Source organism: Megalobrama amblycephala, linkage group LG8, assembly GCF_018812025.1.
Source record: "Megalobrama amblycephala isolate DHTTF-2021 linkage group LG8, ASM1881202v1, whole genome shotgun sequence".
NCBI classification, from domain to species: Eukaryota; Metazoa; Chordata; class Actinopteri; order Cypriniformes; family Xenocyprididae; genus Megalobrama; species Megalobrama amblycephala.
This window is the reverse complement of record NC_063051.1, coordinates 4,723,129-4,838,784: the sequence shown is the minus strand read 5'-3', so window position 1 is coordinate 4,838,784 and position 115,656 is coordinate 4,723,129. Positions and strand designations below refer to the sequence as shown.

Genomic DNA, 115,656 nt, shown 5'->3' with positions numbered 1-115,656 from the left:
CGTTACGCACAGCTCAGTGTGGCCCAGGCACGGCGCCAGGATTCCAGTTTTGGATGGGCCAGACCAACTGTGGGTGGGCCTTAAATTAAAAATGTTAAATAATAATAAAAAAACGTTATCCAATCACTGCTTAACCTAATAAAAAAATATTGACTAATATAGCCTACTGTTATATTATCTGTGCATAATATAGATTTTAATAGCTTGATGCTCTTTAAATATTTTGTTGCATTGTTAAAAGTTTCGGTGCATAGGACAGACCTATCCGCGATCGCTCTCCATGGTTCTGACCAAAGAAGAGCGCTTTGGAATCTCCATTACGCATGAAACGCATCATACCTGGGCTGCGTTTCCCGATAACATTGTCTCTTAGCGCGCTACTTAGACTTAACTATATAACTTAACTAAAGGTATACTACCATTAAAGGTATATCATTGCTAGGCGTCTTCAGGGCTATCATCCACTCGCGAGGCATAGGCGCTGAAAGGCAGAGGCGCTGACGCCCTCCTAGCAACGGCGCTGTTTTTGGTAAAACATGATTTTGACGACTTCATTAAGTTTTGTTTTATATAAAACTCTTTTTAAAAGATATTCGTTTTGTATAAATTGTATCTTAATTTTGATGTTTTATCAATCAATTGCGAATCATAGGCTTACATGGAGTCTGTACGTGTTAAGCCTCGTTTACACTGCACGCGTGTGCGGCGCGTTACGGCTGCGACGCGGCTACCTGAGCTGATTCGCGGCCACTCTAGTCAATGCTCGTGTTTACACCAGCCGCGCCACTTCGCTAAAGATAGGCACCTCGCCTATTTTTGACGGACACCGCGTCAAAGACGCGCAGCTCAAATACAAAATAAAGTCAAAATAATCACCCTGAGTAAACTCCTGGTCATATTTCGCATCACTACGATGCCAGAAACTGACAACAAGAGATTCGAAGTTGAAAAACTTGAAATTTCTTTGTTTTTGTTGTCCATAACTGGAATTTTAAGTGTATTAACTTCATCTGTATGGCTACAGCAAAATAAAGTATGGCATAGCAATAAACACAATAAAACCGGACAAAATATAACAATTTAGCCATTAAAAACACGAAAAAAAATCAATGAAAAAAACGTCAGACATGCAAATCTCGTGGTATCGGGAATCCAGCCGCTTCACTTCTGAAATGCTTCTGGTGTGAGTTGACACCGCTCAGAAGACGGAACAAAACCTTGCCGGAGCCGTAATGCAACGCACACGCGTGCAGTGTAAACGAGGCTTTATGCTTCTTACGCGGACTTTTGGGACTCAGTTTTGAACTGGTGTCTAGGCACAATGAATGAAATGCACAAATGGTAATTAAATAGAACCCCTGAAATGAACGAGGGCGAGCTGTTTTATTTTCACAACATTTTGGAACATGAAAATTCATACCGGTAATATCAAGCCACTGAACGAAAAAAACAGCTGGCTGACCCCTAGAAGGGTGGGGAAAAGGGGTGGAGGGGTGGGGGGGTGGAGGGGGGCGCCCCCCCTGTTCCAACGTCTATGTGATTTATTCACGATACAGCACAGCCTCGAGTACCTTATTGTTTATGTATAGACTAGTTATTAAACTAAAGAAATAAAAAAGAACAGATTCAAAAAGAAACAAATGTGCTGGTTCTGTTGAAGTTTTCCAAGGATAACCTTTGAAAACTTTGACCGTTAGAACCATCTGTTTTTGTTCTTTTTGAATCGGACATGACCAAAAAACTGACCTTCAATTATGCCTGTAGTTTTGATTTGTTTGTTTCAAACCCGTTTTTTGGTTCAATAAGCCCTTCTGGATATGCTCATCGGCTCATTCGGCGCTGTGCAAGGAGCGTGTGTGCTACTTCAGATGTGCATCTTGCTTCATCAACTCTGAACTAAAGTATGATTCTATGAACCGGCTCGACAGGTTACAGGCTTTTGTACAGCCTAGTACAAAAGTCATCACTGCACTGACAGGACTGCAGCCCAGAGTGTCAATGATTCTATTCTGGTCTCTATAGTTATGGTACAGATGTTCTTACACTAATAGGTTCTGCCAAACTAGAGAAATAGTAGCATTTTTTTCAGTCTTCAAACAGATCTGTCACTCTCCCACCAGATGGAAAAAAAGAAAAGAAAAAAAAAAAACACTTAAGTCACACTGACCTTTTCCTTATCCACACATCTCTCACAAAGCTTACTCCATTAACTTTCAGGCTCTGGGCAGTAGATTGGGCCAGTGATTTGAACACTGGGAAGTGTGGAGGACAGCTGTAGCCTACAGCAACACATCTAACAAAAAGTGAGATCTGCTGTTTGTTTCTATGTTTTAATGTGAAGATCTATTGATGACAGACTTAGAAAAAGATGATAGAGTTGATGGTAAATTAATCATTTTCATTCTCATTTTGAAGAAACATGCCTGTCACCAATTCATTCAGCTTTGTTTGAAACATGTCCTTTGGGGAATTGCACTCAATAGTGATGCATTGCATTTATGGAACCATTTTTCAGCAGCCTACTTGTCACAGAGTACTTTTTTCCCATTCGACTACAGGGAATGAATGGAAGGGTTTTCGCAAGCAAGAAATCAACAATTTAAGCATCACAATTTATTTTTTGTTTGCTTGGTGGATGATGGTTTTGTTGCAATATATTATCTCAAATGCTGTTGTGACTTTCACATCAGGCCTAAATTAAAAAGAGGTTCTTTATTGATCCCCGCGGTGCAATTCAGGAAATTTTCCAAGTCAGAAAATATGCAATTCATGCATTTGAACATACAAATGGTAAAGAATGGTCTTGACCCTGTGCATGACCGCAAACAAAATTTACCCCCACTAGTCACCTGACCCTTGAACTTAGCACGGACTTGTTAGGTTCAAAGGTCTGTTTAGCCATGTTGTTTATGGCTTAGTATTGCAGTAACTCATAGTGCACTTTTCCCTTTAGAGCTGCAGGAGGGCTCTATTCCCATCATTAAAAAGGCCTATTAAATCAGCACATCATAAATATATATATATATATATATATATATATATATATATATATATATATATATATATATATATATATATATACACACAGTACAGTCCAAAAGTTTGAAACCACTAAGATTTTTAATGTTTTTAAAAGAAGTTTCGTCTGCTCAAGGCTACATTTATTTAATTAAAAATACAGTAAAAACAGTAATATTGTGAAATATTATTACAATTTAAAATAACTGTGTACTATTTAAATATATTTGACAAAGTAATTTATTCCTGTGATGCAAAGCTGAATTTTCAGCATCGTTACTCCAGTCTTCAGTGTCACATGATCCTTCAGAAATCATTCTAATATGCTGATTTGCTGCTCAATAAACATTTGTGATTATTTTCAATGTTGAAAACAGTTGTGTACTTTTTTTTTTCAGGATTCCTTGATGAATAGAAAGTTCAAAAGAACAGCATTTATCTGAAATACAAAGCTTTTGTACCACTATACACTACCGTTCAAAAGTTTGGGGTCAGTAAGAATTTTTATTTTTATTTTTTTGAAAAGAAATTAAAGAAATGAATACTTTTATTCAGCAAGGATGCATTAAATCAATCAAAAGTGGCAGTAAAGACATTTATAATGTTACAAAAGATTAGATTTCAGATAAACACTGTTCTTTTGAACTTTCTATTCATCAAATAATCCTGAAAAAAAATATTGTACACAAATATTTTGTACAATTGTACACATTAAATGTTTCTTGAGCAGCAGATCAGCATATTAGAATGATTTCTGAAGGATCATGTGACACTGAAGACTGGAGTAATGATGCTGAAAATTCAGCTTTGCATCACAGGAATAAATTACTTTGTGAAATATATTCAAATAGAAAACAGTTATTTTAAAATTGTAATAATATTTCACAATATTACTGTTTTTTACTGTATTTGTAATTAAATAAATGTAGCCTTGGTGAGCAGACGAAACTTCTTTTAAAAACATTAAAAATCTTAGTGGTTCCAAACTTTTGGACTGTACTGTATATATATATATATATATATATATATATATATATATATATTTTTTTTTTTTTTTTTAATAACTTAATAATTTTCCACTACTAAAATTATTTGAGATTGCTTGATAATTTTAAGTTAAATGTATGAATTCACTTACTCAAATATTTCAACTTAATAGCAATAAAATGCATGAGTACAAAATAAAATTCTGCTAGGTCTGCTTAATTAAACTTTGAATTTCTTAATTTAAAATATAATTGATTACCTAATGTTTTGAGTTTTGCCAACTTATTTGGGTTTATAATGTAGGCCTACCGCACCTGTATGTCAATATCAAAATATTGGAAGTGAGAGCAGTGTTAAAACAAGTGCTGTGCAATGTAAACGTTACTCTCACCCTCCTGGTGTTCCTGTCACTGTTGGTTGCTATAGGCACTGTTGTGTCAGAACATTCACTGAGGTGAAAGTCGTTCTGCTCTCCCCTGGCAGTAGCAATTGTACAGAGTTGTTCATGTTTACCCTGAGTGCCTCAAGGCATCGATCCAAGACCTGTTTCTTCAGCATTCTCCCTCTCTTTGAGAAGCTAAACATCATGTTGAACCTCAAAGGTACAGTGCTTAACATGCCTTTCCTTTGTGTTGCTATAAGAATGCTGTTGTAGATACTTCAGATTTTTTTCCATTGCAAATTACTTATCCATGCCTTGGTGGGCCATAATTGAGTTTTGATGAGCTCTGTCAAAAAAAAAAAAGGCAGTTTTGTTAAACAAGTCAGCATGCCAGAATATTATATGATAATGCATAATAGATTTGTTTACTAATTATTTACCCATTTAATTTAAATTTAGCAATGGGTAATTTGGGTAACATAATGGAATCCTCTGAACCAAAATAAATATGGCATATAAAAGTCGCTAGCGTGAAGTTTCCAAAATTGCCAAATGTTTTAAATCTAAATCCGTACATTTAGATGCTTTAAATGGAACAAAACATGCTGAATGCCCCTACTGCTGCAAAAAAAAAAAAAAAAAAGAAAAGAAAGAAAGAAAAAAGTGACTTATGTTAAAAGGTCTTTGACAGTGTAACAATGTGGTGTAGCATCTCATTTAATTTACTGCCCCTCTTGTCCTACGTTAGAGTGAAAGTGATGTTAATTTACTGCCTTTGAGTGTGTTGGGAACGCAGGACTGAAATGGAATTCTAAGGATTCATTGGAATGTTGTGCCTTTGAAAGAGCAAGATAAGTTTGAACACTTGCTACTGGATGATTTTGTGTTGCTTGCTAAAGCCTAGAGTTTGTTTTTGCACTGTATTCAAATAGTTTGCCTTCACATACTCTACTATATCACAATTTGAATATTAGTTAAAGTGATAGTTCACCCAAAAAATGAAAATTCTGCCACTAATTACTCACCCTTATGTCATTCCAAACCTGTAAGACCTTTGTTCATCTTTGGAACACAAATAAATAACTTTTTGATAAAATCTGAGAGCTTTCTATCCCTCCATTGACAGCCTACGTAACTACCACTTTTAAAGGGTTAGTTCACCCAAAAATAAAAATTGTCATTAATTACTCAACCTAATGTCGTTCCACACCCGTAAGGCGCACAAAAAGTATTCTCATCGCTTCATAACAATTAAGGTTGAACCACTGTAGTCACATGATCTGTTTTAAATACTTCTTTGGTAGCTTTCTGGGCATCTGAAAGTGTTAATTATCTTGCTGTCAGTGGAGGCCTCACTGAACCATCAGATTTTATCAAAAAATTGTGTTCGGAAGATGAACAAAGGTCTTACAGGTGTGGAACGACATGAGGGTGAGTAATTAATAACAGAATTTTCATTTTTGAGTGAACTAACCCTTTAAAGGATTACTCCACTTTTAAATAAACTTTTGCTGATAATTTACTCACCCCTACATCATCCAAGATGTCCATGTCTTTCTTTCTTCAGTCGAAAAGAAATTAAGGTTTTTGATGTAAACATTCTAGGATTTTTCTCCATATCATTCATTTCAATGGGCACCAAACGGTTGAAGGTCCAAATGGCAGCTTCAGTGCAGCTTCAAAGGGCTTTAAACGACACCAGACGATACCAGACGATGAATAAGGGTCTTATCTAGCGAAACGATCGGTCATTAAAAAAAAAAACAAATTAAAAAGTTTAAGTTTTATAAGCACAAATGCTGGCTTTGCTCTTTTCTCCGATGCGCGTTCGTGACGTCACGTAATACGCAATTACGTTGAAAAGGTCACGGTTGACGTAGGCGTAGCAACCACAGTTTCATTCGCTCAGGATTGTGTATAGGAAATCTATGAAAAGTCACAAATTTCTGTCCTGACAAAAATTTTCTTTTAGGCTTTCTAATATTTAAACACCCAGGATACGCACACCTTTCAAGCGTGAGTTTAAAATATTCTGACTGCCAGAGTGAGTTTTTTTAAGGCGACCCTTATTTTAGAACGTTTGCCCTTATTGTTTCCATGGCGACGCGTGCGTGTCACGAGCGCTGAACGTAGCCACAATAACACTGTATGAGAGATGGATCACTATTATTTTGTTTTTCCTTTTTTATTTAAAATATTCGCAAACTTGCTTACATGTCTTCAACTATATGATATTCCGATTCTCACCTTTATAAATGATCTTTATCTTGATCTATAATGCGAGATGGGCGCCGCCATCTTAGTTTGCACTGCAGTTCACAGAGTTCTGTCAGTCTGATTTACAGCAGGTGAATACATCAGTTTCTCCTGAAATATATGCAAGTAAGTGGCTGGTGAACTGGAAGAATAAGAGAGTAAACTTTATAGTTACTTAGACCCATTATGTGTGTCTGATATGAATAAATGTCGGCAAATTATATTTGAATTCACTGTTTATTGATGCTTCCACTGACGTCTGACATCAGTGTGTATTTTATAAACTCCAAATGTATTGTTTAATGGTGCTCATGCGTATTTAAATGTCTGAAACCTTAAAAGAAACATTATGTGGCTGAAAACACTGCATAGCTGTGATGACAAGAGAGCGCGCGTCCGTCTCGCAGCCAGAGCGCGAAAGCACAGTTTGAATCTGGCAGTTATGTGACGTCGCTGAACATTCTAAATCCCATATGTGGAACCGTACGCCCAGGGGCACAGAAATAAACATCCCATATGTGGGAACGTACCGCTCAAAGGGTTAAACAATAAACTGACACAAAGACATTTGAATATGTGTATACTATCCTCCTTCCGCACATTTGTAATGTAAACACTGACTCGATACTTCCGCCTACGTCAACCGTGACCTTTTCGACGTAATTGCGTATTACGTGACGTCACGAACGCGCATCGGAGAAAAGAGCAAGGCCAGCATTTGTGCTTATAAAACTTAAACTTTTTTTTTTTTTTTTTTTTTAAATGACCGATCGTTTCGCTAGATAAGACCCTTATTCATCGTCTGGTGTCGTTTAAAGCCCTTTGAAGCTGCACTGAAACTGCCATTTGGACCTTAAACCGTTTGGTGCCCATTGAAATGAATGATATGGAGAAAAATCCTAGAATGTTTACATCAAAAACCTTAATTTCTTTTCGACTGAAGAAAGAAAGACATGGACATCATGACATACGGGTGAGTAAATTATCAGCAAAAGTTTATTTAAAAGTGGAGTAATCCTTTAAGCCCAAGAAAGGTAGTAAAGAACCTCAGTTTTATGAAGTGACATGAATGCTTTGTTTGCGTAAAAAAGCACACACACACACACACACACACACAAAACACAATTTATCACTTTATTTACAAAACGGCTTACAAAATTCATATTTTTTAAACATTTTTATTTAAATTGAACAATGACATTTAAATGTAACATTTATTTACTAATTACATCAAATCGATAAAATAAACAAATTTGAAATAACTTTAATGCGTTATTTAGCTGAATTGTTTTACTAAAATATCTGCCTGTGTTATTTATTTCATGTAATTAAGAAATATCTTTACACTAGAGACTTTCACATTTGGTGGCCTGCATCAGTTTATCTACAGTGAGTCACTCACATATTATATGTCATGGGAGATTTGGTTTATTGACCATCAGAACTAATAATAGCTCCCTCGGGGGATGATGGCAGAGCCGTTCAAAGACCAGCTTAACAGCAGCACAAGTCCTAAATCCACTAGCTTTCTCAAAATCAATCCACTCACTGTATTTAGACATTATTGATTTTATTGGTTTTCACTTGTCAGGTTCTTTAATACCCGCCAACCTCTATTATGATGAATCTGCTATTTCATATAGCTGTAATGGTGATGATTACATCATATAACCTCTGCTCATATGTAGCTTGTTTAGTCACAGTATGAGCCGCTATGCAACCACACTGGGAAATTGATTGAATGCCTGACCACTAAGAGAGATTCAAGGACTTGTCCACATGATTGTGCCCTCGCTGCAATAATCAGCGCTAACTAGTGCACATGCTCAAATTGGAAGTCGATTGACCTGCTGTGTCCCTTGACTGTATGGGGTTTCATTTCTCCATTGCTAAATTACAACACACAGTTTTCATGCTTTACTGAAAGGTTTTCTGTTACTTTGGACTTATGATTGTAAAACAGACAACAAAAAGTCCTCTAAAGGTGGGACACAAAATATCATAGACATTTGAGCCAAGGCTCTTTTGACTTTAAAAATCGATTTTTTACATATTGTTTAAATATGTTGTATGTTGCACAGATGAAAAACAAAATGTTCCCCACCATTTCCCAAGTCCTTTTCCTCAGGTAGTAAACATACACACACAGACCTGCACCTTTTCCCTGTTATATCAGAAGCAAAATTGCTAAAATTGCCTCTTTATTAGTCTCCCATTTACACTTTTAACAGCCTCTTGCAAAAAGCAGCATTCCCTGCACAAAATGGCTGCTAAAAGCCTAGCTGTGTAGTAAACCAGGTCCTCAGCTCCTATTAGCCTGAGAGGCCGAGGGTACATCTATAAATGGAGCGATGATGGAACATCCTCCACAAGAGTCAATTAAAGCACTTCATTAGACTGTAATACTCCAACAGAGGCCACAAACCCACGAACCCAGTAATGATGCCAATCAATGTGTGTATTACTCAGAATTAGCCGTCAGCTCTCTGAAGCAGGGCTAGATCTTAACAATGCTAAGATGAATAATGAGCCAGAAAGTATGGCAAAATATGAAGTTTGATGTTTGTTGAAACAGCTACTTTTTATTGAAAAAAGAGAGGTAGTGTTAGACTAATCGAAGGCTAAACCCTTAAGAAGTTTATTCAATTGTGCTGTATAAACTATATTCACCTTCCGTATTCAAATTACGAAAAAAAACTGAATTGGCGTCATGTCAGTTAAGCTTTTTACATCATTTGAACATGGAAGTCGAGGAACGTAGCGTACGAGTTTTGAACTGCGAGAGTTTTACACTTTCTTCATAAGTAAAATACGGAAGGCGGTCTGGTGGAAGCTAGATATTTTACTTCATAACTTATTAAATATGGATATTTTTTTACACAAACGCATCGCTTCACTCCAGAAGGCCTTTATTAACCCCCCGGAGCTGCGTGGAGTATGTTTATGATGTATGGATGTGGATGGAGACACTTTCTTCTGCTCATACTCGTTGATCCTCACTCACTGCCATTATAGAGCTTCATCAGAAAGAAGAGAGTCATATACACCTAGGATGGCTTGAGGGTGAGTAAAGATTGGGGTAATTTTTATTTGAAAGTGAACTAATCTTTTAAGGAATGATTCAGTCCGATAAGTGTGAGTACTTACCATGATAACGGTAGCTTCTGTCAAAATAAGTTACTACAGTTATCTGGTATTACCATTAACCTGTGTAACTTATCAACAAAAAATAATGACAGAAAGATTGTGAAATATTCTTACACTGTTTGAAGAGGATCCCATATATTAATGTATTTATTTAGCCAGAAACTATGGTCCTCGTGGTAAATTTTGTGTAAGGGTTTATACAATAGGACCCTGCAAGATAGGCAGGGGACTTTACATGACAGGCATTTTGCCACCGATTCCATCTCGTAACTAGCCCGTAAAGAGTTGAGCCAAGAAAATGGGCTTGGCAGACTGTGTTCAATATGTTCCATCACCTGTTTATGCAGAGAAAACAGATGGCAAAAAGCAGATGTCAGATACATTTTGCAATATGAAAGCAGTAATTTTCTTGTTACTTCATCTCTCGCCAAGCTTCATTTGAAGTCTCTGTAGAAATTCCAAATAGCACACGTGGGAAGATTTGTGAGTTATTTTCCCATTTAAATGATATATCTTTAGATACTGAAAGCTCATCCATAGGCAAAACAAGTGGCTCTGCCTTATCCTTGGACATGAAGTTCAGAAGAACGGTCTTGGTCAATGCCTGTCTGACAAGTCAGTGGTAGTTCAAATAACATTTGCCCGAGAACAGTGTATTTTTTTCCATCACACCTCTTCAACAGTCTGGCGATTCCAAGACTTCAGGCTTTGTTGGGGAACTGCACTTGACAACTCATCCCTCTACACAGTATTTAAAAGCATGAATAATCATCAAGAGGTTGAAATGTTGAAAGAAAATGTCTATCACTTAAAAACTTCACTCCACTATCTGCCTGCCCTTGCCAGTTGTCATCCATGTGCTGAATATGACCACATTTTCCTTTGAAATTAAACAAAATCCCAATTCATCATGCATAAATGTAATGTAAAAATTGACCATCTAATGGACCATTTTTGACTGGTCACTTTGCATGCTGCTCAAACAGTCTCTTGCCATTTAATTGGCAGTTTTTGTCCAGGATAAATTGGAAAGTGGAACAGACTTTATGTCGTTTAAAGTGTGGCTACATACCCTTTATCCTTTAACTAAGTTCAAAAAGTCTATATTTTTAGAGTTTGCGATTGCTCCCTCATTTCAGCTTTCACATACTTTAAACAGCTCTTTAAGCTCATGGCCACGTGGGAGTCTCAGCCGACGGTTGCATTGGACACGGTGCCCACAGCGGTTGAGCAGTCATCGAGACACCATGCCAGGGAGAAGGATAAAGGGGAAGCGGAACAAAGGACGACAGCATCCCATATCTACAGCCCTGGGGCTGTCAGTCTGTCTCCTCGTTCTGGGAGGGGTAAACCTGTTAGGCCTGGCTGGGAGACTAAACACTACCCTCTATTGGATGATACAGAGATTGTGCATGGTGAGGCTTGACCCTCGCTTAAACCATGTTAAGGGTGAGAACACTGACCAAGCAGTGAACTTCCAATCCGATCCGATCCGAGTCAATCCAAAATGTGATAATGCGCATGAAGGACATAAGCTACTTTTCATTTTGGAATGAAATTATAAAGGATGGTTTTAGAATTCTTTAAACTTGTTTGATTACATGGCATGTTCTTGTTCTTACATTCTTAAATACAGATTTTGAGGTCAACATGAATTGCCGTTTGCAGTTTTACTTGCATAATTTGACATTTCTCAGTGAAACACACTATTTAATGAGGATAAAACAAACGTTTAAATTTTGAAATTCTGACTTTTTCTCAGAATCGCAATTGCGAGTTATTAGGTAAGAATTGTGTGATATAAAGTTGCAGTTGCATGTTAAAATCAAAATTGCGAGATGTAAACTCACAATTCTGACTTTACATGTAATTGTGCGTTTAGCTATATGTCATAATTTTGAGAAAAGACATCAGAACTGCGAGATATAAACTTGCAATTGTGAGAGAAAAAAAAAGTCAGTTTATATTCCACAGTTATGACTTTATTACTCCCAGTTGCGAGTTTTGAAATTGTGAGATTTGCCATTGTGACTTATAAAGTCCAATTCTGAGGGGAAAAGGTGACTTTTCTGACTTTATAACTCACACTTGCGAGTTTATATTACAATTCTGAGAACAAAAAGCCAGAATTGTGATAAAAAGTAGCAATTATATTTTAAATTGTTTTATTCCGTGGCGGAAACAAGTTATAGGCCCTAAGGGTGCGTTCACACTTGTCATGTTTGGTTCGATTAAAACGAACCCTGGTGCGATTGCTCGGTTAGTGCGGTTCATTTGAACATATGTGAACGCTGCCATCCGAACCCTGGTGCGCACCAAACAAGCGGACCGAGACCGCTGAAAAGATGGGTCTCGGTCCGCTTCCAAACGAACTCTGATGATCGAATGATGAACGCAACACGGACCAAAGACATGTAACCGAATCAAAAACAGGAAGACGAGACCCTAAAAAGGACAGAATCCTCAGCATGTCGGTTTTTCTCGTCATAGACGCGAGTTTGCCCATCACAGGCATCAGACGCGCGTCTCCATGCAGCAGATCATTTGTGTGTGTGACGGATGGATTCCCGCCGGTGTTTTGACTACTTTACACATTTTATAAGCTCTTCACGAGTTCCCAGCTGGCCAAAATACCATCACATGCAGGCTACGCACCGCTACGCACACACAACAAGCGCATTTACCTTAGCAAACAGCATTGTTTTGGATGTTCGGTAAGTTCCGTCTCAAAATAGGCAATACGTCATAAAATCCGACCGATCACGTTGTGAATGTATCCCTATGCCTTAAGGTTCGGTATCTTTTGGTTCGGTGATAAAATTGCCAATCTGAACGCTAACCGGACCAGGACTAAATGTTTTTTTTTCTTCTTTGGTCCGGACCAAATTAACCAAACGAACCGAACTACAAGTGTGAACGCACCCTAAGTGACATCTACAAAAAGGACTAGAAATGTTACATTTTTTATTAAAGATATTGAAGAAAGACAACATTTTATTTACAATAAATGAATGAATTGTTGAATTGTTCACAGTAAGAAAGCAAATATTTATCATATTCAAAGAACTGTGGACACCAACTAACAGCCTGATGCGTTCATGATTTTGCATTTATTTCTTGCTCTCATTACCGGATAACAGCTTCCGGCTTTAGAATATGAGATGTGGGACCACTTCACCACAATGGCCTGTTTCAAACTTTTGAACACTTTTCGTCTTCTCTAAGTCTCAGATACTTTTAACACGTCCTCTGTTGGGAATAATATAAAAATTAGACATGCCTCTTATGAAGTACATATGTGGTAATTGCAAATTATGAATTGGCTTGATTGGTTATACAGAAAGAGCAAAGACGGTCTCCTTGGTTTCTTCAGCACCAGGGTGTTAATTATATTAGGGGATCAACTATTTGAAATGTTGTTTCACCTTCTAGATTTTGCTCTACAGAGGTGAAATGCACGTTAGGAGCTTAGACTCAATCTCCAATATCCGGCCACCAATATCCTGTCACTGTGCATCAGCTGCCACCCGGTGACAAGTACATCATGACTGATGCCTGTCTTTAACTTGAGCTTTGTAAATAACAGTATACTTCCTGGGTTATTAAATTTCATTTTGAGTTATAACATGGGGGCAGACCAACATTTCCAATAAGAGTGCAAAAAAACATCAATAAGTTTCACATTATCTCAGTCAATGCATCAGCTTACTAGAAATGAGCAAACTTTGTGTTTCTGATCATGTTTAGCATATGGTTGTGTTTTCTCATGCAAATCTGACATTATTGTGTTTACCCTCTTATCCCTTTATCCCCAAGTAATGAGTCTTTGGTAGTCAGCACACAAGGTTTGATGTTGTCAAATGCTGCTACGACAGTATATGATGAAGCTTTGGGGTACCCATCACTTCCTGTCCTCTTTGATGACTGTAATGAACAACCATATATGATATAATCTATAATTTCATGAAACCTGGCAAGAACATGCCCAGTACATTTCACTAAATAAGAAAACACGTTGGTTACAAAAAAATGAAGCCTATTTTTAGGATGCTTATCCTAATAAATAAATGTGGGGGGTAAAATGCACTTAAGTATTTGATGTATAGCCTTTAATGTTACAAATTACATTTTTAATTTATGGTACACATTATGGTAAATGTCAATGAAAAAAATAAAGGGGGTGGGGGGTTCCAGCAATTCCATAGAAGAACCATTTTTGGTTCATCAAACCAAACCTTTCAGTGAACACACACACACACAAATTATATATTTTTCTCTTATATAAAATTCTTAGAGTGAAGAACATTTTAAAAAACCTTTTGTGCATTGAAAACGTTGCATGGAGTTTAAACGATCATCAATGCCAATAGAAAACCTTTATTTTTAAGAGTGTATTCTGAAAGGTGGCCTTTATTGTTATTTTTTTTTTTTTTACAAAGAAATTTTTTTTTTTTTTTTTTTTTTGGGTAAAAGATGACCTAGACATACTGCAGATTTTACCAATGCAAAGAGATTTTATATTTTAGAGTCTGAGGTAGTAGTATCTGTACCTCAAGAACATAACACAAGAAATGTCTTAAAAGTCACTTAACTTCATCATTATTAATAAGCTTCGGTTCCCGGTCTCGGGGATCAAATTACAATTCATTTACTTAAGACTTGTTTCTATTCCCACAGCGTGCAGGGTTATTTCCCAAGAGATGGGCGTTCAAAGACGACAGTTAAACGTAACCTCTCACTGCGCATCACGGCAGGATTTAGACAATCCACTTTTTATTTCCTCCGAGAGGGCTGGGTAAATTTCAGTAACACAGCCTATTCATGCGACCCTGAAATTAGCCAGTCAATATGAGCACAAACAAGACAGACAGGTGAAATAAGCTTTCCATTCATGAAAGAACCTGCGAAAATCATTATTCTGAGTCAGCAGGAGACATGTGACTGTGACAAAAGAAAAGGAAACTTGTATTTAGGAAATGAAGCAGAAAAATTTGTGCAAGAGCTTAATAACAGCAAAAGCATGCATTAATTTTAGGAACATGATTAAGGATTATGAAAAGGCCTGGATGAAAGAATAAGAGACGTTATGTAACAATAATCCTCCTACTAACATCCCTACTAGTTAGTGTTGTTTACCAAGTATTTAACTTTGTGCTATGGACAAGTTCTACAACAAACTGTGAACATGGATGCATCAAATTGTGTGGGTTGTTGAAAAGTTATTACTTCTCTCAATGACCTTTTGATGTCAGTAAAACAGGCGAAAAAAGCCCGCAGACTTACATTGAAGTAAGGACCCACGTCATATCTAGGCTCTGTTTACACCTGATGCATTTTGGTCGATTGGATCATAAGTGGACGACGTTAATACAGGTGTAAACGGGGTGTAAAACGCAGTCAAACGGATTTGCATTCGAAAACGTATTTGTCAAAACCAAAGTTTGGTTTGAAAACGAAAATGTACCAAGCACAATGTTCTCTCACCATCGCGTTAGGCGTGGTCTCGCAGCTATCAGAACAGAAACGAAAGCTGATGCTCTCTGTGTTTTGCCATCATTTTTTGTCCATTAGATCGAAAAATCTGAAGAAACGTACATTTAACCACCCATAGACCCTCCCCTCAAAGAAATCAGGACAGAAGTGGTTGAAAGTGGACAAAAGAGACTCCATTAAAACACCAGATGTAAACGGGTATGTCTCCCTCGTCTACTTGTAATCCAATCGACCAAAACGCATCTTAATACGAGGTGTAAACAGGGCCCTAGAGAAGAGAATATCATGAAGTGAGGGCTCTTTTCACTTGGACCACTAAGCAACCACCTAGCAACCACCCAGAACACCCTGGCAACCAAAAAGCAAAGCAATAAAGTCATTGAAAACACCTTGGCAAACACTCAGAGCACCATGGCAGATTTGTGTAAAAATATAGTTTAAAAATCTTACCTTAAAATCTGATGCAACAAAGTTTTTGTAATACTTTCAGATACATGATCATTTTTGTTTAACAAATTAAAGGGTCTTCCAAACACTTAAAACAATAACATTTATTGCTTCGTCTGAATACTGTATTGAAACCACACGCATTCAGTAAAACACCAAAAAAAAAAATTATACAATTATATATGGATGCACAAAAGGCAGTGAACACAATGCTCTACAAAACACTACTTTACAGAAATTTTAAAATTCTAAATATCAAAAATCGCACAGCTGCAAAACAGCAGCCAGCTGTTATCGGTGGGACAACTTGGGGTCGGACTGTCACAAATGACATTGTAATTCAGCTAGTCGGAGCAGTCAATAACCACCTGCCAAAACAACAAAAATCAAAACAACTTCTCATAAAATAGATTGAAATGCTGGTATAAATTAACTTGAATCATGAAATCAGTTTAAATCAAGAGGTAAATGTACCTGACATAAACCACTCACTTTCAATGCAGAGCAGACTGCAGGATAATACAAAAGCGAAGGTGGCAGCGTGTGAGAAAATAGATTTTACATCCTGTCAGTTACACACAAAGGACCAGAAAGAAATGATGTTACGCCAGGCTCGAATCATTTAACAGAACAAAGATAGCTATGGCTTGTATTTGCTTGGAACATAACCAGAAAAGTGGCCAGTTATGGGTCTTCAGAGAGAGCTCCACTGCCCTGATGTTTGACACCGTGACTAAAATATTAATACACCAATGCAGAGGAGAAATGTCCTAAAACTTAGAACAAGACTGGATAAAGATTCAACTTTCTCTTTAACAAAGACTAAAATATTAAAAGAAATATTCCAGGTTAAATACAAGTTAAGCTTTAACAACAGTTGAGACAAGCTTTAAATTTACAACAAAATATTTTGTCTCTGAAATATTTATTACAGAAGTCTATAAGCAGGCGACATCCACTTTTGCTTTTTCTAAGTGAGCAACGAGTCGGAATTATTTCCTGAAGTAACCGAAAGTATCCCACAGCTGTGTCCATAGACTTTAACTTGTATTTAGCGATGAATATTCTTTTAATTAGCTGTTTAGTGATGTCACAGTTGACATCTTCAGTACTTCAGTCAAACCGCTTTGACAGACTGGCAGAAACCAATGACACGGATGAAATTAAGGAAAGAAACTGTAAAAAAAAAAAGAAAAGAGTTTAAAACCTTGACTTCAGCAATAAAATCATATGTACATCTGCATAAAGTGTCCGTTTGGGAAGGTTGGAGAAGTTAGGTGGACTCTCGACCAAAAGGCGCATGGTGGTAGATTGGGTGTTGCTTCTGACGGCCTTTGTGGAAGGCCACTTAAGTGTGTGCCGTCTTAATCTCCACAAAAGAACGCAGTTATTGTTTAGGGCAGTAGTCTGCAGGCTTTTAGTCCTGCTCCATAGGCTCCTCCTCTGCGCTCTCTGAGTCCAGGGCCCCTGATCCAGAGTCGCCCTCTGTGGGTGACTCTACGCTACTGCTGCTGGATGTGGGTCCAGAGGCATTTTCATCAGTGCTACTGCTGCTGACCTGCTCACTCGGCTCCTCGCCTTCTCTCACCTCAGGGCTAGAGGCCACACCCGCCGGGGCTCTCTGCTCTGATTGGTCCATATCACTGGGTTCTTCTGAGGAGTCATCTGAGCCACAGGGAACCTCCCTCTCAGTAAAAGCCTCTCTGGAATCTGCGGCGGGACACTCAGGCTGTGTGCTGGAAGGTTCTACGTTAGCAAAGAATAGAATACATTAGACCCTAAAATTGTATACAATACACCCTAAAAGTGGACAAACAGATTACGCTACCTTGGTCCTCAGAGCCTCCAACTGAACCATGAGGCTTACTTTCCTCCTCTTCTTCACTCCCCTCCTGCAACATGGATGACGGTGATTCGGCATCCTCCGAGTTATCCGAGGAGCTTTTGTTCGACGTAGATCTGGGTGTCTCAACAATCTGTTCGTCTGCATCATCTTCATCCTCATCTTCTTCATTGCCATCTTGGTTGAATTTGAGTCTCTTTACTTCATGTTCCTCCTCCTCCATTCCTTCATCTTCCTCGTCATCTAAGTGTTTGTTTTTTACAGAGCTGCTTAGAGGCCCACCAATGCCTGATACAGATGCATCACTGGAACACAAAGATATATTCTGTATTTCTCTAATGTAAAGGATATTCAGGGCTGCTGAAGGTTAAGTCGTTTATTTATTTAGCATGTGAGAGATAAGTGAACATGTTCATTGATTCAACCATCAGCATTTTACACAAACAAAATCATGAAAGATGAGATATGATGGCAAATTTAGCCTACCTGGCTGTTTTGTTGTGTCCTTGTGGTGTGTTCGTCTCTTTGTTTTCTGTACTGTCCGGAAGGCCATTTGTGGCCAGCGAACTGGACATGGAGTGTTTCTGTCTGTTTAATGGTCTGGGTGTTCCTGGACCATTCACTTTCCTGTAATAAAATCAAGTTAAGCCCATTTTTTTTTTTTTTTTTTTTTTAAATGAGTATTCCTAAGCACCATACATTTTCCTCACCTCTCTGTGAAGGCAGATGTGTTCCCTGACAACATGACTCCATTCATTCTGTTGACACCGCTGCAGCCATTTTTCCTACAAAGGCCAAAAATAGCTCTTCATTTGTCTACAGTAATTAAGAATATCCAGGTGATCAAATTAAGATGTAGCAGTTTTATGATTTTTAATACTGAACAGTAATTACTTACTCAGATGTAGGATAAATGCAACTGACCACCATCACATTCTGACAAAGAGAGAAAACAATCAATATCACATAACATAAGCAACATAAATTCTGCATTTCCAACCTCCTACTTGGGTGAAAAAAAAGTGCAGAATGAAAATTGAACTTCCTGCTTGCATTTCATTAAAGGGTTAGTTCACCCAAAACTGAAAATTATCCCAAGATTTACTCATCCTCAAATCATCCTAGGTGTATATGACGTCTTTCAGATGAACACAATCTTAGATATATTTAAAAATGTCCTGGCTCTTCCAAGCTTTATAATGGTATTGAATAGGGGGCCAGATTTTGAAGACCAAAAAAAATGCATCCATCCATCATAAAAGTAATCCATACGACTCCAGGGCCTTCTACAGTGAAGTGATGGGTTTTGTAAGAAAAAATCATTTTAAACTTCTAATTCGTGATTGGCGTTTTATTTTGCTCCATCCTCTGAGCTTCCGTATTCGTCATTACATCATGCGTAGTGTCAGGGGTTACTCTTCCGCCGCAAATAAATGCAAACAGCCGTCTGCCGGAAGCTAGTTATTATAGTTAATAAGGTTTAAAAACAAAAACCAATCGCTTCACTTCAGAAGGCCTTTATTAACCCCCTGAAGCCATATAGATTATTTTTATGATTGATGGATACTTTTTTTGGGCTTCAAAATCTGGCCCCCTATTCAGTACCATTATAAAGCTTGGAAGAGCCAGGATATTTTTAAATAGATCTCTGATTGTATTCGTCCGAAACAAGATGGTCATATACACCTAGGATGGCTTGAGTGTGAGTAAATAATGGGAACATTTTTGGGTGAACGAAGACTTTAAGATGTGGCACTTTTAATGATTATCAATCACTTTTTAAGCACTCAAAACACATCAATGAGTCAAACTTCCTTCATCACATGATAATAAAACTCATTTAGCAAACATTGAAGAGACAAGTGTGTAAAGCAATGTAAAAAATGTCTTTATCGATAATCGCACACCTGCAAACCAAACCCAAGCGACCATAAATCAACAGAGTACCTTTATGGAAGTCAGAGATAGCACGTAATAACATCCCACATCTGACTTCAGATGGAACGTAGCAAAACTACAATAAAAATGCAAATACAAAGAGAACATACTGGGAATGGACTGTCACCCCTATAAGAACATGGTGAAGAAGATGCCTCAAAGTATTTTGTAGTAAGTGCATCACTACATGCATCTAAACAGCATCCATTATTAGCATTTCTTAAACTGAATAATGCATCATGCACTGACCTTCTCTACCCCTCTGAGAAACTTCTCCGTTCCTGTGTAGTTCCTCTTAGGTTCAGTGAGCAGTTCGCACAAGCGCTGGATAGTAAATGGGATCCTGGATAGAGCAAATAACAAATTGGTACCAAATCTTCTCTACTCTATCCTGACACACATATAACAAGGAATGGTGCAGGCTTGGTTATATTCAACAGCCAGAAGATGGCACACTAGCTCTGGGGTAAAGACACAGGCTTGCTATTTTTTTCCAAAACAGCTTACACTTATTACAGGGACAAACCCCAGTGCCTTTCCAAAAGGAAAATGGTGACAGCACCACACAATGCAATTAATTAGGGATGCACCGATACCATTTTTTTAAAGGACCGAGTACAAGTACCAATATTTTTTTGCTGGTACTCACCGATACCTATACATTTATTAATTTCTTTTCTTTTTTGGTGATGTTGCAATTTTCCAAGTACACAGTGAGACTAATGAAAGTAGGACAGCTTCTTTGAAATTTTATTTCACAATATTATATTATATATATATATATATATATATATATATATATATATATATATATATATATAATAAATAAAACACACACACACACACACACACACACACACACATTCATTTAACATCTTTTGTTGTTCTATTAACATTAATGACAAATATTTAATTAGGCTACTCTCCCTTTAAGACCGAATCCATGAATGTAATATACCGACACATAGCCTGTTTTCGTCCACTTAAGCCATAACAGACTGCATTTACGTTAGATACTCCACACGATGGACATTTAAACAACTATTCGTGCATTTGACCATTCAGGCGCAAGCTGAAATGATCACGCGCAAGAGATAGCGCGTGCGAGAGCGCTTCTGGTCTGTCATTCAGCATGATTTGCATGCAGTTCACAATGTGTGGGTTCTCATCATTATTTTGAAGTATTTCCACACCCCTGAGGCTGACATTGTTTCTGCTGCTGGTGTCTCTGTGCGCGGAAAATTCTGTCAGTTACGTCACGTGAGGTATCAGTCTTTGGTATCGGGGGTATTTTTACAAGTACATGAGCTTGGTATTGGTATCGGTGCATCCCTACAATTAATTAAGAGTGTTACTAACCCATTGTATCCATTGACAATCTTAAGAATTCTCTCCTTCATTTCTTCGAAGGGAATCGACTCCACATTAGGATTGGCAGGCCCTCGCTGCTCTGGAGCCGATGCTCGGAAATCCTCCATTACTTTCTCCAGTTTGAATATGAAGTAGCTTTTAAACTGAGACCATGACACCCTGGAAAGGCGACAATATGGAGCATTGGTAACTCAGTCACACAGACAACTACAATTTGTAAGGTCATGATTCTCTTTATTACACGGCCACCAACCAAAAAATATTAAAAAAAAATCATATTTAAAACTGTTGAAATTATTATGTCAGAAAAGACTAGTGTGATAAGAGAGACATGAAACTAACAGAGCTATTAAGGATGAAAAATAAAAAAGAGAAAAGAAATTGCCACACAGTTGCAAAAATATTTAATCACAGAACAATGTAAGCAGGTATTTCAGAGACAGAGATACATTTGATCTCAATATGCATCTGACTATGTACTCTCACAATTAGTTTATGAAATGAGGGCAGGTTGTCTAAAGCAGATCTAGTCGATAAGGACAAGGTTCAGTGTGTTTTGGAACAAAATCAAAAGTGCTGTGGTTTTATAATAAACCACCTTGTGGTGTTACCCCTCAAAGCAGTGGTGATTTTAAACAAACCACTGAAACACAAAGGTAGTTGGGGTTTCTGTGCCCCTCTTAGATCACTCACAGATATCTGGAAGTACTTACAGGGTTTCCCCGGTCTTCGCAATATGGCACAAAAACTGGTCCAACGACGGAGATGCTTCTTTCTTCACCTTCTTGTCAAAATCTGCGAACACAATAAAAACGCATTGTTAATTTCCTATTAATATCTGTACTGGATACAATCCGAGCATCTTAATCCTGTTGTGCATTTAACTGCAAAATCTAATAATACTTTGAATTCTAGTTGAAATTAGTCCATTCTAGTTCAGACCCTATATCAGCTTTCATAAAATTAGCTAAATATAATTAATATAATAAAAACCTTATATAATTAACTACAATGCACCAGCTTCTAGTTTTATGTCATCTACAAGTCCCAAATTCATACACCATTTTCATTTCTACGGCTATTTAGAGCACTCGGAAAACTGTAAAGTAGTCTTGGAATAATATGCAGGTTTTTAAGAAAACTATGAGAAAATGCACCCTAAATATCTTGTTTCTAAACTTAAGGTCATTTTCAAGTTCCAAGTGTGATATTTTATGGCCACTCAGAGTATAACTATAACCAGTCAAGCCCTGAACTTTTATGAAACATATGAGAAAATATTAAATCCTTTTCCTAACATAATACCTAATACAGGTACAATTAATCTGAGCTTTATGTCATTTAATCACCAAAACTATTTACACTACTAAACGCACACACACACACATATATATATATATATATATATATATATATATATATATATATATATATATATATATATATATATATATATATCTCTAAATAAATTTAGAGAGAGAGAGAGAGAGAGAAATGATTAACGTTGTAAGCGTAGAGGTGAGCGTACAACTTCAGTTAGGATGTAAATGCCAAAAAATTCCGTTATGAAGAAAACTTATAAAGAAAATAAGACTTTATTATTGAATTATTCACTAGTTTAGAGTTAACCCTGGAAAAACCGATGTGTAATATACTTGAATTAGCTTTACATCATCCAAAACCACTAACTAGTTACCTCAATAAAAAAAATTCTTATTTATTAACAAATTTCTTAACTACCTCGTCATTTTTTAGAAAAAAATGACAGAAGTCATAAAACAGGAGGATGAGACCTGCTTTTAACGCACAACAGACCTCGAAAAACAGTAAAAGCCATTTAGCCACAGGCCATGCTAACATGAGCTAACTCACATTACAAGCACATAAGCACATACAACTCCTCTCTAAACTCACGCAGACCACCTCAACACACACAACCGGGTACCTTTAAGAGCTTCCAGAAGAGTGTCTATCTCCATGTCTGTGTTGTTGTCCCTGTCTCCAGCTGGAAATCGAGAGCTGATGGCTGCTGTTGAGCTCAGTGAAGAGGACAGGGGAAACATTTCAATATGGCGGCGACCGCTACGTCACTGCCGGCCGCTCTACAGGAGCGCTGACTGTTGCGCAATAGAATGTCTGCGTCTCAAAATCCAGTCAGCTGCCTACCTAAACATCATTTTGGGGGCATTGTAGCCATAGAATGCAGTGTCTTTGTAGATGTACCTCACATCCTAGTGAGCTACCTACGTAGACATAATTTTGGAGCACAATAGACGCGTTCCGAGCAAAAGGTATGCCCATAAATGCTGTGCAGGTAGGCAGCTCACTAGATTTTGAACACGTCCTAAATGTCTTGTGCTGTCTGACTGGAATTATAAGCCTATTTATAATTGAACGCTCATCTATTCATTTAAAAATAATGTACGACTTATCTCGCTCTGGAATTTGAATTTACTTTGAAACTGTAAAATTCACTTTTACTATAGTAACCAGCAGCCCATTAGAATACCACACCAGCTAATGACAATGTTTATAATTTATATCTTTTTAAAATGCTAATGAAAGTAATTATGAAGTCTTGTCTACGCATATGGTCTGACCAATAGATTGTAGTACATGATGACACTATTGAAATGTTAATTTTTAAATAATAGATAAATACATCAAAAAGAACTGTGAGCCAAGTTAATATTAAATGCATATTTATTTATTACATTTTTAACATACACACTTCTGTATAAAAGGACAATAACACATACAATAGAAGACATTCAGAAAGACAGAAAAGCACACTTGATACAATGAACATCGCTGGTGCGTCTCTTGACACAGAGATAACATGAGATGTATAATAGTCTCCTGAGTTTCCAGTTAAATAAATCTCATCACTGATCCCAGACCAGTGACAGGAGGCTGGAAACTGGTCACACATATAATTAAGCACATTGTGCTAAATGAACATGTCAAAACACACATCAAAACACTTACAACACAATCTCCCCATTATAATGTTTGTACTTTCACACAGAAACAGTCAACAAATAAAAAGGCTGCGATTACACAAACTTGAAATGATTTTAGAATGTTTTTTAAAAAAAAGGGTAAACTGATCATACTGGGTCCAGAGAGTTTCTTTTGTTAAACTAATCTTGTTGCCATTTTTAACTTATCTTGCATTTTACTTTCTCCAAACTCAGTATTTGTTTAAAAAAGTGCAATTAAATGCAGACTGTACATCTGTGTATTGTTTTGTTATAGTGTTGTTTTTACATAGGCTATATAATACTGTCAAGATGTACAAACCTTTCTAATCGGCACATTTATTTTAAATGATCACATTCATTTAATCCCACTATGGCAGAAGTTCAAACTCCTAACAAAGCACAGGATAAAACAACAAAACGTTACACTCTGAAAATTTACCATTGCTAAAAATATTTGAACACTTAGACCTTTAGGCCAGCTCTCATAAACTGGTATAGGTTATCCTAAATTCCAAATTCATGATGTCTATCAGAATAGGCTTGTCATATCAAAATACAGGACACCTGACTTAATTGGAATTTTCACAAAAAGGCCTTCTGATATTCTATACATATATATATTAAAATGCAGCCCCAAAGAAAACATTACAACATCAGACTCCTTTCTAATCTCACTAACAAGTCATCTTCAATGTAAACAGTGTGAACATCCACCATTAAGGCTGTGCTTAAACTGAATGTACATCTTACTGAGTTCTAAAGGCTGACAGGCTAATTCTCTTTGGTTGTTTCTGCGTGCTACATTCATTTTTGTGGCTTGAAAACAAGGCGTTATTCTCATGCTATTAAGCAGCAGAATGCTCAAACAAATTGGTGCAGCCACTTAAGTACAAGAATTAGATAAAGTGTACTGAGACACAAATGCTCCAATTGTGTAATACTAGACAAACTAGATGCTGAAAAATGGTACAACACAGTTGTAAATAAACAGCTCTGAATTCATATTTTTGGATTTGCTGAAAACAGCTTTGCCAACGAGTCTCTCATATTCTTGGTTACCCACAGTTGGAGCCGCTTGATGCATTTGGTTACTTCTCTGTATCCATCCAGCAGACCAAAACTGCTGCTTGTTCCTGCTTAAATCTCCAGCTCCGCTAGCTCGTGAAGCTCATACTGGGCCTAATGGACCAAATGTAGCTTGCCTCTGGCATTGCTCATCTTCAATGAAAACAAAAACACTCTGATCCAAGCAGCAGGCAGAGACTCTTCCTTATGCTGTTGAAATGCAGGCTCATTTCTCGTGTGGCAGTCGGACACGGCGCACCACTTTTTTCTCATAAATAGCCCTCATGGTCTTCTCGATCTGTTTGAGGAACACCTGTGGTATTCTTCCACAAAGGGTGTTAACTGTGTCTAGGAACTTAGTCTGAAGAGGGTAAAACAAAGACTGGAACAAGTTCTCCTCAAAGGGATACTGAAAGAGAAGATGAAATACATAATTGTTCAAGGAACTGCTTTGGTATAATTGTGGAGGCACAATGAACAAGGTCCACGTTTCATATCGGACTGAATTCTGAACAGCAGAGGGGCCCACGTGACTCAACCATACAAAAGGCTTCCTCTTGAAGAGACGCTTTCCTGCTATTAGCCTTCAAGGAGAGATTCAAGGAGACTGCACTCTGAATGCACAATGCAACACTTCTATTTATTCTCATATGATTCAACACCCTCAGGATTTGCTTTGTTCACACTGAAAAATTAGAAAGTGGTCTGAGCAAGCAAAGATAAATGGATTATATTTCTTATGCATAAAATCTTATGAAAAATTAAAAAGACATAAAAAACGATTTGATTTGTCATTGTTATGTGGGTGTGGGAGGATGGATGGATGCATAGATAGATAGATAGATAGATAGATAGATAGATAGATAGATAGATAGATAGATAGATAGATAGATAGATAGATAGATAGATAGATAGATAGATAGATAGATAGATAGATAGATTTTTATCTCCCCTGCTAAAATGCACAAAAAAGTTAGTGTTTTCATTGTTTTTGACCCATGTAACCTTGTAAACAGTACTTTAATGGGATAGTTCACCCAAAAATGAAAATTTGATGTTTATCTGCTTACCCCCAGGGCATCCAAGATGTAGGTGACTTTGTTTCTTCAGTAGAACACAATTGATGATTTTTAACTCCAACCATTGCCGTCTGTCATTCAAATAATGCCAGTGGATGGGAACTTCATCTATAAGAGTAAATAAAACTTGCTTAGACAAACCCAAATTAAACCATGTGGCTCGTGATGACACACTGATGTCCTAAGACACGAAACGATCGGTTTGTGCGAGAAACCGAACAGTATTTATATAATTTTTTACCTCTAATACACCACTATGTCCAACTGTGTTCAGTACTCGCTTAGTGAGGTCTGATCGCGCTCTGACAATGGCAGTGATGTCTAGCACTCATTGAAGTATATGCGCGAGACATCACTGCCGTTGTCAGAGCGCGATCAGACCTCATTAAGCGAATGCTGAACACAGTTGGACATAGTGGTGTATTAGAGGTAAAAAATTATATAAATACTGTTCGTTTTCTCGCACAAACCAATCGTTTCGTGTCTTAGGACATCAATGTGTCCTCACAAGCAGCAGGGTTTAATTTGGATTTGTCTAAGCAAGTTTTATTTACTCTTATAGATGAAGTTCCCATCCACTGGCATTATTTGAATGACAGACGGCAGCGGTTGGAGTTAAAAATCATCTTTTGTGTTCTACTGAAGAAACAAAGTCACCTACATCTTGGATGCCCTGGGGGTAAGCAGATAAACATCAAATTTTCATTTTTGGGTGAACTATCCCTTTTCAGGTTTTCAGGTAGGTCTAACAGGTAAATATACAGAAATTGAATAATCAAACACTGCACAGTCTTCACTGCATCAATTATGAATTGAATATAGATTAATCCTTATTAAAGCTACAAAAGTTATTCAGTCAAGAGCAGTGAGTGATTTTCTCTTTGTTTTTTGTTCTTTGATTAACATTAAAGGGTTAGTTCACCCAAAAATGTAAATTATGTCATTAATGACTCACCACTCATGCCGTTTCAAACCCGTAAGACCTCCGTTCATCTTCGGAACACAGTTTAAGATATTTTAGATTTAGTCCGAGAGCTTTCTGTCCCTCCATTGAAAATGTATGTACGGTATACTGTCCATGTCCAGAAAGGTAATAAAAACATCAAAGTTTCAAGTCAAGTCAAATTTATTTATATAGCGCTTTTTACAATTGGTAATTGTTTCAAAGCAGCTTTACATATTAGAAGCATGTGACATCAGTGGGTTAGTTAGAATTTGTTGAAGCATCAAAAATACATTTTGGTCCAAAAATAACAAAAACTACGACATTATTCAGCATTGTCTGTTGTCAATCCGCATTCACGACTCCGCAGTGACGCTGCTGACGTGTTATCTGGTGCGCCCGAGCTTCGTTTACAGTCTGAGGGAGACGCACGCTGTAAACAAAACAACCTTTGCAAACATGTCTAAGGATTTCGATACAGAGGAAGACTTGCATTTTTTTGCTCAGCCATATTTATTTGAACCCGAATACAGAACTAAGAGCGATGGAAGAAGCTCCTACACAGCAGCAACCGCTGTCACAAGCAGCGTCACAGCGGAGTCGTGAACGCGGATTGACAACAGACCCGGAAGAGAAGACAATGCTGAATAAAGTCGTAGTTTGTTATTTTTGGACCAAAATGTATTTTCGATGCTTCAAAAACTTCTAACTAACCCACTGATGTCACATGGACTACTTTGATGATGTTTTCATTACCTTTCTGGACATGGACAGTATACCGTACATACATTTTCAATGGAGGGACAGAAAGCTCTCGGACTAAATCTAGAATATCTTAAACTGTGTTCCGAAGATGAACGGAGGTCTTATGGGTTTGGAACGACATGAGGGTGAGTCATTAATGACATCATTTTCATTTTTGGGTGAACTAACCCTTTAATGACAGACAGGTTTATTAGGCTGCTGTCACTTTAAGACATGAAGCAGATCTGACACATCCTATTTTTTCACAACTCTTTACATTCATTTACCACTTTCTAACTCATTTAAGACTCTGCTTATGAGGACACTTGACAAAGAGGGAATTTTGACATAATTCTATGTTTTGTTTTGTTTTTGTCTTTTAAAGCATGAAAGAGATCTCTGCATTTTGGGTGTTTGTTCACAGAGAGCAGCTTCACAGACAGTGTGCCAGTACAGATTTGAGTTCTTTTTTGCATCTTATCACGCTTGAATGGTTTAAAAGCACTTGAATGAAAGATAGCGTGATCATATACTGTAACTGTAGCACAGCCGAAGGATTAAAGGATTAATTTTGACAGCCCTTAGTACATAACATATATAATTATCTTCAATCTGACAGCTATTCTATTAGTTCTATCATATAACGGTCTCCTGAAAAGATAGTGCCAGCTCACCTCACGTATGGCATCATACACCACTCTGAATGCGGGCTGCTTGTCGTCATGGTACACTCCACGGTTACCATGAAGAATAGACACCCCCTCCTCTTCCGCAGCTTTGCAATTGCTTCCATACATGCAGTGATCTGGCCTGTAGTTCCACTGGCATGGAAATATGTACAGACACTCTGTAGACACAAAGAAAAACATTCAACATTTTATCCAAACTGCAAATAACATAGCTAAGCAGCACTTGTGCTGAGATTGAGAATCATTTTTCTTCTATTTGTTGGTGTTTGTAGTTGTGCAAGTCTTTTGGACCTGTTCCATTACAGTTGTCAAACAAGCACTACCCTTGCCAAATATCTCACCAATTTAGAGACTTTAATAACTGCACCTGTCAGCATCTGTCATACCTGTTCCAGTCAAGAGAATTGTTAATCTACACAAAAGGGTCTTATCTCCATAAAACCCAGATAAAACAACAACTTTCAGGAGGGTGAGGAAAGAGAGTGTTCTGTATCATATCAGGTCTTTTTGTTTTATTTTCAGAGCTTCAAGCTCTGCACAAGAAATAACAATCAGAGTTGTAAAGTTTAGTTAACATGTACGTGATACAAAGCTGCAAGGCTTCACATGTAGAATAACAGCTTTTCAACTTGGATTCAAGCCTTAAGCAAAAAACACAAATACAGTGCTGTAACACTAGAGTGCAAATCAACACAAATAAAGAAAGCGCTCTGCTTTATTTGCAAGTTTAAATGATGCACTGAAAAACTTTCCATTACTTTCTGTCTAATGACATTATCACATAATCACATTTGCTAATATCATGATATTTTCATATATACACTGTTACATTTTTTTTTTTTTTTAAACGGTAATACTGAGGTATTTTGATATTTACCATAGTATGTACCATCTTTTGAAAAATGTCATAGTATTATGTCTAAAACATGGTAAAGCCAAAGTATTTTGATATATACCATGGCTTTTACAAGATACTCCAAGGTACTTCAAAGAATACAATGACATTACAATGGCGCATTGTATTAATATAAAGCATGTCCAAAAAAACATGCTAAAACTAAGGTATTTCGATATATACCACTGTATTTAAAACTAAGGTATTTCGATTTATACCATTGTATTTACAACATACTCCATGGTACTTTAAAAACATCATGGTACATGTCCAAAAAACACTGTAATTCCATAGTTCTTTTTTGCTAGTGTTGTCTAATCATAGTCATCTTAGTCAAGCATATAATTGAGCAAACACACATGTACCTGGATTGTAGTGGAAGATGATGTTGAGGAGGTCTTGGTCTCCCCATGTGATGTGGTTCTTGTATTTCTGATAGAGAGGGTGTAGCAGATTTTCCCATGACAGACCGCTGGCGATCATGCTGTTCTGTAAAATCAATAGTGGCAGGTTATTTTCCTCAACAGTGAGTCTGGCAGCCACTTCTCAGACAGCTGTTGATATGGAAATTGAGTTTTTTTTTCAGAAGAAGAAATTTTCTTTTTGTCCCCCCAGACAGCCTTGAAAATGTGCTTTGGTTGGAAATTACAGTTCTAGCTGAGTTACAGAAATATGCTAATCCAGACTGCTGTCAGCCACTCTCTCGCTCTCTCAATGGATGGCAATCAGTAGACTTCCATCACTGCCTACTAAAAACAGCCTGAGGTTAAAAGAGTTTAAATGTGCAAAGAAACCTCAGAAGACACGCGAACGTCAAAGCCTCAGCCCACTACCAAAAGGAATAAACTACATAAGGAAAACACTGGCAATACCTAGAAATAACCAAGCACAAAAAATACAGTAAAGCAAAAATCTATGAAATCAAAAATATTTGCATTATTAAGTATTTTATGTTTGTAATGTGTTCGTATAAATAAGAACGTATTTGGTAGAGATGAACCAATACTAAAATTTTGTCTGATATCGATAAGCTGACAATCATTCTCAAGTTATAGTAGTTAACCGATAAATGCCAGATGTTAACATTTTTATTATAAATTAAAAATAAACAACTAAAAACTTAAATTTGGCTTTTTAAATTCTAGAATTGAATAAAAAAAGGATATAAAAAAAGTATTAAAAAAGATATTGATTTGCCAAAGATTACATTTAACAGGAAATTATTAGTGCTTTTAAAGATTACCTTTGCTGTTATCTAACGCTCACTTAAATGTAATCTACAATTAAAGGGTTAGTTCACCCAAAAATGAAAATTCTGTCATTAATTACTCACCCTCATGTCATTCCAAAACCATAAGACTTTTGTTCATCTTTGGAACACAAATTAAGATCTTTCTGATGAAATCGAGAGCTTTCTGTCCCTCCATTGACAGCTAATGCAACTGCCACTTTGATGCTTCAGAAAGTTCATAAAGAGATCGTAAAACTAATCCATATGAATTGAGTGGTTTAGTCCAAATTTTCTGAAGGGACACGATCGCTTTATGTGATGAACAGATTGAATTTAGGCTTTTATTTCTGTCCCTCCAGCTGTCTATGAAGGGACAGAAAGCGCTCAGGTTTCATCAGAAAGATCTTCATTTGTGTTCCGAAGATGAACGAAAGTCTTATGGTTTTGGAACGACATGAGGGTGAGTAATTAATGACAGAATTTTCATTTTTGGGTGAACTAAACCTTTAAATACAACACTGACTGATACTGATAAAATAAAATAAAAAATCTCTAATATAGGATGAAGACTGGTATGGTAGAGATTATATATATATATATATATATATATATATATATATTCATTTCTAGTATTTAAAATTTAAAATACAGCTATGTGGACAAGGATTTAGGAAGGACCACTGAAATTTCACCATTACCAGAGCTACAAAGCAACCATCAAAATTCAAGTCAAGTCAGTTGTATTGTTCCTTACCCTAAACAGAGTGCTACGAATCCGTGTGAGGTTCATTAGCATGACCCCTGAATTGACCCCTGTGACTCCATAAAAGGGGTGCCTTGCGAAGCGGCTATACCAGCCGATCTTAGGGATCTCGTGCTCTGGGGCCATGGCAGCTAGCTGAGTGCTGTTGAAAGCTTTCAGAAACTTCCAGATGTCATCCATAGGGCGGAGAAACAGAACATCTGTGTCCACGTACAACAGCGAGTCCACGTCCTTCAGGATAACCTGATATCAGAAGAAATACTTGGCTACAGTCATTGTGGCGAGATGGAAAACACAAACAAATGAAGAAAAAAAAACATTAAGCAGCAGGAACCTACAGGAAGAAAGAGCCTCTGGGCAGCACATGGCTTGAAGAGTTTCTTCCATTCGTCTGCATTCCCCACAGAGAAGGTGATTGGATATATGCTGTAGTGAAACCTGGAGGACACCGTCTGAGGCCACACACTGAACTGTGAGAAGAAATTGAAAGAATCAGTCAATGTCATGACTGTCAGCCTTCGGTAAACCGCACATCTATTGCCTACAGGTGTCAGCAAAGAGAAGTGTGAGAAGAAACCTATACTAATCCTTCAAAAGAGCATCATTTTGTATCTTTTGTAAGAATTGTGATTTATAGAATATAATGTAGAAGTCCTGAAGTGATCCCCCCCATACTGTTATAGGTTGTTCTAACTAACTAGGACATGGCATGTTTTCAATGTCTTAAAGGGTTAGTTCACCCAAAAATTAAATTTCTGTCATAAACCACTCACCTTCATGTCATTCCAAACCCATAAGACTCTTCATTCATCAAGACAAATTAAGATATTTTTGAGGAAATCCGAGGGGTATCTGAACCACACAGAGGCTGCAACGTCAATGCACCTTTTAAGGTCCAGAAAGGTATTAAATACATTGTTAAAGTAGTCCACACAACTACAGTGACGAGAATACTTTTTGTGCGCAAAAACAAATTAAAAATAACGACTTTATTCAACAATTCCATCTCCTTCCTGTCATTCTCCTACATTGTTTACGTTCAGTACTTCCAGGTTCTGCGTCAGAAAGCCGACTGAGTATTGCCCCTACGCTGTTCACATGATGCTGACGCAGGAGCCGGCCAATAATGACTCAGCATTCTGACGTAGAAAACTACGTTTATAACGTATAATAATGCATTGGGGGAGTATTTGTGGCTCCTGATGATAATGAAATAATAATATTATTTTAATAATAATAAAGTAATAATAATAATGCTAATAATAAAACCCTCTTCTTTATTTTGGCTTAAAATATCGTGACAGGATCATATTGTGAGTTCAGCATCTTGATTTGTATCGAATCATGACATTAGTGTATTACAGTGTATTAGTCGGAGTGTAACTGATTTAAATAATTGTAATTTTTACCCTTCCGGTCAAATATTGCGCTACCAACATTAATGATAGCTTTAACTTGTCAATGCCAGCAAATGACCATGGTATAAGCAGGATAATCAATGACTCGCTGTGTGTGCATTAAACGACATTAATGCACTCCGCAGAGGCAACTGAGGCTTTGCCTCCACGGCATGGATTACAATTTTTTAATGCACAGCTAGTCGTGGATTACCCCTTACTTATTATTAGCTATAATATCAAGTGACCTTTAACTTGACAATATTTTATTGTAAATTCAACTGTGTACATTTATTTAGATGCATGTCAACAACAAAAGATACGAAAGCAATTTTCTCTTTTCTAATAAATGTCAAAAAAATCAACTTGGTTCCCAGCTGTCCGTGATCCCATCAGCAAAGAACTTCAACCCATTTTTGAGTCATAACAAATCAGTTAAGAGCCACTGGTTTATAATATCCTGCTGATGGCCAAATAACTACTACTGAAAAGGCTGCAGAAAAATAGAGGAAATCTTTTGAATAACAAACATGACATTGCATTCCTTCTCTATCGCTCTTCAAAGCCTTCAGTTCCTTTATCTTCAGCAATACGGCGCAGGACTAGATCAAGATCAGCTCAAGGCCAGAGGGTACCTCTCAAAAAGCATCAGCTGTCTAAGTGTAAAAAACAATGTAGTGCTATTTTCAATAACAGTCCCTCTGTGGTGAGAAACATTGTAAACAATTAGGACTGTGGAGAGAGACTATTCTACCAGAAACCAAATAATGTTTTAAAAGCATGGTAAAGAGATCAATAGATTCATGAGGTTTCTCACATTACCCTCCTCACCAGATTGGTTGTCAGGGTTAGTCTGACATTGTCTGAGGGTTACCACAAAGCCACTAGTACAATAAAATTGACAGTCAGTGTTCTATCAAAGGTCTGTTTAAATACACTGAGAAATCTTATGGTGCAAATTGTATAACTAGTTACTAAGGATGTAAAAAGGCAGTCATGATTACTATACTATAATACTTTAATATATCACATGAGCAAGAGCTTGTTATTGGAGGTTTGCAAAAGGTTCATAACCCCAAATATAAGCAATAATTAATTTGCCTTAGCAAAGCACTGGAAAAATTATCAATTGTATCAAAACAATAAATAATAAACTGAACTGGCCAAATATAAAATTTCAGGATGCAATGCATCATTTAATAAAAAAAACAGTAATCAAACTGAATTGTTGTCAAAGCAAATATTTACAGCCCTATTAGTTATATTGGCATATTACATTTAGAGATTTTAGTTGCAAGGAAAAGAATCAGAGTGAAGCAATAGTCCACAAAATTATGGCCAAAATGTGTGCCAAATTTTTTTAGAGCTGCATAGTTATGGGATGAAACTTTGTCTGAAAGCCAGTTATCCATAGCGATGCTTTTTTGAGAATAAAGATATGCCTTAGATAAGTAAAGATACTCAAACCATTGGAAATTAAAGTTGGATGAAAAAAAAAAGAAAAAACATTAGGTCACCAGTCAGCTAGACATTAGAATCAACTTAAAAAACCTAAGAGAATCACAGCAAAGATGAAAGAATCAAGGGACATGCTCTCACCCCTTTTTCAAATTGTTCAGCCAAGTCCTCCTCTGCAAAGATGTGAAATTTAATCTTCTTTATGCTGAAGAGCAGTGCTGACTTCACCATGTTGAGCGTTTCATCTAGACGGTTCCCACAAGCCACTACTGCCAGGTGCATGACATCCTCTGTTCGTGTGACCTTTGACACAGGGTGCCCCACCTCACTCTTCTGCCTAGAGGTAAAGAAAAACAGCTTAAATCTATCCAAACTCATCCAAACCATCAACAACAAAAACATCTGGTACAAATCAGCTGGGTCAAACCATGAGACAACACGGTCGTGAAATACTCCTTATTCTGTTCACGGTTCCTCTGGCACATTGAAAACCTCATTTAAATGATTCAAGGGTAAACAATTCTGAGTCAGAGTCAGATTTGCAAACAACTTGATCAGAGAGCACACAAAGGCAAACGTATTACAAAAAAGAATAAGAAGAATGCGTTTTTGTGTTTACAAACCCGAAATGAAGGTCAGATTCACTATTGTAAGCCTATAACTGCATTGTTCCGAATAAGACGACCATGATTATAAGACAACCCCCTCTTTTTCAAGATGTACCATTTGAAAAAAAAAAAAAAAAAAAAAAAGGCTTTTTGAAGATCAAATTTTTTAGAAAGAAAATGCTTTCATTTGAAAATAATTTTCATATTGCATATTTTTTATTTTTTATTTTTTACTGGTAAAAATGTACCAACAATCACATTTAAAAATAAACACTTTTTGGCATACCATAAAAATAACCTGCAGCCCATCTTAATTATATAAAAATTAGGCTATCTGTCTCATAGTGAAAACCATGAAGCCTACCAAAATTACATTAACAGTAGAAGTGAAATCTTATTGTAGTTTTGTAATCTGGTCCCCTCAGCGAGGCACACAAACATGACGGTAAGCTTTCCTTTGACTGTTAGCGTTTTTAAGACTGTATTTTTGTGCTTGCGATTTCTAACATTACACTCTGAGACACCGTATTTCTCTATTTTTTTACAGTCTATGGTTTTACGCCTAGTTGGCGCCACCTATTGTTGTGGGTAGGGCTGGACAATTATGACCTAAAATCAAAACCTCGATTAATTGAACATTTTACCTCAATTAGGATTAATGAACGATTATTTTGTTTGGCTTTTTTTTTTTTTTTTGCCCTCATAGTTCACTTACTAGGTTTGTACTGTAAATTTGCTTGACAATTAAAGATAGGATATTTTTTCCGTTTGAAAGAGTGATCTGACATAACAGCTCACTTTCAGCAGTTATTTTATCTATGGTTCGTAACATTTCTTACAGATTTCTGCTCGTTGTAAATCCGATAAAGAAATTAGCACAGTACCATTACATAATGAGAGCGATTGCGTGTGTGAATTAGTCATACTGTCTCTCTATTAAGGCAGGAACACACCAAGCCGACGGTTGGCCGTCGGCCAGTTTTTGTTCGTCGGCCGACTAAGTTTTCTCAGTGTGTTCCGCACCGTCGGCTGAAGTTGGTCCTCGTTGGCTTTTTTCGGCCGTTTCGAAATGTTAAATCGCCGTCGGAGCTCGTCGGTCCGTCGGGCCATCTGATCTGATTGGCTGTTCAGCTACAGCCACCTGCTGGTTCGGACAGGCATTTCATCTCACGCAGGCGCAGAACTGACGTGCTACTTGGCCGTCGGCTGTTTAGCGTTGGTTTGGTGTGTCAGGGCAACTTTGGACACAGACGGTGCCGACGTGAGCCAACCCCGCAGTCTGCTTTCGTCGCCACTAGTTCGTCGGCGTCGGCTTGGTGTGTTCTGACCTTTAAAGGTGCTCTAAGCGATCCTGGGTGGAGTAACTTCCTGTTGACGTTCGAAGTGTTGTCAAACAAAACAGAGGCTAGCTAGACCCTCCCTCCTCGTGCTTCCTGAAATGCGTGCGTCATGAACGCGCATTTAAAATCTTTCTTGTCGGTTATTGGCTGGAGCATGTTTATTATGTTTCGTGGTCCAGGCTGCACCAGTTTGTTTTTATTGCTGTTTTTGGAGCTTGTGGCAACTACAGAGACTGTGTTTTTTTACAGTGTGTTCAGAGGACAGGCAGCTAGTGGATAGTGAGGAGATGTTTGCTGTATGTGACAAAAACATTTTTGGCCTAAAAACGCGTGACATCGCTTAGAGCACCTTTAATTGTGGTAGCTCAATATAATAATACACATCCGATTGTCTAAATCACTTGAATGTCTAAACTGGCAAACCTTAAAACACATACAACTGACAAAGTTTAGTGGAGACGCAAGGCTCACCGCTCCCGCGCCGTCTCTGTGTGTTGACTCCGCGTTCACCTGCGGGGCGGAGTCACGTGGCTACACACGTGGTAGTATTTTTTTAAGTGGTAAGTATTAACAGGATTTAAAAAAATGAAATAACCGACATTGGTTAGAGGTTCTGAATTTCGGTTTCGATTACTTTTCAATTAATCATCCAGCTCTAGTTGCGGGTCTATTATTGATTATAGACCCTGAATATAAGACGAACCCGTTTTTCAGATGTATTTCTAAGCAAGAAAATGGTGTCTTATATTCAGAACAATACGGTATAAGTGTTTATATTTTAGACCTAGCAGGATGGTTTTTGCAGCAATTTGCATACATACATCACTCGTCTGTGTGTGTCTCTCATTATATCTGTAGAAAGAGAAAAGATACTCCTGCTACTTTGACGCATGTATATTGTGGGAGTGGCATAGGTTAGTTGTCACAACGAGTAAGAAAGGTTGACATGGAGCACGCTAATTCTCGAACATCTAGGGAAAAATCACGTTTTAACCTAGTTGTGAATGTTTTATGAGCAGTAGGATAACCATATTCATCCGCACAGTTACAGAGCCAAAGCACAATCAAAACAATGTTCTTCCGCAAAATGCATGCAGTTTTGTTTTTTAACCCCTAGAGGGGCAAAAGTTGGACGGTCTGCAAAATTAGTCGTTGGTCAGTTCCAACCAAGGTGGGATAAATATTAATCAATATGGAAAAAAAATACAGTGATCATATTTTTTGCCATATTGCCCAGCCTTACTTCGAAGACAATAGGAGACATTAAACATGCAGATGAGTAGCACTCTTGCTCGTCATGGCTTAAGTGACCCGGTGTTTCACTTGAGTACACATTTCTTTGTCTTGTGTCTCTAACAACATTTGTTATTGGTGTGGTGTTTGCTTTTGTGATTCATGTTGAGTCTCCATCACTCCAAGGAAGTAAGCTCTCTAACCCTCTAAGCTCTACCCAAGAGACGACCTCTGGGAAAAAAAGTCCTCCAGTTATCCAAGGCTTTGGTGGAGGAAACAAATTCATACCGCAAGAAAAGCATGCAGCCTTTCAGACAGACATCAAAGAGCTTCCATTAAGCCAAGGACGTGCAAACACTCTTGCTCTCATTTCAACTCAAACACAGACCTTGATATGATGTGAAATTAAGAAAAGGAAAAACATGGAAACACCTTGGAGTTTGACAACAGGGAAGCAGAGATATTTTCACACCTGAAATAGTTTTCTGCCTATTATAGATTATAGACTAGTATCACAAAAGACTGCAGAATCTGCTTTGAAGGCTGTGGTTTCCTGTGGAAAAACCTCCCCGTTTACACCACTGCAAATCAAGCAACAGGAATTGCATCAATAGTCTGATTGAATGATATTAAACAATTTAATCTTTTCATTTCTTCAATCATTTTTCCAAGATTGAGAGGCATTTACCTTCTGATCAACATATGAAGCATACAAACACACTACTGAATTCGGTGCCTTTTTTAATCAACATGAAATGTTCACATGCTCTGATCTTATAAAAATTCTTGCAGTCTGAGAGGACACATCTGGAAACATTTAGACTGTGAAGGCAGAATTAAATATTGCACTCCTTATTGAGTAAAAGTTGAGTTCCTATAAAAGTGAATGCTGACACTGATGTTCCTCGTTGAGAACACGATTGTAGACAAAACAAAACTGGCAACATGAAATCAACTGAAAAGTGATCCAAAAATGAATAAAAATAAAATGGATTTCTATTGTGTATCTCTTCCTTTAGCTTATAAGAGATATTTATTGAATATATTTATAAGAATCATTCTTAAAATGTAAGCATTCCATTTAGTGCAACAATTTAAGCAAGAATGGTTTTACAAATAATTTACATTTCTCCATTATACACAGAAAAAGGGTTATGAGCAGTGAGAGGATACTACTGACCAACTTAAAACACCTCTAATTGGCCATTGCGTTCAAGAACTCAACAGTGATTGGCAACATTGCGCAACGCTGCAAAAATGAGTTGTAAATAGAAAACTTTGATGCTCAACACAAATACACACTGTTGTGTTTACAACATCCGTTTTACCAATATGATATTATTACAGTCAGTACTATCAACTGAGGGTGCTCTTGCTTTCGTTTGAGGGTGCTTAGCACACTCTAACGCCCCCTTAGAACTGGGCTTTTCCCCAATGTTTTGTTTTTAGGTTCATGAATAGATTTGTTAGCGAATCGAAATTATGCTGCACTTCACACTGGATTGTGAAACCTTTGGTGGTTTGTGCATCGTGCACATTTCAGTCGCTAATCTAATCCTGAAATTAGAACCTAAAACAATGGAAAACACCAAAGAGACCTCCAAAAAACCATATACAGAACAAATCTGCTGGCCGAGTCAAGCCAAGCCCCCAAGTCTATGTGTATGGAATTCAGACAATGCTTTTCCTATAGCTATTCACCACACTCTACACAACAAAATTATTAGCACTTTTCCCCCTCTTCAGAATGTCTGCATGCCTGTCCAGGCAGAGTCAGCTTTTCAGTGGCACCTGAAGTGAAATGCTAGTGTTATTGCTTCAGGCTAGAAGATAAAGACTGCAGAGGAGGAATCAACTCATCGAGAGGCACAGTTGACAATTGAGAGATATTCGGCGTTCCGTGTAGAAACTGTGATAAAAAAAAAAAAGAGGCTAGAGAGAGAGATACACACAAATGGAGGGCTCTTAGTCTTCCTCCATGACATGTTTATAGCTTTATATAATGTAGCTGCCATGCAGCAGTTGCCTCTAGTCATAGCTGTATTATAGATGACAGAGCAAGCTATTCATTTGACAGTTAGTAGACATTTATTCCTAGGTGCGGCAAAAACGGTGGTGTTTGCAATTCTGGCAGAGAAAGGTGTTATGAGCACCCAGCTTTCCAGTAATGCAGGTTATATTGGGAAAGGGTGTGAAAGAAACGTGAACGTACTGTTGCAAATTTACTTCATTGCCATTTTAATTTGTTATATTAAAAGAACAGTTCACTCAAAAATGAAAATTCTGTCATTACAATGAACCACCATTAAGACAGCTCTTTCGGTCTTTATTTTAAAAACATTTTCCAAAAAAAGGCACCCACACACTACAAGATAATCGGACCAATTTGGGGCTCAATTCTCCCCTTCCGACAATCCTAGGTGAAGTCCAGATTATCTTGATGGTTCTACAGATTATTTTATCAGATTTTATTTTGTGGTGTGATGTGTTAAGAGTGATTGAATCAACTTGGAAGCACATCGGGCCACACCAATCTCAAATTGTAAATATTCAACATGTTGAATATTTAGGATCAGAAATTCTGTTGTGTGGGGGGAACCTTGAGGACAAACGTGCACACACTCTGTAGACTGTCACGTGGAATGAAACGATACCCAATCAGAAAGTTAGCTGATGGAAGACAGAAGCCATTTCTTCTTGCCCGTCGTCCGCCATGTTTGTTTACTGAAAAGTCACATTTGATTGCGAGAGATTTTGTGCAGTTTCCCGTGTTCACAGTCGGGACTTTGGTTCTTTGTGAATGGAATTTGTTAGTGTGTGTTGTGCTGTCTAGGTCACTTCGTGGCACTCCACACACTATAGGAACAAAACTGTTAAATCTATTATTTTTTTATCGTCATGTTTGTGGTCTCTCACATTTTAAAAATCTTTTAGTGTGGGCCAGCTTTTAGAAAAGTTTGCAAGAGCGCCATTATAAACACAACGAGGCTGTGAAAGTGGACTAGGTGAGCACTTTTCCTGTTCGGTATGATGTTGTTTAATGTCCACGACAACCTCTGTAGTCCCATTTAGCCACTGGTTAGCAAAAATGCTTTAAATAATCACAAGGGGGTTTTACTGATGTATTTTATGTCACAGAATAAATGAGAATATCTTACGCTTGTGTTAACCACAGACCTTATTTTAGGCATTTAACCAAAAAACCCATTCAAAAAACAAAAAAAACCCTTGACTTCAGAAAGATGGAACTGAAAGTACTAATATGCCAACTCATTTCCGGGTTTCGTCCAAAAAAAAAAAAAAAAAACATCATCCCTGCAGCACTCTATATTCTTAAAAATATCTTTATACAGGTTTGGAGTGACACAAGGTTAAATATATGAAGGCATTTTCACTTTTTGGTGATCTATTCTTTTTATAATACAACAATAAAACAGAAAAAAAAAAAAAAAAAAAAATCAAAGGTTTGGGATCAAAAGGTCTGTGTTAGCTAGAACCCTCAGGACAAAACAGACCCTTCGGGCCCCCTGAATGTGATGAAACGTATCATCAGGGACACATTTGTCTGTTTTGCAACAGTGAGGCAGGAAGCACGTCTGGAGGATGCGCTTAAAAAGGAAAAACTCGTGCGGAAGAGTTAATCGCTTCTAAATAAAACAACAGGTCATACGGGATGAGATGGCTTTGCCCCTCCCCCTTCCTCTGCGGAGATGGATAGGGAGCCAGGAATTAAACGCATAGAGCGTTTTCCAAATCACACCCTCTGATCTCTCCTGTTTGTACGGTGGATCTGTTTAACTAATTTCCCCACTCTGCATTAGCCCTTTGCATTGTGGGTTTATCAGCAGAAAGCAGTCACAGGGGTGTGGACATGAAGACGGATCACCGCTGGAAACCCAACAGGAGGGTCAAAGGGTTGAGATATCTCACAACTGCAATTAGTGGCGTTTATGTGAAGCTGTCAGAGGGGCGATAACATATGCTTGCTGAAAGAAGGCAAGCAGTGAATATTAAACTCATCCTCAATGCAGAATTGATTTCACTGTCAAAAAGGCATCCATCTATAGTTTGCCTACCTTTACATGATTGATTTTACACTATCAAAACCCTGACACAAATGAACCAATCTTCCGTTCACCTAAATGTGACAGCTCCTTTTAATTATGTCTCAGAAAGGGCGGATCATCTTGATGAATAAACTACTCCATCCTCGAGTCACAAGGGAGTGTGTGCACTCAACCAATCATTGATTTTGTCCTTCGTTGAGACCCTTTGGGAACTGCAACTGCATTCAAGGTGACCTTTTTAATAAAGCCATAATGAAAATACAATTGAGATAATCGTGGCTGAGATGCGCAAAGGGGGCTCTTAGACTTGGTGTGGTAGCATGCGCAATGCACACTTGGTCTCGAAGATTTAAGACATTAGTGCATAGCAATCTGGAGGTGAACAGAGCAAAAATTGTGTCATGCATGCTTTCCTTCTTGTTACATTAAGAAACTTAAGATTGCACAATCAGTTCAAGACATTATTGCTAAAATCTCTGTCACAGCAGGCTTTTGACAAGAATGTCTAGTTGGATTGGCTGTGTTGTCACCCAGAAAAAGACCAATGATTTATGGGTTGTTATTAAAGCATGCATTTGCATTGATTTGCAGTGACTGAGCTCATAAATGCCCTTGAGAATCAAACTAATGCACTGATCATTTTTACAGAAAGGGGATTGAAAGGAAGCCTATGTATCAACTTCAGTAGAACAAAAAAAACATGCATTATAATAAACTATATTAATTTGTATCACATGCATTATATTCAATAAAAGGATTGAAAACATCTTGACAACTTGTAACGCATATTTGTGCAGTCTGTTTTGGATCAAACTGGTTGTTAATCATGATGCTGCACTTGAAGAATTTCCTACCGAGTCTTTGCGATGACATTCCCTCCTCCTCTGCTGCTCAACTTCGGCTGTTTGCGGATTAGTTTCGGTGTTTTTTGAGGCTCTTCGGGGGTTTGTTTCGCTTCTTTCGCCGGTGCGATATCCTCGGCATAATTGAAGGATGGAAAATGTTTTTCTTTCGCAACTTCTTTCAGCGGCGGCTCGTCCGCAGCGTTCCCCCCGAAAAAGTACAAAAGTAGAAAAACTCCAAAGCATACCGCGATAGCCACAATCTTTCCGTGAATTCTCATGGTGAAAAAGTGCTCTGTCCGCGTCGAAATGTTTTAACCATGGCTCTGGTTAAAACATGGGGACATATTTGTAGTGTGCAGCCATACTTCTTCATTTGTACTGTGATGATGATGAAGACGATGCTGCTCAGCTTAGCGCCGATATCACACACGTATATGAATCTCTGAAGGCGGACCTTACACTCCTTACCGTAACACTTGTAATACTTCTGTCACAATGGATGAAACGATTTGAAACTTTTTTATATTATATTATATTATATTATATTATATTATATTATATTATATTATATTATATTATATTATATTATATTATATTATATGCTGTCAGTAGGATATTAACACTTTTTATTACTACTTGGCTACTACTACTAATAACAATCGTTTTTGACAAAATAATGTTATTTTTATAGACTACATTATTGTATCTTCATTATTGTATGATGACAGCTATTGGTTTATGCTTCTAACCTGATTAATTTCTCAAATAAAAGCAATGTGTTGAAGGAATTATTCCAATTTTATTAATAAATATTTGATTTGAAATTACGTTAATTGCTATGTATTCCGTCAGCTTGACCATGTGTGCCCATGAGCGTGTAGTATTCCAATGAGAAACTGAGTGTAATGTCAAAGTGAGTTTGTAGTCCTCCTTATATGTGGAAATACGGTAAAACATGGCCAGCAGAGAAAGCAGGAAGCACGCCATGTGCTGCATATGTGTTACTGATATTTATCGCATGGAAGTGTACACAGAAGAGGCGTGAAGGTATCAGTTTTGTTTTATAATGTTTATATTATTTGACATTTCCTTATGTATATCGTACGATACAGTTTGTGAACGTTAAAGTCTAAAAAAATGCATGGAGTGTGTCCTGCCTGCTTAATGATGGCATAAACATTGCATGCACAAACAGCACAGGCAGACTTTTGACAGCTGATTACCTGCATTGGGCGTTAGTTATCATTTAATTGATTATTTGGGGTTTGTTTTCTATCCTGTGTGCACCTATCAAATCAGTATAGCCACTTTGGTTACTTGGATGTCTTTTATCGATGTTTTCTTTCATTTTAGTCCTCAGTGTTATCAGAATGTGTCTTAACTGGTGAATAACAGTGTTGTGTTGGATAGAATAAAGTTTCATTAGAAACTAATCGCATCCAAGGTTTATAATGTACTAGTTGGCAAAAGTGTTTTTTATGTCTCATTGAGTTCAAATTAAATAGCCACAAGGTGGAGTTGTTAAGCTGCCGTATTCTTTCTATTCTTCAGATAATGACTGCAGACAGGGACTTGTTGAGTAGACTGAAGTATCTTTTTGTGCCAAGATGACATGATTGATACTACAGATTACCAGACTAAAGAAACATTTTTAGGCTTTAAAGTAAATGATCTTGCAGGACCTTTTAATGATAAAATCGATTAATATTCTGATGCTCTGAAAATATGAATAAAAAATAGACATTTCTGGGATTTTGTAAGTAGGGTGTTATTTAATTCTTAGATTATTCTTGTTTAATTCTAATAGGATTGTGTTGTACATTGTTGCGTTATATTATATTGTGATATATGATATTACCTTTTTAATGTTGAATCAGAAAAAATCTGTTTTTTTTTTTTTTTTGATTGATTGATAGTGGATTTATGTTTAACCCCATTAGCATTGGTTTCAAATTATAATAACATTTAATTAGCATTCCTGTAGTTTACCCTCCCCCCCCCCCCGCCAACGTTTTTCTTTTTTGAGATGTCTGAATAATAATTTTTCTAATCTGTGTTTTTGTCTTGTTGCTGCAGAACATTGCTGTGTGTAATCATGATAACACCGGCCTTTGAACTGAGTCAGGATGCCAATTTCCTTACTGTGATTATTCGTGTACCCTACACCAGGACATCTGAGTTTGACATCTACATCCAGGGAGAAGATTTGAAGTTCTATGCCAAGCCATACTTTCTTAGGTGACTCACCTGCAAACACCATGACTGACATTCTGTTATGCTAAAACACTGGAAAATACTTCATTACTTCATCAATACTTACTTACTATAAGATGTTTACAAAGTTTTTACCTACAAATACAAAGACAGAGACCCAAAAAAGCATTTGGACACCTCATTCACACTTCTATTGCAATTTCTGAGGAAATGTCTGGAATACTTTATTTGTAGATGCCCCTTGGTTTTAAGTTTTGTTATTAGCAGGAACATATACAGTACAGTCCAAAAGTTTGGAACCACTAAGATTTTTAATGTTTTTAAAAGAAGTTTCGTCTGCTCACCAAGGCTACATTTATTTAATTAAAAATACAGTAAAAAACAGTAATATTGTGAAATATTATTACAATTTCAAATAACTGTGTACTATTTAAATATATTTGACAAAGTAATTTATTCCTGTGATGCAAAGCTGAATTTTCAGCATCATTACTCCAGTCTTCAGTGTCACATGATCCTTCAGAAATCATTCTAATATGCTGATCTGCTGCTCAATAAACATTTATGATTATTTTCAATGTTGAAAACAGTTGTGTACTTTTTTTTTTCAGGATTCCTTGATGAATAGAAAGTTCAAAAGAACAGCATTTATCTGAAATACAACGTTTCTGTAGCATTATACACTACCGTTCAAAAGTTTGGGGTCAGTAAGAATTTTTATTTTTATTTTTTTGAAAAGAAATTAAAGAAATGAATACTTTTATTCAGCAAGGATGCATTAAATCAATCAAAAGTGGCAGTAAAGACATTTATAATGTTACAAAAGATTAGATTTCAGATAAACACTGTTCTTTTGAACTTTCTATTCATCAAATAATCCTGAAAAAAAATATTGTACACAAATATTTTGTACAATTGTACACATTAAATGTTTCTTGAGCAGCAGATCAGCATATTAGAATGATTTCTGAAGGATCATGTGACACTGAAGACTGGAGTAATGATGCTGAAAATTAAGCTTTGCCATCACAGGAATAAATTACTTTGTGAAATATATTCAAATAGAAAACAGTTATTTTAAATTGTAATAATATTTCACAATATTACTGTTTTTGCTGTATTTTTAATTAAATAAATGTAGCCTTGGTGAGCAGACGAAACTTCTTTTAAAAACATTAAAAATCTTAGTGGTTCCAAACTTTTGGACTGTACTGTATGCATTTGGGTTTTGGTTGCAAATGCATATTACAGATAAATGTGTATGTGTGTATATTATAATGCAATTATATATATATATATATATATAGTATCGTTACTAATGAATAATGATATAATCATCTACCCCGAAGGTTGACTCTCCCTGGGAGAATAGTAGAAGATGGCCGGGAAAAAGCTTCATTCGATATCGATAAAGGTAACAATCATTGATTCTGCGTTATAGTTGTAGTCTCAGAAAACCTGCGCTGCTTTTGTTTGCCACTCAATATCTCAGATACTGGTGTTTCTTGAAACAAAAGACTGAACAAGCTTCAAAAATGCCCTAGCCTTTAGAATACGGTTCCACTTAGAGCTGCACGATTTTGTATTTTCTTTTGTTTTATACAGAGATCACTATTCTCCCATGATTCTGAACAGACAACTACACAAAATAACATGAAATTTATTAGCGGTTCTGACAAAATGTCTATTTAAAATGTTTAATTAATCTGAATTAATTGTTTTTAAAAAACAGTTTGAATGAATGATTCAGTGACTCACTCATAAATACTTACCTTGTGTCATTACTGGATGAATTAGTGTTTTTGTTTGAAACTCTTGAATGAATAATTCAATGATAAATACATTTTTTTAACTTGTCACTTGTCGCCACCAGGTGGTGTAACAGTGTAATCCATACAATCATTATTTGAAGCACCAAGTTACTTTTAAAAGGTGATTTGCTCTATTTTGATCGCTTCCAAGACATCAGTGTTTATATCTGAACTATAAACTTTTATCCCAGTACTTTTATGATAATGTAAATATTTGTAACACAGAAAATAACAAGCAGCAGCACCAATGCAGATCTAAATGTTCTGGTGTGATTTTGTCAAAGGTTTAATAGACACTGGTGAATCATTATCATTTAGCAATAAGATTGCTTGGGTGTTTGAATCGTGATCACGATTTTTTTTAACAATTAATCGTGCAGCTGTAGTTCTACTGTATCATTACTTACTAACTTCCACCTAAGATCTTTTAAGCATTCAGAACATAGTAATTACAGACTAGTAGAAAGTTCTGCCTGAGTAAGATATAAAATTGTCAGTATTATACAATCCTTTGTTACAATGCATTGCTGTGCAGTTCTAAAGCAATTATTGTCATTATCTTAATTATATCTCAAAAAAGTATAGTGTGGGATACTTAAGTAATTATCTTTAAAATAACATTAAAGTTTAAACTTGTAGAGAGCAGGAAAATTTGGTTTTGATCAACATTACATAGGCACTATTCATTATAATGCTTTGGAACAATAATCTTTAGAATCGGAATGGGGACAAAGTCACACGTACAGGATACGGTATACAAACCTCACAGGACATAAAAGAATAATAATTTCCGAATTCAGGTTCTGGGTTGTGGTCAAAAGAGGCTCTCTGTAGTGTCCTGTGGAAATAAATTCTAAAATGTACATCTTTTTAAAAAATCTAATTAAAAAGTGAAATATTAAGGAATTTACGGAAGCACATTGCTACTTGACTGCCAAGAATTTTCTTGTTCTTACATTGATTGATAGGTTAGTTTATTTATATACCCCTTTGATTTTACAATTTTCACAACAGTTCAAGCTGTCTAACTGCTCTCCAAATAGCATGAAGATTTTCAGTTGCTAAATAATGGCCACAGGATCCGGTTCCTGACGTCTCGTTGGCCTTGTTTCAGCGTGTCTTCTTTGATCGACAGCCAGTGAATAATTTAGCAGGAGTCTATCATAAAGAATGTCTAATTGCTTTCTGCGTTTACACAGAGTAACAAGTAATTATAAATCATTCACAAATCTGGAAGGACTACAGTCAAGGGAATTATTGTCATTTTAACATAACACTGTTTTAATCTTTAATGTTCCAGCATGGTCTAAAATTCTAGGTTGTTTATTGCAAGGATGTCAAGCACAGACTTGGAGATTGTAACCGTTTGGCATATAATGTGTGAAATATAATCCCTCTGCTTTTTTACTCCTATAATTTTGCAATTTCCACAAATTCCTGTTTGCATAAGAAAACACAAAGTCAAAGATGGAATACCAGTCTGGTGGGGTAGTGATTAGCGCACATACTCCAGATATTGTGCTCATGTGGAAGACATGGGTTTGGAGTTGTCACATTACCCTCTTATAATTTCCTGTCCTCTAAAAAAAAAAAAAAATGCCAGAGCTAAAGGAACAGATCACCCAAAAATTAAATTTCTGCCATCATTTACTCACCCTCATGTTGTTCCAAACCTGTATGACTCTCTTTATTTTATAAAAACACAAAAGAAGATATTTTGAAGAATGATGGTAATTGGTCACCATTGACTTCCATTGTATTGACAAAAAACAAACAAACAAAAAAAACACTTAGCAAATTTTTCAAAATATCTTCTGTTATGTTCCAGAGAAAAAACAGAATGTCATACGGGTTTGGAACAACATGGGGGTGAATTTTCATTTTTTTGGGTGAACTATCCCTTTAAAAATCACTGTTACCAGTCTAAGCTGATTATAGCTAACCTGGCCAAGCCAAGCAAGGTTTCTCTCTCTCTCTCTCTCTCTCTCGCTCTCTCTCTGATTTAGCTAGTCAGGTAGCTGTTCTAGCTGAAAGGGCCCGATTTGGGCTGGGAGACTAACTAAGACCTACTTTGGCTGGTTTAAAAAATTTTTTAAACCAGATTTTTTAAACCCCCCAGCACAGATAAGAGAAAATATCCAAGTAACATCATAAACACAAGTTTATTAATCTTTCTCTCCCTCTTGCGGCCTTTCTTTCTTCATTGTAGCACAGAACTCTCACATTTAATCAGCCGGTTGAGCCGTCAGCATCAAAACGATTGCTCTTCTTTCTTTATTGGGATACACCTTCACTTTGATTATACTCTCGCTGTCTCTCTCTCTCTCTCTCTCTATTTCTCTCTGTCGTGTGGTACTTATCAATCTTTAATTCTGGAAGAAACAGCAGAAGCAGCGCTGTGATTGTGTCTGCCGTAGTCCCGACATGTCTTTTAATGAGCTGCCTATTAGCGCTTTTAATTATACCTAATGGCCACGGGATCTTCTGCTTGACATCTCATTGGCCTCATTTCAGCACGTCGTCTTTGATCGACAGCCAGTGAATAATTTAATAGTCGTCTATCATAAAGCACATCTAATTACTTTCTGTGTTTACAAAAGGAATTATAAATCATTCACACATTTTTAAGCACTACAATCAAGGCAATTATTGTCATTTTAAGGATGATCTGTGTATGTGTATTTTTTTTATTTATTTTTTTCAGTTTAAAATATTTTTTCCTGTCCCAGCTTAATAAGTAGAGACAACTATAAGAAAAACTTTGTAGGTTGATTTCCCAGAAAAAAAAGTGTCTGCTTTCAAAACATTGCTCTGTTTGTTTAAGAATCCCAACCAGCCTAACACGGCAACAGTGGCTTAACCAATGGCATAAATTTGGGGCGGGACTATCTGTTTGCTCCAACCCTGGCAGACGGCGAGAGTGTTCACAAGACTTTCTTTCTTCTGTAGAGCACAAAAGTAACAAAAATATTGTTTTGGACCCCTTGACTTTCGTTGTATGGACTAAAAAAATACCTTAATTTGCATTCCACCGAAAAAATGAACTGAATTTTTATTTTTTGGTGAACAGTTGCTTTAAGGTTTTGGAAGTAATGGCAGATCTCTTCTGTGTTGTGACATACATCCAAGTGAAAAATGTATTGGAGGGACTTGATGCAATCCACTGGTTGGTGATTGGACAGAGAGAGATCTGTTTAGTTTAGTCTTTTAAGTTAACATTGTTAACTTGAATTGAATTTTTAATTAAAATATTTTAACTCGATTTTCTAGTGAAACGACAGACTTCTCTCTGGTGACGTATAGCACTGTTCACCAATCATTTAGTCCTCTTGAACTCTTTTCTTGCAATCGAATGCAAGTTCACATTCAGGTTGGCCTCCATCCAATCAACAACTGCTGGATAGGACCAAGTCCCCACCCTACATTTTTTTTTTTTTTTTTTTTTTTCTAAAATCTGTACGTCACAATACAGAAAAAAGATCTGTCTCTACTTCTGTTACATAGAAACTTAAAATATTTGTGTTTGTATCAGGTCTCTTCACGCTGCATGTCCCTAAAGAGACGGCCGGACAGCACTTTGAGGGTTTGGAGATGCTCACCAGTCTCCTGGCTCCTAAGGGATCAAGATCAGCCAAACCACTGGTGGAGGACACAGGTGAGGTTTAATTCTCACTTGGGTATGAGAAGCTGATCGTCTTCTTGTGACATTTCTTTTCATTTCAATTTCCTCTCATTCTGTATTCTCTGAACACTCTCTGAAGGCATTCTCTCAGAGGCCTGTGGTGGAGGATGTGAGGAGGAAGATGAAGAGGAAGAGTTTGATTGGCAGATAGAACAGGAGATTTACACCGAAACTCCAGCAGAGACGCTGAAAGAATACCACAAGTATGGCTTTGGAAATCTCAGGTCTGGAGTCTTCACTAGACTGCAAGTAAGAGCATTTGTCCCTGATGATACTGTAGATACTGTCTTTTTTAAAGCTTTTTGATAAAGAAAACATCAGGCATATTGAAAAATAAATGGAGTTTTTGTGGACAACCCATTGTTTTTGCACCAATCAGGAGGAGCTGAATGAGGTGATTGATGTGAAGGATCCCGACAACACCGCTTCTGAGCTCAGGAGACGCAATCGACTAGATGCAGAGACCACGATATTTTGTGCTGATCATTATATGTAAGTCCACTATCCCCGTTCCTGTATCGAATGCCATCAGATCTGTCAAAACTACAAAATAGTACAACATGAGTATTTAAAACATTGTTTCATTCAACATCTTGCACACAACAGAACATCCACTCATCAAATTTTTTTTCTTGACCCACTTTGTTTTGGGAGTCAGTTTGATTGATTAACAAGTCTGTTTGATTGATGCAGGGTAAATCTGTATGAGGACGAGGAGGAGATCAGAAACCTGCTGAAGTTTAAACCGTGGTGGAGAGAACTGAGCCCGGACTCTTCAGCAAACTCTGACACCTGTGAGACCTTTACCTCCTCACATTCACCTTTTTTTTAAGTAATATAGTCTCTAAATGTATAAAGTTATACTATCTAAATGTATTTACACATTCTGTGCATAATTACCGCTTTGTCCTGTGTGTCTCTCCGTGTGTCTGGATGGAGAATTGGGTCGTGTTGAGTTGACCTCGCCAAGTTTACAATGTAAACTGGAATATTTCCAGAAGTGCAGTTTGTAGTTTCTACCAGCAGGTGGCGCGCCTTTGCTGGAAACTGATCATTCATTTCGTGATCCTAAAGTTAGACAACTAGCGACAGCGTCATGTTCACACGTTGCATATAGGAGGAGATTGGAAACTATTTGGAGTGTTGTTTTAACACTCATACTTTTACTCTTTGTGTGATTTATATGTGTTTTTGTCGTTGTTTTATAACTGCTGCTGAGTCATATTGATGAGGCTGTGTGTGAGTCACTGAGTTAGTTTAGTCAGCGAGGTACAAACCACCTCTCAGCCCACAAAGCAGCGTGTACTCATCTATCCCATTTGTTCTTTCTCTCACTCTTTTTTCTTTATCTATATATCATCTATCTTTCATTAGATCGTTCTATCTATTGTTCTTTTGCTCTGTCTATTGATCTGTATTGTCTATCTATCTATCTATCTATCTATCTATCTATCTATCTATCTGTCTGTCTGTCTGTCTGTCTGTCTGTCTATTGTTTTGTCTGTCTGTCTTTTTCTTTTTTGGCACAGCTGTTGTAATTTTTGAAATTCTGAAAAACATACTCTTGGACGTTTAAAGTTGCATGGATTATTGACGTGTGTGTGATAAAGCGGCACGGGCATGGACAGCCGAGAAGTGATTGTGTCCCACCCCAGCATGTTCATCACTAGAGCAGTGTGCTAATTCCTTAGTGCCCGTTTACAGAATGAGGAAATTACTCTGAGCTGCAAGCATATGTTGTTGCAGGGGGGGGGTTACACAGCTGGTCCTATCACCGAAGAAGAAGATGGAGAGGGATTAAACGGGGAAATGGAGATATGCTTTGCAAAACGGTTGTCTGTCTCTGCTGTCAATCAATCAAGTAAAGTTGTACGGCTACTTAGCACTCAGACGCTTCTATATACCTTTATTTTTCAGTGTTCTCATCAGTATTCTGGATGCATGGGGGAGATTAATTGCTTCCAATTGGTTGGACAGTCTGTCCTGAACATCTTGACTGAAGTGGGCAAATTGGTGCCAAAATATCTTCTCTTTGCAGTTTTCTAAGTTTTTTCCTGACAGGATGTAGCTCATTAAGCCATTAAAGTTAATTAGGCTTCTTGCTTTTTGGGTATAGAATGAGCTTGTTCGTTTTTCATTATTGCATGGCTGTCGTTATATATGAGAAACAGGTAGGCTTTTTTTCTTTGTAATGAGGTTATTGGTTGAATCTCTCACAACCTGTCAAGAACATGTCTGGGTCGTATTTCACCCAAAAATCAAATGAACAGAATCGGTTATATTTTGCTTAAACAAATATAAGCCAGAATGTACTTTTCATGACAATTAAGAACATTCACCATTAAAAAAAAATCCTCCTTAATGGCACACAATGTGTTGTAAATCATACTCCGTGCAACAACAGAGGTCTGACAGATTGTATTTGGCCGTTACAGGTTACCAGAATTTGTGGACTGAAGAGTTTTATTCCTACTGTCACCACTGAAGTCACATGATCCATGACTAGTCAATACAGAAGCGTTTTATTCAATATGCCCACACAGTTTTTAGGTCCAAGGGGATCTTAAGTGAATTTTCAAAAGAATTATTTTTATCTTTACTCAATAAGTTGCACAATTACTGTATATATATAAAAAAAATAATAATAATCTAATACGCTGCAGCAGAAATCAGTCTCAAGGCAAAATTTGATCAGTTCAATCAAATTGCACCTTCTGTGTATCATTTGCTTTTATATCTGAAAATTCCATCTACTTACCATCATGTTGCTCTAAAACTGTGGAAGGAAATGTCAAATCTGCTATTGAATATCCATACAATGATAATGCATGATGACACAAGGCTTACTTAGTTAATCAAAACAAAACCTATATCTAAGGGATTTAACCCATGTTTTTTATGGTAAACTAGAACTGTACTACTGGCATATCCTGTCTTTTTCCCCTCTGGTCAGGTTTAATCACTCTCAGGACAGGATAGGTTGTCGGAAGAAAGAAACTCAGGCATGTGCTTGACAGAATCACAAATGTTATGGAATAGGTATAGACAAAGGCTATTTCTGCCTCTTTCTCATAATGGTGAGAAACTTTCCTTCATGATGGAGATCACACACATGAGACCGTATTTTGTTAACTGCCTGAGATTCTAATTCCTTCTCACTTTATTCTGTATGTGTGTATACATGTGGTGGTGTACTTTCTTTCCCATGTGTATCGGGTATCTTCACACTCAAGGTCCCAATGGAGAAGACAGCCTCACCGTATGTGTTTATGCTTGTATGCACTTCATTATTCAGCTCCCCCGTCTCACTCCAATAGCAGTTTGTGTTAGTGGTCTGGGCACCTGTGTGGTGTCAGATGTTGTTTTAGCAGATTTTGCTTTTGATCCATAAACCATAAAGAATACCACAAAGAAGACTGTTATAGCATCAAAAAGACATATTTATGTGTAAGTACACTCAAAAAAAAAAAAAAAAATATTTTGACATTATTAAATGAAAGCCTGTTTAAGTCGTATGTAATTGTGATAAAGTTTCAAATAGTGCTGTAGTACTTGAGTCCAGTCTCGAGACGTTTTTCTGTTGTCTCAAACTTGTCTCAGACTCATTGGTATTTGCACTCGGACTTGGTCATTGGTCTCGCCAAAAGTTCTAGTTGGTCTAGTAGTTGGTCAGTCTCACTTCTTTCCAATTCTGAGCTGATCCGTTGTTACCAGCGGCGCCGCACAGGAGGCAATAACGTCAGCCACGCGTTCTTGCGTCTCCTCTCGCTCACTTGTCTCATTTGCTCCGGTTCCCGCAGATTTCGCTCATACACTAAAAGGGCGCACACCACTGATCTATATGTCAAAAAATTGACGTCAATTTGATGGGGTTTTGTTCAACATCAATTGGACATCAGTGTGTGGACATGAAATTGACATCAAAAAATTGACGTCAATTTGATGGATTTTTTTCGACATCAGTGGGATATCAGTGTGTTGACGTCAATTTGATGTTTTTTTCAACGTCCCTTGGACATCAGTGAATGGATGTCAGGTGATCATATATTTGACATATATTTAATATTTACAATAAAGAATACAGACATTAAAGGTGCTTTAAAGTGCATATTGCAGGTTTAACATTTTTTTCGAGATGAATAACCTTGTACAAAAATACCATATAAAAAGGTACTGCAGGGTTTAAAAATGTTTTGCGAGACATAAGGGCATTAATTTAGTAGATAAAGTGACGGTCTCTGTAAAAACCGCTTTTTTTTCAGCGTCGCGTCATTTTACGTCACTACAGGGAGATGTTCGCAGAGCTCTGTGTTGATTCAGTGCAGAATATGGTATTTAGCAACAGCGGCCGTGAATCAGTGTATTTTCGGTAGTTTTTGTATTCTATTTATCATCGTAATGGTAAATTATTGTGTTTGTGGAGGTTGCACAAACTTCAGCCTGTCAGGACATCGAGAACAGAGGTTTAACAAGAAAAACTACGCTGCTATCTTCTGTGCCGGGGTTTGTTTTGTGCAGGTGAAGAGACGGGACTTCACTTATGCATCTCCGTCGAAAAACGCGTTCATTTTAGACTGGAGGATTATCATCCTGGCGATATGATGGAGTTCAACATTGTAATACTTCTGTAAATGATTATATTAAATGAATAAACTTACACACGCTATGCTTCTTCACCGTTTTTACTTGAATCAATTTCAACACTGATGAATACAAATTATGTACACATGCATACAGTCTCACACTCACACAAAACAGTTTTGAATGATGTGCTGGTAATGTAAATACTCCAATTTCATGCATGTCATGTATGTAAACTTATATATACATTCAAGTTCACACAACTACATAATCACGGCGTCATACATCCTCACACAATCAGTGAATGGGCACGGAATAAACTCATAACACAGAATTAATGAAAAAAGGATAACATGAAATACATACAGTAAGTTAACACTATATGTTTGGCCGCCGGCGGGAGACATGATCACGGATCCGTCAGAGATGCAGCTCGATGAAGACATGCACATGCACATTTTAAGTTTTGTGTTTGATTATTACATTTGCTAACTACCAAATCAGTCGTGATGAGAAACGGCTATATCACGTAACGTTAGTGTGGACGGATATTAACGCGTGTGACATACGCTTGATCAAAGTTTATTCGTTTCTGTTATTAGTAATCAGTTAGGCCTACTCCTAGATGACCAATAGCTTTGCTATTGCCTGATTCATGATAATAATCTGTACAATATTGTGATCTGAGCACATGTCGTTAACGTTATATCTATAAGCTAACACCGGTCTCTGTCCTGTTCTCCACTGCTTCTCCTCACACAACAGCTCAATTTGTCTCTTTTGACCGTTATTTTGTCTAATTCTGGCCTGTCCCTGCTCTCTTGACCACATAGCAGGCTAATTGTATGGCTGTGATTAGTTATACGAGTATAAATAAGCATTTACAATTTCCTCAGCATCCGAACTGTCATTGCGATCCATTGTTTTCCTATAGTTTATATTGATCGCGTTCCCTTCAGTGACGTCACGTCCGATTTGGCATTTTTCAGATGCGGAAGTAAAATTCTCTCACAAAAAACGACTCCTGTAGCGTATTTATGCGTGTTTTTTCAAGAAAATCTATTTCATACATTATTTTTCTACACATTGAATCACTAAAGCTCTAACCTGCAATATGCCCTTTAAGCGATCCTGGGTGGAGTAACTTCCTGTTGACGTTCGAAGTGTTGTCAAACAAAACAGAGGCTAGCTAGACCCTCCCTCCTCCTCCTCCTCCTTTCCCTCCCATCCATGCTTCCTGAAACAGTCATGAACGCGCATTTAAAATCATTCTTGTCAGTTATTGGCTGGAGCATATTTATTATGTTTCGTGGTCCAGGCTGCACCAGTTTGTTTTTATTGCAGTTTTTGGAGCTTGTGGTGACTACAGAGACCGCGTTTTTTTTACAGTGTGTTCAGGGGACAGGCAGCTAGCGGATAGTAAGGAGATGTTTGCTGTATGTGACAAAAAATGTTTTGGTCTAAAAACGCGTGACATCGCTTGGAGCAACTTTAAGGTAACCAATGTAAAATACCACTGGATGTGTTATTTTACATTTGATTACTTAAATTTTTGTAGTATTGCTTACCTGAATAAAAACCTACTTAACCTGAAAAACTTCGTTTCATAGCTCTCTATTCTGTTGCATTTATTGTTGCAATCAAAAAATTGATGTTGATTTGATGGGGGTTTTTTTCAACATCAATTGGACATCAGTGTGTGGACATGAAATTGACGTCAAAAAATTGACGTCAATTTAATGTTTTTTTTTATCGACATCAATTGGACATCAGTGTGTGGAACGTAGTTTCATAGTAGTTGCATTTATTATTGCAATCAAAAAATTGACGTCGATTTGATGGGGGGTTTTTTCAACATCAATTGGACATCAGTGTGTGGACTTGAAATTGACATAAAAAAATTGACGTCAATTTGATGGGTTTTTTTCCGACATCAATTGGACATCAGTGTGTGGACATCAATGTGTTATTTTACATTTGATTACTTTAATTTCTGTAGTATTTCTTACCTGAATAAAAACCTACTTAATCTGAAAAACTTAGTTTCACAGCTCTCTATTCTATTGCATTTATTTGTGCTGTTGTTTGCAATTTTTTGTTTGTTATTATTTTATTACTGAGTTTTACTTTTTTTATGAAAATAAAACTTTGCATCGAAGAAAAGTTTGTATGTATATGTTGTTTGTATGCTGTCAATTATAGTTCTTAGAAAATCGGAATCAGCAAAAATAGGTATCGGCAGATCACACTATCAAAAAATCGGAATCGGCCAAGAAAATTGCAATCTCTAGTTCCAACGAAAGCCACAGCAGAACTGTGACTCATATCGATGTTTTATTAATGAATCTGTGGCGTGAAAACCCATGAGAGTCAATGATTCAATTACCCTTTCAGAAATACCGCCACTTGCTTTGTTACTGAATGAATGAATGACTAGATGACTCACTCATTAAGAAGACAGTGACTTACCGCCACCTACTGGTTGTTTTAGTTTAACATTTAAAAGTATCACTCGTTTTAATATCATTGCTTATTTCTCTTTTGGACATTTTTAATTTAAAACATTATTTATTTTATAAAGGTGTTTATAAAGGTAAAAAAAAAACACTTTAATGCACAATCAGTTTAAGGGGGAAAATATTGTCCCTTTGATAAGACTAAAATGGATAGTGAAAAGTAACAGTGTTATTTTCCTATATACCGTGTTGTGTAAGTCTTCTGAATAGCTTTGTGTGAGGAACAAGGCAATATTCATTATTATTACATATGTTCAAATCTGGAATGTTTACAGAACATGATAACTTCTTTGTTTGCATAGCTGGAAATGCGATTCACTGAACGTCTTATAAAAATGAGGGTTTAATTGGTTCTCAGATGTATTGTCTTTTGTCTCCTTTGGGCGGGGATCTTCACAACCTCCGGTCACCTTTTACTTGTAATGTGTAGAAAAGAGCAGTGTGACCTACAGGTTTGGAATCAGAGTGAGTAAATGATGACTTTTTTTATTTTTAGGTGAACTGTTCCTTTAAGGCGCATTTTTACATAGAAGGAATGGTTTTGAAAGTGTTGTTACCATATTTCGTAAAGTACTAAGAGTTCCTTATACACAACAAAGAAACAAAAAAATAAAATCTGTCAATGAGTAGTTGGGGACAGAAACCGTTCAGTATAAAGAGAAGACAAGAGCTGGGGTGGAGCTGAACTCCCTCCTCAGCTCCTGGGTTTGGTCTCACAGGAGTCAGTGTTTCCTGCCAGACGGAGGCAGCTGTGTTAGAGGGTAAATCAGGTAGACAGAGAGAGACAGAGAGAGAGAGAGAAAATGGGGGAGCTGTTCAGTCGTCATGTCGCTGGAATCCAGCAGATCCCAACAGAGCCAGAACTTGACTTCTGCCAGCTCTAGCTTAAAGTGTGTGTGTATATGGACATGCAAGCATGCACACGAGGGGCTCTATCAGGGGCAGCACTGCAGCCAAGGAGGGGGATCACTTTCAGCTGCTACTAAAGTGCTGACTTGCCCTTTTCTCTTTCTCTCTCTCTCTCTCTCTCTCTCTCGCTGCCCTGCCTTCGACTCCTTCCTCCCTGGTGCAGTATCAAGTCAGTTAAGGGCATCAATCAAGCTCTGTAACTTTGTTCTTCCCGTGCAGTAACTTTACTATGCTTCAAAAGCCTCATCTCCGACTCTGATTTAAAAATAATTGCAGCGAACATGCTTTTGTTTCTTAAAGCTCTCCGCAGAGCAGAGACATCCATCATTCCCTGCTGGAGCCCTGTGTTTAAACTTGTTTTTCGGGGAGAATTTGTCAGAGATTGACTTTGACTGTACTTCCCTGTGATAACTTGATAAACAACACTGAATGTTTCTCTTTCTCTCTCTTTACTTCCAGCAATAACTTTCACGGAAGAGGAAAAGGAGCAGATGAGGAAGTTCACAAACCGTTCGTACTTGCTGGATAAGAAAGCTCGCTTCCACGTCTGGCTCGGTTTGGTGGACATCATTCTTGCGTATGTCTATGATGTGCGCACTACAGAGGGAGAGCATAATGTAAGTGCACGCTCGAATGCCACAGATGACTCTCTTAGCTAGTAAGTGGGTTTGGCGTGCGGGTCCTGGCATTTTCACGTGCACCAAAGCTCCAGGAAGTTGATACATTCCTATAATGTTTTCCAGATAGTCCCAAGAATCTCTTTGGATGCCACTGCACATGGTAGTAATTGTAAAAATAAGTATGAAAATATGAAAATGTTGGTTGTGTTTTAAAACATGGCTTCTGAAGCTGAAGTAATAGAATGTTGCAAGGGCTTCGGTTTTGAAGAGGTCTGTTGGATTGACTCCCAAGCTTTCAACATATGTTAAATGTACAGTAGAAATCTGGGCTTTGATTCAATCATAATAGCTAGAGAACATATCAATCCTTTTTAAAACATTCTCTTGTCTAAAGTCATAAATTTAGCATTGGAGCTGTGTCTTGGTGGTTAGCGCTTGTGCTCACTGAGCCGTGGTGCTCGCGTGAGTGACGCAAGTTTGAATCCAGCAACATTTCCACTCTTTTCCTCAATAATTCCAGTTCTTTCATCCCTGTTGACTTAATGAAAAGTCATAAAATATGGATGCACAGTATCAAGATTCTGGCCAATACCAGCAAGTCACTAATTAGTCATTTTATTGCTAATAACCGATACATGGCTGAAATAAGATACTATTTTGTGTTCACAAGTTTGGGTTGTTAAGATTTTTTTTGTAAGAGTCTTTTATGCTCACTGATTAAAAAATACAGTAAAATCAATAATATTGTGAAATATTATTCATTTAATTTAACAGTTTTCTGACGTCAATGCATTCAGAGCAATGGTCAAAATTATAGCATGTACTCAATAGCACAATTTTGTGTACTCTACCATTCATATTTTTTTTCTGTTTTTGAAGTGCTCACTCTCTGCATCAAAAATACAGTAAAATCAGTAATATTGTGAAATATTATTTTTGACGTATTCTGTTTTCTGATGTCAGTGCATTTAGAGCAATATTCAATATTATGTAATGTACTGAATATCATGATTTATACAATATTAAATGTTAATATTAATTAAATGTGAGTCATAGTTAAGGGACGGTCACACTGCACTTTTCCTTCCATTGACTTCCATTCATAGGCATGCGAATGCAGGAGACAGGAAACGCAAGCTCGTGTGAATTTCGCTGTGTTCCAAAGTTCAAGTTTGGTGAACTTTGCCCTGCAAATTTATATCACATGAAGACTAATAGAAGATCTGAGTGACCTCTTATCTGAAATTAATCTGCAGAATTGCAGCATTGCAATAAAGTCGAGTATATAACATATTTTTCCTTTTATGTGTTTTATATGTTTTTAAAAAAGAGCGACTGTTGCAGTGTCCATAGAAATTTTGCATGCTCAAAGTCTTGTTTGACCACAGCTTTATGCTAACATTTGTCCAACTTTGTATAGTGTGTCAAGTTCAGTTTTGTAACGTGCAGTAGGATCGTTGATGACAATATTGACCAGTGCTGTTGTGATTTTCAGGTAGAGTCAGCCTGGACCATCAGGAAGCTCAGCGGTACTCTCAGCTGGCTGGAGGTATGTCATACATTTAGCAGCATAACAAAACATGACATGTCCTTGAAGGTGCAAACCAAAGAATAAATGAGCGAGTGACCATTTACAAGATTTTTGTTTACAGGGATCATATTTATGGAGACTCTGGCTTTGTTCAAATCTGAGCTTTTAGGTCTGCCATTCTGCAAGTGATTAAATCTGATCTGTTTGTTCAAACAATGTAGTCAATATCCTGTGTATCTACTTCAGTTGCTATAGTAATGTTGTAAGCATCAGCACAATGCCAAGAGACTACAAGTGAGAGTAGCTGTCAGTGTGGAAAGGTCAAAAAACATGGAAATTTTGCCTCTGCTCATGTCCGTCAAGCTGAACTCAAGCGTATGAGAGAACATAAGCGACAGATTTTACACATTCATGAAGAAACTGCTGACTTGTTCATTCGTTTCACTATTCCCAACACAGTTGTCACAGTTCACTATACAGTGTTATTGTGAACTGAAACTAAAACTATTAAAAATGATTTTCAGTAATAGAAATGATGGAATGGAATAGATTCTCAACAATAGGAGGAAAATGTAACTTCAATTTGAAATACTAAAATTACAAAACTGAAATCAAAATAAATTCAAAAGCAAACTAAAAAAATCATCAGAAGCACATAACACAATTTTTAAAAATTAAAATAAAAATCCAATTAAAAGTAAAGCTGCAAGCAGCGATGAAAGGGCCCTCGCACCCGGGCTCACCGCCACCCGTTGGCCTCAAGAAAACAGTGAACAGTTGGCAACATGCATGTAAGCGAGTAAATACAGGATAATTATTGCAAAGTCATTTGAAAGTGCCAGACTTCCTGCTGCCAACAGGTGGCACTTTGACCGTAACTGAATATTGCCATGTTGATGTCTTCAGGCCAGGACTATTATCGAACATGTGAAGTTGTGGAGCAGATCGGACATTGTATGCCTGAGTTACAACAACTTCCTGTTTCGTGGCATTAATCGCATACATTAGCACTTAGCCAAGTGTTCCATGATTTAACGTGTTTCTAGTATGTTTGGTACTTCTTGGCATATTAAAATGTGTTTCAGGGAGTGAATTACAGTGTAAAGCATGCCATTTCCTGTTGCCTGCAGGTGGCGCTATGACTAACTGAATATTGGCAAATACATGCCAGGACTCTTATCGCACATGTGAAGTTTGGGACAGATCAGACACTGTATGCCTGAGTTACAGCAATTTCCTGTTTCATGACAATAATAGCATGCTTTAGCAGACAGCTAGGTGTTGCTAGCATGATTTAGAATGTTTCTAGCATGTTTAATACTCAATTGCATATTTTAGTATATTGCTAATAGTGCATCATATTGTTAAAAACATCACTTCCTGTTGCCAGTAGGTGGCGCTATTACTATAACCGAATATAGTCATGTAGATGTGTTTAGGGAAGGACTCTTATCAAATGTGTGACGTTTGGGGTAGATTGGACATTGCATGCCTGAGATAAAGCAACTTCCTCTTTCACTGTATTAATAGCATGCTTTAGCACTTTTTTTTTTTTTAGAAAAAACTAAAAAAAATTCTAGAATGTCGCTAGCCTGTTTAGAACTTGCTGGCACATTTTAATATGCTGTCAGGAGACCATAACAGTATTAAACATGTCACCTCCTGTTGCCAGCAGGTGGCACTATGACTATAACTGAATATGGGCATGGACATGTGTTCAGGACAGGACTTTTATCAAGTGTGTGAAGTTTGGGGCAAATCGGACATTGTTTGCCTTAGTTACAGCAACTTCCTGTTTAATGGTGAAACATCAAAATTTGTCAGGCCGAAAACTCAAGATCTTCGCAATTTAGCGTCGCACAAGCCTAATGATTACACAAACCAAATTTGAAGATGGTCGGATTAAAACTGTAGGAGTTCGTTAATGTACAAGGCCTGAAAATGGCAAAAACAGCACAAAAATCGCACAGGAAATTCAAAATAGCTGACTTCCTGTTGTGTTTAGGACTTCAAGATACATTTTTGTAGGTAATGGGACGGTACACATACAGTGGGTACGGAAAGTATTCAGACTTTCCGAAGTATTCAGGTAAACGTTGGTGGACAGCCATTTTTAGGTCTCTCCAGAGATGCTCAATTGGGTTTAAGTCAGGGCTCTGGCTGGGCCATTCAAGAACAGTCACGGAGTTGTTGTGAAGCCACTCCTTCATTATTTTAGCTGGGTGCTTAGGGTCATTGTCTTGTTGGAAGGTAAACCTTCGGCCCAGTCTGAGGTCCTGAGCACTTTGGGGAAGGTTTTCGTCCAGGATATCCCTGTACTTGGCCACATTCATCTTTCCCTCGATTGCAACCAGTCGTCCTGTCCCTGCAGCTGAAAAACACCCCCACGGCATGATGCTGCCACCACCATGCTTCACTGTTGGGACTGTATTGGACAGGTGATGAGCAGTGCCTGGTTTTCTCCACACATACTGCTTAGAATTAAGGCCAAAAAGTTCTATCTTGGTCTCATCAGACCAGAGAATCTTATTTTTCACCATCTTAGCAAACTCCATGCGGGCTTTCATGTGTCTTGCACTGAGGAGAGGCTTCCGTCGGGCCACTCTGCCATAAAGCCCCGACTGGTGGAGGGCTTCAGTGATGGTTGACTTTCTACAACTTTCTCCCATCTCCCGACTGCATCTCTGGATCTCAGCCACAGTGATCTTTGGGTTCTTCTTTACCTCTCTCACCAAGGCTCTTCACCCCCGATAGCTCAGTTTGGCCGGACGGCCAGCTCTAGGAAGGGTTCTGGTCGTCCCAAACGTCTTCCATTTAAGGATTATGGAGGCCACTGTGCTCTTAGGAACCTTAAGTGCAGCAGAAATTTTTTTGTAACCTTGGCCAGATCTGTGCCTTGCCACAATTCTGTCTCTGAGCTCTTCAGGCAGTTCCTTTGACCTCATGATTCTCATTTGCTCTGACATGCACTGTGAGCTGTAAGGTCTTATATAGACAGGTGTGTGGCTTTCCTAATCAAGTCCAATCAGTATAATCAAACACAGCTGGACTCAAATGAAGGTGTAGAACCATCTCAAGGATGATCAGAAGAAATGGACAGCGCCTGAGTTAAATATATGAGTGTCACAGCAAAGGGTCTGAATACTTAGAACCATGTGATATTTCACTTTTTCTTTTTTAATAAATCTGCAAAAATGTCAACAATTCTGTGTTTTTCTGTCAATATGGGGTGCTGTGTGTACATTAATGAGGGAAAAAAATGAACTTAAATGATTTTAGCAAATGGCTGCAATATAACAAAGAGTGAAAAATTTAAGGGGGTCTGAGTACTTTCCGTACCCACTGTATGTACCGAAATTTGTACATGTACGTCGAACGTAGCCCGAGGCGCACACCGTTGAAATTTTATAGGTGGTGCTATCGAGCCATTTTACCCCACCCATTTCTGAAACCTATATCAGATGTCAGTTTTCGCCAGTCCTGACGCGTGTGCAAAGTTTTGTGAGTTTTCGAGCATGTTCAGGCCCTCAAAAATGCGATAATGTTTGGAAAATAATAATAGTAATAACAATAATAATAAACAGAGGAAATCCAATAGGGTCCTCGCACTTTGGTGCTCGGGCCCTAAATATTCATAAATACTATAATAGTAAATCAATAATACTAAAATAACACTGTCTTTTTATATGAAGAATGAGAAAGAGAGTTTTTATTGACGCACAATTTGTATGATATTACTTGCACTTAACATTTCAAATTTTACCTGAACAGAAGCTTAAGATAAGGCATGTAGCGTTCTGTTGCATTACATAAGAGATTTGTATTCCTGTGATGTGATCTCTCTTTTGGAACCACTGCTGAGTGCTGTTATTAAAATACACTGTCCATCTGTAAGCTCAGCCATTTTTAAAGTTATGTCCTTAACACTTGTCCTACCGAGATGCAACACACCAAGTTTCCAGCACCAATTAATTTGTCTAAATGTGAACCCACGACAAACAACCAATCACAAAACATCTGATGTTCCTTCTGGGCTATAAGGTACCGCCCAGGTTGCAACCATAATCATGATATTAAAGGTTTAGTTCACCAAAAAATGAATTTTCTGTCATTAGGTACTCACCCTCATGTCGTTCCAAACTCGTAAGATGTTCGTTCAACTTCGAAACACGAATTCAGATATATCTGATGAAATCTGAGAGGTTTCTGAACCAGACGTAGGCAGAAACGTCATTGCACCACTTCAGTCACGTGGGCTATTTTAACAATGTCTTTAGTGCCTTGAAAGGTACAATGACGTTGCTGTCTCTCGGATTTCATCAAAAATATCTTAATTTGTGTTCCGAAGATGATCAAAGGTCTTACGGGTGCTTCTTCCACGTACTCGGTTACTCCTACTTATCCCTGGTTTGCATAAACTCGCTTGTGTACATAGTCAAATGTAGCGGACAGGCATTTACATTTTCATCATCAGCATAATCCATCCTGTGCCAAAGTGGACACCAAACCTTAAAAAACCTTAAACTGCTTGCATGTGGTTAGCAGAGCTCCAAGCTTTGTGTGCGTGTGTGTATGTGTATCCTGACTCCTGGGACGGCAGCAGTCCCTAATCCTCCACATTTCTACAGTGAGTGTGACAATGAGGACGAGTAACCCGACACCTCTCCCAGCTCAGCGCGCTGAGAGCCAGCACTCCGCTGCAATTCTGATAATGGAAGGGTGGTAATGACATCCTCCAACTGCCTGCTCACACACACACACACACACACACACACACACACACACACACACACACACACACACACACACACACACACACACACACACACACACACACACACACACACACACAAAACAACACAAACCCTCTGCCCCCTCATTGCCTCTTTCACTGTTTCCTTTTTAGTGCTTGCAAGGAAGCTCTACATTGATATTACTCTAACATTCATGTTAGGGTTTTGTCCTAAACCTCTAACCTCTGAAGTATTAAACTCATGCAATTAATTCAGCCTGAACGGTTTAAAGTATAAACACTGTTCAAACTTTGATTTGTAGATCATTTCAGCCTTATGTGTGCTATGTATTTTTTATTATATTTACACAAAGTAGTCTGCATGACCTATATAAGCCTTTTGAAATCATCTGAAAGGTTTGTGTGAGCAATAGACCGTTCTGTCCGTGTCATTCACTGAACAATCTTGAATTAGTTCTCCTTGAGGGTTCATGAAAAGTAACCATGCCCAATTTGTGAATTTTGAGTCTTTTTTTATTTTCAATGAATAGGTTGATCTGGTTCACAAAACCAGGCTTAATTATTTGTTCACAAGCTAGACTCGTCTGACTGTTTGGTTCTTGTCACTAGTTTAATTTTGATTAAAAGTTGAATGCAATTTTGCAAATGCAAATGAAATTTCTGTCATTAATTACTTGCCTTCAAGTTATTCCAAACCCGTAAGACCTTTGTTCATCTTCGGAACACAAATTAAGATATTTTTGATGAAATCCGAGCGGATTTTTGTTTATCCCCCATAGAAAGCAACATAATTACCACATTCAAGGTCCAGAAAAGTATGAAGTATGAAGCGACAATAATACTTTTTGTGGTCAAAAACAAACAGCATATGAGAATGACAGGAAAGAGAAGAAATTGTTGAATAAAGTTTTTATTTTTGTTTTGTTTTTGCACACAAAAAGTATTCTTGTCACTTCATAACATTAAGGTTAAACCACTGTAGTCACGTTGACTATTTTAACAATGTCTTTAGTACCTTTCTGGACCTTGTAATTTTGTTGCTTTCTATAGGGGATAAAAAACCTCTCGGATTTAATCAAAAACATCTTAATTTGTGTTCTAAAGATGAACGAAGGTCTTACAGGTTTGGAACAACATGAGGGTGAGTAATTAATGCCCGGAATTTCATTTTTGGCTGAACTAACCCTTAAAGGTACCCTAGAATTAAAAATTGAATTTATCTTGGCATAGTTGAATAACAAGAGTTCAGTACATGGAAATGACATACAGTGAGTCTCAAACTCCATTGTCCTCCTTATATAAATCTCATTTGTTTAAAAGACCTCCGACGAACAGGCGAATCTCAACATAACACCGACTGTTACGTAACAGTCGGGGTATACGCCCCCAATATTTGCATATGCCAGCTCAAGTTCAAGCATTAGACAAGGGCAGCCAGTATTAACGTCTGGATCTGTGCACAGCTGAATCATCAGACTAGGTAAGCAAGCAAGGACAACAGCGAAAAATGGCAGATGGAGCAATAATAACTGACATGATCCATGATATCATGATATTTTTAGTGATATTTGTAAATTGTCTTTCTAAATGTTTCGTTAGCATGTTGTTAATGTACTGTTAAATGTGGTTAAAGTTACCATCATTTCTTACTGTATTCACGGAGACAAGACTGTCGTTATTTTCATTTTTTAAAATCTTTATAAATCTCTCCAACAGTGTGTAATGTTAGCTTTAGCCACGGAGCACTATCAAACGCATTCAGAATCAAATGTAAACATCCAAATAAATACCATACTTACACGATTAGACATGCTGCATGACAAACTCTTTGTAAAGATCCATTTTGAGGGTTACATTAGCTGTGTGAACTTTGTTTATGCTGTTAAAGGCAAGCGTGAGCTCCGTGGGCGGGGAGCGTGAGCATTTAAAGGGGCCGCAGCCTAAATCGGCTCATATTTAATGATGCCCCAAAATATGCAGTTAAAAAAATTCATAAAAAAAAAATATATGGGGTATTTTGAGCTGAAACTTCACAGACACATTCAGGGGACACCTTAGACTCATATTACATCTTTTAAAAAGATGTTCTACGGCACCTTTTAAATATTTGTATAACAAATTAAGAATAACTTTTTGCATACTAACTTGTAATTGGTCTTTTCACTCTAGCATCTATTTAACCATCTAAAACCACCTACTGCAACAAATATGACGATTCTTATGCGCAGCCAATAGAACTCAAGACGCTGCCTCTGAGGCATTTAATTTACACAGAACAAAGACCTGAAACCAAAGCATCCTAAAACTTCAACGCTATTCTTCAGCTATCTTGCAAGCACTGGTATTTCCTTCAGGAAATGCTAATGTAGTTTCTCAACACCCTATCATTGTCTCCTACTCTCTTTCTCTCTCAATCTCCTTCATTTCTCTTCCTCTCCACCCTGTGTTTTGCCTAACCACTGTAAACCCCCGGCCGGCACTGCTCCTTGAGCCGCCCCCCTCAGCAGGCTTATTTACACCAGTGTTTAATAGCCTGAGGGAGTGCATGAGCTATGATGACATGCTAGAATGACTCCGGGTGCATTCTTAACAAGCTGCTGAGAGAATAGCGGAGGGGAGGGAGAGTGGGAGGCTGGAAAATGCAAAGAGAAAAGGGAGAGAGAGAAAAAGAACATGTGTTTTTCCCCCCAAAGCACTTGTCTGTTGATGCTTAGACTATGAAGAACTCTGAGGCAAGCGATTAAACACTGTCTACAATTAAGCACGCCGCCTGCCAAGGTGTTTAAAAGTTGACCTACTATTTACCCTGCTAATAAAACGAGAAGTCGTTGGGAATAATTAGAGCAAATTGCTGTAATTACCAGTGGAGTTAAAAAATGATTGATGTAATATGCCTAGACAGATCTGGAGCAATTTAGAGACCACGCTTGTGTGTGTGTGTGTGTGTTACAGACGTATCACTCGGTACAAGACGTGCTGGTGTCTTTCGGCAGGAGGACTTTGTGCTACCCGCTCTATCGGCATTTCTCCCTGATCACAAGAGCTGTCAAAGACGTTGCTTGCATTTTTCAGTCTGGTGAGTTCTGTCCCTCTTTCTTTATTTCCCAGTTAAACCCAGACCTCTTAGCCATTTCCAAGCCCCCAAAAGATAGGGTTGAGGGTCAAGACTAAACGCATGACCTGTTCCTCACCCTATAAACCCTGCAGTGCTTCCACCTCATTACAAGAATCCCTGCTGCCACCAAAATGAAAATAAAAGTGGATCTCTTTCAACTTCACATCTCCATGAGGATTATCCTGTTTATTTGTCAGCCATATGACTTGGTCAAACAAACAATACTTAAAATCAACATGAAATCAAAATGGATCTATTTACTTTCTTAATATATATTTCTGATCTTTGCCACCTTTAGATTTTAGTAACCAATAGCTAAAAAACTAGTTGAGATTGTATTAGACTACTGTTATAGATCATTTTGCTTTTCCAGTTAAGACGTTTTAACACTGACATATGTTTAGATATTCTTGAGGATGAACTTGACGTCCAACCTTTGTCATGGTCAAAAAGCCGTCTCCAAAAAAAATTATGTAAAATAATAAACATCTTACCTCCATCTTAAAAAACATCTCAAAAAAAAAAAAATTAAAATTATTGACCTGTATTTTGTTGATGTTTAACATAAATTATGTTTTTTTTTTCTTTTTTTCTTTATGCTTATAACTTAATTCAGAATATGAAATATAATATTAATATTAAAAATTCAAAACAAGTCTTAAATATTTTCTTCTGATTTTAAGAATATTTAGATATTTTTACTGTAAAACGGTTCATCCCAGCCCACATATTTTGGTCTCAGTAAATCTCGGAAATACGTCACACTACAGAAGTTGCGAATGCTATTTCATGTTGACTTTAAGAGACTAATGACATCAAGAGCTTGACCGGCAACCTAAATTTATCCACAGCAGACACTGCTGCTCACTCGGGACCAAATTTAACACAACGCTCACCAACCCTCCCTGAACAGCGGGGTGCTTTGGTAAAAGACATTTTCCATGACATGAAAGTCAACAGATTGGTCATGTCTTGGTGTGCTTAGTCTTGCTGTTCTGTCAGCGTAAGTGGGAGGGAGGTTAAGAATGAGGGAATCCGAGAGGGATGTCTCCTCACTTCTGAAGAAATCAGCGATTCTGCAGAGTAGACACTGTTGCCTTTGATATCTCAGAGAGAGGAGCAACCTTTAAATCAAAGAAGCCATCTGTGGGAGAGACAGAAGCGCAGTGTAAACAAGTTTTCGGGCGTGTGTGGTGAGATTATCCAACACATGTTGATTTTAGCGCTCATAAATAACTGCAATTAAAGGGCTTGTAAGATTTGGGATTAGCAGGGTACGGATGATTTGAGAAGTTAAGTCAGAGCAGAGACTACATGACAGAACAAGATTAGATAAGCAACATTACACTTCACTGATCGCAGGTTCATGTCAGGTACTGGCAGCTTCCTGCATTCACTGAGAATATGCACTCTTGGAAGATTTCATAAAGAAACGTTTTTTTGCAATCTTTTTAGGCCCATAAAAGTTTATTCTGTGAAGAGAAAAAAAAAAAAATGTAGCCGTTTCTCCAACAGGAACTGATTGAAAATTTGTCTACATATGACAAGTGGTTGAAAAACTTGGAGGCGTTAACCTGGAAGTCTTTTTAGATGTAGGCAAAAACATTTTATATATATATATATATATATATATATATATATATATATATATATAATATGGAAAAATTACAAATATACATTTTTTGAGGGAAAATAGGAAATGTTACCAGGAATATGTATTAAGAAAGTAAGTAGGGTCGCTTTAGCTTTCAATTTGACTCTAAAGATCAGATAAAAAACAAAAACAACAATGTTTACTTTCATAATAAATGTTGCTGTCTTATTGTGCACATTATTCTAAAGAAACATTTCATAATCTTTCATCAAAAATATAGCTTTCCTTTTAGGTTTGGCTACATATACGTTTCCTAAGTCACATTTCAGATTAGTTGTCTAAGAAGTTGAACTGAGTGTAACAATTCTCTCTATTGGGTCGGTATACTAACCATAATGATCCAGTCAAATCAAGATGGATAAACTCATGTCCCACCCTACATTATTTCATACTTTAATACTTGGGAATGCCATTTCATGCTGCATTATAAAGACTATATATGTCATAGACATTTAAAAGTTGGACCTTGATAATAATAATATAAATAGATGTACATATATTCGGATGTACAGTAAATGTTTAATTTATCTCATTACAATAATACAACTTAAAAAGGGCTGACTTGTACCACCTGACTGCTGCAGATTCATTTCAGCATTGATAGTGTTGCCATAGAAATCTTGAAGGACATCTCAATTCTCTAATTGCACCGCGAGGAGGTGAGGAACAAGGAGTGAGGAGGCTTCCTGAGGAGTCATGAGCGAGGATACACAGGTGCATCCTTTGCGGAAGTCTTTCTCATCGAGAAACGCATAAATTCTCCTCCCCCTTTATATCTGTCACAATAATTCAAATTTAAATAAACTTTATACCTCATATATTTCAACAGGGCATCTTGCTTTATTAATATTTATTCTAATTTTTTTAAATAACCAAACTTTAAAGGATTAGTCCACTTTTAAATACACTTTTCCTGATAAATTTACTCACCCCCATGTCATCCAAGATGTTCATGTCTTTCTTTCGTCAGTCGAAAAGAAATTAAGGTTTTTGAGGTTTTTTTCGTTATGAAGAATGCGGAAGCGGAAAGTACGTTCAAGGCGATATTTTGTTTATAAAGCATAAACGGTTGTATTTTTTCCGAAAATGACCGATCGATTCACTAGATAAGACCCTTATTACTCATCTGGTATCGTTTAAAGCCCTTGAAGCTGCACTGAAACTGTAATTTTGACCTTCAACCTGTTGGTAGCCATTGAAATCCACTGTAAGGAGAATAATCCTGGAATGTTTTCCTCAAAAACCTTCATTTCTTTTCGACTGACGAAAGAAAGACATGAACATCTTGGATGACATGGGGGTGAGTAAATTTATCAGGAAAAGTGTATTTAAAAGTGGACTAATCCTGTAATAACATATGGATAGATCCCTGGAGTGCAGCTGATGACGCTTTGAAGTGACGCTAAAGGGAGAGAGGATATATCATTTCACTTGATTCAATTCCTACGTCCTCGTATCTTTTCCTTGCATCCTTCCCTCGCATCCTGAAGGGGTGGAGCTAAGACGTGAGGAAAGGAAGCAAGGAAAGGAAACGAGGATGCACAAATAAGAATTGAGAAGCACCCATAGACTACTTCGCTCAGAGAAGCTTTCAATCACAGCTGTCAATCATGACGTCACACCCCTGTTTTTATAGCATCAAATAACCAACTAAAACTAAACTTATTTAAAAAAACGAACACTTGAACTTACATCAGCATGATTAAAAACTACATAAAATGACAGAAAGTGTAATTTAATTGTTAAATTACCACCTGGGGGCAATTGATACACTTTGGCTTCACTTTTCAGGACTTGTGTAGCACGCTTGGTCCTGAGACTTCCACAGAAAATATATGTACATTTTTTTTTTTTTTTTTTTACACTTCTATTATTGATTGCTATCAGGATGTGAAGAGAGTTTCAACCAGTATAACAAAAAGTGTTTATGAAAAACATTGCCTATCCTACCATTACTGTTAAACTGAGTTTAACTGTATGTAAAATGAGTAGCAGTAACCAATGGGAGTGCATCGCTGTGATCTGCCGGATCAAGTATGTTGAACACCTGCTAGCAACCAACAGTACAGTGACAGTGATGTAATCGCAGGACATCAGCAAATCAGTGTTGAATGTTCCGTAATTGGGTTGTAATCATATTTCAGTTTAGTTGTCTGCCCTTAAAGGTTTTTAATTTGACTTGATAGTATCATATCCATCTGTTCTCTAAAGTTTACACTGGTCCTCTTACTCTTCTCCTCAAGGTGCAGGTGTCTAAACACACCGCTGGGTTGTAATTCACTCGCTGTCATATATTTTTTCACGCAGAGTCTGTGACATTTCACTCCAGTTTACAATTTGTAGATTTACAACCATCAAAGCCCCACAAGCAATAAGGCTCCCCTTTAATGAACGGTAACAGCGGTGTGTCTCCCCTCAGAAAGCAGGCTGCCCTGTCACACCGTGACTTCTGGGTAATTAATTTGTCGGCGAAACATGAATGGAGGTGTGTATCTGATGTGTGTGTACTCTAATTTGAGGCACTTCGTTTAACCAGCAGTGAAAGCAAACAGTTGTAGGTAGTAGGAAAACAAACCCATTAATGATCCTGCACAAGGAAAGCCGTGATGGAAATGCTATCCAGGGGTAAATATTTGAACAGCCCTCTGGCAGCTTGTCTGGTTGTTCTCCGAGAGATCCTGCTAAAGTCAGCGGCCCTCAAGGAGATTGAGGAGGGAGTCTATGGATAACGGCCTAAAAGATGCACTGTGGGCAAATATAAACGCTCATATATAATCTAAACGTTCAGGGGCATGACTGTATTTCATTTAACTGCATAGCTTGGATTCAGTTTCTGCTTGTTTTGCTCTGCACTGGTATCGGCTTGTAAGCTAGCACAGTGTTTCCCAACTTTTTGCCATTGTTACCGCCATAGCACCATGTTAAATACCCCTTATATATGCTAGGCTTAATTCAGGGGCTGTTTTCTATTTATATATTTTAAAAAATTATTTATTTCTGGTATGCAAAGCTGAATTTTCAGCAGTCATTTCTCTAGTCTATCATTCTGATAGGCTGATTTGCTGCTCAAGAAACATTTCTTATTATTGTCAATGTTGAAAACAGTTGTGCTACTTAAAGGGATAGTTCACCCAAAAATGAAAATTTGATGTTTATCTGCTTACCCCCAGGGCATCCAAGATGTAGGTGACTTTGTTTTTTCAGTAGAACACAAATGATAATTTTTCAGCCGTATAATGCGTGTCAATGGGAACTCCATCTATAAGAGTAAAAAAAAAAAAAACATGCACAGACAAATCCAAATTAAACCCTGCAGCTCATAACGACACATTGATGTCCTAAAACACGAAACGATCGTTTTGTGCGAGAAATCAAACAGTATTTATATAATTTTTTTTACCTCTAAAACACTACTATGTCCAACTGCGTTCAGCATCCGGTTAGTGAAGTCAGAAAACGCGTTCTGGTGATGGAAGTGATGTCTCGTGCTTTGCTTCAATGAGTGCTAGGCATCACTGCCGTTGTCAGAGCGCGATCAGACCTCACTAACCGGATGTGGAGTGCAGTTGGACGTGGTGTTTTAGAGGTAAAAAATTATATAAATGCTGTTCGGTTTCTCGCACAAACCGATCGTTTCGTGTCTTACGACATCAATGTGTCGTCACGAGCCACAGGGTTTAATTTGGATTTGTCTGTGCATGTTTTTTTTTTTTGACTCTTATAGATGGAGTTCCCATTCACTCCCATTATTTGACTGACAGACGGCAACGGTTGGAGTTAAAAATCATCATTCGTGTTCTACTGAAGAAACAAAGTCACCTACATCTTGGATGCCCTGGGGGCAAGCAGATAAACATCAAATTTTCATTTTCGTTGAAACCATGATACATTATTTTTCTTTGAATATAAACTTCAAAAGAACAGCATTTATTTGAAATAGAAATAGTTTGTAACATACATTACTTTACTGTCACTTTTGATCAGTTTAATCAATCAATTTGATCAATTTAACTTTCAAATGGTAGTATACATTTGTGTTTTATTTTTTGGAAGATGTTTTATATCTTGATTTGGAAGCGGGTTCATTTTCATGGCATTTAAATAGCTCTTTTACATCATTCAGAGCCTGACTTTTTTTTTTTTTGCTAAGTTCTGCTGTAGCTTATTGAGATTCATTGTTTTGCTCTGCAGGAATTGTCATCTTTAAGCCAACGTGATCAATCTTAAAAAGTACATTGCCGGATTCACGATGATAGATGTAGGCCATTTGATGCTGCATAATTTGATGTCAATGTTCTTTAATATGATTTTTGCTGCTGTTTCTCGAGGATAGCTGCTTTGTTCACTCGTGTAAGGGTTTTCCACACAGACAGAAGTCAGAATCACCCTTTTGTATGATTGCTAAATTGGTGGTTTAAGGCTGAATCTCACCAAGCTTGTCAACAACAAATCTAGGTCATATTTCATGGCAAAATCGAATAAAAAATACGAAGCCTGTTTGATGGACCTTTTATTTTGTTATGCATTTTTATAGTATTCTCATGACAGTTAAGCACTGACATCTTTCTCCACTCGAAAGCTGTGTATACTGATGACATTTTATGTTTTGCAAGCAACAAATAAATCACAAACATGTCATTATATTATAGTAGAAGTTTTACCAGTGACTTTGACGTCACATTTCAGGACAGTAGCTAGTGAAGGACTGATAATGAGTTTCATTTTCTTAATTCTACTTTTTTAAATTTACTTTCTTTTGAATGTTTGGATGAAATATGACCTAGGCATGTTTTTTGACAGGCTTTGTGAGATTGTCCTTTAAAATGTTGGCACCCTGTGGACCTTTACCATCTGTACTTCCAGGGCCGGAATCTCACCTTGTCACCCCATTCCTCTTCTCTCTCTTCTTTCTTCTCCTCCCCTCAACTTCTTCCCCTGAGACGCCTGATTGCTGCACATGATTAACTGACTCAACATGCAATCTAAAGCCAGCACACACTGCACCGCACAGTCCCACAGCTGGTCTTCGGAAGAATCCAAAGCTTTCTTTTCCTCCACTCTCCCAGGGAGCAGTGAAGAAAAGTAGAAAACCCTTCAATTATAAATGGATGAAAGTCAGAGAGAGAGGAAGGAAGAATGGAGAAAGACAGAGTACGGTTCAAGTTCCTGGAGTTTTTCTTGCATGTCCTGAAGCTGGAAGCCACGGCGGCTTCTCTGGGTAAGAGCTCCAGCTTAAATGGGAACCAAATGTTTGTGTAAGGCTTTCCTCGGTGCGAGTGCAGTGTTTGTTTTCTGAGGCGGCTGGAATGTCTCCACCGACTGCCAGGCTATTCTGTGGGCGGCTCGAGAATCCTTGCGGTCCTGCTTTCGCTTCACAACTGAGCCCGTTGCATTCCGCTGAGGGGATATTTTTGCACCTTATTTGGGAGACGGGTGTTATGACAACAAATATCATCGCTCTGGCACGGTGCCCTTAAGGTGTTTGTGTGGTTTTTTTTGTATTGTAGAAGCATCTGCCAGAATGGAAAATACAATCATCTCAAAAAGCATCTGCTCAGCTCAGATTTCCCCTTTTGCTCCAACAAAATTTGCACAGTTAATCTCTGTCTTCACGGCTAAAAAAAAAAAAAAAAAAAGTATCTCTATTTTTATCTTGTTTTCTGAATAAAAAGCAAACTATTTACAGAAAATATAGATTCAGCTGAAGAGATAGTTCACCCAAAAATGAAATATCTGTCATTAATTACTTGCCCTTAAGTTGCTCCAAACCTGTAAGACTTTCGTTCACGTTCGAAACACAAATGAAGATCTTTTTGAGGAAATCTGAGAGCTTTCTGCCCCTCCATAGACAGCCTACATAACTGACATATAACTGACATATCATAAAAAAATCGTAAAACTAATCTATATGAATTGAGCGGTTTAGTCCAAATTTTCTGAAGAGACACGATCGCTTTATATGATGAACAGATTGAATTTAGGCTTTTATTCACATATAAACATTGATCAACGAACATAAACAGAAGCTCAACCGAACCTGCTTGACGTGCGAGAACAAACCTCTTGCAGAAGTTCAAACGTGCTCCGAAACACACAAGAGCGAACATCATTGGTTCTCGCATGTCAAGCGAACATTCTTGAGCTTCAGTTTATCATATCTGATGTGTGAGTTGATGAATGTTTATATGTGAATAAAAGCCTAAATTCCATCTGTTTATCAAATAAAGCGATCGAGTCTCTTCAGAAAATTTGGACTAAACCACTCGATTCATTCGGATTAGTTTTACAATCTCTTTATGAACAATTTGAAGCGTCAAAATGTTAGTTGCGTAGGCTGTCTATGGAGTGACAGAAAGCTCTCAGATTTTCTTAAAAATATCTTTTTTTGTGTTCCAAAGATGAATAAAAGTCTTACGGGTTTGGAACGACACGAGGGTGAGTAATCAATGACCGAATTTTCATTTTTGGTTGAACTATCACTTTAATTTTTTGTTACTCCTCTGATTTAAGCATAAACCTCACTAATGAACACATCCTTCCGTGTTTAGACTGATTCAGTGCATGTTTTCTTTGTCACAGGGAAGGCCTGCATCCTGAAATGTCTGCTGGCCATCCATAAGATCTTCCGGGAGAACGATCCGGCCTATATCCTCAATGACCTCTACATCACAGATTACTGCATCTGGATCCAGAGGGTCAAGTATGTTCAGTCCAGCACAATATCAGCTTTAATCAGCCAACCTAAAATTAACAAGGTCCACAATCTGATTGTCTGCTAATTATACCGGATTGATGAATCCCTGCTGAGAGCTAAACCACAGGTTCATTAAAGTAGTAAGCCACAAGAGATGGAGTTATAGTGATTTTACCAGGTGTAAGGGGTCTTGTTGGGTGCACAAAATCATGTCCAGGTCACATTTCACACCAAAATCAAAAGATGAGAGTAAGAAATTATGTTTTGCATAAAGAGAGATTCTTGCATTTTGATATTTCCATGATGGTTAAGCATATTTTCACCCCATTTTCTTTTAATAAATAATAAAGTACTAATGCTACCATGAAAAATGTAAAATTAAACAATAAATGTTGTACATAATTAATATGAAATATATTTAAATAACTTTAATTACTAATTCTCATTTTATTCTAATGAGTTTTTTTTCTTTGCATTATGGAAATGAGAATTGCGGGGAAATTGTCATGAAAAATCATGTCAAAATGGTCCCAAAAACAGACTATATTCTTTTTTTAGAAAAATTAGTTCTAATTAGTTTCTTTTTAGTGGTGAGATAAGCTCCATACATGTTTTTGTCAGGTTTGGTCAGATTGACTTTCTTAGGCACAATGCGAAACAGAGTCCAAACGATCCATTTCATATTTTTTTGTTTTAGTTCAGTCTCTGCTAGTTAAACAGAACCACAGTGCTTGAACTTGATTCATGATGAATGGTATCGCAATCATGATTTCTGCTCGGCATTTTTTGTAATCACTTCCACGTTTAAAATGCGAACTATAGCATAATTCAGTAATGAGATATACTCTGTTTCCCGGCTGGTGTTCAGCTAAAGTCGTACGCTTGTCTATAAAGAGTCCAGTTGAAAAATGTGCATCTGAAATTGTAGGCTCGATGCCCAGACACGATAAATGTCCTGCGGGGATTACACCGAGATTTTTCAGTCCTGTGTTTTGCCAAAGTGTAGATTTTCTGGCAAGAATACGGCCTTGACAGCTAATTAATAATGGATGTGTAAAATAGCAGAGTTTAAATGTGCCTGTTTTCTCAATGAGACAAAGGGAGAAAATGAGAAAAAGAGACGGAGAGAGCAGAGGTGGGTACAGAGACTCTTTGTCCATGGTCCGGAAAGAACTGCACAGTTCTATTGTCAAGCTGGACAACTCGGTCGCTTTTGCTGAGCAAAAGGGCAAATTAGACAAAGCACTATCATGTCTTTATTCCCTCCTCTCATATTTAAAGTAAAATGAACATAAAATATTTAAAAGGAGGGAAATAAGTGTCCTTAGGGTGACTTGGCACTGTGTTCTCCATCGACCACTAAATGCACCATCTGAGGCATCAGAAGCATTGACCTGCGATTGATTACTTTTGTTTCTCTGTTCCTCTCCCTCTTTGGTACATTATTGAACAGAACAGAAGAAAACCAGACCGGCGCAACTTGCAGGATTTGTGACAGCACTCTAGTGCCGATGATGTGTCTTAGTCATACTTGCCTTGAGGCGTTTGACATTTCTCAACATCACACTGAAAATTGATTTCCAGTTTACTTCCTTTTAGAGTATCTTTAGTCGCCTTGAAACAGTGCTGCAAACTTTTCCTTTGAGTTCAGAAAAAGCCCCTCTTGTCATAGGAAGTGACTGCAGGAGACTTGCTCCTCCTTTTAAGTGCTGGAGCATTTGATCAAATCCCCACTGCTCTGGTTTGTGTAGACAACTCCCTGTTATCATAGCAGGTTTGTTGTGACAGCGTTTTCAACATCTGACATACCCTCTGTCAGATTATTTAAACAATTCTCTTTTCCAAAAAACTCCTCCCAGAAGGACGCCCCAGTCCAGTTATCTAAGCGAGTTATCTTTGTCTGCCTTCACACAGCGGCAAAATGCGGTTGTCAGTCTTGTTTTAGAGTGCAAAATAGTTCCAAATTCAGAATTTCCATTCCATCCACAGATAAAACGATGGATGGATGGATGGATGGATGGATGGATGGATGGATGGATGGATGGATGGATGGAATTCAGATTTTCCATCCATCCATCGATGGAAATTGAATTTGAAATCCATACGGATAGACAAACTGATAGATCGAATGATGGATGGGTGGATGAATGGATGAATATTCTGAATTTGAAATAGAAAGAACGATGGATGGATGGATGGATGGATGGATGGATGGATGGATGGATGGATGGACGGAAATTCTAAATTTGAAATCCATCCATCCACAGACATACAGATAGATAGAATGATGGATAGGTGGATGGATGGAAATTCTGAATTTGAAATCGAAAGAACGATGGATAGACGGAAATTCTAAATTTGAAATCCATCCATCCACAGACATACAGATAGATAGATGGATGGATGGATGGATGGATGGATGGATGGATGGATGGATGGATGGATGGATGGAACATTCAGATTTTCCATCCATCCATCGATGGAAATTGAATTTGAAATCCATACGGATAGACAAACAGATAGATCGAATGATGGATGGATGGATGAATATTCTGAATTTGAAATAGAAAGAACGATGGATGGATGGATGGATGGATGGATGGATGGATGGATGGATGGATGGATGGATGGATGGACGGAAATTCTAAATTTGAAATCCATCCATCCACAGACATACAGATAGATAGATGGATGGATGGATGGATGGATGGATGGATGGATGGATGGATGGATGGATGGATGGAACATTCAGATTTTCCATCCATCCATCGATGGAAATTGAATTTGAAATCCATACGGATAGACAAACAGATAGATCGAATGATGGATGGATGGATGAATATTCTGAATTTGAAATAGAAAGAACGATGGATGGATGGATGGATGGATGGATGGATGGATGGATGGATGGATGGATGGATGGAAATTCTAAATTTGAAATCCATCCATCCACAGACATACAGATAGATAGAATGATGGATGGATGGATGGATGGAACATTCAGATTTTCCATCCATCCATCGATGGAAATTGAATTTGAAATCTATACGGATAGACAAACAGATAGATCGAATGATGGATGGATGAATATTCTGAATTTGAAATAGAAAGAACGATGGATGGATGGATGGATGGATGGACGGATGGAAATTCTAAATTTGAAAGAAAGAAGGATGGATGGATGGATGGATGGATGGATGGAAATTCTGAAAGTGAAATCCATCCATCCACAGACATACAGATAGATAAAATGATGGATGGTGGATGGAAATTCTGAATTTGAAATCGAAAGAACGATGGATGAATGGAAATGATGAATTTGAAATCAAAAGAATGATGGACGGATGGATGAATGGATGGATGGAAATTTTGAATGTGAAATCCATCCATCCAGCTTTCGTTTTATTTGTCTGTCAGTGGACTGAATTTGAAATCGGCATAACAATGGATGGATTTATGGAAATTCTAACATTTCCATCCATCCATCCATCCATCCATTCTGCATCCTGTTCTTGCAGGTTTTTGGCATGAAATGTGGTGCAACTGTTTAGTAAATTCACCCCTGACTGTGTGAACGTAGCCTTTGTGAGATCTATGGATTATAGATGTTATCCAGTCTCATCTGTGGCAGCAGTTCCTCCTCAAATCTCTTTTCGGCAGTCAGACATGATCAGCTGCTTGTGATGAATGCTGGGATTAATAACTGCTGCCCCTGAGGGATGATTTATAGTGTCTCTCTGCAATCTGACCAGCTTTCTCACTCTTGAAGTCTTCCAGACTGCCAGAATGTCATGATCAAATTTATGACGTCTTAAAGACTTCAAGTGTGATTTAAATCTTTTTACTGGCCCTCCGATCAACAGCGAAAAAAAGTGGATTGAGTTGGACACTCCTCTTTCTGGCATTTTGACTGACACGGCTCCATGAATCATTATTTGACATTCTGATGGCAACATGCCTGACGATTAGCCACCATCCCTCAGTCCTTTTATGTATGGTTGGAATAGTGTCAGACAATTGTCCCATATCCATCTGCTATTGCAGATGTTCCCTAATGAGTTACTCATCCTCAGGGTGTTTAAAACCTGCATGCTGTTATGTTTTTACATGGAACACACAAAAAAGTTTTTTTCACATGCTTTTTTTTTTTTTTTTTCTCCATTTAACAGACTGTCAAAAAATGCACCATAAAAGCATTCAGAAGTTACAAATATCTTGAATGTATTCAGCATTAACAAATATCTTGTATGGAATGATCTCTGTGCTCAAGAGAGAGGCTGCAAAACTACAACTCATTTGTATGAAAAGAAAACTCATAGAAGATTTTGCCTACGGACATTAGCTAAGCTTGCAAAACACACAAGGCCCTGTTTACACCTGGTATTAAGGTTTTGGTCGATCGGATCACAAGTGGACGAGGGAGACGCATACCCATTTACACCTGATATTTTAATCTATATTTAAATAATTTTAGTCTCTTTTGTCCACTTTCAACCACTTCTGTCCTGATTTCTTCGAGGGGGGGGTCTATGGGCGAGTAAATGTATGGGTTTTTTCAGATCTTTCGATCTAATGGACATTTTAACCCGTCCAGAGACTACGGAAAAACACTGAGAGCAAGTTTCTAGCTGCAAGACTACGGCAAACAGTGCGTGTTAGAAATCAGGAATGGTGAGAGAACATTGCGCTTGGTATGTTTTTCGTCTTCAAACCAAATTAGAATTTTCAGCCGACAAAGTTTAAATTCTGCGCTTCCCATAATGTTTACGCATTAGGTCTTTAAGCAGAGAGTAAGCGGTCTTTTGCGCTCTTTCGAACGCATTCGACCACATGAGCGTTTGCATTACGAAAGCAATCCAGTTGAATACGTTTTCTACTACCTCTGGAAGTGGTTGAAAGTGGACAAGCTCAAAACGTTTTAGACCCCGTTTACACCTGTATTTAGCGTCGTCCGCTTGTGATCCGATCGACTAAAGTGCATCTTAATACCAGGTGTAAACAGGGCCCAGAATATACAGTTGTCCTCTTTTTCAAAAGTCACCTTATAGCAGCTCTCCAATCAATTACGGTCAGCGCAGATTCTGCTACACATTTCAATGTGTGCCGCTGATGCTGTACTCTGAGATTTGGTGCCAGACTACTGAGAGCACTGGCATTTTCTTATCTTTTCTTCCTCCTCCCATCCAGCATTCAGAATCACTCCAGTGAGTCGACTCTTCAGCCAGTTTAGAAAACATAGAAGATAAGGTGGAACTTACTGTGTTTCACTAAGTGCAATGGAGCTGTTATCTGACAGAGCCTTGCTTTCCATTTTCCCTTTGTGTTCAAACTCCTTAATTGGGTCAGTCGGATTCCGAACGGCAACCATGGCAACCTGTTAAAGGTGAGCTTAAGGGTTTATCTTTTGACAGGATGAGAAAGTTGCTTTCTCTGACATTGAGAAACGACACATTGTCAGAGTATTGACGCTCAGCCAAGTGTTTTTCTCCAGGGACTCGAGCCCCTGGCTTGAGCGTAAAGAGGCCTCCAGGGGCCACATGGGTCAGAGGTTTCGTAAAGCTTTGTGGTCAGTTGCCCCAGAGTGGACGTTACTGTTGTCAGTTAGTGTTAAATCACGACAGAGTAAAGAGGTGTGGGAAACTCTGTTTTCGCTTCTTGCTTCAGTAGCTAAGTGAATTGTGAAATCCCCCTCTAGCACTGAGGGAAATCAGGCTTAAAATATCTCTGTTTGGTGTGTGTGCGGGTTAATAGCACTGTTTGGGTTATTAAGGATTGCTGTCACTTCAGTTTGGATGGCTTTGAGTTTGATCGTGACCTTTTTGGTTTTGTTCTCTGACATTTCACTAGCTTTACGTCCAATTCAAGAGGTTTACTTCTGATCATACTGATCAGCTTTGGTGTTGTTTGGGAAAAATGTCTAATGACTGCATGCTGATTGAAAAAAGGAATTAATAGTGGAATTAATAGTGTGTTTAGAAGATTTTGGCACGTAGCATAGAAATATCTGCAGGTATATTTGTCACTTAACATTGATGTATTCTGCTACTAAAATTTTCTGAATAATAGGGGTTTACTAAGACTTGTGTTTGTTGTTTTTATAACCAATAATGATACAAATTATTTTTATGTGTAATGCTGCGTTCACACCGAACGCGTCTGGGGCGTCAAATTCGCGTCAGACGCATCTAGTTGGACGCTGAACATTTTGAAGTCAAACATGCGTCAAATTCGCTCTATTAGCGCATCTAAACAAAGTGTGTTCAGACGCGAATTCGCATCATGGGAGGGGCTTCCATCTCTTTCTGCACAGATCCTCTGAATAAACACATCATCTCGTCAGTTGGAAACCAGTAACATTAGCGGCAATTTAACTCTGTTATGCCGGCCGGCTTTTGCTAGCGAGCAGGTGGGCTAGTATCAACGGCTAAAATCATGCAAAGTGTTTTACAACTAACCAGCTTGTCCAATTTTTTCGCTTATCCTCTTCCAGTCAAGGTCCTTTTTATTCCTGTCTCGATAAAAATATGATGACACATCATAGAGCTCAGGGTGGCCACACACAGCGACTATTATTTTTGTTCTGGTCTCCACCGCTGATCACGTCATAAACACGTTACTACCAAAGCAGAGTCCCTGATTGGTTAACACACCGCAAATTTTCGCCAAAGTTCAGATTTTTCAACTCAGACGCTCAATTCGCTTACAGACGCGTCAGGCGCGTGAACGCTCAATTCGCGCGCCAAAGGCCGATTCGCGCCGCAGGACGTCTAGACGCGCGTTTACATTGACTTAACATGTAAATCAGACGCCCCAGACGTGTTCGGTGTGAACGCAGCATAAGTATTCGATAACCAAAATGCAAAAACTTTTGTAAAATTTTTTTATAAATAGTTTTATCATCACAATTGAGTAATGATTAGACTTCAACAAAAAAACAAAATATGCATAATAATAATAATGGAAGTTATACTTGGGAAGATACAGAAATGTTTGACAATTTTTTAAGCTGAAATAACGTTAAAAATTATTGTACATGTACACTTCTGGGCAGTAAAAATGGGCCAAGCCAAAAATGGCAAAATAGTTAGTGGTCTTTAAATGGTCTTAACCATTTTAATCAAAAATCACTGGTCAGGAAATTAGCAAGAATTACACAAATACTGTAGATAAAGTAACTTAGCACAGAATAGCCTTCCCTAGCTTGCAGAAAGCTTTTTACAGGAAGAAGAGTCAGTGTTGTTCCACTCAATGTTAATGGCTTAAAACAGTTAATGAGTAGTCGAAAAATTTCTCCCAGTTCAGTTACATTTAATGTGAGACCAAATATTCACTATAAGGTTCAAATCTGGACTCTGACCAGGCCAAAACATTAGCCTCATGGACTTAGCAAGCCATTCTGCAATATTTTCCTGTACTCCAAAGCATTAAAAGACTTTTCACAGTGAACTCACCACTGCCAGCAGCTAAAAAGGCTCCCCACACAATGACACCTCTTCACTGCTTCACAGTGCAAGAGATGCATTTGTACTTCTCAGCAGATTCTCAGAGACACAACACTGGAGCATCACCGTGCATATCATTTTATTGTGATTTATCACTCCACACAATTCACAAATCAAACTTCACATATTCTGCCAAGAACTTCATTCTCTCTTTTGATGTTCTTCTGAGACTGCAATGGATTTTTAAGTAGTGCATTTGCTTAAATTTAGCTAATTTCCTGACCAATAATTTGTGATTAAGACAATTAAAAGCTTAGTGTTTAGCCATTTTTTTACCCAAACTCAGGAGTGCATATTATTATATGTTTATATTTATTCTTCTTATTATTATTATTGTTTTTGAAACTTTCTTTTTTTTATTATTATTTCGAATTACAGTGGGTGCGGAAAGTATTCAGACCCTCTTAAATTTTTCACTCTTTGTTATATTGCAGCCATTTGCTAAAATCATTTAAATGCAGATTTATTAAAAAAGAAAAACTGAAATATCACATGGTCCTAAGTATTCAGACCCTTGCTCAGTATTTAGTAGAAGCACCCTTTTGATCTACAGCCATGAGTCTTTTTGGGAAAGATGCAACAAGTTTTTCACACCTGGATTTGGGGATCCTCTGCCATTCCTCCTTGCAGATCCTTTCCAGTTCTGTCAGGTTGGATGGTAAACGTTGGTGGACAGCCATTTTTAGGTCTCTCCAGAGATGCTCAATTGGGTTTAAGTCAGGGCTCTGGCTGGGCCATTCAAGAACAATCACGGAGTTGTTGTGAAGCCACTCCTTCATTATTTTAGCTGGGTGCTTAGGGTCATTGTCTTGTTGGAAGGTAAACCTTCGGCCCAGTCTGAGGTCCTGAGCACTCTGGAGAAGGTTTTCGTCCAGGATATCCCTGTACTTGGCCGCATTCATCTTTTCCTCGATTGCAACCAGTCATCCTGTCCCTGCAGCTGAAAAACACCCCCACAGCGTGATGCTGCCACCACCATGCTTCACTGTTGGGACTGTATTGGACAGGTGATGAGCAGTGCCTGGTTTTCTCCACACATACCGCTTAGAATTAAGGCCAAAAAGTTCTATTTTGGTCTCATCAGACCAGAGAATCTTATTTCTCACCATCTTGGCAAACTCCATGCGGGCTTTCATGTGTCTTGCACTGAGGAGAGGCTTCCGTCGGGCCACTCTGCCATAAAGCCCCGACTGGTGGATGGCTGCAGTGATGGTTGACTTTCTATAACTTTCTCCCATCTCCCGACTGCATCTCTGGAGCTCAGCCACAGTGATCTTTGGGTTCTTCTTTACCTCTCTCACCAAGGCTCTTCTCCCCCGATAGCTCAGTTTGGCCGAACGGCCAGCTCTAGGAAGGGTTCTGGTCGTCCCAAACGTCTTCTATTTAAGGATTATGGAGGCCACTGTGCTCTTAGGAACCTTAAGTGCAGCAGACATTTTTTTGTAACCTTGGCCAGATCTGTGCCTTGCCACTATTCTGTCTCTGAGCTCTTCAGGCAGTTCCTTTGACCTCATGATTCTCATTTGCTCTGACATGCACTGTGAGCTGTAAGGTCTTATATAGACAGGTGTGTGGCTTTCCTAATCAAGTCCAATCAGTATAATCAAACACAGCTGGACTCAAATGAAGGTGTAGAACCATCTCAAGGATGATCAGAAGAAATGGACAGCACCTGAGTTAAATATATGAGTGTCACAGCAAAGGGTCTGAATACTTAGGACCATGTGATATTTCAGGTTTTCTTTTTTAATAAATCTGCAAAAATGTCAACAATTCTGTGTTTTTCTGTCAATATGGGGTGCCGTGTGTACATTAATGAGGGAAAAAAATGAACTTAAATGATTTTAGCAAATGGCTGCAATATAACAAAGAGTGAAAAATTTAAGGGGGTCTGAATACTTTCCGTACCCACTGTATGTCTTACTCTTATTTGTGTGACAAAAATGTATTTCAAGTTCTTTCCGCTGTTATGAGAAAAAATTTGTCAAACACTAATTTAAACGTGCAGTGTCATCTCTCATCACACGAGCAGAAGCACTTCCTTTTTTTTTTTTTTTGTTGTTGTTTTTTAAATGTGCGTGTTGCAGCGTTTTACTTTGTATCTTTATTTTAGATATTTTATATGGTATATTGGTGAAGTAGCATTGATCACTGTTGAGGGGACAATACATTCTATCCCAACCACTGATAAAAATCATTCAGCAGAGGCAGGGATATTTAGAGGAGAGGGGGGAAATCCCCTTCATCTTCCCCCAGAAAACCGCACCCTGGGAGTACATATTACTATGTAGAAAAGTATGAATATAACAAATACCAGATAAAGAAAAGATTACTTTTCATTAATACTATGTATTGTTCACTTCTTTACGTATAAATCTTTTGTAAATAAAATACAGATTTAACTTACGATTACTAACTTACAGATTTTACTAAAACATTTAGACAAGAGTCTTACATTGTGTGTCCTATGACAGAAAATTCCTTTCTGCACATTTACACTATCCTTTTTCTGTAGGACATAGTCTCATAGTCTTGCTTGAGCACGCTTCTGAGATACGAGAGGGAGAGAAAGAGAGAGAGGGAGGATTGAAGTGTCCCGCTGGTGTGAGGAAAGTGATCCTGGTCTTAGAGCTCACACAGATAAGTGGATCATATTCACTCTCGGTGTGTGGTTTAGCGGCATTTGAACACTTTGGCTTGTACTGTCAGTCTGAGCTGTGATGGTGCTTCCAGTTCCCAGAATCCTCTCTTGTAATATGCAAAAGACTGAATCAAGCAATGCCACCAATTTGCAAAACCTAGAATGCACCATTCATGCAGTCACTTTGGATAAATAAAACGGTTAATGTGGTTAGGACTTGGCTGAAATGTGTACAACTCACAGTTCATACTTATAATGAATCATTTTCTTAGTTTCAATGACTTCATGAGTCTGTGATAATCTGGTCTTATGCCATTTTATGCCATTTTAAATGTTCTTTAAGACTAATCTCATTGAAAAGGCAGAGGTACATTTCATCCTTATGTGTCCTTGGTTTGTATATCTTAAGAGCTTAATGTAGACGCAGTCTGAGAGCTTTGTTTAAAGTAGACGAGTAATTCACCGCAGGTTCACCCCATCTCTCTCTAGACATAAAGGTCTCCACTATTTTCTCAAGCTGCCTCTAGTGTGTCTTTGTTGCGGCAGGCTTGTTTTTATTTCCCCCTTCTCCCAACCTTGAAAGCCGCCCCTTCTTGGTTAATTAAGGCGAACCACAACAGTGCCGTCGTAATGACTGAATTGTGTACAACATTATCCTTCGCCCCAAAAGGGGCCTTTGTTTCCACCGCAAGCGTGCATTCTCTCACCGCAGAAGTGAAGGAGGAGAGGGAGAGATAGAGACAGAGAAAACAAGCCTCTACAATCCTAACTCAATAATGACTTCCCACGGGGAGAAAACGAATATGGCAAATGTTTGAAGCACCGACGCCACTGCTACGGGACTTCCACCAACCACATTACTCCAGGAAGTGCTTAATAGTTTTATGGACCTTCTTTCTTCTTCTGAGAGCACATGGTGCTTGGTGCTTTTCAGAGAATTATCTTTGTCCAGGGTCAGAAATTAACCAGGGGTCGGACCAAAAATGTCCCGAAAAAGGCTTTTTTTTTTTTTTATCTGTTATCTGATACATAATAATATTATAGTTATGGGCCTCAGCTGACACTATAGTGACCTGTGGCAGTCAGATATCTGTATTCACTGTCTCAGAAGCAGGTGGTGTTAATAAGAAGTGTTTTTTAGGAAAACAACTGAACATGAATAAAACACTCCCATTAAAGGGTTAGTTCACCCAAAAATGAAAATTCTGTCATTTATTACTCACCCTCATGCCGTTCCACACCCGTAAGACCTTTGTTTATCTTCAGAACACAAATTAAGATATTTCTGTTGAAATCCAATGACTCAGTGAGGCCTGCATAGCCAGCAATGACATTTCCTCTCTCAAGATCCATAAAGGTACTAAAAACATATTTAAATCGGTTCATGTGAGTGCAGTGGTTCAATATTAATATTATAAAGCGATGAGAATATTTTTGGTGCGCCAAAAAAACCAAAATAACGAGTTATATAGTGATGGCCGATTTCAAAACACTCCTTCAGGAATCTTCGGAGTGTAATGATTCAGCATGTCAAATCAGCGGTTCGGAGCGGAGCGCCAAAGTCAAGTGATTTCAGCCGTTTGGCAGTTTGCCACACGATCTGAATCATGATTCGACACGCTGATTTATTATGCTCCGAAGCTTCCTAAAGCAGTGTTTTGAAATCAGTCATCACTATATAAGTCGTTATTTTGTTTTTTTGGCGCACCAAAAATATTCTCGTCGTTTTATAATATTAATATTGCACCACTGTACTCACATGAACTGATTTAAATATGTTTTTAGTACATTAATGGATCTTGAGAGAGGAAGTGTCATTGCTGGCTATGGAGGCCTCACTGAGCCATCGGATTTCAACAAAAATGTCTTAATTTGGGTTCCGAAGATTAACGAAGGTTTTACGGGTGTGGAACGGCATGAGGGTGAGTAATAAATGACATTATTTTCATTTTTGGGTGAACTAACCCTTTAACTAAAACTGCAACTGGACGATCATTTCAAGTGCATTCCAGCAAAGCATTTATTGTTTTGGTCTAGACTATTATTTATAGATTTTTGATGTTGATTTGATTTATACAGCCATAATTATGATTTGAGAAATTATTTCAATTAAATGTTTTGAATCAAAGCATTCACCAGCTAATTAGGTGCTGAGACCTATATATCAATTTAGGAATACAAAAAAGGTCTGCACTCTGAAGCACTTTAATCATAGCACACAGTAGATAAGAATTAAGAATTAAATGTTTTGGAAAAATTCCCTCGTGAAGGTTAAAAAATGTACTGAAAATCAGTTGCAAGGAACAACTAATAATGGTCATTTCACACTGGACCTCTGCTTTTCTTTCATTCATTTTCATTGACTTAAAGCTAGACTCTAGATTAGATTTCAGGTCTTTGATGGCAAATTCTTTGATGCTAAAAATAGTCCAAATTGTAAACTGATTATGTTAGTAAGCATAATCACATTGACCCCGTATGCTGGTCTTTTTTATTATTATTTATTTTATTACTTTTGCCATTTCATTAACATGGTATGTTGGGTCAAATGCATGACTTCTTTCATTCAATTCCGTTTTTAGACCTCTTTTCTCATAAGGTCTTGGAAAATATGCTGTTTCTAAGTGGGCAGAATGCTGTGAAATAATATTGCAGTTTAAAATAACTCTTTTCTATTTAAATATATTTCAAAATGTAATTTATTCCTGTGTTGGCAAAGCTAAATTTTCAGCATCATTACTCCAGTCTTCAGTGTCACATGATCCTTCAGAAATCATTCTAATATGCTGATTTGCTGCTCATATTTTGTTCTTATAACATGTCTTATCAATCTTGATAACAGTTGTGCTGCTTAAAGGGGTGGTTAATTATGATTTCACTTTTTTAACTTTAGTTAGTATGTAATGTTGCTGTTTGAGCATAAACAACATTTGTAAAGTTTCAAAGTTCAATGCAAAGGGAGATATTTTCTTTTACTTTTATTTTCTTTTCTTTTTTATATTTTGGCTGTGTGAGATTCTCCAGCTTTGTTGTTGTTGAGCAACTGAAGTGTGAGCTGTTAAAGCTCCGCCCTCTTTTGGAAAGTGGTATAAGTGAGCTGTGGGGTATTTTTAGCTGAAACTTCACAGACACATACTGGGGACACCAGAGACTTATTGCTTCTTGTAAAAGGGGCATTATAGGTCCCCTTTAATTTGTTTGTGGAAACCGTGATACGGGATTTTTCAGGATTCTTTGATGAATAGAAAGTTCAAAAGAACGGCATAATTATTTAAAATGAAATTTTTTGTAAAATTTAAAAATTCTTTGCTGTCACTTTATAAATTTAATGCATCCTTGCTGATTAAAAGTTTATATATATATATATATATATATATATATCTTTCTTTACTTTTCTCAAGACATCCATTTCAGTAATATCTATGGGATTGTAGAAACATTTCATGTGTGGTTTTCTCAAAAAAGAATTTATAACACCTTCAAGGCCTGTTTGTGTATAACGTTATTTACTTTGTAAAGCCACTGAAAAGTGTCAAACCAGTTTTGCCTCTCCGTCTAGCCATGACTTCTCCTTGACATATTACAGTCTGCCTCTTTATCTCAGATAAACACTTTCTGAAGGCGCCAAGCATACTTGTGACTAAAGCGTTGTGTACACAGTATCCTCCTGAGACTGTAGCGCTGCTCTCCTGCTAGGAATCCCTGTCCGCTGGCGGTGCGGGACATCATTAGGCCTGTGCCGTGATAACGAGGCTTCTTGGTTCTCAGCAGTGTGTTAATTGAAGCACAGAGTTCAGCGACGCACGTCAATAGAGACGGGGCGGCTCAGACTCGTACGCTTTATCCTTTTTGTGAATGACCACAACCTCTAAACCGTCAGGGAGCATGACCCTCCCTCCGCTCGCTAATCACCATGGTGATGAAGGATACGGGCGGCTCGCAACTCTGAATAGTAGCCACTTGAGTTTTGGCAGCACCCGTTCGCATTTGCTACATGAATAATGTATGTCTCAAGGCCTCTTGTAGTACTGGGATCTTTGCATTGAGTGTATTGTAGCAATATATTTTTTTTTCTTCTCAGAGAAGCTTTGTCAGGTTGCTTTGCATATTGCCTCTCCCCAGGGGAACTTTGTGGCGGCATGCGGTATTAGCGAAACTCTGATTGATGTATTTATTTTGGTGTCCAGGCATTTAATATTGCGTGCATTACATATTCATAAAATAACAAAAATTTAAATGTTTGTAGTAAAAAAAAAAAAATATATATATATATATATATATATATAACAAACTTTTGTTAGATGCGAGACCTGGCTAATTGGGCCCAATTTGGACATTTTCACTTAGGGGTGTACTCACTTTTGTGGCCAGAGGTTTAGACATTAATGGCTGTGTGTTGAGTTATTTTGAGGGGACAGCAAATTTACACTGTTATACAAGCTGTACACTCACTATTTTACATTGTAGCAAAGTGTCATTTCTTCAGTGTTGTCACATGAAAAGATATAATAAAATATTTACAAAAATGTGAGGGGTGTACTCACTTCTGCGAGATACTGTGTATCACACACACACATATATATATATATATATATATATATATATATATATATATATATATATATATATATATATAGAGGGAGAGAGTTTTTTTATTTGCCACAGTGAGAAGAAAACACGTATCAAAAACTGAACAAACAAAAATCTTATGATGGTTTCCCAGATTTTAGCAATTCTGCAATGACTACTGACTGAATGTTACATCACCTAATTAATATTCATGAGCCATGATTATTCCCTAATTTTTAGATTATCTCTACACCCCTTGTTATAACTTTGTATGTTGATATGTCTTTCAATTGATTTTCTGTCCAAGAACATACATGTTTTGTCTCTCTAGTTAGTGTTTGTCACTAAAAAAATGTGCTTGAAGTGTCTGTTTTAAAATGAGTTCTCCTCTAGTTGATAAGCATGCACTGAAGTCCTAGAGTTCTTCCTACAGTAGCCATGGAGACATCTGTATTGTGAACTGAATACTAAAATATCCTCTACCACATTTCGCTCAACAGCCAAACCCATTTTTTTGGTTCACAAAAAGACATGTTGCCTGTAAATTGAATTATTTAAGGATTGATTCAGCACACATTTAAAATTCTGTCATTTACTCACCTTTACTTCATTTTAAACCTATATGGTTTTCTTTTTTTAATGTAACACAGAGCTACACTACCATTCAAACATGTGGGGTCAATATGATTTTTTTTTTTTTTACTAATACTTTTATTCAGCAAAATTGCATTGATTGATGAAATTGATCAAAAGTGAAAATTTTACATTACAAAAAATTATATTTCAAATAAATACTGTTCTTTCAAACTTTCTATTCATCAAAGAATCCTGAAAAAAAAAAAATGGAGTAATGATGCTGAAAATTCAGCTTTGCATCACAGGTATAAATTATATAATAAAATATATTTAAATTTAAATTATATTATTTTAAATTGTATTGATATTTCATTAGATCTTTAACAGAATGCTCGTGCTACACTTTTTATGTGCAGTGTGAGTGAATGTTGAGCTCTAAAAAGGACTAAAAGCACCATAAAAGTGGCCTGTGCAACTTATACATATATCCTACTCTTCTTAAGCTATAAGATAAGATTTGTGTGATGAACATTAATTATTCGAATATAAATGGTTCAAATGACATTAAGAGTTAAGGTGGAGGACCACCTTTTCTGCAGAAAATTACTTAAATTTCATACTGTTCCTCAAACAATAGTTATGACTTTAGAAGACGTGAAATATAGCACACGAGTCACATGAACCAATTTTTGATGTTTTTATGGCACTTTTTTATTTTTGGAGCTGTTCCCATTTAATTTCATCATACAGAAAATGGCACCTGCACTGTCGGAAAAAAACTTGTCACTGGGACAGTACCGCTAAAAGGACAACTTTGTTCCTTATCTACCGCTAAAAAAGGTAAACTTTTAGGAGTACAAAGTTGTTTTTTTAATGGTTTTGCCCCAGTGACAAGCTGTTGTACTCCTAAAGGTACCATTTTTGCACATTTTTAATGAGAGTGTGAATTAATTTCCTTTAGTGGTCCATGGAGAAAAAAATCATATGAGGATAAGTACATTTGAGTCTTAAAATATTTTATGTCATAAAATATGAGCCACTTGGTGAAATAACAATCATTTATTAGATGCAGAAGTCCAGTCACAAATATATCTTCTTTTGGTTAATTGGTTACACTTTATTTTAAGGTGGCTTTGTTACAGTGCAATTATATACAGAAGAGGATTAGGGCCAAGCAATAATACAAAAATAAAACCATCTCGAGATTAAAGTTAAATTTCGTTAAATTTCGAGAAAAAAGTCGAGATAAAATGTTGAGAATAAAGTCATTAAATTACAAGAAAAAAGTCGTTAGATTATGAGAACAAATTCGTAAAATTATGAGAAAAAAAGTCGTTACATTTCGAGAAAAAAAGACGAGATAAAATGTTGAGAATAAAGTCATTAAATTACGAGAAAAAAGTCGTTAGATTATGAGAACAAATTCGTTAAATTATGAGAAAAAAAGTCGTTAAATTTCGAGAAAAAAAGACGAGATAAAATGTTGAGAATAAAGTCATTAAATTACGAGAAAAAAAGTCGTTAAATTATGAGAACAAATTCTGTTCTCGTAATTTAACGAATTTGTTCTCATAATTTAACAACTTTTTTCAACGTTTTATCTCAACTTTTTTATCGAAATTTAACGAGTTTTTTTCTCGTAATTTAACGAGTTTATTCTCAACATTTTATCTTGACTTTTTTCTCGAAATTTAACAACTTTAATCTCGAGATGGTTTTATTTTTTTTATTATTGCTTGGCCCTAATCCTCTTCCGTAATTATACGTTTAAGTACTGAGTAATATTAATTAACTACATGTACTTACTTGTAATTACTTTGGCTTAGGGTTAGTTGCTGGTAATTTTGCATAATATACTGTTATTATTATAGTAACTACATGTAACATGTATAAGAAGGACTCTGTAAAATAAAGTGTTACCGCTCAATTAAATATTTTTTTCTTTTTTCTTCACCAGATCCAAGCACGTGCTCGCACTAGCCGAACCTCTACGTAATGCCAAACTGCAGAAAAACCATCTAGAACTGGAGCTGGAGATACTTGAACAAGCTGCTGAACTTGCACTGAAGGATGAAGAAGACGAAGAGGACTCCAGCAGTGGCAGTGACTCTGAGGAGGAGGAGGAAGAGAGTGAGGAAGAGCAGCCCGAAGAAACACAACCTGAAGAAAGGACAGAAAATAACCAAACGGGACCTCTTGAACCTCAGGTCATCTGTGAGGTTCTGAAGAAAGAAGCCATGACTGAAGCTTCCCCCCTCCGTGTTGAGCTCCAGCCTGGCAGCGGAGAGCCGCGTGAGTCCAGACGGATGATTGAAGAGCTGGGAGAGAGGCTGGAGGAGGGGCTGACGATTGAGGAGGATGTGCCTCGGGGAAGACGCTCTATTAGTAACACCGAGGGAGAGAGAGAGGGAGACTGTTACCATCGGTGCGCTGCTGAGACGGAAAGAGACGCCACAAAAGCAGCAACCAGTAGAGAGCTACTTGATCCGTGCCTTCAGAGGAATCCACTGCGTATCTTAAGCACCGATGAACTGGACAGTGACGATGATGGAGATCTGCTTCTTACAGTGGTAAAAGAAGGACCGTAGTGGAAACATTATATTGATTGGATATTACCATTCCTTCACACTAAGAGTAACGGATGTATCCTTAAGTCTGTCAAAGGGCTTCTGCTTTTTCATGGATTTATTTTGTGGAAAATCATGGTTTTGTTTGTGGCATTGTCGTAATTGCTTGTTTCACAGTGCCGCTGCTTTTGAAAATAAGACTTGTTTTTCCACTGGACATTTATGTAATTCTGGCTACTTATATTAAACATTTTTTTGCATTTTGACATTTTTTGCTCGCATTTTATTTGTTTTATGAAGTTCACTTTGTTGCAAAATATAGCAATAAAAAAAAGGTTAGATTTTATTGTATGCTATGTAAATATAAATGTATAAAAAAAGCATATAAAGGTATGTAAAGCATATTCATGCTATATAAAAGCTTGCTCGACAAATATACAGTGTCTTCTTTAAAGAAATACCTGTTCAAAGAAATATCTCCATTCCTGTGGCACTTCAAAGAGATTTTTGGGCATTTTATCTGTATAAACTGATCTTTTGCAGTGAGTTTCAACAGTCTGTGATGCTACTGTTATTTACATGCATCCTGTTTGCGGTGAAGCTCGATCCCTCGCGTGTTAGTCCTCCCCTCCCCTGATGAGTGTGAGATTAGCATGTTGCACGTTGCCATTTTCTTGGAAGTCAAGGAGTAGGAGGTGGTCGTTTGACTATAGCAAAAGAAGTGGGGGTGGGGCTATATCAACAGGAAATGTTAGTTACAGCCCACTCTTGAGAAAAAAGTTTCTGTTACCATCCAACTATCAAGATAACTAAAGACATGTATTGTATTGTTTGGTGCCGTTTTGATTTTTCTTTTTTAATTTTTGTTGTGCTTCTAAAAGTTTGCTCAATTGCAATGTGAAGTTCTTAAAGCTCATTTTGTAATTTCTTGCTTTAGATTTACTATACGTTATACAAATTCAGTTTTGATCAGATCAGCTCCACTTGCATCGGTTTGAGTGCAGTTGATTGATTTCATTGATCAGTCCTGAATAGAGGAGTCGGGTGAAAAAACAGATAAGTCGTGGAGAGGCGAGATAAACAGGGAAGCACTTGTCGGGCAGATAGATGGAGGATTGTGTAATGTGCAAGTGGAAATTGAGATAAGGTGGTAAGATTCTGCCTTTGTCATTTCAGAAAGCAGACGTTTAACTGACGTTTATCTTCTGAAGAGCTTTGAAATGAAGCAACAACAAACACAATCTCTTGGCAATTTGTGTCTCTTTCACTTTTTGACGAGTTGGTAGCTAATTCATATGAATTCATACAATGTTTTTTGTACATTCTGCTTATGCCGCAGTGGTGGTTATGTTTAGGGGTGGACTTTTTTCTAAAACGTTTTTTTGTACAAATTTATATGAAATCTCCACATTTTCCCGTAAAATTGGATTGCAAGAACTTTGAAAGAGGTAACAAGTTCAGATTAAACATGTAAAGCCATTAAAGGATTAGTTCACTTCAGAATTAAAATTTGCTGATAATTTACTCACCCCCATGTCATCTAAGATGTTTATGTCATACTTCATTCGAAAAAAAATGAAGGTTTTTAAGGAAAACATTCCAGGATTTTTCTCCATAGTGGACTTCAACAGTTACCAATGGGTTGAAGATCCAAATTGCAGTTTCAATGCACCTTCAAAGGGCTCTACATGATCCCAGATGAGGAATAAGGGTCTTATCTAGAGACACAATCGGCCATTTTCTAAAAAAAAATTAAAATGAGATACTTTTTTTTTTTTTACCATAAATGCTCATCTTACACTAGCTCTGCAAAGAGCATTACCTAATTATGTTGGAAAGGTCATGCGTGATGTAGGCGGAAGTACCACGGTAGGGCGAAAAAAGGGTGTTTGACTTTGTAGACACTGGATTGGTACTTTTGACTGTCACGTGTGACCTTTCCAAAGTGATTATGTAATGCGTGGTGCATCTCAGAGCAGTGCAAGATGAGCATTTGTGGTTAAAATGTAAATAAATTTTAATTTTTTTAGAAAATGACCAATCATTTCGCTAGATAAGACCCTTATTCCTTAGCTGGGATCGTGCAGAGCCCTTTGAAGCTGCACTGAAACTGCAATTTGGACCTTAAACCCATTGGTAACCATTGAAGTCCGTTGAACTGGAATGTTTTCCTCAAAAACCTTAATTTCTTTTCAACTGAAGAAAGAAAGACATGATCATCTTGACATGGGGTGAGTAAATTATCATGAAATTTTAATTCTGAAGTGAACTAATCCTTTAAGAAAAAAGCCTTTATAAAATTGTGCCCGTACAATAGTTAATTTCAAGCAATGTTAGCATTTGACACTGGGATACGTCAAGATTCTCTTAAAGGTGAACTTGACCTTCTTGACCCTTTGTTCTGCTCTTGTCAATAGTGAGGCTATTTGCTTTAAAGGAATGGAGCAGATCCAAAGGTTCGTTTCAGCTCTTGCTTCGTTCTGATATGTAACACTCACGTTTCATGATATAATCAATTTGATGGTTAAAATCAAGTCCCACTCTACATTTTCCCCTTCTATCAAGATTCTCCTGAGAAATATGTCTCAGTATGGAAGTAAAATAGGCTACAAATGGCATTTCACATCGACTTTGTCATTGACAGTCTGGTAGCTGTTAAAGTGAGGAGCAGCTTGGACGAAATGCTGTTTTAAGCCGTGTGTTCCTGTTGGCTGTCTACCCTGTTCACTCTCTGACTGAGTCTGTCTGATACCTTGGAGACAGACGCTGTCCCTGTCTGTAACTAGAGCTTTTTATTTCAGTCCATCTCACCATCACAGTTCTCCTTTTTGCGTTCTCTCTCTTTTTTTGCCGCACTGTGTTGAGGATGGATGATGTCGTTAAAGTAGCTCCCTCCGAGAGGGGCCGACCGAGCTCTCCAGCAGCACCTTGGGAGCCTAATCATTTGTCCGACCTCTATCAAACCCTCCTCCTTCATCCCTCCATCTTTTATTCTCACTTCATTGCTCAGTAGCTCGTGGGAGTCCGCAGGCTGTAGCCGCCTCTTCCCTGTGGGGTCCACCATTGATTAAGTGACACTCTGTTGAATCGTCGTTTTTCATGGTAAAGAGGTGCCTATATTTCCCATTATGATGCCCACCCCTGGGAGCCAGGCTGGTGCTTCACAATGTATGCTGGCTTGAGCATTTTCCAGCCAAGTTTTTAATAGGTTTCACCTGCAGCTAAGGGGACATTTTTGCCTTTTAAATGTATTCAGCTGACAAAACTGGATGAATGCGGTCGTGTTTCGAGAGGCTTTTTTTTCCGCTCCGTTCTCTGCAGTGTGCAGTAATTATGAGCAGCTCTGACACTCTGCTGTGAGCTCCTTATTAAAGTCCAGATATGTCTCATCTTTTAAGTGTTGTTTGCGTGTATTGTCAGTAGGAAGCTCGTAACTGTGAGTGACCAAATTAGCTTTGCTGGTGTTCTGCTGCTCAAATCAAATTTTAACAGCTTGTAAATGCACAAACAAGGTACTAATATTTCCAGTTGTCACTTTCTCATTAAAGGTGTCATTTTGACACTAGTAACACCGATTGGAATAGCAAAAATGATTAAATGTGAAAAAAGGCGTGTGATTTATTTTCCCAAACCAGTTAAGCGCAAACCCATTCTGCAGCCAGTTCTAAAGATTTAATTGATGTATTTTGATCATTTTTCTGATGCCATAAAATCAGAACTTTTCTTGATAGGTGACTGCATTTTACTGCTAATAAAATTGGCTGTGGGGCGAGTTTACACTTAAATGTGTGTAAAAATATGAGTGGTTTCTTTCAGTGCAATGTTGATGCCACAGTGCTAGCCAGGGTTGCTAGGGCATTGCTAAGGTATTCCAGGTGGTAACAAGGGTGTTCTGGGTGGTTGCTAAGTGGTTCAAAGTCAAAAAAGCCCACTACTAAAGGTGTGTTTGCACCAAGAACAATTATAACGTCATTATGAAGCGACGAGAATACTTTTTGTGCACCAAAACAAAAAACAAAATAACGACTTTATTCAACAATATCTAGTGATGGGCGATTTAAAAACACTGCTTCATTAAGCTTTACGAATCTTTTGTTTCGAATCAGTGGTTCGGAGCGTGTATCAAACTGCCTAAGTTACTCCCCCCAGTGGTGAACCATTGAAATTTCAAAACATTTATGACGTAACAAAGCCTCGTTTACTGAAATCACGTGACTTTGGCAGTTTGATTCTTAAGATTCATAAAGCTTCGAAGATTCATGAAGCAGTGTTTTGAAATCGTCCATCAATAGATATTGTTGAATAAAGTCGCTATTTTGTTTTTTTGGCGCACTTAATGTATTCTCGTCGCTTCATAACATTAAGGTTGAACCACTGTAGTCACATGAACTGTTTTAAATATGTCTTTAGTAGCTTTCTGGGCATTGAAAGTGTTAATTGTCTTGCTGGCAGTGCAGTCCTCACTGAGCCATCGGATTTTATGAAAAATATCTTAATTTGTGTTCCGGAGAGGAACAAAGGTCTTATGGGTTTGGAACGACATGAGGGTAATTAATGACAGAATTTTCTTTTTTGGGTGAGCTAACCCTTTAAGCATGCATAGTTATGTCATCTGCCACTTTATATGCTCAACCGCTGTAAAGTCATGTAGATTTTGACTGGCCTTAACTGGAAAATAATCATTCTGAAAATAATTCCAGCGATATTGTTTCTCTGTGTCATTGTCATTATCTGTGGTCTAGACTTCCCTATTCTCAGAAACTTAGAATGATTATTAAAACTTAGCAAGGTAGTGTGGACTCTAATATAATTATAGTTACCATTCTTGGTGTGAACGATAACTCTAATTAAGTCTTTATGAAATTGTTGTCACTAGATATGGCTCAGGGTGTCTTTTCGTGTTTTGATTGCCTTTAACAATGCCGGTTACTTTACATTTCTTTTAGTAGAGTAATAAAATACATATTTTGGGGGAAAGAAATGTAATTCCATTGGCAAATAGTGAGATACTGACAAAATACTTAATTTGTATGTTATTGTCATTAAGGTATGAACAGTATGTTTTTCATTCATTAAAAAGAACCGTTCGGGAATCGGACTGAGATGATCACTCTGTATGTTCTTAGTTCGTTAAAAAGAACCAACTCATATGAGTCACCCATTTGGGAATCGAACTGAACTGCTCGTGCTGTATGTGTTTGATTCATTAAAAAGAAACAACTCATAAGAGACTTTTGCTGTGTCCCATTTGCCTACATATACTATGCTCTAAAAGTGTGTACTGTTTTTGTGAACAAAAAGTACATACTTTTGAGTGTGTAGCAGAAGAGTAGGCAAGCTTTGGGACATGCTACTTCGTCATAATCATCTTGTCACAGTTAAAATCCTCCACATTCAATTTAATTTAATTTTCAACCATTTCAGAAAGAAATGTAGTCACACGTTAATCTTCCAGTCATGGGTCTTTCATGCGGAAAACTCTCCCCGTGTTTGCATAATGATGCATTTAAAAGTTAATGACCAAAAGCTTCATTATAAAAGTTCACAGTGCTGTTGTAGATGAAATATAATGTGGTTAACATTGAATAAATATCTTTTCGTCAGGTTAGATACTGATTATTAGTCACTCAAACCCCTTTATCTAAACCACTCGGTTTCTCACATCCGTCATGTTTGTAGTTTTTTTTAACACTTTTATTTTATGTTTGTAGTTCTAATCAAATCCTCGTCCAACACGCAATGGGTTGTGGGCAATATTAGCCGTTAGAGCGCCGTGCACGGATCTGCACTTCGGATTCTAACCGGGACAAAGTAGACCATCCCTGTATCTTTGGAATACTCATTTCAACGTACTACGATTTGGGATGCACTAATTCTAATTATGAATACTATTTAGGACGGATAGTATGCGAATTGGGACACACTGATTCATTTGGGAATCGCACTGAATTGCTCGTGCTGTATATTTTTGATTCGACCGAATTGAATGAGTCACTCATTCTGTAGAAGTTTTGCGGTACTGCTGAATATTAGTGCAAAAAATCTCTGACAAAGTATTTTAAAGGTGCCATTGAACGTTTTTTTTACAAGATATAATATAAGTCTAAGGTGTCCCCTGAATGTGTCTGTGAAGTTGTTTAATGCCTTGAACATGAGCTGGCATATGCAAATATCGGGGGTGTACATATTAATGATCCCGACTGTAACGTAACAGTCGGTGTTATGTTGAGATTCGCCTGTTCTTCGGAGGTCTTTTAAACAAATGAGATTTATATAAGGAGGAGGAAACAATGGAGTTTGAGACTCACTGTATGTCATTTCCATGTACTGAACTCTTGTTATTCAACTATGCCGAGGTAAATTCAATTTTTTTAATTCGATGGCACCTTTAATGCAATGTTCCAATATCTGTGGAGAAAAAAAAGGTCATTGTTTGACACAATGACTGAACCCAGCGTCTCCAGAATTGTGAAATGAATGGGAATTAATAAATTCCCAACCGTACTTTGTGGAAATATAACTTACTAATGGCCTGCTCATAGCTGTCCATTAAATTTGAATAGGAGAAAGCATCGTAACACTCTAAATATTTCATACTTCGCCAGTGAAGGTGAGATTCAGTTCCTCTGCTGTCAGATGTCATTACGTTAGGCTGGTGAAATCTGTGTGACATATTGCCTCAAACTGTTCTGACCTGCACTACGTTTACTGCTGACAGAACAAGGACAATGTGTTCACCCCACACACAGGATCCCCCTGTGTGCCATACTAATAGAAAACTCAATCTCTTTTCCTTTTAAGTGGTGCGATTCCGGTACTTGAGCACATGAATAACCCTAAAGGAGAAATGAATCTGTTCCTCTCCGAGGCTTGGCTTCTCCAATGACTGTGCAAGTAAGGTTTCTTTTGTGCCATCTGTCCCTTTCAGTCTCCCTCTGATTGTCTGTTGAATCTTTGTCTCCTCATTTGTCAATTTTAGGGATGTAATGAACCTTCATTTGTTACTTAAGTAGAGGAAGAGCCAATCCTCTTGTCTGGACTTGGTTGCAAGTAAAAGTCTCATGCTATGGAGGCTTTTCTCTCATTCACATGACAACTAGAGCGAAAAGCATAAAGCATCTGAGCTATAGAGAGCTACAGAGGCCCATTGAGAGTGCTTGCATCAACAGTTCCCACATGCCGAGCTTCCGGATACACTCTAATTGGCGTAAGCAGCATCCGTTAAATCGCTGCTGTTAAACGGAGAAATTAAAGTAGTACATCCCTGGGAGTGTGTTAAATCACTCCTCGCTCGCAGCATACGTTTGCTATCAGCCTACCTAATGGAAACTATTACCCCTGCCTATCTAACAAGGTTGATGTTTGGTACACGACTGCATTTTAGAGAGAGAGAGAGAGAGAGAGAGAGAGAGAGTGAGTGTCTAAGCCATTGTCCCATCGTTAGCTCTCAGATTGCAGAGGCACTTTACGCTGCGCTCAATCTCGCACTGTATAGCTTTACTCCCAAGGCTACGGTAACAATTAGCCGAGGTGTCAAGTTCAAGTAGCTTGACTGTAATGTGAATATACTCCCTTTGTTTGCTCCATTGAAGGTATTTCCTGTCTAAAAGAAGATGGCTTTTCTTTTTATGCCAGAAGCTTCTTTCTTAGATTCATTCAACATTTTAAGAGTGCCATGTTTGTGTAAATGCTTCATAAGTCAGCGTAGCAAAGTGTCGTTTTCAGAATTCAATCTGAACGTTTTTACCACAGAGCTTTTTAAACCACACCATAAATCTCGACTTTGAAAAACTGCTGCTTTGAGAAGCCGCAGTCCCTTATTTGTTTTCCATTTGAAACAAAAGTCAGAGATTATTAATATTTTAGCACAAGTTGCTATTGGAAGTGAGAAGTTGTTCTGGAAGAGACTGGGGGAATTGGAAGCCACAGAGGCAGCAAGCCAACCTGTCAAAGTGCTTCTCTCCATTCCTACCTCTCTCTTTCCATAAGCTGAGGTAACAATGGTGCTGTTGTTCATGCTTTCATTTTGTTTTCTACATGTTTCTGAACCACATTTGTCTTTAGTTTAGGTGCACAAAGTATATGTATTCATGGTGATTTGTCCAAAGTAGGGCTGTCAATCATTTTTAAAAAAGGTTGAAAGCATTGAAACTCAAGGTTATGGTAAGGGGTGTGATATTTCTGAAACGTGCTCTGAGTGGTTGACCAGTCACAACCTACTGGTCCAGACGACCAATCAGACCAATCAGACTGTCCTCCAAAAAAAAAACGATCCTATAGGTCGTTTTTAAGCACCATATTACAACCTATATTCACGCTTTAAAGTCATGCGCCCTCTAGCTGGCGTAAAAATAATGACAGTGTCGTGTTATGTCTGTCGTCATGAAATGTCGTTACCAATCAAAATGCGTGTTCGTTTAAATGCAATGTGTGGACTTTTTACAACATTTGTCCCATTTCCATTTAGCAAAACTTTTTATTAACGACTACACCCACCCGACCCCTAAACCTACCCTTAGTGATTTATAGTGCATATACACTTTATGAGCACATACGTTCCCTGGGATCGCATGATCACATGATTGCATATTGTTGTATATTGCAATGCTCTACCAATTGAGCTACGCGAAACCCGAAATATGACGCAGATAAAAGGGAACAATGCATTAAAATGAAAGTGTCCTGTTGTCGATAGGGGCGCAACTTTAGTAAACGCTCCTATGGGTCGTATTTCAGGGAAGTGACAAACGACCTATATAGGCGTATTGGTTGGAGGACATGTTGTTTTGGAAGGAGGGGCTTCATAGTGACAGTAATTAAACAAAGTGTTACTGACAGACTAGGAAGAGAGGTGCTACAACAGTGTAAAATATGTGAACATTTGAACATTGAAGCATGAAAACACATTCTAGTAGACACCAAAAACAAAATCAAGACTTTGAAAAAGGGCATTAATTGGTCCCCTTTAATGCTTAATGCATCCTTGCTGAATAAATCGCACAATACGGAAAATAAGAATGAACTTAAATGCAATTATCGCTTAAACGCGATTGTTAGTGCGTTTTTTTGTTTTTTTTTGTTTGTTTTTTAATGCACAGCTTGTCAATAAAGTATGGCTCCAAATGCTAATCCTTCTGAAAGCAGTGCAAGTTTGAGTCACTTATAATGTACATTTGAAAAAGAAACACGTCAAACATCTTTCCAGACATGAGAAGCATTTATTAACATCTTGTCCAACAAAAGACAACATTTAATAACATGCTTTACTCCAAACTCACTTCATAACGACAGTTGAGCATCCTTCTGTGAGATGATGTGGCTTCTTACACAGAATAAGGCAGTCGTGTGTTTATTAGTCATGTTTAATTAACCTAAGCATTTCAGTCTTCTGTTTATTCAGCTACAGCCACATGACTCCTGTTATCTTCTTCTGTGGCAGGGCATATTGAGACTTTCTGCGCAAGAGTGCCCTTTGGCTTTCAGATTTACTTTTACTACTGATCACAGAGCCGTACAGCTCTGACAAGCTGCGCATAAAATAATCTCAGCCTTTGCAAAATCACGTGCAGTTTAATCGTGATAAATTGTGATATATATGTATATATATATAGCTTGAGATGGTAGGAAAATTGAAATTGGTAGGAAATTAATTACATTTTAATTCATCACACTACATTTAACTTGTTCAACACTCTAGTTCAAAGGGGTCTGCAAGTGTTTGCACTACCTGACCACTCCAGAGTTTTGTGCTTACAATGCCTTACGGAGAGACACGCTAACCTATCAGCTAAGGAAAAAAGTTTATGAAGTCAGGCTAAAGCAACACTTGCTCTCTCCTTTTGTCCTAAACAAAGCTGTGAAGAATAGCTAGAGGCTACCTCAACCGCCTTCACACTTCATTTACTGAGCTCGTAGCTTTCTTTGACTACCTTTCCACCTAGATTTGTTTGCTTGTTTTCTAAGCTCCTGTACCCGTAGCATTGATAAAGCCTGGTGTCCATTCACTTCATCCACTGCCTTGTTATCTGTTCATAGTTTGCAAGGTTGTGGGGCTGTCACATGCTTGGCTTCATGTCTTTTCTCTCATTCCACACACTCACACACATAGAGTGCCCCAGTGCCCATAGGGATATGGTGTAGTAGAGAGACAGATCTCCTTACATGTGCATGGCTGAATGTGTTAGCTTGTCACCCCCTAGACTGCCCTCTGTGACTCCTGCAGCACAGCTCTCACTGCCTGAGTGGTGTGCATTACATCTGCTCACTGCACACACACACACACACACACACACACAAAGAATGATGGTAGTAATCTGTATAGACACAAGAAGCCAACACACACAAAACATGCAAGCATACAAAACTTACTAAGTCTATATAACAACAACCTTATAAAAGTGAATGATTTGGTATATTACTTTTGTTTATTTCTTTTTTAAACATTGTTTTTGTTTTGTTTGTGTTTATGGACAAGTAGAATAATACTGTCCTTTACAATAATAGAAATGAATACGTTTATTCAGCAATGATCAAAAGTGACAGTAAAGACATTTCTAATGTTACAAAAGATTTCTACTTCAAATAAACGCTGTTCTTTCTACTCATCAAGAATCTTGTAAAAATGTATCAGAGTTTCCATAAAAATATTAAGCGGCACAGTTGTTTTCAACATTGATAATAATGTTTCTTGAGCAGCAAATCATCATATTAGATTGATTTCTGAAGGATCATGTGACACTGGCTGGAGTAATGATGCTGAAAATTCAGCTTTGCCATCACAGGAATAGATTACAATTTAAAATATATTAAAATAGACAAATATTAACTTTGCTGTAAAAAATTTCACAATTTTCTGTAGTTTTGATCAATGAATGTAGCCTTAGTGAGCATAAGAGACTACTTTCAAAAACATTAACAAATCTTGAACATAATTCATTTCATATTAATCCAGTAAATTTTCAATTAGATTGACTGACTGTGTTTATTAATATTTATTATCTGAACAATAATTTAATACGTATCTAAATCTAGAAAAAAATTTCATGGAACTTGCTGCATTGCATTCTAGGATTGCCTTTTCAGTGAGGGCCAAATGTATGCATCTTATAAGGCAACAACGTTGTTACTTAACTTTTCACATCAGCAGCTTGTTTATGAGACCTTAAAATGCTTTCTACATAGGCAGCTCACTAGGATTTGGAGTGTACACGGTGCCCTGCAAACATAGACGAGACAACACATGTTCAGTCCAATTTACATTTTGAAAGTCAAATCCATCAATCATATCACACTTTCATCTGCAGCTAACATGCTAACAAACAGATTGTAAATTTCTAGGTTGCAAACATATTCTGTCAATGTCACACACTCACACACACAATGAGGGCGATGTGCAAGGAGGTCTCATCAACTCGGCACGTCATTAGAATGTGTCACTCTGCTGCTGCTCTCTCCCTCCTTCTCTCTCTCTCCTTCATCTCTCTCCCAAGGATTCCTGGGATTGTCAAGGACTTCCCTCGCCTTGTCAGTGCCACCAGAGTTCTGTTGTTTGAAGCGAGACAATGTGCACTTAAAGGGTTAGTTCACCCAAAAATGAAAATTCTGTCATTAATTACTCATCCTCATGTCATTCCAAACCCGTAAGGCTTTTGTTCATCTTCGGAACACAAATGAAGATCTTTATAATGAAATCTGAGAGCTTTCTGTCCCTTTATTGACAGCCTACGCAACTACCACTTTCAAGCCACAGAAAGGTAGAAAAAGACATCAAAAAGGTAATCCATGTGACCCAAGTGGTTTACACGTTCATGAGAGCACCATGTGTTGACGCGAGAGCAGACGTTGTTGCGTGAATGTGCATTGGAGATTAATATTTTGTAAATAAAGTAATAAATTGTTTTTTGTACAAACAAAGTATTCTACGGAAGAGGATTAGGGCCAAGCAATAATAAAAAAATAAAACCATCTCGAGATTAAAGTTGTTAAATTTCGAGAAAACACTCGTTAAATTTCGAGAAAAAAGTTGAAATAAAATTTTTTAAAAATAAACTCATTATATTGCCAGAAAAAAACTCGTTAAATTTCAAGAAAAATGTCAAGATAAAATGTTGAGAATAAAGTCATTAAATTACGAGAAAAAACTCATTAGATTATGAGAATAAATTTGTTAAATTATGAGAAAAAAAGTCGTTAAATTTTGAGAAAAAAGTCGAGATAAAATGTTGAGAATAAAGTCATTAAATTACGAGAAAAAAGTCGTTAGATTATGAGAACAAATTCGTTAAATTATGAGAAAAAAGTCGTTAAATTTCGAGAAAAGTCGAGATAAAATGTTGAGAATAAAGTCATTAAATTACGAGAAAAAAGTCGCTAAATTATGAGAACAAATTCAAATTTTCTCATAATTTAACGAATTTGTTCTCATAATCTAACGACTTTTTTCTCGTAATTTAATGACTTTATTCTCAACATTTTTATTTCGACTTTTTTCTCGAAACTTAACAACTTTAATCTCAAGATGGTTTCATTTTTTTATTATTGCTTTGCCCTAATCCTCTTCCGTAGTATTCACATTGCTTAATAAAATTGAAGTTAAACCACTGGAGTCTCATGGATTACTTTAATGATGTCTTTACTACCTTTCTGGGGCTTGAAAATGGTAGTTGCGTAGGCTGTCAGTGGAGGGACAGAAATCTCTGTTTTCATTAACAAGATCTTTATTTGTGCTCTGAAGATGAACGAAAGTCTTACGGGTTTGGAACGACATGACGGTAGGTAATTAATGACAGAAATTTAACTTTTGGGTGAACTAAAAAGATTTATTTCAAACACAACAACAACAAAAAAAGTCATACCGACCCGAAACTTTTGAATGATAGTGTACATCAAGACTTTTAACTCTGATTGAAACTAATGAACGATGTGAATGTGATTTTAATTCGTGTAATTAAATAATAACATTTTGGCTTACTCTGTAGCAACACTACATGATCTTCAGCTCTTGAGGTGTAAAAGATGTTGGCTGTGTAGCATTCTTGTGGAATGAGTAACTTAATACTTCGAAGTCAAAACCTGGAAAGTGTGTCAAGTGAGATAAGATGCTAATGTACTTCAGTGGAATTTGTTGCTATTGGCTGCACTGGACATTCTTATGTAATCTTTGAATGGACTATTACAGAGTCCATTACACTCTCAAGGTGATTGCTGACTTTTGAACCTTTAGTGATTGCCTCACCCTTCTATAACCTTCATATAGGGCTGGAATCATGTTTGTTCATTATTCAGTGGTTGTTATCTTCAGGATTGCACAGGAGGAATGAAACTGCGCTGCGTAAAATGAATGTAAAAATAAACTACCTGCACCCTCCCATCCCATAGATAATGTTCTGAAGAATTTATAATCACTTAACACTGAGTGTTTTGTTAGTAGTAAGGAAATTTGATAAGAGAACAATATGAAGTGATTTTTCTTTTCTTTTCTTTATTTTATTTTCCAGTATGACTTTCATACATTGAAACTTGATATAAACAAAGTTATATGGCAACATTATGCTTTATTGTATTCTGACTTGACAGGACCTACGACTGAGGTGAAAGGGTGTCCATTTCTTTCTAATCTATCCCATCCACGAGTGTGTGTAACCTTAACATAGTCTAATCTGCTTCTGACACCAGATCAATAAACCGCCCACCCAAGTGCGATTCATCTGCTGCGGTCGGCCATGGACTTGTTCTTAGCTTCAGCACAAACCTCACCCACCGCACATCTGTATGGCATTAGTAACGCTGAGAGATTTACAAGCGCTTTGTGAATCCTGCAAATGCAAAGGCGTCCTCCATTCACCCCGGCTGGGCAAGAAACGCTGCAAAGTCCAGTATGCACCAATAAATATGTGAAATCACATTTGGGATTCTAGAATATTGGATCAACAATTCGGTGTGGTTCACATGGCATTGATCCTATGGATTTTTCCTCAGCTAGCAGCGTTTATGTCACTGAAACATTAGAGATGTCTTAATGTGCCCCAATTATGCTATTTTAAACAATTCCCAATTTTGTTTTGGAGGTCTCCTACAATAGATTTACATGCATCCAAGGTCAAAAAATACTTTAATATATATTGCACATGACCTAATTTATCAGATTCTGAAAATGATTAAGTCTCTCAAAACCGTTCCGCAAGCCTATACTCTGCTCTGATTGGTCAAACGGCCCAGTCTGTTGTGATTGGTCTACCCCTTACAGCACTTTAAGCTTTGGCTAAAAAATAATCAAAAGTTCATGTACTCCAGCCTAATTTTCCATTGACCACATATTTAGCTTATCTCTTAAACTATATAGAAGTCAGATGTGAATTGTTTCTGAAGACCAGATGCCTTTTTCCCCCATTGGATTTTTAGCTTTTGTCACACTCATAGTGTAATCTTCTAAAAAACATAAATAAATAAATGACCAGAGTTGTCCAAATTTACCTTATGGTCATGTTTAACTATTGCACCAGTTAGTGCCTCTGACAAGGCATTGAATTAACGATAATGAGTGGGTAAAGATTGTTTACAGGTTTGTGACAGATTAGACTGCTTAACTATTTTTTTTTTCCCTTCAAGACTGCACTGAACTTTTTAAACTCACTTACCTAAAAAGGTAGATCAGTTTAGTTTGACTTGAAAAAGTAAGACTGATCACCCCTTGCTTAACTGCTAGTTGGTTAAACTAGCTCTTAATATGGTTGGCTAAGTTAGTTTGACCTCTTGTACCACTGTAAAATGCATTGAAAATGTGTTTATGTGCATTTTGTCAACAAATTCCTTTGCCATTTCAAAGAATGTGCCCTATTAATGTAAGAGAGTCAGATTTTACTGCTTTTGGAGCATGCCATGCCACAGCAGCCACTTTCCCAGTCTAAAAAGAACGGATTTGTCGGCAGCAGGGAATTGCCATGCGGTGTTTTCCTGCCACAGTTACATGGATCAATGCATAACGCATGACCTGCCCTGGGCGCATGTTTTATAGTTGAAGTGACTCGCTCCAGCGAGCCTGCCATGACGCAGCCCCTCTCGCTCACTCACTTTCGTCTCAATCTCAAAGCCAGCAGGGGAAGCTGCAGGCACTGTCATTTTAACAGTTTTCCTCAAAACTGTATAATCACTGTTCACCCAGATCTGAATTGGAGCACCAAAATGAATTTGTGGGCGATTTTTGTACTATATAGAAATATATATAGAAAATACACACACACACACACACATACATATATATAAAATCTTAGTGCTGTGTTCGACACTATAGATCATAAAATGCTCTTAGATCGACTACAAAATTACACTGGTATTCAGGGACAGGCATTAAGGTGGTTTAGATCATACCTATCAGATGTCACCATTTTGTCTATTTAAACGGGGAAAAATCTAAGATAACGTCAGTAAATTATGGCATGCCGCAAGGATCGGTGTTAGGCCCTCTGTTATTTTCAATATATATGCTGCCATTTGGTAATATTATAAGAAAACATGGAATTAGTTTCTACTGTTATCCTGATGATACTCAGTTATATATTTCAACATGACCAGATGAGATCTCTGAATTATCCAAGGTGGCAGAGTGTGTTAAAGATATAAAATATTGGATGACCTGTAATTTTCTTTTGTTAAATTCAGATAAGACAAGAAGTATTACTTATTGGACCACACAGAAACTCTTAAAGTACAATTTGCATTTAGAAGACATGGGTGTTGTTAGATAGCAACTTGTCCAGGTCATTTAGATGTGTGTATATATATATGTAATGCATAATGATTTCTGAAGGATCATTTGACACTGAAGAGAGTAATTATACTGAAAATTCAGCTTTGCCATCACAGGAATAAATTATATTTTAAAAGATATTAAAATAGAAAATATATATTTTAGATTGTAGTTATATTACTGTTTTACTGTATTTTTGATTTCTGTATTTTTTAGCCATGGAGAGCATAAGAGACTTCTTTCAAATACATCAAACTTTGATTAGGGTTAAATTGCAAGAGCTCTAATAGTTAGCCTTAACTTGCTATTTACTGTATTAAATTCATTCAGATCAGATATGATTTGTCTCATTACATAATATCATGCAATAAAAAAAAAAAAAAAATAGTCAGACAGCAATCTAATGATGACAATAAATCCAGAGCTAGATGTTGTTGCACACTCTAGCAAGCTGTTGCATTCCATTGCAACATGAGTGAGCGCATCGCTCACTTAATGAAAATGCTGAACAGCTATAACAGGTTTAAAGCTTGAGTCCAATAGCAGACCCGGAGCAGAACTGTTTAATGCATGAAGCATTCACACACGCTGTGCCAAGAATCCCCTTATTGACGGGAAAGGGCAAACTCCAACCCCCGGCGAAGCTCAGCCAGGTGGATTAGCAAGTCAATGCTAACATCATGTGTGGGGTAATCTTACTGCAGACACATGTGACCTTTGTTAATGATTTCACTCAAAGCTGCAGGTGGTGTTTCAATTACAGCCAAATGAACTCTCCTGAGGGGTGAGTGCTTGGCAAAATAGTCACTTGCAAATGTGTACTCTAATAGAAGTACTGCACTAATTTGCAATACAAATAATACCACCCTTCACTGGAATCATGTACTGCTCTGGGCTGTGTAATTGAGCTCTGGTTCGTTTTGTCGATTTATATAGACAAATTGACCTCTTTACTTCCTCAGTGGGAATAACCCTCGCATGTACCTCATGATGTATGTTTATGCAAGAAATTCATGTTATACCCTTGTTCATGTAAGACCACACCATGATGGCTCCAGATTAGAGTAATTTCTGAGAGCGATAATTATTCATCAGAACATTTGAAAACTATTAATATAATGCAAAAGGTCTCAGGGTCTAGATTTTTTCCTGTCACTGGTGACTGAATTAAAAAAAAAATTGACCAGCCTTAAATATTTATTACTAATCATGAAAACTGTATTTTGCATTATTTCAGTGAAATGTGTTGTGTAGCAAAGTGCAGGGAATTGTGTCACCACCTGTCACAAAAAAAACACAAAAAAAAAAAAACAATTTTGTTGAGAAAATGGACATTTTGAAAGCTTAAAGGAAAATTCTCCATTAAATACAAGATCATTTGTGGCATGCTTTTGAGCTACCATTTGTAAGTTTATTTATCTGCTTATTACGTTAGTAAAGGTTTTTTTTTTTTCTTTTTTTTTAAACTCTCCTGTCCTCTCATAACCACCCCTTTGCAAAGCCTGTATCTCAATCACAGGATCAATCCACACTGAAAATGTGCTACATAAATAGTTAAGATCAATTCAGTTGAATTCACATTTATTTGTATAGCACTTTTCACAATAAAAATTGTTTCAAAGCAGCTTTACTGAAACCCCCGCACGAAAAACTGAGCCCCGAACATTATCAAGAAGGCTATTCCAGGGTTTTCTGAGCCAAATGTAAAAACGCTCTCCCTCCTTTAGTGGACTTACATATCCTAGGTACAACCAGAAAGTTTTGTGATCTTAAAGAGCCTGATGGATTGTAGGGCAATAGAAGATTGGTTAAATACACAGGAGCTAAACCATTAAAGGTGCCGTAGAACGCGTTTTCAAAAGATAATATAAGTCTAAGGTGTCCCCTGAATGTGTCTGTGAAGTTTCAGCTCAAAATACCCCATAGATTTTTTTTAAATAATTTTTTTAACTGCCTATTTTTGGGGCATCATTAAATATGCGCCGATTCAGGCTGCGGCCCCTTTAAATTCTCATGCTCTCCACCCCCGAGCTTGCAACTGCCTTAAACAGCATAAACAAAGTTCACACAGCTAATATAACCCTCAAAATTGATCTTTACAAAGTGTTTGTCATGCAGCATGTCTAATTGCGTAAGTATGGTATTTATTTGGATGTTTACATTTGATTCTGAATGAGTTTGAGGCTGTGCTCCGGGGCTAACAGGATAAAGCTAACATTACACACTGTTGGAGATATTTATAAAGAATGAAGTTGTGTTTATGAATTATACAGACTGCAAGTGTTTAATAATGACAATAACGACTGCTCTTGTCTCCGCGAATACAGTAAGAAACGATGGTAACTTTAACCACATTTAACAGTACATTAGCAAAGTGCTAACGAAACATTTGGAAAGACAATTTACAAATATCACTAAAAATATCATGTAATCATGGATCATATCAGTTATTATTGCTCCATCTGCCATTTTTCGCTATTGTTCTTGCTTGCTTACCTAGTCTGTTGATTCAGCTGTGCACATCCAGACGTTAATACTGGCTGCCCTTGTCTAATGAGCTGGCATATGCAAATATTGGGAGCGTACATATTAATGATCCCGACTGTTACGTAACAGTCGGTGTTATGTTGAGATTCGCCTGTTCTTCAGAGGTCTTTTAAACAAATGAGATTTATATAAGAAGGAGGAAACAATGGAGTTTGAGACTCACTGTATGTCATTTCCATGTACTGAACTCTTGTTATTCAACTATGCCAAGGTAAATTCAATTTTTCATTCTACGGCACCTTTAAGGTCCTTAATGGTCAGTAGCAGTACTTTATAATGATACGGAACTTAATAGGTAACCAGTGTAGAGATTATAAAATTAGTGTTATATAATCATATTTTCTTGACCTAGTAAGAACTCTAGCAGCTGCATTTTGAACTAATTGTAGCTTGTTTATTGAGGATGCAGGACAACCAGCTAGCAAAGCATTACAGTAATCTAGTCTAGAGGTCATAAATGTATGAACTAACTTTTCTTCATCAAAAACAGATAACATGTTCCATAGCTTAGTGATGTTTCTGAGGTGGAAGAAGGCTGTTTTTGTAACATATGCAATATGATTTTTGAAGTTGCTGTCTAACACCCAGGTCTTTAACTGTAGAGGATGAAGTAACAGTACACCCTTCTAAATGCAAATTGTACTTTAAGAGATTCCGTGTACAGGTTTTTGGCCCAATAAGTAATACTTCTTGTCTTATCTGAATTTAACAGAAGAAAATTACAGGCCATCCAATATTTTATATCTTTAACACACTCTGCCACCTTGGATAATTCAGAGATCTCATCTGGTCATGTTGAAATATAGTATCATCGACATAACAGTGGAAACTAATTCCATGTTTTCTTATAATATTACCAAGTGGCAGCATATATATTGAAATAACAGAGGGCCTAACACCGATCCTTGCGGCACGCCATAATTTACTGATGTTATCTTAGATTTTTCCCCGTTTAAATAGACAAAATGGTAATGGTCTGATAGGTATGATCTAAACCACCTTAATGCCTGTCCTTGAATACCAGTGTTATTTTGTAGTCGATCTAAGAGATCGAACTCAGCATTAAGATAAAGTAAAATTGGTATTGAGATACAGCCTTGGGCAGAAGCTAAAAGTAAGTCATTTGTAATTTTAAATAGTGCAGTTTCTGTGCTATGATTAGGTTTGAATGACAATTGAGCCGACACAACTTTTTCTAGTATTTTAAGATCAAACTGAAATGATCAGGCAGGATGGATAGACAGAGTAGTAGGTGCTACACAGCCAAAAACAGGCTGGCAAAGCTCTGCCAAAATTTCCTCATTAACATTGATATATTATTGCATAACTGTTATATTGTTCTTCTTGTGTTTTGATTGTCCTGAGATGTTTCAATACTCTCCTATTTTAGATTGGGAAGAATGTTTTAGTTCTGAAAGTTGCAGAATGTTTTTATAGCACATCAAGCTCTTTAATCTCAAAAAGATAGAACATTTTGATTCTTCATGATATGACTTCAAGTTTTTCTTGCTTTGATTGCATCACAACATTCTTCCTGACACTTAAGCAATGCTTTCATCATAAATTGCAGAGAACAGTAAAGATATAGTGTATCTTATGTGTATGTTTTTTGTACTCACCCACTACTTTAGTTTGAGTTCATTAAAGTTGGGCCATTTCAGGTCAAGTCTCTTTTATCTGGACTGTAAAAGTACTTTTCTTGGAAAACCTCTATATGGTTCCTTTTGACACAAGTTACTTGCCTGAGGTTGCCTGCTTGATCATTCTTTCAAACACAATAGCTTTAATACCATCATGAAAGGTTTCTGCTTGTGATAAAATGTCACCCAGCTTGTTATTGAAGCCAAAAAAAGCCTTGGTCTTCTCTCACCTCAGCAACAACCCCCTGCCATCTTTCCTGATTCTGTCTCTCGCCTCATGTTCTGATGAAACACTCTCCATTATCCAATCCCACTTAACCTATTGTCCCCCATTCTCTGCCTTTCTCAGCCTCTGTCTCTGGCTTTAATGCATTTTCCCACCCACACCTCTCTCTCTCTCTCCCCCTCCTCTGCTATTCTGAGTCTCATACTTATCACATGTAATAATAAGAGTCTAATGTGAAGGTTTCTTGCCCTATCAAACTGTTGCAGACACATCATAATGGAACTTAGGTTGTGGAGGAAAATGATAAACACGTAAAGCATCTTGTTCCTCTCCCCAACGAGTGGCAGATGGATATTTACTGATAACTTCATAATCTGGGAACAGGTAATAGGCATGTAGAAAAAGCATCTAGCATTGTCCTCAGTTATTTTTTCACAGTTCACGTAGGGTTGTGTGCTTCGCAACCAGCTGAGTCACCAGAAAGAATGAAAGAAAAGAGGGGGAGCAAATAGAGCAAGAGTCCTCTAAGGGTCCTCTGTTAAATGAATCAAGAGCATGGGGGATTGATTGGCCGGTTGATTGCATTGCGCTCGTCAATGCACTAATCAGTCAAATTGAACTGGAACCCACTGTTACCTGTTGAGATACTGCTTGATTCAGTCTAAATATCTAAGTTGAAGCCTCCTTAACCTTAGACGGCAAGCATGTGGATCACGTATAGTCCGCTCACTGAGCATCTGATGCATACTGAAAACAGGTCTGTGCACCATTCAGGACTGAATTAAGAATGCCTTTTAAATTCCAGTTCCTGGATCTATATCAAGGCAGCAAATTTGATTTTGAATGTAAGGAAGCAGAATTAAAATGAATTGAAATGTAAAGAGATTCATAAAACTCTATTTTTTTGACTAGAAAAGCAAAGTTTGTCATGGCAAACTTTGAATGTAGGCTCAATAAAGCCTTATTTGAACATTTTGAAATAAAGCCTTGAAGATACAAATATGGATATATGAATATATATTTAGTAACACTTTAGTTTAGGGTCCAATTCTCAATATTAACTAGTTGCTTATAGCATGCATATTACTAAGATATTGGCTGTTAATTAGTGCTTATAAAGCACACGTAGTAACACTTTATTTTACAGTGCCAGTTATACGTTACTACATGTACTTACTTTAGTAATAACAAGAAATGATTACTAATTAAAATAACCCTAATTACAAGTAACTAACCCTAAACCAAACCCTAACCCTAACTGTAACTGTAACCCAAACCCAACTCAGTACTTGAGTAATTACAATGTAACTACTCAGGTCTTATTTGTGTAATTACAATGT

The 115,656-nt window shown here is 37.5% G+C and overlaps 3 protein-coding genes across 3 annotated transcripts; 1 reads left to right on the top strand and 2 right to left on the bottom strand.

Annotated features, from left to right (window-relative positions):
* Positions 1-15,819: 15,819 nt before the first annotated feature.
* Positions 15,820-23,029, bottom strand: ppp4r2b (protein phosphatase 4, regulatory subunit 2b). Its single transcript, XM_048198860.1, has 9 exons — positions 22,828-23,029; positions 21,596-21,677; positions 20,871-21,041; positions 19,761-19,854; positions 18,472-18,509; positions 18,284-18,358; positions 18,060-18,200; positions 17,559-17,878; positions 15,820-17,476 (listed from the first exon to the last, which is right to left on the bottom strand). The coding sequence occupies exons 1-9, from the start codon at positions 22,943-22,945 to the stop codon at positions 17,148-17,150; spliced, it is 1,368 nt and encodes a 455-aa protein (XP_048054817.1). The 5' UTR covers positions 22,946-23,029; the 3' UTR covers positions 15,820-17,147.
* A 538-nt stretch (positions 23,030-23,567) lies between these two features.
* Positions 23,568-42,670, bottom strand: gxylt2 (glucoside xylosyltransferase 2). The gene is made up of 7 exons (XM_048198861.1): positions 42,233-42,670; positions 34,272-34,467; positions 31,614-31,745; positions 31,267-31,518; positions 29,647-29,770; positions 28,372-28,544; positions 23,568-25,340 (listed from the first exon to the last, which is right to left on the bottom strand). Exons 1-7 carry the CDS (start codon positions 42,499-42,501, stop codon positions 25,158-25,160), a joined length of 1,329 nt encoding a protein of 442 aa, XP_048054818.1. The 5' UTR covers positions 42,502-42,670; the 3' UTR covers positions 23,568-25,157.
* A 451-nt stretch (positions 42,671-43,121) lies between these two features.
* Positions 43,122-94,424, top strand: shq1 (SHQ1, H/ACA ribonucleoprotein assembly factor). The gene is made up of 12 exons (XM_048198859.1): positions 43,122-43,270; positions 44,300-44,461; positions 45,787-45,851; positions 49,781-49,903; positions 50,010-50,179; positions 50,310-50,422; positions 50,624-50,724; positions 58,396-58,553; positions 60,052-60,105; positions 67,793-67,916; positions 76,189-76,309; positions 93,549-94,424. Exons 2-12 carry the CDS (start codon positions 44,319-44,321, stop codon positions 94,177-94,179), a joined length of 1,803 nt encoding a protein of 600 aa, XP_048054816.1. The 5' UTR covers positions 43,122-43,270; positions 44,300-44,318; the 3' UTR covers positions 94,180-94,424.
* The last annotated feature ends 21,232 nt before the right edge of the window (positions 94,425-115,656 follow it).

What these genes read in the sequence shown, in the direction of transcription:
- gxylt2 (XM_048198861.1), bottom strand. Translation starts at nt 42,501, where the DNA reads ATGAGAATTCACGGAAAGATTGTGGCTATCGCGGTATGCTTTGGAGTT. An exon ending in TTCGTAGCACTCTGTTTAGG is followed by an intron (nt 29,771 to 31,266) that starts GTAAGGAACAAT and finishes TTGATTTTACAG; the next exon opens with AACAGCATGATCGCCAGCGG. An exon ending in CATCTTCCACTACAATCCAG is followed by an intron (nt 28,545 to 29,646) that starts GTACATGTGTGT and finishes TTGTGTCTACAG; the next exon opens with AGTGTCTGTACATATTTCCA.
- shq1 (XM_048198859.1), top strand. Translation starts at nt 44,319, where the DNA reads ATGATAACACCGGCCTTTGAACTGAGTCAGGATGCCAATTTCCTTACT. An exon ending in GAGTCTTCACTAGACTGCAA is followed by an intron (nt 50,180 to 50,309) that starts GTAAGAGCATTT and finishes TGCACCAATCAG; the next exon opens with GAGGAGCTGAATGAGGTGAT. An exon ending in TTCAGCAAACTCTGACACCT is followed by an intron (nt 50,725 to 58,395) that starts GTGAGACCTTTA and finishes CTTTACTTCCAG; the next exon opens with CAATAACTTTCACGGAAGAG.
- ppp4r2b (XM_048198860.1), bottom strand. Translation starts at nt 22,945, where the DNA reads ATGTTTCCCCTGTCCTCTTCACTGAGCTCAACAGCAGCCATCAGCTCT. An exon ending in GCGAAGACCGGGGAAACCCT is followed by an intron (nt 21,042 to 21,595) that starts GTAAGTACTTCC and finishes TCGCCTTTCCAG; the next exon opens with GGTGTCATGGTCTCAGTTTA. An exon ending in ACATCTGCCTTCACAGAGAG is followed by an intron (nt 18,201 to 18,283) that starts GTGAGGAAAATG and finishes ATTTTATTACAG; the next exon opens with GAAAGTGAATGGTCCAGGAA.